General features: G+C 38.9%; 11 protein-coding genes across 14 annotated transcripts; 5 read left to right on the top strand and 6 right to left on the bottom strand.

Annotated features, from left to right (window-relative positions):
• The first annotated feature begins 3,324 nt into the window (after window positions 1-3,324).
• On the top strand, window positions 3,325-5,823 carry LOC6566224 (diencephalon/mesencephalon homeobox protein 1-A). The gene is made up of 2 exons (XM_001991951.2): window positions 3,325-3,598; window positions 5,049-5,823. Exons 1-2 carry the CDS (start codon window positions 3,392-3,394, stop codon window positions 5,634-5,636), a joined length of 795 nt encoding a protein of 264 aa, XP_001991987.1. The 5' UTR covers window positions 3,325-3,391; the 3' UTR covers window positions 5,637-5,823.
• Window positions 5,824-6,120: 297 nt separating this feature from the next.
• LOC116805634 lies at window positions 6,121-7,571 on the top strand. Of its 2 annotated transcripts, none has more exons than XM_032738830.2 (4): window positions 6,121-6,639; window positions 6,788-7,150; window positions 7,202-7,251; window positions 7,306-7,571. In XM_032738830.2, exons 2-4 carry the CDS (start codon window positions 6,990-6,992, stop codon window positions 7,422-7,424), a joined length of 330 nt encoding a protein of 109 aa, XP_032594721.2. In that variant the 5' UTR covers window positions 6,121-6,639; window positions 6,788-6,989; the 3' UTR covers window positions 7,425-7,571. The 2 variants fall into 2 exon arrangements, with proteins under 2 accessions (XP_032594721.2, XP_032594722.1); XM_032738831.2 differs by having other exon boundaries at window positions 7,198-7,251.
• A 596-nt stretch (window positions 7,572-8,167) lies between these two features.
• LOC6566223 lies at window positions 8,168-9,033 on the top strand. Of its 2 annotated transcripts, none has more exons than XM_032738826.1 (2): window positions 8,168-8,354; window positions 8,440-9,033. In XM_032738826.1, exons 1-2 carry the CDS (start codon window positions 8,256-8,258, stop codon window positions 8,686-8,688), a joined length of 348 nt encoding a protein of 115 aa, XP_032594717.1. In that variant the 5' UTR covers window positions 8,168-8,255; the 3' UTR covers window positions 8,689-9,033. The 2 variants fall into 2 exon arrangements, with proteins under 2 accessions (XP_032594717.1, XP_001991986.1); XM_001991950.2 differs by having other exon boundaries at window positions 8,172-8,354; window positions 8,410-9,033.
• Window positions 9,034-9,128: 95 nt separating this feature from the next.
• On the bottom strand, window positions 9,129-10,862 carry LOC6566222 (nuclear envelope integral membrane protein 1). Its single transcript, XM_001991949.3, has one exon. It carries the CDS (start codon window positions 10,767-10,769, stop codon window positions 9,363-9,365), a length of 1,407 nt encoding a protein of 468 aa, XP_001991985.1. The 5' UTR covers window positions 10,770-10,862; the 3' UTR covers window positions 9,129-9,362.
• A 364-nt stretch (window positions 10,863-11,226) lies between these two features.
• LOC6566221 (ATP synthase subunit delta, mitochondrial) lies at window positions 11,227-12,409 on the top strand. 2 transcript variants are annotated; one of them, XM_032738812.2, is made up of 4 exons: window positions 11,227-11,346; window positions 11,577-11,781; window positions 11,866-12,077; window positions 12,167-12,409. In XM_032738812.2, the coding sequence occupies exons 2-4, from the start codon at window positions 11,583-11,585 to the stop codon at window positions 12,227-12,229; spliced, it is 474 nt and encodes a 157-aa protein (XP_032594703.1). In that variant the 5' UTR covers window positions 11,227-11,346; window positions 11,577-11,582; the 3' UTR covers window positions 12,230-12,409. The 2 variants fall into 2 exon arrangements, with proteins under 2 accessions (XP_032594703.1, XP_001991984.1); XM_001991948.3 differs by having other exon boundaries at window positions 11,241-11,346; window positions 11,582-11,781.
• A 1,090-nt stretch (window positions 12,410-13,499) lies between these two features.
• Window positions 13,500-24,282, bottom strand: LOC6566165 (glycine-rich cell wall structural protein 1.8). Its single transcript, XM_001991947.3, has 3 exons — window positions 24,185-24,282; window positions 15,418-15,613; window positions 13,500-15,305 (listed from the first exon to the last, which is right to left on the bottom strand). Exons 2-3 carry the CDS (start codon window positions 15,421-15,423, stop codon window positions 13,548-13,550), a joined length of 1,764 nt encoding a protein of 587 aa, XP_001991983.1. The 5' UTR covers window positions 15,424-15,613; window positions 24,185-24,282; the 3' UTR covers window positions 13,500-13,547.
• Window positions 21,732-22,779, bottom strand: LOC6566163 (glycine-rich cell wall structural protein 2; the record flags this gene model as incomplete). The annotated part of the gene is made up of 2 exons (XM_001991945.3): window positions 22,617-22,779; window positions 21,732-22,514 (listed from the first exon to the last, which is right to left on the bottom strand). Coding segments are annotated over exons 1-2 (789 nt in total), but the record flags the coding sequence as incomplete, so codon positions are not given.
• A 1,653-nt stretch (window positions 24,283-25,935) lies between the features above and the next one.
• On the top strand, window positions 25,936-27,038 carry LOC6566161 (C-type lectin 37Da). Its single transcript, XM_001991943.2, has 2 exons — window positions 25,936-26,083; window positions 26,169-27,038. The coding sequence occupies exons 1-2, from the start codon at window positions 25,951-25,953 to the stop codon at window positions 26,621-26,623; spliced, it is 588 nt and encodes a 195-aa protein (XP_001991979.1). The 5' UTR covers window positions 25,936-25,950; the 3' UTR covers window positions 26,624-27,038.
• Window positions 27,039-30,229: 3,191 nt separating this feature from the next.
• Window positions 30,230-37,788, bottom strand: LOC6566160 (non-canonical poly(A) RNA polymerase protein Trf4-1). The gene is given in 9 exon segments (XM_043215991.1): window positions 30,230-30,730; window positions 30,809-31,231; window positions 31,562-31,867; window positions 32,000-32,238; window positions 32,929-33,158; window positions 33,160-33,607; window positions 34,038-34,592; window positions 34,719-35,383; window positions 37,661-37,788. Coding segments are annotated over 8 exon segments (3,000 nt in total). The 5' UTR covers window positions 35,158-35,383; window positions 37,661-37,788; the 3' UTR covers window positions 30,230-30,370.
• Window positions 37,789-40,709: 2,921 nt separating this feature from the next.
• On the bottom strand, window positions 40,710-57,752 carry LOC6566158 (inactive dipeptidyl peptidase 10). The gene is made up of 9 exons (XM_032738945.2): window positions 57,603-57,752; window positions 45,404-45,617; window positions 45,251-45,345; window positions 44,583-44,668; window positions 43,875-44,507; window positions 42,150-43,385; window positions 41,766-41,960; window positions 41,545-41,705; window positions 40,710-41,476 (listed from the first exon to the last, which is right to left on the bottom strand). Exons 1-9 carry the CDS (start codon window positions 57,720-57,722, stop codon window positions 41,130-41,132), a joined length of 3,087 nt encoding a protein of 1,028 aa, XP_032594836.1. The 5' UTR covers window positions 57,723-57,752; the 3' UTR covers window positions 40,710-41,129.
• Window positions 57,753-105,357: 47,605 nt separating this feature from the next.
• LOC6566094 (proteasome subunit alpha type-6) lies at window positions 105,358-106,002 on the bottom strand. Its single transcript, XM_001991937.1, has one exon. It carries the CDS (start codon window positions 106,000-106,002, stop codon window positions 105,358-105,360), a length of 645 nt encoding a protein of 214 aa, XP_001991973.1.
• Between the last annotated feature and the right edge of the window lie 15,894 nt (window positions 106,003-121,896).

Raw genomic sequence — 121,896 nt, 5'->3', positions numbered from 1 at the left:
GTATACAAATGTGCATTTCACTTGCATTCAAATCCTATTTAATATTCAAATTATATGTATAAAAAGCCAAATTTCATTTACATTCAAATACCTATTAAACAATTGCGGCTTGCTATGAATAAGTCTTACAGCGATCAGCGCAATAAATCTGCACTTAAGTTAAGAGCTCATACAAAATAGTCTATAGATAGTAAGATATTTGCTTTTTCAATACAAATCTAGTCCGTATTTACTCAACCCAATGCAAAAAACAACACAGCCCCAAAAGTATGCAATGGATAATATGCAGCAGAGAAGACGCCATTTTGCTTCAACCTACTAGCGATGTGTGTGTGTGTGTGTGTGTGTGTGTGTGCTCACGTGCTGAAAACTTATTTAATCAAAATTCAGCAAGAACAACCACAACAACAAAAGGGGCGCGCTAAAATAAATAATTAACAGCAAAATGAAGTTGCATGTGGAAGCGAGATAGGAAAACTCAAAGCAGTGCACTCGCTCACACACATCCACACGCACACAGAGGCACTTGTAGCCTGTGAAAGACCAATGAGCGCGACAAAACAATGGACACACACACACACACACACACACACGCGAGCATACACACAGATTAGCATAACAGAGAAAAAGACGCCAGCTCCACAAATGCTTGTTTCGATGCTCAGGTGAAATGCGCGTTGCCATAATGAATTCCAGTTGCAACAGCAGTAACAACAACAACAACAACAACGACAACGACAACAGCATCAAATTACAAAATTAAAAATGGCGGGCGAGGAGTGGAGCAGCTTTGGGGAGAAGGCAAAGACAAAAGGCAAACACGAAATCATTTTCATAATTTCAATGAGACGCTGTCAACACTGACGTTCATCTCGTTGGTCAACCCTACATACACACACACACACACACACACACATACACACACACACAAGCAGACAGCTGTGCTCGTTTATGATTGGCTTCGGCGCAAAAGAAGCAAATGAAATAAAACAACAACAACAACAACGAAAACAAACACGAACATAATAACAGGAGAAGCAGGAAGAGGAAGGAGGTGGGTGGAGCTGCCGCCACGCCTATGCCTCAGTATTAATAAATAAATATAATTTTAGCGCAAGCGCAGGCAAACACAAGCAGCAACAGCGGCAACAACAACAATGCAGCAACGAAAACAATGCATGTAAATGAGAAAATTACATCCCTTCATTTGTTTGCCACACACACACACACACATGCACATGTGCATGTGCATTGTTGTTATTGTTGTATTCGTTGTATGCGGCTCGGCTGCCAGGTGGCATCAGCTGTGGTGGCAACCTCATTTTAAATGCGCCTTTGCCATCGCCCGTCCCCCTCACCCACACAAGCGAACAACTACAAAACTCACTCTCTCCCTCTCCCTCCGTCTCACTCACCCTCCATTTCTCTATCTCTCACTGTCTCTCTCTCTCTCTCTCTCTCGTTCTCTCTCTCTCTCTCTCTCTCTCTCTTTGTTTCTGTCTCCCTCTCTATACATGTATGCATGTTTGTGTGCGGGAACGGGATGTTGCCTTATTGTTTAGCTGGCGACGTTGGTGCTGTTTCTACTACTGCTGCTAAGTGATTTGAATTTTATTATTCACAGGTGCATCACACACACACACACACACACACATATGCATGTATGAATGTATGTGTGCATATATGCATGTGGGCAATTCAGAGAGTGGTGAACAGTGGAACGAGAGCGATTCAAACGACATATGTGAACTGAGCTTGAGCATCAAATTGAAATTGCTTAGGGGTGTTTTTTCAATGTATATATGTATATGTATTGATATGAATATTATCAATGGCTATACATTTATAAAAATATTAGCTGTATAACTAAAAATAATAATATGAAGTATGAATACTAGATTCTATCAAAATGTGTCTTATTTAATCCAGCACATTATGAAAATATGAAGTGAGCATAATTTTTAACCGAAAATCTCTATAAACACAATTTAAACCTAGAACTGTTAATTAGTCTTTAAGCTTCAACGAAACAACTAGATTTATTTTTATTGTTAGATTATTGTATTGGTAACCGAAGAAATACAAAAAAAAAAAACATTTCATCAATTTAATACCACAGCATTACGAAGCTAATGAAATAATATAATAATAATATTATTATTTGTGTATATGATAATATTATCACCAAGCTTACAAGTCAAATTTAATAAAAGTGTCAATTGGCACCTGTATTTTGCATACTCAAATAATTGCATACTTTTCAGCAGTATTCATACCACGGTATGGCTTGTAGTCTGCCTAACTGCCAGAGTCCCGTTAAGGCAAAACAGCGCTTATGAGGTTTTTGTGCTTGTGCCGTAATTTAACGAAGTCAAAACGAGAAAACAATAAAAGCCGACGCAGCCAGCAAAACAACAACAACAACAGCGAAAACAACATGGCATGTGTCTGTGTGTTAGTGTTGGTGTAAGCGGAGAGTGTGCTCATTAAAAGCCGAGCACTTAGTGCTATGTGTGTGCTTGTGTGTCTGTGTGTGTATTGTTGTGTGTTATATTTGTTTATGTTTTCACAACGAATGAGCGAGCGGAACGAACGGAGGCTGCGCGCGCTCCTTGCTGCCACCTGCCATTCTAAGTGGTTGCCGAGACGAGAGCGAGACGGCGAACGGCGAATTCAGCGAGGCAGAGCAAGCGTACGAGCGAGTGCGAGTGCTACAGAGACTGAAAGCGAAAGAGAGAGCGAGAGCGAGAGAAAGAGAGAGAGAGAGAGAGAGGGAGAGGGAGAGGGAGAGAGAGATTGAGGTGCTCTCAAAGCATATTAATCATATTTATGTTAAAGAAACAAGCTAATATATTTTTGCTAATCCACATTTCAAGCGATTGCCTAAAAGCAAGCAACATTTTTAGTTTTTGTGTGTTTTTTCTTATCCATTTGCGAGTATTAATTAGCAAAAAGTTTGCAATGTGTTGCATTGTGTTGTAATTATTATGCCACAAGGCACACGAGCACATTCGTACAAACGCAACGAGTCGCAGGCGCAGCCACAGACACACACACACACACACACACCACACACAGACACACATAGAGTTGGCTGAGGCAGCGATTATGCATAAAAGCCAAAGGACGCTGCCTGCATTTCCGCAGTCGCTGGCCAAACGCGCCATTCGAAAGTCAACGTTTTTTTGTTGTTGTGTCTATGTGTGTGTGTGTGGATATAGCGCCATCTAGCGTGCGGTCTTCATAATTATTTTATATGCGCATTGTTTTTTTTTTGTTGACTCTGCTCTTGTGATTGACTGATTGATTGATTGATTGATTAGCGAGCAAACAGTGAACGGAAAATAAAATAAATAAAAAGTGTTTGAATCGAGTGGCAAATATTGATTTGATGGCGGGGCCATTTATATCGCCGCTGCCGGGCGATCTGCTCACGGAGTACATGTTCGGCAGGCGGCGGCAACGACGCAATCGGACCACATTCACGCCACAGCAGCTGCAGGAACTGGAGGCACTCTTCCAGAAGACCCACTATCCGGACGTCTTCCTGCGCGAGGAAGTCGCCCTGCGCATCAGCCTAAGCGAGGCGCGCGTCCAGGTGAATCACGTGGCAGCCAAGCACCAGCTAGATGTGTCTCAGAATTTGGATAGTTTAGTGGCTAATCGAAGGCAAAAAATAATCAGCGCTCTATCCCGTATAGTATCTCCCTAATGCTCCATGAAAAACCATATTCAAATAGACAAAAATTTACATATTTTTTACTTATTATCAAGTGTACCAAAGCCGTACACTGAACATTATTTCTGACAGATAACCCTTCTTTTTTTTATATGATTTTAAAGATAATTAAATTAACTTTCCAAAAAGTTGAATCCGTATGAAAAGCTTCGGGAAAATGCTTGATATTTTCTTGATTGATTGTTTCTTTGGTTGTATAACTTTGGTACACTTAAAAATATAAAAATTATCTAAGAAAAAAACAATACATTTTTGTCCCTTTTGGATAGCAATATTACTCTTAAGCAAACAGATTCAGCAACTTTAATAATATTTTCACAATGAATTTTCTTTCCGTTTACATTTTTTTTTGTACTTAACAAAATTAAAAATCCACTTAATGTCTTTTAAAAAGTTTATATTATATTTTTACTTAGGATATAGAATTTTTCTCATAAAACTCTTCAAATTTGATAATATTTATAATTTCTATACCCAAAAAACAGATATTTTGGCACCATATTTAACATAACTATTTTTTGAGAATCAATTCAATTAAAACAAAAAAACTGAAATTGCATTTATTTGATCGGCCAACGATCTATGTGGGGGTAAATAAGCTATACATGAGTTATATCAAAGAGTAGCAGACAAAAAATGAATAATTATTTTGCGGTGAGGTTCCACCATTTTTGATGCACATGTCGAGCTGTGTAACTACAATATATATATACAGCTGCGGTCAAAATAATAGAAGTGCACACACATATTTTGGAAAATGTTAAACAAGTAACTTAAAATATAGTTAAAAAAGTCAAAGTCAAAGTTGGCATAGTTGTTCAATTTATTAGGAAACAAATTTAAAGTCCTTAAATATACTATTTTTATATTCATTTTTATTAAATTACTATTTAAATGTATCAATATAATTGTAGTGGAGTAATAGTGGAGTCTTCTCAGCTTTTCCTGTGGCTAAATAATATTTCTAAAAACTATATATGATGGATGGTTATATTTTATTACGTTTAGTATTTGGAAATACACATTTTTTGTTTTGCAGAATAGAATTTCGAGTCATTTTGAAGATTTTGAAGAGGTCTCGATTTGATCATCATAAAATAAGTCATATTCTTACTGAAAGCATTGTGAAGCAGCACTATATGTATATATATATATATATATATACATAATTAAGTTGAGATATGAGCAAGCATATGAATATATATAATTTAGTTGAGATATGAGCAAGCAGTTGTTCGAATGCTTTAATTAGACAATTTGTTAGTGATTTGCGTAAGCAGTTTTTGACTTGGATACTTCTGTGTTTCAGGTGTGGTTTCAGAATCGTCGCGCCAAGTGGCGCAAACAGGCGCGTCTCCAGCTGCTGCAGGATGCTTGGCGGATGCGTTGCCTCAGTCTGGGAACGCCGCCCGTCATAGCCGGAGGCGGTGCGAACAGGCCAGCCAATAATGGTACAGCCAGCAATGGAAACAATCAAATGCCTGAAAATCTATCGGCGGGCAGTACAACGGCTAGCAAAGAATCATTGATCAACGATGGAGCCGTCAACGATGCTGTGCCGCTGGCTAATGGACAAAGCGCAACAAATTTTACAATGATGCATCCGGCATTCCAGCATCAACAGCAGCAGCAGCATCCGCAGTCCGAGCACGAGAAGCTGTCAAAAACCTACACAGAACTGAAACTGTATAAGGAGTCGACGGCGCATGGCGTCACCCAACTGGATCTGGGCGGAATGACTGCACTTGGCCATAACTCTGACGAGGGTTCCGATGGGTCGGATTCCGAGGAAATTGATCTAACCTCGGGTGCCTGCATCGATTTCTCACAGAGCACCAAACTGCAACAGCAGCAGCAACAGCAACAACAACAGCAGACTTCAAATGGAGTGCACTAGGCCGATACGTGTCTATATATGGTGTATATATATAAGGAGACGGAATGATTTATGCATGTGATGTGTATTGATTGCATTGCCCTTTATATTTGCCTCTTTGTTTTTTGTTTTTTGGTTTCAAATACAGACACAATTCAAACATAAAACTTAGACTTGCGTAACGGTTTTTTTGTTGTTGTATTTTTTAATATTTGAATTTAAATGTGCGCGCGTTCGTGTTTGTATCGAGATATCGATTAACTGCTAGCAGTGTGGTCGCTGTCATCAGGACTTAAATTAAATTCTGTTCGCATTCTCTGGTCACATTGTTAATTTCACTCAAACGAAACGGAATTTATAAATTTAAATTTCATGGGAATAGGGGAAAAAAGACTATAAACACATGAGACATATTGATTTGAGTTTGCCGCCGATAAAGCATTTAGTATACCATAATGATTCTATTATGCTAACCATCTATCTAAAAAAAATGTGCGAGCTCGCAATTTGAGAAAAATATCCATCATTTTCGTTTCCGGGCTGTATCGCCCGGAACAGCGCTCTCACTACTCACGACGTGCCAAGCGTTCAGGGTTGTGTCACTCGAGAGAGCGCTCTCAATTCTCATGTACACCAAGTCAGTCAGTCCAGTCTCCTGGCAGCAGTCAATGTGTCGTGTTTTGAGGACGGGTGATTCTCTCGTTGACAACATCTGTGGTTATTTGCTATTATTTTAAAATGCCATGTTGCCCAATTTGCCGTATTGCAATCCCGGGGGAAAGAAATTAAAGTAATTCGTGTGTCCAAGGATCCGGATAGAAAGCGACTATGGGAGGAGGCATTAAATTGCGAATTTGGCAACAGCTGCCGGATATGGGAAAAGCTCTTTGAGCCAACCGTTTGGAAGGAAGCCTCAAAGAAATTCAAATCAATCGCAAAGCGACGCCGCCTAATGATCGATGCGATTCCACGACATCTGATGACAGCCGGAAGAGCATCTCAGGAATTGCAGTGCGCATACAGAGTAAGTCCATCAAGTCCTCGACTGTAAATTTTCGATAGCTCAGTTAAGCCTTTATTAATTAAGGTTTTTTTTTTACAAATTATTGTCTTCACGACTATTTTAAGGTATATATATGATTTATATGCATCTTATTGTATGCATTTTATAGTTCGGAAACGATGCAGGGCGACATTCTATTGGAAAACATTCGGATGAGGCAACAAATATCCGCACTGCAGCAGGAAAACTTGCAGTTAAGCCAGAAGTTGGAGGAGATGAATTCACTTGGCAAGATATTCAAGGGAGCGCAGTTGATCAGTTGAAGTGTGGCGAGAAGGCGACGAAGTACTGGAACTCGGAGGACATATCTTATGGGATTTGTCTACACGCAGCTGGTCCACGCGCATGCCTGGAAGCAATTCGTTTATTTCAGTGAGGAGTCGAGACAATCAAGCCAATTCGAACTAAACTCTACAAGTGGGATACCCAATTATGGCAATAGTCGGCGACATGGCTCCAGTTATCTCCGACAGTAAGTAAACCACTCATACGTGGAAAAATAAAAATATATTTTTTCAGACAGGAAAAACGAGGACAGCCAAATTATGTGGACACAACTAGGTATCTCAGACAGTAAGTAAACAAGTCAGAAAAAAGTATATATCTAAATTGTAATTATATTTTCAGGCAGGATATGGTTTCCACATCAGCGAAGATCACCTAAATGCTGTCAGACAGAAGATCGAATTGACAAAACAATTATTTTTGAAATCAACTGCGTTGCTCCCCTCTGGGATTGGATGTGAAAAATGCCTGCGAGATGGCCGAGTTTTTTGAGTTTGAGCAGTTTAAGTATAAAATACGCAAATATATAATGGGTATGCATAAGTTTTTTGAAAAACAACCGAATTTGTCAGCATTCAATAAATTAACTGCAACAGAAAGCACATTAAATGGGGCACTCTAAACACTTACAAAAAACACAATTATAAATTGTCTTTTTGATTTGCTAATATTTTATTTGTTAAATTTCAACAAATTACAACAAATATCTAAAATGGCGTCATTTAATTCGGTATAGATTTTTTAACATTTTAATATATGAAATAGAGTAGCGCAAACAAAACAAACAATACACTCAACCTAACTATCTATCCCTTTCGCACACACAACGCGAACTGACATCAGCGAGAAGAGAGCAATGCGAATTCAGCAAATTGACACTCTCTTTCGCACTCGCACAATCCAATCGTGCTGTGATGCGAGTTTGGCCATTAAATAGCCAGATCTAGCTTTCAGAAAGCTCTAATTTTAGACAATATTTTCTAAATTGCTGTTTTAGAAATCGTGATGATCTTCTAGATTGATATAAGTATGTATGTAATTTGTATTTGTATAACACTTCGCATTTCTGTTATATGCTACCATATAACATTTATAATGTGTAAAGAAAGCGTTTATTTTTAATGTGGTAACGAAATACAAAGTGAGTATTTTGAACTTTGAGTTATCTTTATCTTATCGTCAACAGTTAACAACAATTCGCAACAGGTGGCAGCTCTGTCAAATCAGCTGCTCCAATTTCTGCGTAAATTGAGATATTGCCCTCCACTGGTTGCACTCATCAAAGGGATCTCATGGAATATGCACGCGATCACAAGCAGGAGCAGGAGGAGCAGGTGGAGCAGGTGGAGGAGGGGCCAACACGCGCCAAACTTCTCGAGCAGCTGAGGAAGGTGAGCAAATGTTTGCTATTATTTGTTGTTGTTTAGTAATCAAATCCGTGCACAGCGCGAATTGTTTGTCCCAAATGCCGAGCAGCTGCCAATGCATCAGTTGCAGCACATTTACAACGGATTCATTGTGCCACAGCCGCGTCGGGAGAGACGTGAGACGCGGCAGCATGAGTTGCCACAGAGATTGGCCGTGGATGCGGCACAGCAGATGCAGTGCATCACGGTTGTCTGCGTGGCCGGCGTGAAGCGACGTGGCCACAACGACCCAGAGCCTCTGCTGCGCCGCAGCTGCAGCAGCGCTGCCAAGCGTCGCCGTATCGAACAGCAGCCATGATCTCTCTGCTGGCGATAAGAAAATTGATACCTTATCAATTGCCAGCACATCTTTGCGGCAAACTGAAACTGCGAAGCCAAATGGGGAAGCGATGCTGCTGCTGCTACTGCTGCCGAACTGAGGTCAACCATGAAGCAATTCTAGTTGCCACAAGCGTCGTCCGCCCGCAGTTGGCAAATATTAATATCATTATTTTGATAATGATGAGATAAAAACAAGCAATGATTAAATTGATAGCCAAAAATCAGATGGGTATAATTGTGGCTTATGACTATCCATCATTAATCCATCAAATCATTAAATGCCAGGAGATACTTAAGACTATGGCTAAGCTATGTCTTAAAAACAAATATTCTATTTTTAATTCTATAATTTCATTTCATTCATATGAAAGAATGTTGTAGTGGTGCTATTATTTTTATTTCGCAATATTTCTGTTTTCTCTTATTTTTATTTGTATTATTCGTCTTATTAAATAATTTATAGTAATCAGAGAATGAATGTAAGTCTTTTTACAAATGCTCTTAACATTAACTATAATAAATGGGTTTTTTGCCACACATAAAAAAAGAACGCATTTTTGGCTTCGACTAGGAAACAGAAATTTCTGAATGGGGCTTATAAAACTAGTGAGTCTTGGGTGATGATGTGAAGGACATGTGTGGTGGTATGATTTACTCCTGGTCCATAAATTCATCGTCATCCTCATCATCGTCAGCATCGCTGTTGTCAATTGGTTGATTGTTGTTGTTGTTGACATTATTGTTTTGCTGTCCGGCGAGCCGATTGTGCCGCATGGGACGCTGTGCCGGGGGAAGCGGTGCATTTGGTCGCTGATTACCGATCCTGGCCGTGATTGGGCGATAGTACATGCTGCAACTGAGATATTCCTCAGCCTCGTCCTCATCGGTGCCGATCATCGACTCCTCAATGGCCCGCGAATAATCCTCGATTTCCTCGTCATACAAATGCGGTGCACCGTTCGCAAAGGTGGCAAAGCGCATCGGATCCCGCAGCGTGCTCATCATATTCCACTGACGGCAATCCGGACTGTTCACATAGTCACGCAGCTCGGCCAGAGATCGGGCCGTCGCATTCACTGACACCTGGTAGTATTCCTCCTGGGTGAGCAGGCGACGTTTGGGCGGAAATCGACGCTTGTAAACGGTGCGTGCGTAATTTATCAGCGAATCGGGACAGTAGAGGGCCAGAAAGGTGCCAGCGAGGATGACACTACAGGCACTGGTGTGCCAGCTACTAAGAAATGCAATTACGGCGCCAATCGCTTGCAGCACCCACTTGATAATGTTCTGGGAGCGTGGATTTTTCGGTGGTCCAATGCGGTAGCAAATTAGAAACGACACCAATCCCGTAATCGCCAAATACCACACAACATAGTCGCGGTATGTGACCAGTATAAGTCGAATATTGTGCACCAACTGTCTGATAATATATAATGCGATTGTCCAACCGCCGATCAGGACGCCGTACATCATCGGACGGCGTGGAAAGAGTTTGGCGGTGATCGCAATGATTACCAGAAATGAGGCACAAATGCCCAACACAATCCCGGCCAGATAATAGAAGACACTGTTCTTCGCCAATTGCCCGGCGCTCCAAATGATGATCAGACCGACGCTCAACTGCACCAGACGCATCCAATCCAATTGGACATGTCTCAAGCCGACGTTGTACGGCTGTTTGGAGGCAATGCCAAGGCATTGCCGCTCAAACGGCGATAGCTGGACCCGCTGGCGTTTCTGTGAGAAGAGCGTGATGCTGAAGAGCGATCGATGTTCACTGTAATGCTGAAGCACCTCCTCTGGCGTCCGGCCATCGTACTGCGAATAGTCATCGTTGGCAATCGAGAGCGTCAGCTCGACCGTCTCGAACAGGCTGATCAATGAACGAGACTTGGCCGGGTAGCAGAAGGTGCGCAGCACATTGCTTCCATACGGATTCGCAGTGATATTAACGGATGTGCCCGGCGCCAAATAAATGGTATCGGTCAGCGCCTGGCCGCAAAATGCCGTCCTCACCGAGACTATAATTACACCTAGTAGTAGGTATTGAATACGCATTTCTTCGAGACTTTTATCAATTGAGTTTGGCCGATAACAAACGACAAACAAATAAACAAATATGCATATAGACAGATACGCGAGAAATACGTACAGCAAGGAACGAGACAATTGAGAGCCGATTCGATTGACCTGTGCAAATTCGCTTTGGTAACTAATTAATCGATGTTTGAGTTTGGGTCATCGATTTCATACATCGCCAAATATTTATTTGTAATTTAAAGTATGCTTTTGACAATATTTCGATTGATGCCTTTGTGCGTATTAAATTCAAGCTCTCGCATTGTTCAATTCTAATTGTGTTTGACCATTTTTGCGGCATTACTTGTAGTATGGAGAAGTATTGATAGTTTATGGAGGCCAGTCGATTAATTTTTGCACATGCATGTTCGATACTATCGCTGCCATTGCAGAATCGATACAACTTTACTTGTATCGAATGCTTGAATTCCGGAATGCGAACGATAGTAATCGATAGTTTGATTGCTTGACATCTCTAAAGAGCGGCACTGGTTACGAGCTGAACGACAGATTCCATAGTATTCTTTATTTTCGCCACACTCCAACTCAATTAAAGGTAAACCAAACTGTGCGCAATTACATTTCCAATTGGAAAACAGGTCAAAATGTTCTAGTGCATTTGTGTTTGTTTTTGCTGTTTGCGTTTGGTTAATTCTTGTCGCCTGCCCCAGTCTAACCTACAAAGTTACATAATTTTTATATGTTTAAAATGTTATCAATACGATTTTCGATTTGTAATTTAAGATTTGCATTTGCATATTTTGTCCCCCGTCTTTTTTTGCACAGAACAGAATGTCGTTCGTGAAAAATGCTCGTCTGCTGGCCGCGCGCGGCTCACGCCTGGCCCAAAAACGCTCCTATTCGGACGACATGAAGCTGACCTTCGCTGCTGCCAACCAGACGTTCTATGATGCGGCAGTTGTGCGCCAGATCGATGTGCCCTCGTTCAGCGGCTCCTTCGGTATTCTGGCCAAGCATGTGCCCACACTTGGTAAGCGATCCACTCATGATGCTGATGATGCAGCTGGTGATTTATTAATCAATTCATTTTATATTCTATACACGCTGCGCACAGCTGTGCTGAAGCCCGGCGTTGTCCAGGTCATCGATAATGAGGGCAAACTGACAAAGTATTTTGTGTCCAGCGGCTCGGTAACTGTCAACGAGGACTCCTCCGTGCAGGTGCTCGCCGAGGAGGCGCACAATGTGGCCGACATTGATGTCTCCGAGGCCAGACAGCTGCTCTCCAAATATCAGTCGGCACTCAGCTCCGCCGGCAGCGACAAGGTAAGTTGGAATTTCTCCATATATATTTGTATATTCATTTATATTTAATGCGTTGCGACAACATTTCCATTGTTTCCATTGTGCTGCAGGCAAAGGCGGAAGCTGCCATCGCTGTGGAAGTTGCTGAAGCGCTCGTCAAAGCTGCCGAATAATGATCCAAAAAATAAGAAATATACAAAAACCATAAATACCAACTATCATCATAACAACCGTTACAACAACAACAACAACCGCAACAACAACCACAACAAGATTTAACAATTGTGTGTAAAATGATTAAGTCATAACAAATTTGAAATCATTTGTTATGAAACAATAAAACAAAAAGCGAATATATCTATCGTAATAATGCCGTGGCTCAACAGCAACAGCAGCGCATCAACATCAGCAGCAACAACTCCAGCAACCGCAACACAGCCCAATTCATATGTATATCATCAATTTGTTTTGTTTTTTTTTCCGGTTTTTATTTTTTTTTGTTTTTTGTTTAGTTTCTTATCGTGTGTTCGTTCAAAAAAGAGAAAATGCATCGCAGGAAAATGTGAAATTTAACGTTATTATTTATGCAAATGCGTTGGCAACGCAGTTGGCCAAGCAGTTGGCAACGCCAAGGTCAAGTTTAGTGATATAACTTCTTTTTTTTATAGTTTTGTGTCTGTTTTATTTTTTGTATATTTTTTTTCGATTGCAAACCCAGCCCATCATGGCCAGTGAGTGAGTTTAGATGAGTTCAATTAAAAAGAGTGCAATTTCGGTTAGCTAGTTTATCGATCGCTTCTACCCGATTATCTGGTTGTGATCGGAATCGCAGCTCTTTGAGAAACCAATCCATTTTCTTGGAGGTAGAACAGGTGCTAGTTGCATTTGCACAATGAACTTTATCACAAATAGATCTAAAATATACGCAAATACAGTCAAGCTAGCCTATGGTGAACATGTAATATATGCGACTGTAGTCTTAATAACTTAATAACCATATAAGCAAATACAGTCAAGCTAGCCTATAGTGAACATAGTTATATGCAATGAAGAATGTAACTATAATTTCTGCAGATCTCATCTGATATCTGAGTTCACTTTAACGAGGTGCGACTGTAGTATTTTGGCGCATGTCAGGCTCTCTCAAATCAATTAAGAAATGCAAGTTTTCATTTTCATTTTTTTTCATTATTTCTTTTTTTTCAAAACAAACAAAATAATACAACTATTTAATAAAAAAAAAAATTAAAATAACTTATGGCGTTGCTTAGCAGAAGAAGAAAAAGAGTTTGAGAAATTAGGTCGATAGTTGTCGCGAGTAGTAGGATTCATGGAGGTCTTTCACGTGTATGTGTGTGTGGGTGTGGATAGGTGGGTGCTGGTGGGTGAATGTGGACGCCTCCAGTGGCTTATGTTGCTGCTGCTGCTGCTGTTGCTGCTGTTGCTGTTGCTCTTGTTGTTGATCTCTGATCTCCGATATCTGTTATCTATTTAATAGTTGGGCGGACCATAGCTCTGGGCGGGCGCATGGCCAATGGGCAGCGCTTGCTCCTCGACGGGCGCCGGCAAACTCAGCACGGGGCTCTGATTAAATGCTGGCGCTGGCGCCGATTCGGGTACGCTGAGCTGCGGCAACGGTGCCTGCAGTGGTGCACCATATGCGGCATGTGGCGCCGGCAGCCCGATGGGAGGGCTGTAGATGGGCGCTGGTGCCGGTGCGGGTGCATTGTAAACAGGAGCGGGCGCGGGTGCATTATAAATGGGCGCGGGTGCATTGTAAATGGGCGCTGGTGCGGGGGCGCTGTAAATAGGAGCTGGAGCGGGAGCATTGTAAATTGGAGCTGGAGCTGGAGCGGGTGCGTTGTAAACAGGAGCTGGAGCAGGTGCATGGTAAACAGGAGCGGGTGCTTCGTAAACAGGAGCGGGTGCGGGTGCCTGATAGACAGGAGCGGGTGCCTGATAAACAGGAGCGGGCGCGGGTTCGGGCGCATGATAAATGGGCGCTGGAGCTGGAGCCGCAACGGCGGCATGTTCGTGAATGACGCGCACCACTTTAGTGGTGGTATGCGCCAATGGCGCGGCAACCTGATTATGCTGATGATTCTCGTGCACCACCTTGATGACCTGTGGACCACTCTCGACGATGGGTGCACTGGGTGCGCTGTGCGTATGATGATGCAACACCTTGATCACTTTGACATGTTCCCCACCGCCGCCGCCACCAGAGTGACCACCTTGCTCTTGGATAAGTTTGACAACTTGTACGCCTCCGCCGCCATGTCCGCCACCATGTCCGCCGCCGCCAGAGTGACCACCCTGCTGTTCGACAACTTTGACAACTTGTACGGCTCCGCCTCCGCCGCCGCCAGAGTAGCCACCACCATCATGTCCGCCGCCGCCAGAGTGACCACCTTGCTGTTCGACAACTTTGACAACTTGTACGGCTCCGCCTCCGCCGCCGCCAGAGTAGCCACCACCATCATGTCCGCCGCCGCCAGAGTGACCACCTTGCTCTTTGATAACTTTCACAACTTGTACGCCTCCGCCGCCATGTCCGCCGCCATGTCCGCCGCCATGTCCGCCGCCGCCAGAGTGACCACCCTGATGTTCGACAACTTTGACAACTTGTACGGCTCCGCCGCCGCTGCCTGAGTAGCCGCCACCACCATGTCCGCCGCCGCCAGAGTGACCACCCTGATGTTCGACAACTTTGACAACTTGTACGGCTCCGCCGCCGCCTCCAGAGTAGCCGCCACCACCATGTCCGCCGCCGCCATAGTGACCACCCTGCTCTTGGATAAGTTTGACAACATGGACGCCGCCACCGCCATGTCCGCCGCCTCCAGAGTAGCCACCACCACCATGTCCTCCGCCGCCATAGTGACCACCCTGCTCTTGGATAAGTTTGACAACATGGACGCCGCCACCGCCATGTCCGCCGCCTCCAGAGTAGCCACCACCACCATGTCCTCCGCCGCCATAATGACCACCCTGCTCTTGGATAACTTTGACAACGTGTACGCCGCCACCGCCATGTCCGCCGCCATGTCCGCCGCCATGACCGCCGCCATGTCCGCCACCATGACCACCGCCATATCCACCTCCATGACCACCGCCGCCACCTCCACCGTGGCCACCTCCACCGCCACCGCCACCGCCGCCACCGCCACCGCCGCCACCTCCACCGCCGAGCAGACCCAGAAAGCCAGCGTTGGCCACAGCGAAAAGCGCACACAGACACACAAAGACCTAGAGATGGAGAGGGAGAGAGAGAGAGAGAGAGAGAGTGAGAGAGATGTATAAAATGTGGATGCAGTGCATCTTGCTGCTGGCTGGCTGGCCGGCTGGCTAGCTAGCTTACCTTCATGTTGACTACTATTCCAGTTGTGGGTTGATCGACAAAATCGCCTACTGCCTCTAAATTCTACGTATCGTTGGCTTCTGTGTCCTCAAACACGACTGATGTTAATCGATGGGCGAGCGCCAGCTTTTATACGAATTTCAATTTCAATTTGAGCTGGAAGTGACCAAGAGTTGGAGATGTGCAAGATGATCATCTGCCACGATGCAAATTAGACCCGCAACCAACGCAACGCATCCCAAAAAAAAAAAAGAAAAAGAAAAAAAAACGTTTAAATATTTTCTTTTTTCGTTAGTTTTTTTTTTTTTTTTTTTTGTTAAATAGCCCAGCCCAAAAGAGCAGCCGAAACAAAAGCATTTCATTAACATTTGCAAGGGGCAATGGGCATCCAGTGATCATTATGATTATGCTTATGATTATGCTTATGATTATGGTCATGATGATCGAAGATGATGCAAAGTCTGTTGAGCTTTTATCTTTTTATTGTTTGGCTTGTCTTTCGTATAGGTTTAGATAGAAGTTGCTTTCGTTTTCATCTTGTCATCTTCGCGTTGACGACGTGCGCGGCGCACCCAGTAAGTTCTTCATTGCCAGTTTTTCCAAAAATTTTGTAATTTTCATAACGTTATTCAATTTGTTCGGTTTCCAGTTTAGCCAAGCATTTCGTAAAATTCATTTAACGTAACGCTGCAACGTAGTATTTGTGTCGATTTGTATTTGTGTGTCTGCATTTCCGAAATTCCGAAAGCCATCTCCTCCTATCAATTAGCATAATAATGAACTGACTGACTGTAGCTGTTTCTGTTTCTGTGGCTGTTGCTGTTGCTGATAAGACAACATTAACAATGCCTCCCGGTGCAGGTGTCTCACTCAATCTCCCTCTCAGGCCCTCTTTCTATCTATCTCTCTCTCTCCCTCTTTCTGGCCATGCATGATTTACACATCTGGTCAGTAATATATGTGTGGTAAGCCCCATGCCTGACTTCTTCTTTAGCCCATTGAATGTGGAGTGTTGAGCCATCTTTGATCCGTACCACTCCTCTAATGAGCCAATGCAAAGTTTTTACCCATCAACAAATTTGCTGTTCTCATTTAAGGAACTTTACTGAATATATTTTGGATGTTTTTTTTTTTGACTTAAGAGTTTTCTTCATTTTATTCAGCTCAATATGGATTGTTAATAAAGATGAGAGAGCTCTCTGATCTTCATTAAAAATTAATATATTGTTTGATATTTAAATTGTTTTTCTTGCTCCTGAAAATACACAAGTTATTGTCTTTGCACCTATTTTACTGTCCAGTTGTGTACGTATTATACTATTGGGTTACCTCACCCGGCGGCTGGCTGTCTAACAGCGCTGCCCACATATATATATACATATATACATATATATATATATATATATATTCATATGTGCCGCCAGCCGATCAGCATCTGGGCCGGATCAAAAGCCAAACCCAAAAAAGCCGAAACTCTCTCAATATCATATCAATTTCAGGCAATCATTTTCAAGGTGAATCGGAATCGTTTACTGTTCCAACAACAATCAACAGCCAACAAAAAATGTGTGTGTTGTCAACTAAGCCAAAGCAGCTGGTTATGTAAAATTCCAGCCCAGATGCCATGTAATAATATAATACACATCACATGTATTATCTTCACAGTCGCACGAGACGACCGGCAAACAACAACATCAGTGATCGCTACATACACACACATATATATATATATATATATATATATATATATATATACATTTAAATTAGTGTGAGAAACACCGAAGAGCCCATCAAAATTGACATCTAACCACAATCCACGTGTAATACATTTTTAATCTGCCGACATACTATGTACACTCATAAAAATTTGCAGTAAATCGCCATACTTTTGGCTTCAATGAGTAGGTAAGTCATCCTATTATTCGGAAAGTAAATTTCCAAACATTTATGATTGTGGCTTTCCAAAAACCGGGGACTTGCATTCCTAAATTTTGAGGGCAGGATTCTGTAAAAGGCTGTTGATTTGTCTGTGTGTAACATTCATTGATTGTTGAATTCTTATATTGGCTTTTTAATTACTTGTATTAATTATTAAACATTATTATTTTTAGACTTCAGTTGAAAGATCTTACGATCGCAATATAGAATATGGAAAAACTTTAGATATTTTAGATCGCTTTACTACAATTTAGAGCGTCTTTTTTTATGAGTGTACATAGATCGGCAGATTAAAAATGTATTTCTGAGTGTATGTAGTTGGTTTGGTATAAAATGTAGAGAAATAATAATAGCAGCGTCTGCAGAAGAAATTTGTTCAAAGGTGTATTTAATACAAATTTTAAGTTTAAGAATCTTATCAAGTGAAGGACTCTTCAAATAAGGGGAGAAAGATAAACAGAAAATGTTAATCACTGCCATCTGGATTATCCAACAAATGCATAAATAATAATAATTTCACTTTTTGCTGTGTTTAACAAAAGAAAAATTAAAAAAAAAGTTTAATCTTTTTACACTTTACACAACAACAAAAAACAAATTGGCTTGCAGAGTTTCGCAGAGCGTGAAAATCCACAACAACAACAAACTTAAAAGGGAATCTCCTCGCATTGGTTTTTTCTTTTGTTGTTTATTACCAGTAAATTGAGCGTGCACCTTGCTGCTGGGCAGCAAAAACGCATTTAACACAATTTCACGGTTTTTGTGATTATCTGATGTTGTTAATGGTGCGCGTATGAACATTAAGTACATTCAATAAAGACATGTCAATCAATTTAAATTGTACAAAAAAAAAAACACCGGCAGCAAATAAGCCTTTGAGCTGTTGGCACTTAATGAAAAATCCACTTCAATTAAGAATGTACAAAGCTTGTGATTTATTAGAGAAAAAAAGCAAAAAAAAATGGTGAATAATATTCTTAAAAACTTTTGTTTTGATGGTTTTTGGGAATCGTAGTCCTTGTCGATTGTGGATTGCGCTTACTTCTTGTGCTTCAGAAAGCCGCCGTAGGCGAGTGGAGATCCGTAGGCATGTCCGTAACTCAGCACTTGTGGCGATGAAATATAGGTGGCGCGATGCACAGGGACAATGGAGTGAACAACAGGCACCGCCACCGACTCGACAACGGGCACATGTCGTACGACGGGCACATGTCGAACGACGGGCACATGGCGGACAACTGGCACAGTTGCGTAGCTGGTGCCATAGATGGCGCTGCTCTGGCTAAGAGCCAAACTGGCGGCGAACAGCAGACAGGCAAGGAAGAACTGCCAAAGCCAAAAAGGATAATCAAATCAAATCCGAATTGAGATCTGTTGGTGGATTGGACTTACCTTCATGTTGATTTGATAACTGAAAGATTTGTGTTGAACTGCTTGGCCAAACAGTATGCTTATATAGTTGACGGCGACAGAATGTTTGTCAAATGTGGATCGGATCAGATCAGATCATCATCATTATCATCAAACTGGCCCCCACGGACAGACACAAGTAGAACGGCATTTGAAAAGAAGCCCAATCAAAAATCGAGACGCATTATGTTAATATCTCCGACAAGTATAAAGGGTGGCATTCTTATTGAAATTGTCCATATTTGTGACGTCTTTTGAACAATGAGAACTTGTTCTTGCATCGAACTAACTACAATATCTATAATAACTATCTGGCTGTCTGAATGGGTCCGGATCCGGATGCGGCCACGGCCTTGGCTGCCCTGTCGCCAAATATCGAATTGGGCGCCTTGATTGATTGTTCGCTTTGTGTCCAATTATTGATCGCCGTTTATGTGGCTTTGTTTATTTGTATAGACATACATATCTATCTACAGATATTGTATATATATTTATCTACAGATATTGTTTGTTTGCCAAACTACTCGACTCAAATGCAAATCGATGCCTCCAACTTTTTTTAAGCTTCTCCATTCCATTTCAAATGCTTTCAAATACCACAAAATACCACAACAATAACTTAAAATATAATAATTGTTTGTTTTTTGCTATTGTTTTTTTTTTTGTGTGCTTTTGTTTTATATTTTATGCCCTGTATCCATAAAGATGTCAAATGATAAAATAAAAGCTAATTTTAAGTTATGCACGTGTATCAAATATATATATATATATATATATATATATATATATATATACAGCAGCATGAAGCAGCTGTGCACCCTTCTTGAGATGCTTCCTGTGGTTGGAGTTGCGCTGGATTGCAATGAATTGCTCCGGGGCGAGGTGCATGCTCTGATTAGCGCCTCGGGAGCGAAGTGCGTTGATTACGGGTGCGTCTCATTGGGTCACCGGGTCAATTGTTCGCTGCGAAGCTAGCGATGTTTTACGAGTCAAGCTGCCGGAGAAAAGGGGCGTGCAGCTGAATAAGAATCTGTGTTTACGACTACTGGGCAGTCAGACAGACGTCAGATGGCATCGAGCACGTGCAGCTGAAACCCAAGATGACAATTACAATTCATTTGCCGTTGCAAATGTTGGCCATTTATCCGGGGGTGAGTGTTGTTAAGGTGCTGAGCGATCTCAACGCTAACTTGAACGCTTTTCGCGTTGATAAGCCGCTGCAGCCATATTCATTGGACGCTTGCCACAGATGACTGGCATCCCAATTGGGATTTCGCCGGGCTCTGTAGCTGGACTTTGTTGAGCAGCCATCGCTTTATTTGGTCTACGAAATGGACGAGGGTCGCAACTCGATAACCAATGAGGTGCGTTCTCGATGGACCAGAGCCCAATACGCGGTGGATTTCCATTCCCAATTTGGACAAGATTTTGACACGGCAACTAATTTAATTTTTGAAATACTTGAAAACATTCATATTGACGACTTATTGGATAGCGTCCCTTTTGTTTTGTTTTAATATTAATCTAGAGCAAAGATTATCTCGCATTTCTTTCAAAAATACTTTGAATAAATTAAAATTAAATAAAATATAAAAAAAAAATATATATATATATATATATATATCTATTAACTGTCCTCAATCTGTTGTTTTTTCTTCAAGTTGTTCACAAACTTATTTCAGTTCCCACATTTATTCCGAATTCCCCCAAAAAAAAAACAAAACTACATTTATCTCAAAAGTATTTAAGCTGACTGATTAATTGCCAATCGAGGCAGAGGCCAAAAACCTTGAGCTAATTTTTCAGAGCTGTTTTCTCTTATGACGTATTATTGGAACACATTTCGACCAGCTTTGGAAAATGCCACTTAAAAAAACGATTGCATTCTAAAAAGCTAAAAATTGAAATGCATTTTTAGTTTTATTTATTTAATGTCAACCAAAGTGAGTCAACAAAAACAAAATACAAAAAAAATAAATTAAATTACAAATAAAATGTATAATGAAAAGAAGATAATAAATAATATAAAGATGCATATTCTTTATAAGGAATCAATATCCCATTTAAAATGTTTACTTGGAATGTAGAACTTGATTTAATACGAGTAAGTTGATATTTTGTTTATATGGAAAGATATATGGAAAGGCAATCTTTGAGACTCGTTTCTATCTGTATCGCATTAGAGAAATACATGTTGTCAGCTGTACTTCTGCTCCAACTCCAACTCCTTCGGTTTTTGGAGTGTGTTTGCATAAGAAATGAGTTTCACATTCGGAGCAACAACAACAGCAACAACAACAACAACAACATTCCACACAAATCTACAAAACGATGTTATCCGAAAATCAATTTGGATTTGAAGACAAATTGCGCCAGCGACCCGAAGAAGAAGCCGGTCAAGTTTCACCTTTGGCTTTGCGCCACTCGGCAATCCAACAATTAAGTGGCAGCCGCCTCTGCAGTTGCCCCCCATACCACTTTCGTCGTGCCACTTTGCCGTTTGCCCCTTATCTATCACTCTTGCCGCTCTGTCAAGGGCACTGAATGAAAGTCGCGTCATTATGATATAACATTTGGCCCACAACAAGTTACCAAATTAGCTCGCTTGTAGCTCTTTTTTTGCTTATGTGTTTTATCTATTCATTTTTATATTTATATTTATATTTATATTTATTTATTTATTAACAAATAATTTAACAATGATGCTGCGAACAATGCTGATGGATTGTCTAATGACTTCAATGATTTTTTAGCCTAGTAAAAAAAAATATCAAAAAAAAAGAGGATATATATATATATATATATATCCCATATATATATATATATATCAATTGATTTGGTCTAACTAACTAGGCGCTGGGAGCATCCTACCAGCCGGCGGGCTGAGCGCTCCAGCCACTGCTAGAGGCGCCACCGCTGTGCCAACCACCGCCACCACCGCCTCCAACTTGATGCTGCTGCTGCTGGTGCTGCTGCTGCTGCTGGTTCTCCTGGACGCGCATCACTTTGAGTGTGCCACGCTGCACCACATGGCCGCTCTTGAAGAAGGCGCCCTGCGCTTTCTCCGCCCGCATAATAATCGCCTTGCCCCGCTGCCCGAATGTATCAATGAGCTGGCCGTTGATGGCATCCACATTGCCATAGCCGCCGCCGCCACCGCCGCCACCACCGCCGTACAAGGCATCCTCCTGCAGTACAAGCTGAATAATCTGGGGCAGAATTGCATTCAACTGGTGGCTCTGATAGCCGCCACCTCCATAGCTATGACCGGAGGCATACGACTGACCATAGGAATAGCCGCCGCCGGAGCTGCCCCCGCTATTGCCATGATAGGCAATGCCCGCCGCTGGCGCCGCATGCTCAATCACCTTGAACACCTGTTCGCCATAGTTGCCGCCATGATCGTGTCCGCTGGCATAGCCATGTCCATAGCCGCCACCACCGCCACCGCCACCGCCACCGCCATAGCCTTGTCCACCATCCTGCAGTATGATCTTGATAAGTTGTGGCGATCCACCGCCGCCACCACCATGTGCATGTCCATGACTGTAAGATCCACCGCCGCCGCCGCCGCCGCCATGTCCATATCCATGTCCACCACCAACACCACCACCGTTTGGTGTCGCTATAATATCGTAGGTAGTTTTGGTGCTACCGCCAAGACCACCACCGCCGCCGCCGCCGCCGCCCAGGAACGATAGAAAGGTGGCATTACAGATGCCCAAGGTGGCCAGTAGACAAACAATGATCTGCAGAAAGATCAAAATTCAGTTGCAGTTGCAGTTGGAGTTGGAGTTGGAGTTGCTGTTGTGTAATCCAAAAGGAGCAGCTGCTGTGCATCCAGCACTCACCTTCATTTCGCTTAACTCCTTAATATTGCTCTCTCTTTCGCTCGCTCTTTCTAACTGTCTCTCGGGCTCGTCCGTTGCTCGTCGAGCTGTTCCCGATTAACGATTGATGCCACTTTCGCGCGGCCCATCTGCTTTTATACAAAGCTAGCGAAGCAGCTTCTTTTTTTGCTGCTGCTCGGTCAGTTCGGCAATTCCACGCCATTCCATAATTCCCGTTAAAGGGCTGTCGGACAAGTCGATGCTGATGCCGAACTGCTGCTGTTCGTGAGATTCGTAAGAGTTGCCTATGACGTCGAAGATGAAGTGCTCGTGATACGCAATGCGAGCAGCGAATGGGGGAACCATCGAAGCAGGGAGGAGTGGAGATTGAAGGGGAGTGAATACTAATGGAATAATTGGAATACACGCGTATTGCGACGTTTTGGTCATTTCTTTTGGCCTCTTTCTGCCCATCTCTCAACTCTCGTCATTCACTTCAAAATATTTGAAAAAAAAAACAATATTGTTGTTGTTGTTGTTGTACTTTTCTCCCTCCTACAAATTGAATTCTACAGGGTGTCTAATATGCAAAAATAAATATACATACATTATAATAATTTATAGTAAAAGTAATATTTTTGTTGTTGTACTTTTCTCGCTCCCACTAACTGAATTGTACAGAATGTCTAATATAATACTATAAATACAAATATATTATAATCGTATATAGTAAGAAGTGTGATTATTGGTATAAAACGCAAAGTGTACAACAAAACTCAAAATTAATTTTTCATTTGACACGCAGTCAAGGCAGACACCCTGTATATGTTTTGCTTGGCTATTCGAATTCCCACAAATATCTGTGTATATGCAATAACAGTAACAATAACACGAGCATTAGCGCATCTCCAAACTAAACGACCCATGTCTCCCCCCCTCGCTCTCTCTCTATGTCCCATCTTCTCCCCTGGGCGCACGACGGCTCGCTTCGTGTATCAAAATTCGACCGGCTTTTTGCATACGATTATCGATTTGTGCGGATTGCTTTGCCTCGGCTACGAATTGTGTCTGCTTGTGGTTATTGTTGTTGTTGTCGTTGCTTTGCTGCTGTTGCAACGGAAGAAAACTCAAAGGCTTGTTCGATTCGGATTCGATGGAGCCAATCTCGCAGTTTGACACAGTCGCTGTCGCAGTCGCAGCTGCAGTAACAGTGAGCGTCGCAGTCACAGTCAGCGTCGCAGTTCGCTTATATCATGCAAGAAATTTCAAATTCGTTTAGTTTTGTGTGCATTTTTTATATAAATTATTTAATGCGCATTGTTGCGCATAATTTAACTTTAACCATAAGATGCCCCCCCCCCCCCCCCCCTGTTCACCATGCACTCCAACCATTAGCTTAAGCGAAATTAAAAACGATTGGCATTTTATCAGTGGGTTGTCAAAGCAAGCATCCCAACCCAAAGAGCCGATTATGCGGCTAATGATGAGGATGAATATGATTCGTGACTATGTGCCAATACTACCGATACAATACAACCAATACTACATCTCATTATATATGGTTGATCAATGACCAGCATTCCACTTACCCACTTTCCACTTTTGACGGGGGGAACACCTGTCTGCGAAATGTCAAATTGTTGACTCATCTTCGATTTATTGATTCATCAGTTCATTTAGCCTGTGATTAGTTATGCAATTGGCAATTGTGAGCACTTCTCATATTTTAAACACATATCAAATGCAATAATTACAACATATTAACTGTTCATCTTTCTTTTTATTTTCTTTTCTTCTTTTTTTGTTGTAATACATACGTTGTATAAACAAAGCATTAAATAACATATATCATTATTTATTATGTTTATAATTTTACAGTGCTGTAACACCACATTTACAGGGTGAGATATTCCATTGGTTTAGAAAAAAATTATTACAAAATTATTACTGTGTAATTTGTTAAATATAAAAATACGATTTTCTTCGTGATAAAATGCTTACAGTTGATCAATAGATAGACACATTCTCGATAAGAAAAATACATATTAATATCTCTGATATAGATCATCAATAAGATATACACATTATCGGAACATTATTATACACTTTTTACCCATTTTTATTGCGTTCAGGCTATAAACAGTTTAACAACTCGTCAACTTTTTGTACATAAATAATTTTGTTGTCGTTTTTTCTTTGTTTTTTTTAAAGGTGCTAACAGAATATGATCTTATTTCTCGTTATATATATTGTTTACAACTTGAATCATTGACTTGGTAAATTTATAAAGCAGTTTACAGAAATTCATAGACACCACACACACACACAACCTATTAATGTATATTAAGTCGATTAGTTTGGCAACGAGCTCATTTTGAGGCGCCCATTTCTCGATTGGGTTGAATTTCCGCATTTTGATAGTTTTGATCAGTTTATTTACATACTCGTATATCATCGCCACACGCATAATAAGCAGCAACCACACGACACAGATGGTTATATCATCCGGTTATCCACATTGTACAGATTCCAAAATATATGTTTAATGCATGTGGATTTACAAAGATTCATTCATAACCATTGGCCAATCATCGTTCGGCTACGTGAGACTCAACACTCAACACTCAACACTCGAGACTCGGACTGAACTTTGCGGAGCTCGAAACTATTTAGCTATTTTACTGATCAAATATTTGGCACCCGGTTGTCTATGTTATCGTTGACAGGCACTAATTGCATGTGCATGATTTCTAAGAATTTAACTATACACAATTGCTATACAAAATAATAGTAGTTCACACATATGAATGTTAATAAATGTAAAAAAGAAAGAAAAATACTTCAAGTAAAGTTAAAAAATGATGAGAATTTGATTTAAACACAAGCAATCCATACTGAAGATAAGTAAACATTTAAAGTTGGCATAGCTATAAAAGATTCAATTTGTTATTTTTATATATATTTTTATTAAATTAATATTTTAATTTATCAATTATTTTGCATATTTTATTTTATTATTATTTTTTTTTTAAATAAGAAAGCTGCTGCTTTATAAATCAAATCAATATCTAAAATGGATGTTTTTCATTTAGTTTTTTTTTCTTGCGGCTCTTTGTTCAGCAATCATGAAACATTTTGTGAAAATATATAATTTGTTATGAATCAATGGCAAATTGTTTTCTTTAGCAATTAAAAACGAGTGAGAACAAGTTGCTTGTGCAGCTGTTATGGAGAACACAGTTGCCACAGTTGCCACAGCTGCCACATCAGGCATTTTCCCCAGCACCGAGTTTGTGCATAAAAGACCCCTTCAAAGGCAGAATGGCAAACAGTTGGCGTGGCAAGCTTACTCGGAATGCATCCGGAATACGAACCGTATATGATTCTGTTGCGACTGCTAATCCTTGGCTGTGGCTGGGCTGTGCCGGCTTACGGCTATCTGCCCGATGTCAACATATTCACCAACTATCGCACGGAGGTCTATAACGGTGAGTCAATTGAACAAAGCAACAAAGCAACTCAACCACAAAACAACAACAACAATCGCAATGAATCCAATCTATGGCAATCCAGGCATTCCATCGGACATTGACACAACGCCGTTTGTACGGATCGGAGATAACTACTACTACATTGAGCCAATGAATAAGGTGAATTGGTTTCAGGCGGCGGCCACATGCCGCACGATGAACGCCCATTTGGCCTCCATTGAGGACAAGCCGGAAATGGAGGCACTGGTCAAGTATATGAGGGCCAAGGGCTTCAAGAGTAACGACTATTTTTGGATATCCGGCAATGATCTGGGCACCGAGGGTGCCTTCTATTGGTCATCCACCGGTCGTCCGCTGACCTACGCCCCTTGGAACGGAGCCAAGCAGATGCCAGATAATTACGGTGGCAATGAGAATTGTGTGCACATGTTCGCCACCAGGGATCTGATCAACGATGCCAACTGTAAGATTCTCATGCAATTCGTGTGCGAGGCCAGCGATCCCAAGACCTTTAAGTTCACCTACATTAAGTGGTAATAATAACTATATAGAAATAAGTTGTTTTTTTTTGTTTTTTGGTTTTTGCGTGCAGGAAACACGGCATTTTTATTGAACCTGCTTCTGCTTCGGCTTCATTCGTCGATCATCATCATTTCATAATGATGATAAGTTAATTAATTATCGTCTTACGCATTAATTTGCTAAGTTGCATTACACATCAATTTTAGATTTTTAAATGTACGTTATGCAATATACTAAATTGTTTGCGAATTCGCCTTACATTTTATATAGCTATGAAATTGTATTTGCCATATATGCATGTATATGATATCATCATAGCATACCATCTCTCACATATATATATGTATGTATTATATTCGCGTTCGATCGGCTTCTTTATATCGTTGTTATTATTCCAGTACAATAAACAACAATCGCTTTAGCCAATTTACATACACATCGATATATATATCTATATATATAAGTATTTGAAAATTACACAAAACTCAAATACACGATAATACACACACACACATATATATGTGTCTATATATATATATGTAAAAAAATCCCGTTACATATTACAACTTACTTGGCTAGGCAAACAGCGATCGGATATTGGAAAATTTACGACATAACCTCAACACTAATATTATAATATCCAACTAGTATGTATCTAGTCTGTGTGTGTGTGTGTGTGTGGGTGGATGTGTGAGATTGTGCTACTAACATAGATATACACATATATATATGTATATATTTGTTTTAGTATATAATATGTATTTTCTAAATTGTTTGCATAGCTTTCAAGTCTTAATGCTTCAACCTAACCTAATTTTGCCGATTGCTTAACACACGCACTCACACCTCAAATTCGAGTATGTTCTATGTATGTATGTATATTATGTACATATGTATGTACGTATGAATATCTCTTCTGTTGGTTGTTTTTTTTTTTGTTTTCTCAATTATTAACTACACAATATATATTTATATATATATATTTATTTAACAGACGACGAGTGTGCATAAATTGAAGATTTCTTATTGCGACATTCTAACATTTATCGTCTACAATTTTGCTGTCTATGTGTGTGTGTGTGTGTGTGTGTGCAGCACTGCATGCGTGTGTGTGTGTGTTTGGGTGTGGGTGTAAGGTGGGCTTCAAAGCAGCTGTCATCAAGTCAAGTCAAGTGTGTTCGTCGTCGTCAGCTGCTATCGAGAGAAATGATTGTGCTGCGGACGAGGGGCGGAGTGGTGTGCATGATTGACATTTAGTTGTTGACAGTCGATAACGATAAGTTAGCCAACACTGGCCGGGGCAGGGCGGGGCAGCAATGACAGCGCTTATTTATTCTGATTCACTAACATGCACAATAATATATCCTTATACGTTGCTTAAGTTTTTCTTGTTTCTCTTACAATTGGAAAGAACAGCCTAAATGTTATACATGTACAAAGTCTAAATGTTCTTTTCTTTTCTTTTTCATTTTGTTTTAAAAACTTCTCTCAAAATGGCAGTAAGTTTAAGTTAAAGACAAGAGTGAAGAATGGTTGAATAGCGGAGGGGAGGGGCGGGAAGGGGGCAATTAGGAATATTCTAGGACATATGACGAAAGCGGCATCGAGTATGCCAATAAACTCATATACACATACATATATATACACCCATACACATATATATATATATATATATATATATATATATATACATGTATATATGTACACTAATAAATGGCAGGAATTGCATATATGCCTATAGTAAGTATATGATAATGAATAATTTTACACCGTTTTGGTTTTAGTTTTTTGTTGGCTTCGTTTTTTTTTTCTTTTTAGTTGTTTTGCTTTTTTTGTTTTGTTTTCAAACACATTGCATTTCAGTGTGTGTGTGTGTGTGTTTCTCTGTGTGTGTGTGTTTCTGTGTGTGATCGCTTTTGTTGTGCAATGTGTTCGTACAATGTTTTTTGCTTTTTGTGTTGCTTAGGTGCAGAATTTTAAATATGATAATCATAATAGTAATAGTACAGAAATAGTATTGGGATATTCAATAATAATAATAATAATAATAATAATAATCGTAATAATAATAAAAACATTTGAGGCGTTAATAAAAGAAGCAGCTCTTATCATAGATTTAGATTTTATCATGGAAATTACATAATGCTTAACGATCGATCAATAAAAAAAAACTAACTGCTATTTTTTGTTTTGTTTTTTCTCATTGTTTTTTTGTTTCTGTTTTTTTTTTTTTGTTTGCTGTTCTTGTTTGTTTTTCTCGTTAGACGCACACAATTTCACTTAATAATATTCGCGTGAGAATTGCGCACAAGTTTTGCAGGATTTTCACGCTTATTGTTTGGATTGCTTGTACACCTTTCCTTCGCATACATAATGTATGTGTGTATGTATGTATTTATATACATCTGCTCGTTCTCCATATATAATATATACACATACATACTACATATGCAGCACTTAAGCTATAAGCAACATACTACATTTATTTAATATGATAATAGTTTACTACTATTACTTACATTTCTAACAGAAAAAAAAAATGATAATAATCAAATAAACGATGAAAAAAAATATCTATATAGTTGCCTTAACCATATATTTTTTTTTACAAATAATATTTCATATATATGTACTTCATTTCGTACTTCACATTTCGCTTCACATAATATCTTATATAGACTAAATTGGGTTTTATGTTTTTCTTTTTCTTTTCTTTTTACTTATACACCGATATATATTTTAGTTTTTAAATGTAATGTTTTGTGTTATTTAATCAGTTTTATTTTTGTTTTTTTTTTTTTCAGTTGTTTTCTTTCATTATTATTTTAGAAACAAAATGAAATTCCAACTAGCACACAAGGAGTGCAGCAAAGTGTACGGATTACTATATATATATATATATATATATATATGCATGTGTTTATATATATATGTGTGTGTGTGTGTCTGTGTGAGTGGGTGGTAGTTATTATAGGATGGGTGCAAGCGAGACAGCACGGATGTGGCATTCTTAGTTAATGGTTATGATATATGCAGCATTATTAATGTTATTTCTTACGATGTGTGCAACGCACTGAAGGAATTATCTCCCCGCCCCCTCTATAACATATATATATATAGAGAAAGGTCGACTCGAATCTCTTTCATTCGATCATATCGATAATTCACTATATATATACCCTGTGTGGAGGGTGGGTAAGAGTGGCCATGTCCGTATCTGCTGTTGCTCTGACCTATTTGTATTTTTGTATATATCAGCTAAACTCTCTTCCTGCTTCGGGACTTAAGGATCAAATTACTATATCATATTGCTCATATAGGAACAATCGGTAGATAGATTTGTTCTTTCTTTTCTGTTTACTTTGAATAGGGCCTTTAGCTGCTATTATATTCCTCACAGTTAGTTAAATAAAAGTATACCTCATCGGAGCATCTGAGCACTAAATCATATAGTCTGAGGAATATATTGAATACATATGTAAAAAATTGTGCCATCTAATATGGCATATTAACACCTTCTGAGCAACATATGTACGAAATATGTCATATTTATATTCAATAGGAACACCGAAAAAATTGTTGTTACTAAAACAAATATGTATAAATATATAGATAAAAAGATAATCAAACTAAACAAAAATGTTCTAATCGAGGGCAACTTTTTATGCACACATGACTATTGCTATCTCTATCTCGCTAACACGCACACACACGCAAACACACACACACAGGCACACACATGTATATTATGGCTACGGCCATTCAGCAATCTTCAGCAGTGACCAGCTGGCCACATGCGGAATCGGCCGATTCACCGCCAGAAGCACAGCGTGGCGAACGTGGCGATGAGCCCGAGGAGCTGCCAACCGAGGATTCCGACGATATGGAAATGATTGACGATGATGAGTTGACCAGACGAGCATCTCGCATCTGTTGCAATCGACTGTGGCTGCTGTTGTTGCTGCTGTGAGCAGCAGTTGCTGCCACTGGGTAGGCTGAGGATGAGGATGAGCATGTTACTGTGAGCGAACCTACCGATCTCGATGAGCCTGATTGAAAATGATGACGGCGATGATGCTGCTGCTGCTGCTGCTGTTGTTGTTGCTGATGATGATGATGTTGCTGTTGTTGCGACTGCTGCTGATGATGCAGATTATGGTGATGATGTTGTTGTTGTTGTTGTTGCTGTTGATGATGATGTTGCTGCTGCTGTTGTTGGTAACCACCACCACTACTGCTGCTGCTGTTGTTGTTGCTGCTGCTGCTGTTGCTGCTGGACAGTCGCAAATGCTGTGGTCGCTGCTGGTGATGATGTTGCTGCTGTTGCTGCTGCTGCTGCTGCGAATGTTGTGTGTTGTAGCCAACAGTTTGCTGCGTACTGGCAGAGCTGGACTTGGTCAATTGTGGCTGCTGTTGCATGTGCGGCGCCACATAAAACTGCTGACGATAATACGAAGTGGTGTTGTGACCTCTATGCTGCTGCTGTTGTTGGTGAGCATAACTTCGTGTCGTTGGGTTGCTGCTGCTACTGCTGTGATTGGAGTAGACATTCACGCTGCTCATCAATATTGGTGGTGGTTCATCCAGTGGTGGTGGTTCATCGCTCAGCTGCTCCACGTCTGGCTGTAGTTGTAGTTGTGAAGAAGATATACATGTATGTTGGCAAGGTTGGCCCTGTGGCTTGACGACGACTGGCATTATGCTGGCCGCAGTTGCTGCACCATTGTTATCGTTGATGATGACGCCGCTACTGCTGCTGCTGCTACTGCTACTGTTGTTGTTACTATTATTGTTGCTACTGCTGCACAACAACAACAATTGTTGTGCACGCGGCATTGCAGCATTTGGGTTGGTAGCAATTGCGGCCAGCATAACACAGCCGGCGGCCTGCTGCTGCTGCATGAGGCCGGCAGCCATTCATCATGTATCTATGCGTGTGGGTGTGTGCATTACCGACGAGCTGTTGCTGATGGGCAGCTGCTTGGGCGCCACAATCACATCCAGTCCGTTGGGCGGCGAGTTCGTGATGTCGATGATCTCAACAATTGGCTGACCGACAACTGTTAATGGCTCTCGCTCCCTCTCTCGCTCCCGCTCCCTGTCCCGCTCACGTTCCCGCTCCCGCTCTCGTTCGTTAAGCTCACAGTCCTTGCTATCCTCGGAATCATCAGCGGATGAGGTGCTGCCTCGCCGATGACGCAATGCCGTCAGATTCAGCTGTGCCTGTGGCTGTTGCAGATGTTGATGATGTTGGTGTTGCTGCTGTTGTTGCTGCTGCTGCTGCTGTTGTTGCTGCTGCTGCTGATGATGATGATGATGATGATGCTGCTGTTGTTGCTGCTGCTGCTGTTGCTGCTGCAGTTGTGCAGCTGCTGCCACGGCCGCTGCTGCGGCGGCGGCGGCTGCTGCTGCTGCCGTATGATATGGCTGGGGCGCCAGTGCGTGCGTCTGCAGCACCGCGTGGGGGTGATAGATGGGATGGACTACGGCACCGGAGGCCATGATCACATACTTTCCGTTCGTGTAGGCGGGCAGCGGCGAGATCGGATCGATGGCGGTCAGATAGTCAAAGTTCTCGCGTATCCATTCCCGATAATCGATCACGTCATCGGTGATGTGAATAATGCGACCTTTGAAATATAAAAAAAATAACAGGAGATATATATATATATACATAGATAGTTAATATAGTAAGAGAATAACTTGTACATTTCAAAAATATTCATTTTTTCATTTCTTTCCTAATACTAAAAATGAAAACTCTCTGGCTAAAAACTCCATATTGAGCTGGACAGTGAAATCGCTGCGAGGAATTGCATAAAATTCAGGAAACTTTCATTTCTCCATTGATTGGAATATATTCATTGTAATAAAGCCTTAACTGAGGAGATATCGAAAAAAATTAACATTTGCTGAGCCACATTGAATGGACGGTCTCCAAACAAATGCTCTTAAAGTCAGAGAAAAACAACAACAAAAAAAACATTCAGTACAATTTCTTAGGTTAGAACAGCAAATTTGAAGATGGGTAAAAGCTTTCCATGGGTTCATTAGGACTGGCACTGGATCAGAGGGCGCAAGAAAGAAATGTAAGTCAAAGTCAAAGAGTTCCATAATAAACGAACTAAAGTAGAGTCGTCATGCATGGTGCTGTGCTGCAGCAGCGCATGTATAATCTGCATCGATTCGCTGCTCCTCACGCCCTTTTCCTCCCCGTTAGCTGATCTCTATTCCTTGCATATATATTCTTTCTGTTTTTGGGACTGTTTTAGCTTAGTATCTAACTTGTATTGAAATTGTTCTTCTGTATTTGCACTCACCCAATATGGAGGTGACATTGGCATCCGTTCCCCAAAGATTGAGTGGACTGACCGCTTTGGTGAGCTCACGGTAGGCGCAGCGGAAGGCCTGCTGGACGTGGAAGGCACCGTAGCTGCTGCGTCCGATATCGTTGCCGGGCGTCAATGGATCCTCGATGCAGAGCAACGATGGCCGATGGCCATCGACCATGTCGCGCTGCAGTTCATCCTTGGGCGTATAGCGACCGCCGTCTAATGGAAATGCCGACATTGATGTAATTAAATCGAATGCCATAATGCTCAAAGAACTCGAGCAGCAGCACGCCCAGATTCGGTTTGTCCGGGAATATGGCGCGCGGATGCAATTGCAAGAAGCAAATGCACATGAGTATCAGTGAGTACGATGAGATACCGCCGGTGAAGACCTCGTTGAGATCGCGCAGCAGCAGGAACTGCTTCAGCACCAGCACCAGTTTTCCAAGCACGGGAAATTCGCGCTTAAACTGCTTGATCAGCTCCGCGGACTGCACGCCCGACTGCATATTGAACGATATGTCGACCTTGACCTGCGTCTCCCGATCCGTCAGCTTGATGATCGGCACCGACGCCTTGTCCAGCACCCGTACCGTGCACGCCTCCGCGATGCCCCGGGACACCAGCTCGAACTCTAGCGTGCGCAGCGGTAATTTCTCCCACAGTCCTGCAAAAAAAAAAAACAATGCGAATATAAACAAAAATAGAGGGAGAAAGATAGACAGAGAGAGAGAAAAGAGTTGAGGGACAAAATAAAGTTAATTTCGTGACTAATATAAAATAAAAAATTAATATAAATATGAACATAAAAATAATGCCAAACGATTATCAAATAAAGGATACAATATATAAAATACATCCACTAATGAGAGTGAGGACGTAACTAAAAGGAAATCCTCAAATATATACTGCAGATAACTGAACAAACAGTTTATAGACCAACACTTGGTTTGAATTATGATCGGTTCAATTTAAAATTAAATTATGCTGATTATTAACTAAGAGTGGAGAGTCGAAGAACTCGTAATGCATTTTGACATGTGGAAAGTGTACATAATCAGATTGTTGTTGATGGCAGTTGATATGTTGAAACTTACCCAGCACAACGAGATCAATGTCCGAGGTGGGTAGAAAGAGGCCGGTGCGAAAGGAGCCAAATATTTCAACTACGGCCTGCGGCCATATCGATTGGACAACGGCCTCGATGCGCTTGACGACCTCGTTGCGTATGGCATGCTCGCAGGGCGTGGGCAGCACATACTGATAGAAGTGTTCGATCTCCTCGTGCAGTCCAATTATGCCATCGCCGTATTGAAAGTCGCGCACACGCCACGGGCAACCCTTATACTTGACTATCATGTCCGCGTGCTTGTTCAGATTCAGTGTGCTCGACTTGTTGTCCACGACACGTTTCCTACGCGATGGATTATAGTAGGTGTTGCTGCGCTCGTGCAGCGGCACCTTCGACGCGGGATTTGCTATAAAATTGGTGGTGTTTGTGGAGCTTGTGTTGTTGTTGTTATTATTGTTGTTGGTTGTGGTAGTGGTGGTGGTGGTGGTGCTGTTGCTGATGATGTTGCTGCTAGTGTTCGTGGTGGTGCTGGTCGTAGTGGTGTTGGTGGTGCTGCTGCTGCTGTTATCGCCGCTTGTTGCTGTCGTTGTTGTGTTGTTTGCAGCAGCTGTTGCTGCGACGACTGATGCTGTTGTGATTGCTGCTGCTGCCGCCGCTGCGACGTTAGCGGCGCTTGTTGTTGCGGTTGCTGATGTTGTTGTGACACTGTTGTTGCTGCTGCTGCTGTTGCTCGTTGGCGAGTTATTGTCGTTGTTCGATGTGGAATCAACAGAGGTGTTGCTCGAGCTGTTGCGATTGTTACTGTTGTTGCTATTCCCCCGAGCAGGCGTCTCGTTCAACTGCTGCAGCAGTGTCTGCAATGAATCCGGATCACACTGACCAATTGTTGAAACGTTGTCGCTTTTATTGTTGCTGCTGCTGTTGTTGTTGTTGGTGGGCGTTGTGCTGCTGCTGCTGCTGACGATACTGTTGCTGTTGTCGTTCTTGCTGCTGCTGCTGATGTTGCTGATGTTATTGTTATTCTGCTGTAGCTGCTGCTCAAGAAGTGCGCCCATCTCCTGTGCATTCGTCTCCCAAATCTTTAGCCATGTGCGCAACGCTGGTCCCTCTTGTTCCTCCTGAAACCAGCCAACACACGGATCCATTCAAATACGGACGGGATTTGCTGCTGTGCTTTCCAGCGAATACGCCTCCTACTCCAACTTCCTCCTCTCTCTCTCTCTCCCTCTATCTCTTTTAGAGTGAGGTCTCCTCTGGACTTTTCTCTTAAATTATTGTTGTTGTTGCCAAAGCTTGTCCGTCGTCTAATTTCTATTGACGATTTTCATGGCAACTTCAAATTGTTCTTTTTTAATTGTCAACAGGCTGCAACTGTAATCAAAATAAACGCATTCAAATATGTATTAATATTTATATTTTTTATATGCACATCATTAGCTTAAGTCGAAACGGTACAAGCCGAAATAATGGCGTTGCCACTGTGCCGCACAATAATAATTATATATGTATGGCAATCTTCTCTCTCTCGCTGTCATTTGACGCATCACTGACCAAAAAGAGATCAAAAAGTAATCGTTTGCATGTATGTATTTTTGATCGTCTCGTGACGTCAAAAATGCGCGTTCTCATTGTACCATGACACTCACACACAAATACACATACACGTACGTACACACGACGATCGCATGTGTTATCAAAAATTGTATTTTTTTTTTTTAACTAAATAGAAAGCGCAAACAATTGCATTGCAAATTATGCGCTATTTTTCTACAAATAGAAACGTTGCAAAGTCGGCGAGACGCCACAGCTGCAGCTGAAGCGTAGAGAGCAATGCCGGCGGCGCCTAAGCTCTCTGCAAATATTCCGCTTATTTTTTCTTTTTATCAGAGCACAAATCGAAAAGCAAAAAGAGGCCAAAGAAGAAGACAATCAAATAGAATGGACACATACACAAATATGCATATGTATTTATAAAAGTGTGTGTGTGTGTTATCGCATTGACAAGTGAAGTGAGCAGCGCTGCTCACGAGACTACCGCAAATCACATCGCGTCTAGCTGTGCATGTGTGCGTGCATGTGTATATCTGTCTCTGTGTGTGTGTTTGTGCAAGGGCGTACAGGTGGCTAAATGACGTAGGGGAGCCGGGAGAGCGCGGGGCGAATGCAAACACAGAGCGCGCACATTGGAAATGTGTCGATTATGCAAAAAGTGCTAATTATGCGTATTTTGTTAAACAATTTGCCAACGCATAAGCAACACTCGCACACACACACTCATACGACTCTACTTGGCAAGTTGTGTTTGCAGCATCGATGTTTAATTGCACAAACACAAACATGAACATGAGCATGCATGTATATTTTGGCACACACACGAACACACATTTATGTACACATGTACAGAATTTTGACAAATGAACAGTCCAAGCTTTTCGTGATGCGTGTTTGTTATATGCAAAAAAAAAAGCTATAGGCTTTGGTTGGGCTACTGACTGCACTGTTATTAGCACGAATATTATTGTATAATAATTGAATTTGAATTGTTTAAAACTTTTCGTTGCACTGCATACGACATCTGCAGTTAACAGTTACTGCTTCGCTCCAGCGTTGTCGCATACAGGGATGTTTGTCGCAATTATCGATAGGTAGATATACACCACGTGCAATCGAACGATTGGATTAGGAACGATTCCAGCTGCACGCATACAAATTTGAATGAAAGAAAACGCAGCAGTGAATTTAGCATTATATTTAGATAGTTGCTAGAGTTGCTAATTAAAGTTGATAAAGCCCATTTAATACACAATACAAATTAGAGTTAAGTGCCAAGTAGTCCATTTCAAAAATAGATGAAAAATAGTTTTTATGTTCCTTTTAGAACCGGCGACTCGCAGCAGTTGTTAAATGTTGTTGGCAGGCGTTGCCACCTAACCTGAATTCGTTTAACAGCACTGTGTGCAAAACTGCCAAAATGTGAACATGAGCATGTAAACATTGAATTTATGCAACGAAAAAAAAAGAAAGACTGTATCTTAACTACAATTTGGAATAAGACTTTCACAAAATATATTTATATATAGTACACATTGTGCAGAGTGCAACGTTTGATCGCAATGCTAGCCACCCACTTGCCCCCGCCCATAGATACGACTACATACACACACACACAACGAGAGAAATGCGCAATCGACGTCACACACACATGCCAAAAAAAAATCTGCTTTAGCTTCATTTCTTTAGTCCGATTTGCTTCTCGCGTAATTCCAATGGAATTTTTCACACATTTTTATTCTTTACCTTGACGAGTTTTTGTCTCGTTGCGTTTTTGTGTTATATTTCAAGTTTAGTACACACACACTCACACGCACATACACATACAGTCATACATATGCACATGTGCTTCAGCAAAAGTAAAAATACGATTATTGTTAGTATTAAGTAAATGCTTGCCTAAATTTGGCTACAAAAAAATATATATCCATTTGTCATTGCAACATTTATTGCAGTCCTTTTAAGTGTAAATGTTGCATAGGAAATGTTCGCTTTTCTGGTTGCTATGCCTTTTTATGCACATACACACACACACACACGCACACGCACACACTTAAATACGAATTGGTTTTTTTCTAACTGCTCATTTTTGATTACCGATTGCAAAATTGTAGCCAATTGTTTTGCTTTATTTGTCAGTTGATTATGATCGTTGCACTGCTTTTCCAGCGTATTTGCGTTTTTCGACAAAAAAAAAGAAACGCCAGTGAAATTGCAACTTATCTACGAACACGCGACGGGTACGCAGTTTTAGAGATGCTGAAAGTCCACAAACTTACATACCGCGCATATCGATGCCAGCAAACTATCGATATATGTCAATGACAGTGCGCACATCTTTTAGATAAGTAAGCGCGGAAAATTCAAATTTATTAATGATAGAATACAATCACAAAACAATAATATATACATTTATATATATATATATATATATATGATATTATTTTGATAATATATTCCATTTTTTTATCAACTTACAGAAGACAAGTAAAAAGTCAGTTTTTCATATTTATTTTGCATACACACAAAAATTTCATGTTTATTTATTGTTTCAATTTTCTTAACTTGTTAGCTGGTTGCATTGTGTTCAACAATTGTTGGTAATAATATACACTTAGCATTAGCATTCCGAAATACACAGTAAGCACATACATACAGATCGGATTCAATTTTCAATTTTCTTTTTATGTTGTTGTTGTTGTCTTTGGTGTTGTCTTGAAACCAAATAACATCGTTTGGCCTTAAAGTGATTCGAGTTTTGAGTTTCGAGTTTCCAGTTAGTATATTTGGTCTTTTACTTATTGGGCTTTGCAGTAGTTTGTACCTTATGGAAATATGTTTATAAGTTTATTAGCATCATATTTATCATCATGTTTTGTATCAGTTGTTGTTTTGCATTTGAAAAGACATTAAATACGTATCGTACACTCTATAACGATTTCCATTTGGTATTTTTTTTTTCGTATTAACTATTATTATTATTATTATTTATGGATTATTATACATGTATGCTTACATACATACATACTCACACACATACATATTTCAGAATATATGTATGTATGTATTTGCCGTCGTTAGTTGATGTTTTACATTTAGTACATGTATACATATATAGGTATATACATAAATATATATATTTATATATATGTATTTGTTTTTTTTTTGCATTTAGAGATTTTCGCTTTAAACATTTATAAATATGTATTTCATATTAACTGTTTTGTTTTGTTTTTTTTTTTTTAGGTTAAACATTTATTACGAGCTGTATACTCAACGATTAGTAGATTTGTATACAGATTGGTTTGGATTTATTTTTAGGGGTTGCTATGCATTTTGTTAGGATCTTAATAAACCTTTGCAGTTCTCAAAAATGTCTGCCATTTCATGCGTACAACATTTAAAGCTTGACTATTTGTTCGTTTTTTGGTTTTTGGTTTTTCGTGAGTTATTTATTGATTTTGGGGTTGTTTCCAAACTAGCCGCACATTTATTCTACAATAAAATTTCGCCACTTTGAGGGGCTTATTGACGCAACATTTAACACCTAAATATATATATATACATATATATATAAATATGTATATATATATATATATATATATGGTATGTCTATATAATTTTGTTCTGGTATTCAATTTTTTGCCCCCCAGCCAATTACATAGTCAGCGTTAATTAAAGTTAATGGTAAAAAAATCTAAAAAAAAAACATTCTCCTCTGCGGTCTTGTTTCTCATACCGATCTCATTATTTATTTATTTATGTTTTTGGCATTTTAATTATGTGTGTAAAATTATATAATTATATGCTCTTGTTGGGAGGACACTACTATTATAGTTGGGTTGCTTAGCTGGTCGCCTTGGTTAGACTTGTTTATTTTTTTTCTGTTTTTCTTTTTTTTGGCTTTATTCGGTTTGAGTCTAATATTTAGGTAAATTTAAAACGCAACCTTTTTATTATGCTCGAACTTGCAATACCCTGTAGCATGTGGAATGCACAAACGTATTATTTGCTTAATTTAATTTGATACAGGGTATTTTATAGTCGTTCGCACTCGACTATCACATTTAATGAATATAATATTTATATCTCAATTTCAATTTCGCTTTTCGATTTCGTTTCTTAATACTCATCATAACATTTGATGAAAAAAAAGCATTTAGTTGGTATTTGCTATTTCGGCTTGTTTTTTTTTGTTTTTTGTTTTTTAGCTTTTGCTACTTTCAAATTTTTGATAGCTTTTAAAATATACACAAATACTCATTGTATTTGTTTTCCACAAGATTTCATTTTCTTTTTCGTGTGTTTTTCAAATTGTGTGTTTCACATTGGACATAAATTTATTTTAAGTGTTTTTCTGTTTTCCGTTGTTTGTTCTTGTTGTTGTTGTTGTTGTTTAAAATTTAATTATTAATATATAAAAAAAATAATGTTCAGTCAAATATATATATGCATATATTTATTTGTATATATACACATATACATACATACATACATACATATGTATATGCCTGTTAACACATACGTACTATATAATAGCGTAGTTACGGATCTAAACAAATCTATAACACAGAACACATACATACACACATACGTAAATCAATCAACAATTATGAGACATTAAACAATGAATTACTATATATACTACAACTAGTATGTGTATATATATATATATATATATATATATGTAATTTACTGCTAGTTGCCAAAAATTCGATATGCTAAACTTAGTATTTAGCATATACACATACATATATATATATATATATATATATATATATGTATATATATATATATATATATATTCACATATATATATATATGCATATATATATATATACATGTATGGAAAAAGTGTCTCCCCTACGATATATCCTTACGATGATGAATTTGATACTTTTTGACCTCGTCCCTCGTCCTGCTCGTATGACAAGCAATTTGTAATCCTTTTGTTTTTTCTTGTTTTTTTTTCTTTTGTTTTGTTTTTGGTTTTGGTTTATTATGTAATACACAATAATATGTTAATAATCAGTCGCATAAATGAATCACCTTGCTTTTGGCCATGACGCACATCTCAAATAATCTCAACACACACACACACACACACACATACACTCTCGCACACACAAATAAAAACCCTATTAAAAATACACCAAAAATACAAAAAAAAAAAAACGTTAACAACAAAAAAAATGGTGAGCTTACTTGCCACTCATTCGGTATTCACATACATACTCATTTATTCATTCATTCATTCATTCATTCATTCACACACAGATTGAGTCTACTGTTGCAAGATGCGCATCTTTTTGGCCAGCGTCGTCTCAGTTTGTTGCAACTTGCGCTTGCTGCTGTAGTTGCACAGCTTGTTGGACACTTTGCTTAATGTGATTGCGGATGAGGACATTAGATCGAGGGCTTGGAGCCGGTTGTCCAGCTCATCGAGGGCGGATAGGGGCGTTGTTGTTGCCATTGTTTGATTGTATCGCTCGCCGGGATCGGCATCGATGTCGATGAGCTGATTGGCCAACGGATCCTCGTCGTAAGGATCGTAGGGGGGTCTTAATTATTGTTTGAACACAAACAGACCCGTTGGGTCCCATTCGTTATCATCGACGGGGCCGAAGCACTCATCGAAATACCATTCCATTGTCTTGTACACATGGCTAAGAGATCGGCCAATCGCATGATCCTCATCCGGATACACCTGATGGCGGAACTTCACCTGCTGATCGACAAGTGCTCGCACCAGCATCAGCGTATGCTCCTGATGCACCAACGTGTCCGCCGTGCCGTGCATCAGCATCAGATTGCGTCCCTTGATGTTGCCCGCCTTCATAGTGAGATCGGCCTCTTGCAATGCACGCAGATAGTCACCCTTCAACGGTATATACCGTTCCGTGAAGAACGAATCTGTTGAACATATATAAATATATATATATAGACATATCCCTGAACAAGTAGCAGCTGGCTGGACTTACAGTGATAGCCAAAGCTGACAATGGGATTGATGGCGATGGCGCATTGGAGCACCTGCTGGGAATCATCGATGAGCATCATGGATGCGGCATAGCCACCGTAGCCCCAGCCAAAGGCGCAGATGCGCAACGGATCAATGAACTTGAGATTGTCGCGCAAATAGCTGCAGTGATTTAATCCACAATTGGAGTTGAGTGCGCCACGATCTCGATGAATAACTTACGTGAGAACACCGAGCTGATCCTCGACCTCGACGGTGCCCAGTTTGCCATGGACCTGGGTGCGCAACAGTTCGCCCTGATAGCCACTGCCGCGTCCATCGATCTGGGCAACAATAAAGCTGCGCTGGCTGCACAGATACCAATTCCAGTCCACATGAAAACGCTCCGTGACCAGCTGCGATCCCGGCGAGGCATCGCTGCGTAAATCATTCAAATCATTTGCAATTATTACGTAAATATCAACAGCAGCAAATCAAGAATTGCGAATAGTCAATCTTTAATTAAGAATCAAGAAACTTCAATCTCAAGTCGGGCGTAGCCGACTGCCAAATACTCTGCTACCAATGATAAGAGGTCAGGTTGTGATCTTTGCGAGTAAGACTTACACATGGAGCACCAGTGGAAAGGCGACCTCCTCCTCCTCGCGCATGCCCGGCGGCAGAAAGAGTCGCACCTGGGCATGAAAGCCATGTCGGATCTCCACGCTAAATGTACGCATCTGGGGAATGGCCAGCTGGGAGAGGCGATGACGCAACACATCGCCGGCATTGAGCACAAAGATCTTCTCGTTGCTGGCCGTGCGCACCAGATAGACACTGGGCGCCTCTGGGCCGAGGCACTCCTGCACATAGTAGCTATAGTCGCGACTGAACTGCACCCGATTGTACAGACAATTCTTGGGTATGTCATAGATGCAATCATCCGGCTCCAGTCTGGCAACAATATCCTCCCAGCGTCCGCCCCGTTGCCAGTCGGCTGCATTGGTGCTGCGGGCACGATGGAGGCGGTACGTGGACTCCGTGTTGTCGCAGGTGAGGCAGGTGGGCTGCGTCGAGGTGATGTACGTGCGATTCGTTTCGGTGATGTTTAGTTTAAGGCTGATCTTGTAGAGGTGGCGCTCGCCCGGCCGCTTCTCAGGAGCAGCCATAAAGTAAACAATCTCGTGCGCTTCATCCCAGCCCACAATTTCGGTGACCTCGAAACGACCCATGGTCAACGGCACCGGTCGACGATCCAGCGATGAAATAAACACAACATGACGATAATGACCATGTTCGCCATCCCGCACGGGCAGACGCTTCAGCAGATAGCCACCGTTGGTTATCTCGTACGTTGTCTGGCCATTTGTAACATTCGCCGGATTCTCAACGGTGGTGGTTGTGGTTGTGGTTGCATCCACTCCATTCTTGCCGGGATCGCTGGCCATTGGCTCCTGCTGTTGGAACTGGAACTGACGCAACAGGCTGCCGCGCAGCTGGGCAGCGATGCGAGCAGAGAAGATGGGACGCTCAGCGGGCAGCACCCAGCCATCGTTGATGGTCACCTCGGTGTGCACCACCTGGCAGTGGAAGTGTGGTGCCCGGCAAATCACCGTTGTCGCCTTTGTCTGGTCGCGACTCGTCACCGTCACGGACAGATCGATGGGCGATGCCCAAGTCAGGCCGCCCACATAGCTGCCGTTGCCCAGCTCGGCGGGCAGCTTGATCTGTGTGGGAAAGATGTACTTGATCACCGATAGATTGACCACATTCACAGTCACATTCGGATTGCGGGCACCGGCCTTGGGATAACGTTGACTCAACACCGCCGGATACTTCACATTGTCGCCCATCCATGTGTATCTGCCAACAGACACAAAGATGCAATTAGATGTATTTAGATATATCTTTCAAGTTGTACATTTGATTGTTATCGATAATCGGTTTATATCGATAGAAAATCGATCGGCAAAATGAAATAAACTTGATCTGCATGTATGAAATACGACAAGTAAAATTTCGAATTTGGAATTTAGAATGAGATCGTATTACGCATACAGATTTCATCGATTCAGCTATTGATGCTGATCAGGAATATACGTATATATATATAAAATATATAGAAATGCTTGCAACAAAAAAATAAACCTATTTTAACCCATTCTCTTCGAGTGTACAAAAACTAAATGAAAAGAATATTTAATTCCTCTCAAATGTATTTGATTAATTCCAACGGATTGGATGGGAATATGGCAAATGGCTGTAGAAATGTTCTAAATTACCCACTTGTATTCCCTTTTACTTACCCACCTGTATTCAGTTGCATTCACAACCACTCAATGGGCTACTCACTTGTACTCGCTGACGTCGCTGTCGTTGAAGCTGAGGAAGGCTAGAAAGAGGCCGTCCGGCGAGAAGACGATGCTGCTCCGCTTGCTCTCCAGCTCGGGGACATTCTCGTACGTCCAGTCGGGCACACCGTTGTAGAAGACGCCAGCGGCGCCCGTCTGTGTGATGCGACAGACAAGTTCACCCTGCACCTTGGGCTTGTAGTAGATGTCGTTGTGGTGCACGAAGGCGATCGCCTGGTTGAGAGTATATGCCCCTGCCAACTTGCCACCATTCGCATTCGCCTGTCCGCTGCCATTCACCGTGGCAGCTCCAGTTGCGGCACCAGTTCCGGTTCCGGATCCGGATCCGGATCCGGTTGTGGGCGTCGGTTTGCCGGCACCGCCTGCCGCAGCCACGGCCAGACTATTTAATATAATGCTGCCGCTGGGCAGTGGCGACATTGTCGACTGTGCAGCACCTGTTGCGCTTGCAGTTGCAGCTGCACTTGTGGCAGGAACAGCTGCAGTTGGAGTTAGAGGTGGAGGTGGATTGATGGGGGCCCAAACCACATGCTGTAGATGGGGCGCCTCGGCAATATTCTCCGTTGGTCCCAGTGGAAATGTGTTCGCCGTTTGCACCTCATACACGTGGTGTCTATTTCAGCATCAGTATTAACCAAATTTAACAGGCTGCCACCAACTCGAAGATCATCTCAAATGAGCTACGTACCTGGAGCCTTCAGCGTTGCTGTCCGACTGCAGCAACACGTACTTCTGATCCGGAGCCACCAGAAACGTTTCAGCATTCAGTTGGCGCTGTGTGTGTGTATGAGAGAGAGTGAGAGTGTGTGTGAGAGAGAGAGAGAGAGAGAGAGAGAGAGAGAGAGAGAGTAGATTATAGGGGAATGTGTAGGAATTTACGGAGAGTACAGGGGAATGTATAGAGAAATGTTGGGGAAAATAGAGGAATATAAAAGGAATATAGAAGAATTTATAGGAATACAAAAGAAAGTAGAGAATTGCAGGGGAATATACCAGAGTATGAAGAAATATACAGAAACATAGAGGAAAATACAGGAATGTATAGGAATATAGAGAGCATAAAGAATTTTAGAGGAATATATAGGAAAATTTAGGAATTTAAAGATATATAAAATAACTTACAGAAATTTAAAGGAATATGGTGGGACGTAGAGAAATGTAGAGGAACATAGTGGAATATAGGAAATTTATTGGAAAATTGAGGAATTTAGAGAAAATATTGAGAAATACAGAGAAATGTTGGGGAAAGTTGAGGAATATAAATGGAATTTAAAGGAAGACAGGAAGGCATCCATGTACATAGATGAAAATAGAACAATACAGAGGAATTTAGGGTATATATTATCGGCTACTCACAAATGTGGAATTAGTCATCAGAATGCGAGTGGTATAGTCTGTCATATTCAGTATGGACAGACCGCCCGTTGGATCACGATAAACTAACTCGTGATCTAGAAATGTATAAATCATTAATTGTTTTGTTAAATATGATATAATTGTGTGACGAACCATTGCTCCAGGTGCCGTTGAACGGCTTCCATTGCAAACTTTTGCTGAGAATGTCGCTGGGCAACATTCGGCGACCACGGATTCGGAGTCCCTCATCTTCCGGGGACAGCAGGAATATGGAGAAGATGATCAGGCTGAAGACGGCAGCGATAACAAGCAGGGCTATGAATATGCCACGCCAATTGCGACGCTCCGGCGATATGGCCACCAGTTCCTGCAACCCCAATTACAAAATTACATTTTAATTATCAATTACTATAAATTATATTACTATTAATTGTAAATAATTTTCAAATTATATCGAATATAACCATGAGTATGTATGAATATTTTCTGAAGTATGTGAAAAACCTTTTAATTAAACAATTTCAGTTGAAAAGTGTAATTCCGATTTATATACAACTGTTTTGATTGTTCATTTTAATTAAAACTATATTTAAAATAACATATATAGATATATTCCAAAAAAATTTAATTCCTTGTATTTTGCTGTTTCATTAATCAATTCCCAAACTTTGTTACCAAGGACGCCTTAAATCGATTGCGCTAATGGGTTATTTGTTGAGTGGGTGTGTTCCGGGCTCGGGGCGCCGGACTCGAACTCCCGACTCCGGATTTTCTCTTAGCTCATTTGCCAATTGACTGCTGCACCTTGTGCTAATTACTAATTATGCTGAAGTTGTTTTGTTGCCATTGGCATCATATTAATCTAATCAACCAAATTAAAGTAGTTGCGTATCGACCATATCTGCAAACTTTTATTTATACTTTTGAAATGTATTTATTCTTTAGCAAAGACAATAGAATATTATTAAATGAAGACAATACGTACAAAAATTGAATTTAAAATGTCATTGTTTTTGAAGTTAAGCAGGCGAAAGAAAGAGTAGTGAATAGTGTATCTTATAGTCGAAAAAAAAACAATAAACATCCTTTCTACGTCTCAAAATTCGTTTTGGTTATTTTTTGTTTTCCTATTCGGACATTTGTGAACTTTCTCTATATAAATTTGTGATTGATTGCCGTTGATTGGAATGGGTAGGAACAATTGATGATAATAACGATGATGATGAAGATGTTGTTTGTTTGATTCCAGTTATTTTGCCTCTTTATCTATTTTTTGTTGTTTTAGTAACTGGGCTTGTAATACAATTTGTGATGATAGCGTTTATTGATTGATTTCACTTTTGCCAAAGAAGAATCAAAATGTAATTCAAGTTTGAACCGAACAGACGCCAATATGTGTATGTGGCATGGTGTGCATCTCTCTAAATTGTCCAAAAAATATCCAAGACAAGAGGCAGTCGTGGAATTCTCGTTTACAGTGCGAATATAAAATGCATTCAGTGTTGGCAACTTGGCAACTTGATGGGTGGGTTGGGCAAGTGTTGGGTAACAAAAGTCCTTGATGCAGCCTTAATTGACAAGCGAAATGAATTTAGGACTGCAGCTCTCACACATGCACACAGCAGTGGCAACATCACAAAACAACAAAAACAACAACTTTATAACTGAACTAAAACTATTTCCAAGCACTTTGCATGGTGGGTGTGTGTGTGTGTGTGTGTGTGTGTGTGTGTGTGTGGAACTGGGATTGCGAGTGAGTTTGGGATTGGGATTGGGGGTAAAGTTCTGGTTCAGGGCCACATCAATTTACAAGCACATTTGCCTTCCCCATTGCCCCCCACACAGAACATTTGCGCCGTTGTCACGCCCCCTTTTGAGGCGTACCCATTTTTATTTGGCTTCCATCTGAACAAATTTTGTTAGTGTGCTTTGTTTAGTGCTGAAATTGAATTAAAAATTTATATGCAATGCAGTTTTTATAGACTTTCCGGTAATAGGATTTCAGTATATAGAAGTGCATGAAATGCTAATTGAAATTATTTACGGTAACTAGCCTTGGACCAGTTTAGGTTGTCAGAATTTCAATTGGAATTAATGCTAGAGTGCTGTATTCAAGGAGTGGTTTACTATACACACATATAATCATTTAATATATTATTATTATTACCCGATTCGAAAGATTTTTAAACGTTGTCAGATAGTTTGGTGAAATGAAATTAATTAAAGTTAAATTCAGTTTTATCGTTATCTTAAAATCATTTATGATCTCATCGACCCTTTCTAGATCTCTTTCTCATAGTAGCAGAAGTATAAGAAAACTATATCTTTTTGATATAGCCACTGAAATAACAAGATTTAACTTGGATTCTAACAGTTCTTATAATTCAGAAAATTTCCAGGTATTGTTTATTGTTTGGGGATCTGTGTTTAAGCAGACGCTATTCAAAATATATATTGGAGTACATTAAAAATAATATTAATATTAACTAAAAAGTAGATATAATTTTATCTGATGATATAGTAATTATTTTATGTTGCTTTTTTCAAAAGTGTCAAAGGGACACACATTCTGTCAATGCGTATGCACTGCATTTTTGAGTAGTTCTTTAGTATAACAATAAAATGATGGTTTTTTACTTCCCCCATTTTGAACGTTGCGAGTTGCTTTTGCCACGAATGGGGGGTAGTAAAATATGCAATTTATATTTTAGCACCTAGCTACTCAAATTTTAAGTAGTAGCTATATAATCCTTACAACAGCTCACAACAGTCTTATCATTTTTGCCAAGATACACAGGACATGCTTTTATTTACCCATTTTGTTTAATATTGAGCTCTGCAATCCAAAAACTGTTTAACAATTCATAAAAGTCCGGAAGTAACTGTTGTTTTCATTTTTTGTTTTATGTTTTGCCTTTCAAATATCTGTAAGGATATAAATTGTTTGTACTGTGCAAGGGTCTATAAGTCTATATCTACCACATAAGCCAGAGATGCTAAATTTAAAGGGTACGTTTGTGATTTTTTTGAAATTTTACTCAACCCGCCTTGGAATATTTAAGCACGTTGAGGTTTTATTTGTTTTCTTTTTGTTAAGTTTTTATTTACCCAGCCAGTTGCCAGTTGCCAGTTGGCAGTTGATGACAAGAAACGTGTTCGCAATCAATGGGAAAACATTTGACTATCTAGTCTACACGTTTGTGCCACTGTTGTGTGTGTGGCATGCACCTGGCATACTGGTTCATAACAAGATTTATGGAAAACACGTTCGTCCTTATATAAATATGGCATATATGTACACAGGGCTCTGCTCCTTGTGCCACACTCAGCCTGCATCAACTATGCATGTGTGTGTGTGGGGAAAATGGGGCAGGCAAACGGTCACAAAGGATTGTTGCTTACCACACAACGTTGCAACGTTGCAAGCATGATTGCATTTTACGACTTTCGTTGCTAAGGTAGGCGCTTGTATATGGCCAAGGGCGTTAACAGAGGGGCGCGTCCCTAAAAAGGAAAATCTGAACAATTTTTTGGTGTCATTTTAGAAGAGGTATCTTTTCATTTACTCGATTACAATATGTATAATAAATTACAATTCGGTCCCCTTCTTTATGAAAAGCTGGGTACTCCCCTGTGCACGGCATTTGTTGCAACCCAAGCCAAGGCATCACTGCACTGCGAGAAAATATTTCCCTATATTAAGTAAATATATCAATATATGTGTAGCAGATTTTCTAGGTGTATTTTAAGGCTATGATGCTATGAGGAAGAATTTGATCTGATTTTATTTTCAATCATTGCAATTCTGTTTGTGCAACAGAAACAAGTGAAAATTTCAATTCTCCACTTGCCACATGCATCATTTACCACCAGCATTCTATCGGTTTGAGTTCCATACCAGTTTTGAGTGAGAGTTTCATATTTTCAGTGCAGCTCAACAATGGTGTGTTGTGCAAAAGCCTGTTGGCCAAAAATGTAATTATCTCCAGGAATGTAGATGAGCGAAAGGACTTTCGCAGAGCATCAACCGTTGTGGTTCGAAAATTTGAGCATTAACTACAGGTCTCCCCCAAGTGTCGACTCGACAATGTTGCCGTTACTTTCATTTCACATGGCACTAATTTTTTTGGGTTCTCTTTTTTTTTGTCTTTTGTTTACTATGCCATAAATAATGCCAGCCACACACAGAGAAGAAATTCGCACTCAGAAAACAGTTGAGAAAGTTGCTCACACAAATGTTGCATCTGGTCTTTAATTCTTAAGTCGTGTGTTGAGTGTTTAATTGGATTTTGCCTCTTTTTCAGCTATTACATTGTCCCAGGAGCAGCTATCTCCCTCTCTCTCTCTCTCTCTCTCTCTCTCTCTCTCGCTCTCTTTTGCTCTTTTTTGTTGTGGCTGTGGCTGCTGCCAACTAATCTGTCTGTGTGTGTGCGATAAGTTTTCCGACATTTTCAATTGTTCGCAAACATCTTGTGTGCTTCAATTTAATTTTGATTTTCTATTTAATTGTGTTGCCAAATGGCCAAATGACAATTGAGAAATAAAAACAGTTAAAGCTGAACCGAAGCTCAATTTTATTGGTCAACAGTAAATAAAACCAAACGATTCTCATACGGATTGTGTTAATGTGGTAAATGCTCTGCATTCATTTTCAACACTCACAACTTATCAAAGTAAATCACATTCCTACTTTCTATATTTATTTATAAATCAAATTATAATACCCCAGCAGAGGGGTTATAAGCTTACATAAATAAATGAATGAGTATTCACTTTGTGGTACACTTATAAAAAATGATTAGGAAATCGACATACTTTTGGCTCCAATGGTTAGTCACCCTATTATTCAGAAAATATATTTACAAAATTTATGGTAGTAGATTGTTCGAAAATGTATATATAATTTCCAGAGTGTTGTTTTCTATCTGTGTGCATTGAAGAATTTATTTATTGGCTTTCTTGTTACTTATATGTTTCATAAACAATTGCTTTTTTTGAAAAGCGACTCTTGGTTTGTGAGCTAAGTGACTTCAATTTGATTACTGTTTCTGTGAATTTTCTACTTTTTAAAAATGTTTTTCTTAATAATTGAAAATATTTCTAAAATTGCATTTTATGTTTTATACATTTTTGGTTAAGAGCAAGTCTCTCTAAGTCTTTGAAATATTTTTCTTAATATTTCCAAATTATTTCTAAAAATAAGAATAGCTTTCGATTCTTCAGGACGATTTAATAAAATTGAGAGCGGTTTATTTTCTGAGTGTAAAATTGCTTAATTAACAATATTTTGTGTATTTTGGTCGTCTGTTTAATGTATTTAATGTTCGTTTAATACAAACGAGCATTGAGTTGCGATTGGCTTGGTGGCAAAATAAGTTTCGGGTAGCAAGTGAAAATGGTTTTGACACGTAATTAAATGTAAAAGGGAAGTCCTCTTTCCAACTCAATGCCAATGCAAATCGATTTACAACAGCCACAATAAAGCCAACACTAAGAAGAAGTAGTAGTAGAAGAAGAAGAAGTATACGTGTAAGAAGTAGAAGAATAATAGATGCTCTGGCAATGCCTCATCGTTAGGAACTTCACCACCACCAGCAGCAGCAGCAGCAGCAGTAGCAGTAGCAGGCGCAGAAAGAACATCGATTCAACGATTGTCCAACGTGCATTTAATGAGCTGTAATCGCATTCGCAAAGCTTTGCACTTGGCAACTGGCCAAAAGGCTTGCCAACAATGACAAGAGAAAATAGAACAAGTGCTGTAGTCGAGTCAGCTTTGACTTCGATATACCCTGGATTCAGCTGTAAAATATATTCTCATTTTTTATGGGTTAAAACTAACACAGCGCACAATTATTTATTTTTATATATAATTATTATAAAGCGATCTTTTTCTAAAAAATACAGAAATTGCTTGCGCCTGCTGAGATCATTTCGAGAATAAAGATTCGACTATAATTTGATGGAAATTTGGGCAGTCGCCGAATATTTAATACCAATTGGAAGTCAGAGCGTTTAAAAATTATGGATTTTTTTGCTATCGTAAGCCGATATATAACGAAACATTCGTGAAACAGGGACAGATATCGATCAAATTAAATAAACTTGATCTTCCCGTGGTATAAATTTGAAGCTCTCTTGATCTTATAGTCTCTGAGATACACGTGTTTATACAGACGGACTGGCGGACATGGCTAATTCGACTTGGCTGCTAATGCTGATTAAGAATATACTATATATATATATATATTTAATGAGATCGGAGATGCGTCCTTCCGTCTGTTACATCTTTGTGCACAAAACCGTTATACCCATTTTAACCTATTTTTAAGGGTAAGGAAAAGAACAAGAACAGTAAAAATAAACACTAAGCCAACTTCAGCCAACCAAATAGCCTTCGTATTTTTATATTATATTATATATATTATATTATATTATATATAAATATAAATTACATGCACATTTCTCGCAGCTTTTGCCATGACAATAGTCACACCTTTTTATTGGCCAAGTCGCATTAGTGGCTAATGAAGGCACAGCAACAACAACGGCAACAGCAACACCACAGCAACAACGGCAGTCACAATGCTCATAATAAGTGGACAGCAGACAATTCACAATTGTTGTCGCTAACCGCTCGCTTTGTGTGTGTGTGTGTAAATTTATGATGTGTCCGCTACAATAAAAGTTTTATATTTTTTTCACCATGTGCCTGCAGCTCACAATTCTATGTATCCGTCCCAGGACACAATCTCCCAATTCCCAGCACACACTTAACGAGATACTCAGCCACACATACACACACACACACACACACACGTATATAGGTTATATATATATATATATAGGTAGGCTCAGTCAGAGCAATTAATTTCGTTTTATTATCGGGTCATAATTTCTCAGCACAGCCCCAAAACTAGCCAACGGCAAAAGTCCAGTCAATTGTTCTTCTTGCTTTGCTGTACACATATATGTACATATGTATGTATGTGTGTATCTAATTGGAGTTAGTGGAAAATTTAATGAAATATTGTCATAGCCGAGCAACGATGCCCATTGGCCATTTCGCAATTGAATTTCATAAATTTTAATAGAATTTCCACACAATCAAAGCAAGCAAATATTTCTACGCAAAGTGCACTCGGAGGCTAGAGCATAAATCTTTTGACCGATTGTTCAATTCATATATGAAACAATTCATATATATCCTAATATATGCTGAATTTCAACAAAGATGGCTTTAAAACTGTGAAAATGAGACAGATGGCAAGATCGACCCAGTTTATCCATTCTGAACAAGAATATATATACTTTATGGCTGATACTCGTTGGAAATGCTTCCTTCTGTCTGTTACATACTTTTAGACAATTTTATTCTGCCTTTTTTCACAACTTCAGGCAATAAATATAAAGTCCTTTTACGCATTCAACATAGTCAAAGTGAAAAGTGAATTCAAGTTGAGATCTGGGTATATTGCAGTCGGATTGAACATTATTATAGACTCGTGATTGCATTTAGTTTAGTTTGCATTGCCATAATTCCAAGCAAGTGATATTAATATAGTTTTATTGTTATCCATCCATTTTAATCCTTAATTCAAATTGTGTGTTTATTGTCTATTTGTTCGAATTGCTTAAATTTCGAAAATTCATCCAAAATGATATCTTAAACTCAAACAATACACTGCAATTGGCATTCGAAGTCTTAAATGAGTTTTTTTCTTTTCTTTTTTTTAAGAATCCCTTTCAAATCCTGCCTAATACTGATTGTTTTTTCTCCTTGTTGGCATGGGAATGGAAATTGAATTGAATTGTGAACAAAATGCTTGCAAGTGTTCTGTGAAATTCGACAATATTATGAAATGGGGGAAGTGGGCGGTGGAAGGGAGGCGGGATATGGTTAGGCTATGGTTGTAGAGAGCAATAGACCAAACAGATGACAAGGGTCAACAGGAAATGGCCCTCAAGCGGCTGTTGCAGCCAAATGATTTTCAATATTGATGAGCGGCCGGCATGTTATGTGCGATAAAAAGCAGAGACAGCGACAGACCGAGAGAGAGAGAGAGAGAGAGTGTGAGAGAGAGAGAGAGTGAGAGAGAGTTAGCGAGGCATCTGTGTTGGAATGAAAGAAAGTTGGCAAACAAAGTAGGCAAACACACACAACTCATTTCATTACGATGGTCTCTGGTCCCAGATCATTTATAAAGTGGCCGCACCTACACGACCCATCCGAATCCGAGCCCGAACCCGACCCGCCCGACTCACTGGAACCAGTGGAACCACCCGAGCTGGTCGAAGTACTTGCCACATATGCGTGCGCCTGTGCGGCAATTATTAATGAAAGGCTAATTCTACTTTGGTCGAGAGCAATTAGGAATGCTCTAGTCGAGAGAGCTCGACCAGCAGATGCTCTGAACGTAACTCGATAGCTATCAGAATCGTCGTAAACATTTTCGATATGCATACAAAAAAAATTCATCTTTGCAAAAAGTTGGTAAATATGTAAATATAAAATTTTCTACCAATTTCTTACTTACATACTTGATTAGAAAGTTATATCTTTAAAATTGTGGCCTTTATTGCTAATGGCTATCGATTTCTATCGATAATCGCGAAACAGTTATTGATGAAATGAACATGATCTACAAGAACTTCTTTTCCTAGTTGATCCCATATTCTGGGTAAATAAAACATCAACGAAGCTGCAATTTTGAAATAGGTTTACCATCAAATTTACCTTTAAATTCTCGACCAGCTAATATGAGACAATAATATAAACAATTCTCAACAACCAAAACAACAGCCAAAAGCCAAAAGTAGCAATTAAATTGCTGTAAGAGTAAGCAGTAAAGAGCCAAGTTCAGCTATGAACAATGCCTGGTATGCCAATTATTTAATAATTTATGTTAAACATACTTGAACAAAATATTTGGTGGCAATTTATGCACAGTTTTTGTTCAGTGTTTTTTCTTATCAGTCGTCAACAAAGTTATCTCAGTTTGAATTTGCCTTTGGCTTTGCCTGCATGTGCAAATTTATTGCCCACATTTATTTATTGAGTCATTCCTTCTGTTTTTTCCTGTCCGCCATCTTGGCCAGTTTCTTATCTACAATCAGAAAAAAATTTGAGCTATAATGGAAATCGCTATTAAAGATGTAAGGTTTCCATATTTATTGGAAATAGTTTGTAAATATTAGAAGAATATTTCTAAAATTTAGAAAGGCGATTTTCCCATTTCTTATCCATTATTAAGAAAAACATTTGAATGAAAGGGCTCCATAAGAATTTCGATTTACTACAATTTAGGGTTTATTTCGGTTCCGGTTCCGGTTAAGGTTATGAATTGGATTCATATTTTTATTTTTGGTATTCGTTTGCATTACTATATGTACTAATAATAATCGGTTTCTATAAGTAGCTCTTCAAAAATGTCGAGTTCCGGTTCCGGGTCTGTGTCGCTACGAGTTCCGGCTCAGGTTTGAGGCCCTACTCTACTTTGCAGTGCTCACAATATAATTATCACGCTGCCAATTTAAGTTCTATATTAAGCAAAAATAATTGTCAAAAGCGCCAAACCTTTTTTCCAAATGAAGTACAAAACAATCACACAGATAATAGCATACAATGGCTGCTGGCTTCAGTGGTTGTTATTTTTTCGAGGAGTTTCAGTGCTTCACTGATTCATGCAAAGTTGTCCACGTGACGGGTAGGCTGACAGACAGTTTATGAACTGCGCCGAGCAAAATGAACACCCAAAATGTTCAACCATTTTCATTTCCGGCCTTGTGGGCGGGCCCGGCATGGAAGTGGGCGTGGCCTGAGTTTTGTCATTAGCAGGGAAGAGCTCAAGGTCGCTGTGGCTGTGGCTGTGGCTTTAACTGTGGCTGCGGTACTGTGCACACGTTCCGCCTACACTGAGAACAATTTCATTTATAATTTACAGAAATTTATTTTTGATCGCCTTTCGTTTTTTTGCAGGAGTTAGAAATAATAATAATAATATATGTATAATAGACAATATGTATATATATATATATACCTATATCTGTCTTATTTGAGTGTATTTGACACCGCTTAATTAGGATAATTAAAGGGAAATCAGTGCAGTGCTGGTTTGGGAATGTCCTTACTGCTTTATCTCTGCCGTCCTCCACAACTTATCGTAAAATTTAATTTCAGCAAGTCAAAATGAGATTTGAACAGTTTTTCATGTGATGCTGACAGGAATGATGATGACAGGGGGAGGCGGGGGCGGCGGGTGTGTAGACCGTGTGACATATTTTAGTGTCGGGACAGGAGTGTGTGGAGGGCAGTGGATGGGGAGAGGTGGGGGAATGTGACAGGCGACAATAACGATGAGCAGTGGGAAAAGTTGAAGCATTTTGCAATTACCTTTTGGCTGACAAATTAAATTTAATTTCAACATAAAAAATAGAAGGAAGCCGAAGAAAAAGAATTATGAGAGTCGTAAAACATTTTGGCAGGACTGCTCAATTATTTCTCCCTCTTGCCTGCTGAGCTGGCTCTATAAATTTTATTTGTATTTTATTTATTTATTTATTTCGCCTTGCCTGCCAGCCAAACAACTTTTCAAAGGTAATAAAATAGGGGGCAGTGGGCAGGGGGGGGGGGGGTGGGGGGGAGGGGCATAGGAATAGAAAAGGTGGGGGGAGTTTTATTTATGGCCTTAAGATTTGCAGCAAAATGTTTGCTCCTGCTCCGGAAACGTGTCGAGGCGGACAGCCTGTTCTTGATAGCATTGCCCAGGGCCACAACAGTGGATGGTGCTAGGGGAGGGGAGGGGCGGGGATGGGGGAAGGATCCAAGCGATAGGCAATCGATATGGAAAATGGAGTTTATTTATGGCACGTTCCATAACGAAATGCCAATCGAAAGTTGTTATGCCTTCAGCCAGTTTATAATTTGCATTTATAAACTGAAAATCTGTGCAATCTGTGCGCGGTTACCAATTATACCCTGCACAAACGCTGCGCACAACTGCACAGGGTATGCTCGACGAAAAGTATGCCACAATCAATATTTAATCATAGTATATCATATTTAATATACGGATATATATTTAGTCGATAAGTGTGTCACTAAAATGTTACTGGGTATTTGTGTAGTGTGGCATACCCCATTGTTTATGAGCTGCGACAACATCATAAGCTGAGGGGACCAACACAAAGAGAAAGACTGAAATGTTTTCCTATTTGTAATTTTATGCTAAGGATGTGGGCGCTTTGGGGTTTTATTTTGTATTTTTTGAGCTTAGAGCTGTGCTAAAATATATATATGTTTCCCGTTTTGCAGATATTTTTGGGAGCAATTGTTTATCTTTCGCGTATAAAACCAATTAAATGAGCCTAGAAAAAGGACTCCAGTTAAGCCTTTTTTGCATGGCCAAAGCCAAAGACAATGGCGGCAACTAAGGACACAGCCAGGCAAAAACATTTGCATACTTTATTAACTTGTCTCCCAAAAACTGTATCGCTCTCAAGGACAAGACACACACACATACTGACATACATAAAACATATACATATGAAACACGAATATTTTAATAGCGACGCTGTTGAGATTGCAAAATTGTTGTTCTTTAATGTTTATATATACAGATTAACAAGTGCCTATATATATATATATGTTTGATGAATATGAATAACTTACAAATTTGTATGCCATCATTTATCATGAGTTATAAAAATCGCCCTAAATTTTAATTTAGTAATTTAAACTTGAGTGTGGATTTTTTAAACAATTTATAAAACCTGTTTTTAATTTCCAGGATGGTTGTTATATTGGCTTTTTTGTTACTTATAATATTATTAAACATTATTTTTAGACTTCAGATATACACAAACGCTTCACACAGTTTATGAATTGGAAACAACTTCGACTCGAATATAAAATCTGAATCGGAGTGAGTAAATTTCATTACTTGTTTCTGTTCAATTATAAGCAGTCAGCTTAAATGTTATTAAACATTCAAGATGAAAAGTGTTCATTATTATTATATTAGTCCGTTGTAAGCCAAATAGGCTGAACAGTATACATTGCCAAGATTATTTCCGTTATATATACATAATTAATAGTCACTCAAAAGGACACTCAGGATGACATGCATATTTAAGTGAACTTCTGATTGGATTAAATGAATTAATCGCGTTAACATTTTCAAAAGTTGTCACAAAATATATCAAAGACGATCAAAACACAAGACAAATTTAGACGGCTACAATTTATGCAAATTCCATAATATCAGAAGAACAAAGAACACATTATGCAGCGCATAATTATGTAATTTACTAGTAACAAACCACTTCCCCATTACTCAACCCACCCCAAACTCACCTCATCCTTGGGCACCAGCGTCACCTTTTTGATGGTGGGTGCACTATTGTTTACCACAACTGTTTCCCGTTTCAACGAGGGCCGCTTAAGGGCCGAATGTGGCTTTTGTATTTCAACCATAATCGCTGATCCCGTTGTTTCTCTGTTTCTCTGTTTCTGTTTCTGTTTGTTTTTGTTTATTTTTTTTGGATATTATTTAGCTGTTGTCGTTGTTGTTGTTGTTGTTCTTGTTGTTATTGTTCTTGCTGTGCCTTGTTAATGATGATGTAAGTGGAAGATGTTGATGATTATGATTATGACGATAATAATACTGATTAGTTTGGGGCTTAAGCTGTTGCTTGCTCTCTTCCTCTTGCTGCTGCTGCTGTTGCTTTTGCTTTTGCTGTTGCTGTTGCTGTCTTCTCTTTGGAATTCACATTCGCATTCACATTCAGTTTTCAGCGCTCATTAATCACAAAATGGCGCCATTACACACGCATTGCGAATTAGCGCAAAACAGTGCCAGCTGCGAGCAGCACTGAGAATAGAAACATGTACATATGTCTCTATATATGTATATATATATATATATTGTGCACACTCAGCAATAATAATATCGCTCTAAATTTTCGGAAATCCCGTTCCGAAATAGATAGTTTTTTTACTTTTAAAAAAATTATTTCCAAATATTGTGAAACAAATTTCTTAAACTTAGAAAGGCTAGTCCTAAATCGAAAATCCAAATAATATAACGATATATTGTCTTCGTAAGAAAAACATTTTGAAATAGTCGAAATGCAAACTCTAATTTTTGGAAACAATACTTTCTAAATTTTAGAAAATCCACCTTAATATTTAGAAATGCAAATCTTAGTTCTATTTTGTTGTATTTGTTTAATTTTCTAATCTCTGACTGTTACTAAAGACAATATTTCTGATTATTTCATTTTTGAAATTTATCTTGAATTAAACAAATACAATCGAATATAAAAAATATGAAAAATATTTATTATACCTTAATACTGATTTCAAAGCGTTTTAAAACTTTTTGATCGCTATTCTAAATACGATGGGTGGTTTTTTTTTCAAGTGTAGCAACTGGGCACGACCTTATGGGTGGTTATGGTGGTGCCACTAAATGAACTAGACGTGCTGATGAGGCCCAAAGATTTTTTGTTGGCATTTAATGAGCTGCTTATGGCATGCATACGACGTAGCATGTTCTCGTAATAAATTTCCCAATGAATTTACATAATCGCACACAACAACCAACCACTACCACTCCCCCCTCCAATCCCCTCCAATCCCCGGTCAACCCCCCACGACAGGTTGATCTCTGCGCTTGACTTAAGCTCAACCCAAATATGACAATGACAATGACAATGATGATGATGATGATGTTGATGTTGATCCCACAGATGATGCTGCTAATGATTGCTGACAATGATGATGATGATGAGGTGTTGGTTTTTGGGGCTGGTTACTGTTACTGATTCAATTTGGTGGCAAGTTTCTGGTAACATGTTTGCCACAGATAAACGACTTAGTGTGAAAATGCCAAAAATTGAATTAGTCAGCGTGCAGCGTATGTGGCGATATGCAAGTTATTAGCATAAACAGTGCCAGGCAAGAGCCAAAAGCCAAAAGCCAACAGTCAAAAGTTGGCAGTGGGGCGAAAAGTTTCGCTGGATTACACACAAAATACCCGACGCTTCTTCCAGTTAAGCCGACAAGCAATCTGAGCCATTACAATTTGCATATTGTTCGGCCCCAAAAACTTTGCCAAATGCGACGTGGACGGGGAATGGGAGTTGGTGTTGAGACGTTGCTACACTCAACAAAAAAAGATCGATCAATTTTAGTAAGTCGCCATAAAAAATAGAGAGTTTTTCTATTCGTAAGAAATATTTCCAAACTTTCGAAACTCTTGCCTTAAATCGACAATACAAAAAAATATTATAATAATTTTTCAAAATATTTTCTCTTATTGAGAGAAACATCATTAATAAGAAATAAGAAAGAGATACTATGTTAAATGTTTATATATGTGAAAACATAAAATACAAATGCTTATTAATAAAATAATTAATAAGAAAGCTAATATAATAATCTTCTAGTGACTAGCCATTGGAGTCAAAGGAAAGGCGATTTCATTAATTTAAGTTGATTTTTTTTGATGAGTGTAGGTTAGCAGTCAAGTGGTCAAGTGCTGTTAACTGCTGGCTGTGCCTCACATTAGCTCTCAACTGAGACACACACACACACACACACATACGTATGGGCTATGCAAATGTTTGGGCCGCACATCAGTGCGTATGATTGATGTGCTCAAAAGGGCTGCGGTCGAGTTATTGTGGTTGTTTGCATAGGTCGAAGCCAATAGCAAAAAATTGTGTTCGGTGTTCAAATTGCTCGAGAAACCGCATTTGGACTGCCAAATAAAAAAAGTGAATAAATTGGTAAAGTCACTTGTGTATGTGTGTGTGTGTGTGTGTGTGTGTGTGTGCTTATAGAAAGCCATTTGATTGATGGCATCTCCAGCATAGTGGTGTAGTTTTTTATGCTTTATAAATGATGCGCCTATGGGCATGTTTATTTTTATTCTCATTTTTGCTCTTCACTTTATCTGCCATTTCATCAGTTTTTATTTAGCATATATATATATATATACAGTTTTTTTTAGTCACTCGATTTTTATCAGAATCTAATCAAATTCTTTTTGCTGAATAAAATCGCCACTTAAACTTTACCTGCTATGTATATAAATATACATACATATATATATATATACTCTTTATAGACATTGCTTTTCTGTATTATTAGTTTAAGTACACAACTTCTGGGATTCATTCAATAAGGATTAACTGAGCTATCGAACCGAACAATTTGTCAAAAGTTGAGTTCTCCATGAAAATCTTTTTTTGCATTTATCAAGTTAAGCTAATCAAACTCTTCAGCTATGCATGTTATTTTTAAATATTATATTATTTCGACGAAGTTATTGCAGCTCCCATAGGAACAATTTGTATATTTCTTCAATTTATAGGCAGACGGACTCCAGTCTGTGTGGGAATGGGAAGTTTGATATCTTCATTATAATAGCCATGAGGCTGTGGTCAAGGTTGAACTGACTGCTCTAAATCAAAAATAACAATGACATCTCTTTGTCACATAAAGTATCTAGTTTTTCATATTTTTTTAGGATACGTATGTGTGTGTTGAGTGTGTATGAGTGGTGTGAGTAGTGTGAGTGTGCGTGTATGTGTATCAATGACAATGGCGATGCAGATTGCGGCAGCTACAACTAAATAAGTGGTACACATATATCAATGCCTTGCCACATTGAATATACATCAAAGTCTATAGACACAGACCGATATATGTACTTGCAACAGCAGCAAACAACACACACACATGTGAAGGCAGCCTGGAGCTGTGTGTGTAAACAAATGCGGAGGCAGCCAAGTTCTCTGCTCGGACGGTCAGGATGAAAACAAAGGCGATGGCAACTCTTGGCTGCCTCCTCTTGTGGTAGCTGCGAGCAGTGTCTGTGTGAGTGTGTGTGTGTGTATATACATATATATATATACAGTTGCATTTGAAACAGCTGCTGCTGCTGCTTGCTGCACATTTGACACAGTTTGCAGTCTTTATTGCTGTCGTCGTCTTGGGACGCAAATTAAAAATGTTTTAATAGATTTGTATTTGCACACAAACACACACACACACACTCACTCATTGGTCATAAGCATTCAAAAACAGACACTCAGCACGTATGAACGTAGTTGTTTTCATTAATTTGTTGCCCAATGGTTTTGTGTTCATTGTTTTACTTTGAGAGAAGGCGGCATAAATGGCGTAACTTTTAATTTCCATGCACACACACACCCCACACACACCCACACACCCACACACATGCACACGTGCACAACAATAATAATAATAATAATAATAATAACAGTAAATGTAACAATAACAGCAACAACAGCTGTTCAACGCCAACAACAACAACAGCAACTTGGCAGCAGGAAAATGAGCATTTTCCTTTCAGCCCAATTTCCAAGCGACGACTTTGTTATTTATTTTGAACATTTTGCCACTTTGATATTTTTTTTCTTTATTTTTGTTAGCCCGTTTTTTTTTTTTTTTGCTTATGATAACATTTTCTGATGGAAACTTCTCAACAAACTTGAATATAAATATGTATTTTGTTTTGCTTTGCACACCGATAACAACAAGAGGAAAACCAAAAAAAAAAAAACCAAAAAAAAACAAAACAAAAAACCACGGAACGTGAGGAGAAAGAGAGACAGAGAGTTCAGAGACAGACAGAGAGAGAGGAGAACGCAACGAACGCTTCCGTGCGGAAGTCAAGCGACGACTGAAAGTGAAACTGAATCAAACTGAATTGAAACAGGCGCTTAACTGGAAATCTGCGTCTGCGTATGTGTGTGCCCTGTGTGTGTATGTATCTGTGTATGTGTGCAAGTGTGCAAGTGTGCAAGTATGTGTGCATGTGTGTGTAGGTTGCGACAGCCCGACAGACCTCTGCATGGCAAAGTAACTAGGGACGCTTTTCGTTGCCATCCTTGTTGTTATTGTTTACATTTCATCACACACACACACACACACACTCACACGCACACACACACACACACGCACACACACACGCACACACACACACATTGAAAAAGGAACACACACACACACACACAAATAATGTTAGTCAGCTGTTTTGAGCAAACTTTTGCGTAGCTTTCTTTGACTCTTGGTTTATGTTTGAAATAAAAGCTGTTCTTTATCAGTTTAAATACCAACTTGCTTTTTCACAGTTGGGATATAACTTAACTTAATTTGCCATATATCAAATGACTTAAATGTTAGCTCTTTCAGTTGCTATTAAATATTACTGCTTACTCTTAGATTTTTTTTAAGAAAGTATGCATCTTTTACATTTCTATTAAATAGGCATAATGTATTTTTGAAAGCGAAGAAAGATTTCGCACAAATTTAACAAAGCTGTAGTTCCCAGTTAATAAACGAGCTTGATACGAATATAGGGCTAAAGCTTTTCCAAAATGGTTTCGTTTGCATTCGCAAATAAAAACCAAAGGATTTTTTGATCAACACTTCAAGAGCTGAGCACGATTCAAGTAAATGTGTGTAGAGCTTACCAAAGCTTTTCACAAGTTTGGCCCAGCTCTTCACAAGCTTGCCAAAGCTTTGTTCTATGTATAATTCAAAATGTTTGGCACAAGTCAAGCTTTAAGCTGAACCAAATGGACAGAATCCTTAAGGATTGCAAGCTGTGCAAAGCTTTGTGGCAACTTTTGTCCGAGTTCTGCTCCACTTGTGCCACATGTCAAATGTGGCAGCCACAATAAGTGTTGTGTGGCCGCAACGAGCATCCATACGGAAAGGCGCAAAATCACTTAAGACTGAGCCAGTCAGCAAGTATTTGTTCAGACCAACCACCCCCAATTACCCACAACACATAAATTATTCAAGTCAAAGTCGAGTGCGTATTTACATCTGACAGTTTTTTTTCTTTAACTGGCTACACTCAGAGAAACACACAGTCACAATAAATTTCTTATTTTTCTCGAATCAGAAATTGTAATTGAATTCAGTCAAATTTCATTGGAATAGAGAGTATCAAATCGAAATTTCTTCTTTACCGATTGACAGAATTGAGAACCGGAATCAGAATTCAATGTTTTTTTTTTAAGAAACAGTCAAAGGAACTGATATTATGAGTCCATATAGATTACCAAAAAAAAAAAACATTTAAAATAGTTACCGAAATACTTACACTTTACGTACCTGACCAGGAATAAATCGTATATTTTCCCTGAGTTTTCGGAATGTCAAAAAAGGGTTTTCGAACAAAACCAAATAATTTGTAGCTCCCGTTTCCAAGTTCCTTAATTCAGGACATCTGTTTTTTTCTTTTTATCTGTATTTTCACTTTCTTTTTTCCCCATTCGGTAATTTTATTGTTTGCTTTCTTTGTGTGTACGAGTTACGAGTGTGTTCCTGTGTGTGTGTGTGTGTTTGTATGTGTCATTGCCACATCGGCGGTAAAATGCTGCAAAATTAATGTGAAATCAACACCCAAGCATCGAAGCTGAGACAACAACACAATCTACTTGGCCAAAAACATTTCGTTTTATTTCTATTTTATTTTTATTTTTATTGTTGTATTTTTATTTTTGAGGTGCTTTTGGTAACGGTTGGCGGCTTTCGGTTGATTTACAATAATTGTAACGACAGTCGACATACAAAATAACAAGAACAAAGCATCTGAAAAGCAGTTGAGTGCGTATTAGAAATACCATCTGTAATTCCCTCAGCTTCAGCCTTGAAACAGGGTGTTATATTGAAACAATGCTAATGAACTCGTAAAGTAATCGAATCTTGATTGCATAATTGATGCAATAAGCAGAAGTAAATTAAAATTAAAACGATTTGATTTGATTGATTGGATTTCGATGACAAACTTGTATAATAATTTTTCTGACTTTTTTTTGTAGATTCATATTTATTTCGAGACAATGCTCATTATGTTAACTAGTTTTCTTGCCTATTAAATATTACTTGAAACTACAACTAAACGGTGCCAAGATTTATTTCTGATTATCTTCGTATTTTTTATTTTTTAATGAAGCAGTTACAATAACCGATGCCGATACCATAACGGAACGGAATACCGAAATAATTTTGGGAAGCAATTTAAAACACACTTTACACTTTTCATGCCCAGGTCGGTATATGATTTGACATATAAGATAACATTTTCAATATATAAATATAAATAAATATATAAACGATAATCCCTTTTTGTAACAAAATTAAATTGTTAATTCAGATTAAAAAATGAGCACCCTGTAAAATGGACTGAGGCAGCTGGTAGATGTCGCTGTGTGCCGGTGTCTATTGGGCGCAGCCTCAAGATACAGCTACAGCTACAGATACAGATACGGAGATATTCAGCTAACCGAGACTGACCCAGGCATGCTTATTCGCATTTATGTTCATCGATGAGCACGTGCTCGTCTCTCTCTCTCTCTCTCTCTCTCTCTCTCTCTCTTTCTCTCCCTCTCTCTGTGTGTGTGCATTTGTTAACTGCCGTATTGCAATGGACAACGAGGTCTGGCAAATGGAGCTACCGAGTTTATTAAAAATGTATGCCATAAAAATGGCGATTTCATATGCGAGAAGTGTTTCTGCATATTTACACGCAACGCAGCTTAAATTGTTTCTTAGCGTGTGTGTCTGTGTGGGTGTGTGTGTCTGTGTGTGTGTGTGTCTGTGTGTGTGTGTGTGTGTGTGTGTGTGTGGCTGTGTGCATGCTCGTAAACAGGAAACGGAAATCAGCATGCAGGCACACGCAGCAAAAGCAGTAACAATAACAAACAACACCAACAACAATGGCCATTGTTTTTGACATCCTATTGCCATTAAATATGGAATAAATCATGTTGGGCTAAAAACATTGCCGTTACAACATTATCTATTTTTGATTAGATGCAGACATAATTCATTTTGGCAACAGCAATGAATACATCAAAGTTGCTTCTTAATATATACCAGAAATAAATTATGTTTTGGCTTAGCAACTGTTCTAAGTGCTGTGTTCAGGATATCATGCAGTCGAGCTGACTCTGACTCTGGTCCTTTCGACCCGATGTTAACTGGCCACATTTTCGATATGGCCGCAGTTTTAAGCTTTTGTTCAACATTGCCACAAAGCACGCATTACCAACTAAAACACAGGTGAACAATAAAGACAGAGAGAGAGAGAGAGAGAGAGAGAGATAGAGAGGGAAAGCTGACAGTTTTAGGCATATTCTATGAACAGCCATTGAAGCGATTGTTTGAGTGTGTGTGTATGTTTTGGTATTTTCACTCAGATACAGACACACACACACACACACACACACGCAAGTAATTACTGGTAATATATTTCAATGGGAATTTATGCATTTCGACTAAATTAAGCCCCAAAGAGCCTTAATTATGATTTATCCATTGAAAGATGTATTTGGGGAATCCAATCTTATTTGCAATAAAATCGCTTAAATTTAAATTTTATTTTCACTTTACGATTATAACTCTTAACCCATAATTATTGTTTCTTGTTATAACCAATTAGAAGAACCGATATTATAAGTCCATTTATCCTCATATGGATGCACTTCATAATTTTTATCGACTCGCTTTGATATCAAATTTGTGATATGGTCTTGAATTTAAGAAAATATTTCTTATTGCTTTTCATAAGGGCTCATAAAAGTTTTCCAGTTTTATAGTGCAATTCGCTCCACAAAAATAAAAAAAAAACATAAATAATGCTTTATACTTTATGACAAGGATCTCTTGATTTTTATACTCCCATACGTTTCCATAGTGTGTGACTGTATGCATAAATACATACATATATACATATATATATACGTATGTACATGCATATATATAATTATATACATAAGTACATATGTACATTGTGTAGCAGCAATTAAATGAATGCGCATAGAAAATGAAGCACCCCAAAAACAAATGAAACAAGATATAAAACAAAAAGACATCTTAGCCATGCCGAAGATTATACACCCTTTCACTGGCAAATATAGGGATAACCACATACTGTTCCTATCTAAATAACACAAATAAATATGAAGATAATAAAATAATTAAAAGTTTGGTTAGGATAACTTGGTAAACCAAAAAGATCTCAACTTTTGACTAATGAGAGCTATATTATATAGTAGACCGATCCGCATGAGGGACTAGACAGACAGACAGGCAGGCTGGCTCTTTCGATGCCTTACAAAGTTCAGCACAAAGTCAGAATATCCTTGCAGCAGTATATATTAAAAAAATACAAAAAAAAAGGAATAGAAAAACTAGGCAACCAAGTTAATTTATGGACCGAGTCGACGACTGTGCTCAACTTAAAGCTGAGTGTTTTCAAAAAGTGTGTATCATGAAAATACAAGTGTCAATATATATATATATATATATATATATATAAACCATATGTGTGTTCTTTTGTGTGTGTATGTGTGTGTTTGTGTGTTAGTGGCTTGGCCGGCTTTCAGTTAAGCAAAAAGTTTTACCACCTGCGTTTTTCATTTACATGAGTAAGTTTCCACATTAAACGCAACGCAAAAATGAAAATGAAAATGAAAAGCAAAATTATGCCTTTTGCCGTGTTGCCTTTGCCAACGTGCTGAATGCTTGGGCTGCTCTGCTCCCAGGCAAGCGGGGAGGTTGGGTTCTATGTACAGCCGGCCTTAAAGTTTTTGTGTTTAACAGAGAATGCGTTCTCCAACTTTATACGCAAGCATTCTCACAAAATTCTGGCAAATTTTTATGAATATCATATTTTTGCTTGCCGATGTGCACGTGATTTGAAATGCTTCATAAGCCACATTTCTGTTGCATTTGTAAATATGCCTGGCGATAAAAAGCAATAAATTGCCGCATCAACTTAATTTTTTTTTGACATCATGGTTAACTGAATTTTATTAATGTGATTCAATTAAGATTCAACCAAATGCAAATGTGATTCAATATAAATCTATTCGAGCTGAACGCAAAAGCGATTTTTTTGTGTTTTACATGTGTTGCAAGCCATTTTTAAGCTGCAATAAATAACAAAAAAAAGAGATTTTATTTAATAATAATATTTATTGATTATTAAAGTTGATATTTGGCAAATTAATTAAATTAAATTAAATAAAGAATTAGGGATAAATATAATGAGACATTGATCGACAAAGAGAGAGAGAGATATTGACATAGAGAAGCTGATAGAGATAGAGATAGTGATGGAGATAGAGTTAGAAATAGATACATATGTATATATATATATATTTAGAAATATAGATGCATATAGATATAGAGTTAGAGACACAGACATAGACATAGAGATAGAGATAGGCAGAGAGACATAGAGATCGAGAGATATTTAGCATGATTGCTCATACTTTGACCATATATATCATCCTAGCCATCACGAACCGCTAACACACGACTCACGACTCATCACGCACGACTCACGACTAAGGACACATTAAACGTCCATCACTGTCAGAGTTATCATGGCTTAAGGACATCGCTTGTGCTTGTTGGGCGAATGTGAAACCAAAGTTAAATACATAAGCGCCAGTTGATTAGGCAAACCTAAGCTGGCAAACTGGCAGCTTCTCTTCATGCAACATGGTTGCTTGCTTGCTCGTTTGTGTATACAGCTAAGCATGCGTGAGGTGCCCGCGGCGGCATAAGGCACAACCACAGCCAGCAGCAGCACCACCATCACCACCACCACCACCAACACCATAGCCACAGTCAGAGAGTAATTCCATTGTGCCCGCCCAGCTCGTTTCCCGTTGGCTAACCAACTTGCCTGACTTATTAACTTAACAAAATGCTTTTGGGACTAGCTTTGACTCCGGGATTTTATTTTTTGACGTTGTGGCACCTGCAACGTTGCCGGAGACGCAGCTGGCGGCGCACTTGAATAATAAGCGTCTATTATCAACTGCCAGGTTGCGTAACGAGCCTAGACAACTTTATAGATACATGTATATACATATATTTAAATATGTACTTTACAATATAGATCATACATACTTATCTATATATATATGTGTATATATATATATGTTTGTAGGCCACAGCTGGCTGGAGCAACTGTTTATGTGGGCCTGTTCGCTTGCCGGCGGCTTTTAATAATTATTTCATTTCGCTTTTGCGCTCAAATATTTTATTCATCATTATTATTATGGTTATTGTTATGATGGACAGCTTAAACTTTAAGTTTTTGCCGCACAATTTTCGACTTGCGAAGAATGTGAAAAGTTTATTATTTATATTTTGTTAGGGCTGCAGGGGAGGCATGCTTAATGCTACATGCTGCATGCTGCCATTTAAAATGTATTTAAAATGTTTTTGCGACTCTTGAAATGTCTGTGTGTGTGTGTGTGTGTATATGTGTTCATACCATGTTTTTTTGTTGTTGGTATTATGCTGTAGCCAAATGTGCAGCACAGTTTAATTGAGTTTCATAGTTTGAGTTGTTTTTTGTTTGTTTTCTTTTCTTTTCGATTTTTTTTTCAGTTGTTAGGTTTTGATGTGGTTGCACAGTGTTCAGCTGCGCCTGACGCTATGCAACACTATTTCGAACAATTTCACTTAATTTGCAACCAAGTTTTGTTTTTGGCTTAAAGGCATTTAGTGCTTGGTTTTTCTTGTGTTCTCAATACAAGTTTTTTTTTTTTGTATATTTACATTTCTATCGATAAGAAGTATATTTGAAGTGTTTCCTTATCTTAAAACAACATTTCTCCAATGATTATTTTTGTTTTTTTCTTAGTGCTTTCGCAGCTTTGTTCAGATTAAACTTAAACTGAATAGGCTTAAATGCATTTGAATGTTTTTCAAAGTGTTGGTAACATACAAACACTCTTAAGCACACTCACACACACACACACACACACACACACACTCACACACACACACATACACTCACACACACACGTCTGGAATTCAATTAGAGTTTTGTGTTCTTTCATCAGCTCCTTTTACTTTTGCAACTTGGCTCAGGCCTATTCACATCTTCTCACCATCTCCTCTCTCCATCTCTCTCGCTCTCTCTATCTTTCTCGCTGTCTCATTTTCTTTCTCTTACTAGCACTCATTATCGTCCTTGTCCTCATCCTTGTGCTCATTTTGGTCTTGGCTACTTGCTTTCATTTGCCCCAACACATCCCACAAACATACTCGACAAAGGCTTTGGGCGCGCACACAGCGTGAAATTGTTCTAGGCTCTGTGCTGTGAGCGGGGCGGGGCGGGGCGGGGCGGTGGCGCGGGGTTAAATTATGGAGAGGACAACGCTTGGTATCCTTACCTGCAAAACATAGATACACAAGAGAACAGCTGAGCTGTTGAGCAGTCGAGCAGCAGGCAGTTTTATTTATTGTCGTCCTGTTCTCGTTAGAGGTATAAAGCCAAATTAATCATGACAGGTCGTCATAAAAATAAGCAGCGAATGACTTTCTTTTTTGTTTGCTTCCTTTTTTGCTGGCTAATAAATTCGAATACGAGTAATGAAATCACGTGCTAATCGCATGTGTATGTTCCGTAATCATGTTTCTCTCCAATTTCCCCAAAGATTGCCCAAAAACTCGATTGAAATGTGATATAACTTGGATGCTTCGAAGATGAAGATTCTTAAACAGAAATTCTTATGAAGTTTGAGGCAGTTTCTTAATCAAGTCTATTTAATGTTATCGATAACTGACACGATACACGAATACCAATAAGCATCGCCTTCCGATAGCCATAAAATACACAATTGTAAGGATATATAAATATATAAATTGGAAGGCTATATCTTTAGAATTGTTTTTATTGTTATTTCAAATCGACTTGTTTCGATATTCGCAGCTATCGATAAGTGACTTAGTTTCCACTCTTTGTAGTCTCTGAGATAGCCAATACATTTTGCCCGTTTTGGGAAGCAAAATTGTTATTTGCCTTGAACATATGTATGCATGTGTGTGTGTGTGTGTGTATATGGGTGTGTGTGTATATATATAGAGATATGTGAGTTATATAATGCAACAGCTCAAGTGCCTGAGGTGTTGCTGGCTAAGCAGTTATGCGTTGCGACTGTTGCGGCTCTCAAACTCTGCCACGGGCAGCGGCGACACCAAGTGATGGCGCCACAACACAGCTTGGTCGCCACTTTGGACCACATGATGGGCGTTGATAGGCAACAAGCAGCCGGTGGCTGACACTCGACTGGAAGATGGCGCAGACATCTGGCCTTGCATTGGTCACACATATGAGTCCGAGTAGCTGTTGTGGTAGTAGCAGTAGCAGCAGCAGCAGCAGCAGCATGGTATGGGGTACATGTGGCTTGCAAGACTGGAAGGTATACTGTGCTGGGCTGTGTCTCCCTGTGTTGACAGTTGCACTAATTGCGAAATGCTGTTTGCTCGCCTGCACATGTCTCTGTCTCTTTGTCTATTGCTGTCTCTGTTGCTGTCTCCGGCATACTCATAGGCAATTTGCATATTTCGTTAAGCAGTCGCAAGGACAGCTTTCTTCTCTCTCTGCCTCTCTCTCTTTCTCTGTCTCTTTCTCCCTTTCAGCTCTGTTCGCTGAACTTGTTTATTTAGTGCGTCAAGCTGCGTTTCGTCTCTTGCAATTTAATTGTTTTTTTTTTTTTGCAGACTGCTCCATGCTGCTTTTTTATCGAGGGTATTACACATTTGTCGAGTAGTTTGTTACGCATTGAAGACTATTTCATGCTACAAGGATACGCAATCTTCGTCGTATGTTGTTCTTTCATTTTACTCATGCTCATCGTCTCATACTCTATTTTCTGTTATTTTGCTCATCTCATAATATGTTAATGATTTGCTTTTATTCATTATTTTGCTGATGAATATTTAATCAAGAGCCTTGCGTTGATTTCACTCAACTAATTGACAGTTTGATTAATTGATTGCTGCCCAACAGCCCATCAGCCCAACAGACGTATACGCAATATTTGCTCGCTGAATTAATCTAGCATCTCGTTGACCTTTCATTTGGATTTATATTTGTTTGCGCTGCCTTAATCGAATCATCCAGCATTTTGGGTATTCGTCATGCACTCGACCTGAGTGAATGCACTCGTTTGATAATCGTTACGTAATGCAGTATTTGATTTATCAATTAAATCTTAAGCAGGTGCAACTCAAGCAAGCTATGTTAACCGGTTTTCACAGTTTTGCATTTTACTTAGTTGTTTTACTGATTCACTGCGAAAATCAGCAAGTTGAGTCCATTTTCCGCATTTACCCCCCATTCACCCTCCCCTGCATCCTGCCGTTTAATATTTGAATATGTCATCGATTTTTTCTGTTTCTGGTTCTGAATTAACAGCTGCGGATGTCATCGAGCGGAATGTACTCATATATATATATATATATATATATGATGAGTTTGCATATGCATGCATATTGCATACAGTCGAAAGATTTTTGATTGCTCGATGTATATGCTCTTCAACAATACAAGTCGTATAGTTCTTTAATGGGTTTTTCGCCCAACTCTTGTGCATACTGAAATCTATTCACAATTCCAATAAAGAAACACATTTCAGTTTGCTGAGTGGTTGTTTTTACGAGAGTGTCGCTTGCTGTTTGGTTTAAGTGTTAGTTTTCCATTTTTTCTTAGCTATTGTGGCTCAAATGAAATTGCCAGATCGTAGATCCGAATCCAAATTCAAATCTTGCCAAGAAACTAAAATTCAGACTCCACTAAATGAAGACTCGTTACAAAGTGTGTGGAGTGACAAAGGGTGGATTGTTCTGCTGGCAACAGAAGTTAATTCTCAGTGGGCGTGACTGAATTGCACTTCAAGCTATAATTATCTGTGTGAGTGTGCCATAAGTCGGCTAAGATCCCATATCCTACTTATCACTCCTACATATTGCACTCAGGAAAAAAGTCAAACAGAAGTTTACAAAAATCTTCTGATTTTCACAAAATTTGATGGGTATTTTTCTGAGTTTCAGAAATCGTATCTGTTATTAAGAAATATATGTTGTGGTTTTTGTTTAGTCAGTTTAGTGGAGTTTGTAACTGCTTTCAGTATAAATAAGAATAAGAGAATATAAATAAAAAATAAACATATTTAATTTAATTTCTAAAAAGTAGAAATGCAAATTCTGTGTATAGTTGTGTTTTTTGCGTGTGTGCTTTATTTGTTTAATTAATTTTGAATGACATGGCACTTAGGTACAGTAACTTGGCCATGGTGTGAGACTTAATCAAATGTCTCTGTGCATATTAATTAGTTGCTGCCACATAAATGGCAGGCGGCCGACCGCAAGTATAAAATGGAATTAATTCGGCGACAGCTGCAACAACTACAACTACAACTACAACCACAACAACAACTGCAACAATATTAACAAAAGCAATAACAATAACATGAATATCATTATTATGAACAGGCACCAACATAGCATCATAATTATTGTGTTTCCTGTCGATTTGGCCTCTGCCCTGCGGAGACTCATTTGCCAAACCCTTGGTAAAGCCAAGCTTGTTGCGGTTTTCGTTAACACGCGGTTGAACTTAATTGCCAAACACACACCAACACACACTCACACACACACACAAGAATATAGGCCCTCTTCCTGTTCGGAAAGCATGTAATAAAACTTAATGAGGGCGAAAATTCTTATTGACGCGCTTTCTGCAATGCATAAATGAATAATAGAATTCAGCGAATGGCAATATAATGAAAAACTGGGCTAAGCTGCGTTATGCCTGCCACGCCCACAAAAAACAAAAATTAATATGAAAAATGGATCATCATCAGCATCACCAGCAGCAGCAGCAGCAGCAGCAGCAGCATCAACATCCACCGGTTCATTTTCGATTATTTGATGACGCAGTTACCCAAGAGATTTGTTTGCCGGCCGAATTGAATTTGATTTGAGTTTGTTCCATTGCCCTCAACTTAAATGTGGCCCGTTGCGGAATTTGTTTGCATACAAATGTTGTTCGTCCCTTAACTGATTTGGTTGGTTGGCCACTAAAAGCCGCTCTGACATCACCCAAGGACGTGGCCCTGACAAATGCTTGATTGAATACACGTGTGCGTCTTCAGGCACCGTGCTTCAATCATATTTACCACACGCAGAAAAGTATATAAAGTATTTTATTTCTTTAAATAAGAACTTCATTTCTTAAGAAATGGAATAAATTCGAATAAATTTCCAATAAATCACAATGTTTTAATTTATTTACTATTCTCAGTAAACAAATTGCGCTGAAATTAATTTTTTACTTCTTGCTGAATGTTATAAAGTACTTTTTTAAAATGAGAGGGAAAAAGCTGTGCTAATTTTAACAAATATATTTTTTCTCATATTTAGTATATATTTGTGAAAACCAGATAAAATGCTTAACCGTTTTTTTCTGCGTGTAGACACAGGTTCAAGTAAATCATTCGCCATTGGCAAGAAAACAAGAGCCATGCCACAATAATTGCATTTGGTCCGTAAAGAGAAGTGTCAACAATGCGCATACGCCACGTGGATGCAGTTAACTCTAAGTGATATATTGTCTTCAATGCTGTTGTTGTTGCACGCATTGTGGCAACAATAAAGGTATCAATCTGCTGTATGTGCTGATTAACTGTTTGTTCGACTCATTAGTTGTCCTCCTCCAGAAGAAAGCTGAGTTGAGTTAAGCAAGTGCAAGGACATGTTGATGTCTGATGCCCAGCCAGAAATTGTTATGCCTGCCTTGATTTCGTTACCCATGTGAAAGATGCCCGGCACGTGATGCACACCCACGTTGCGACTTGTGTTTGTGTGTGCATATATACATATAAGTGAGTGTGTGTGTGTGTGTGTATAGCATGTGTATGTGACTCCAGTCAGCACCTGACAAACATTGTAGGTAAGCATTAAAGTGTCTTTTCGTTCAGTTTTGTTGTTTGTTGTGGCTTGTTCTGCAAAATGTGTCTGAATATTTTGAAATAATTTCCACAACATCATTTCTTACTGCTGGAATATATATTTCAAGGGTAGTCCTTTGTGATAAAATATGTATGATTTGGATATATATATAATTTTTAAAATTAATTTGCTTAAATTCACTTTATTATTAAAAGTGATATTAAAGTTATATTAATATTTAATTGCTTACACATTGCTCACATAATATTTATATTTAAAATTCTGTTTTTTTTTTTAAATTACTTTTCTTGTTATGCTATATTTATAGTTCAAACTTTATTTCCTACGTTTTTATTTTGTAAATTTGTCCGGGTAAAAAGAGAAATGAATGAAAAACACTTTAAACAAATTAAATTGTAAATATAAGCATACAAATAATGAACAATTTATTTTATTGTTTACAATGCAGCATTCTTTAAATGCTATTGGGTTTTCTATCCTTAAGACTTTGCTTGACATATTTAATTAAACATAACAATTTATACACATTTTATATACTGCTAAGACTTCTTTAAGCCGCTTATAGGTCTGGCTAAAAGTGGGACTGCTGCCTTATCGCAATTGCAATCATAATTTAAGCATTTCTAAACCGTTTTTTGACTGTAAGTTAGTTGAAAATATACAAAAAAAAAGAAAATTGTATCTAAAAATGTGCCTGAGAATGGGGTTCACATGGACGGCGTCAATTTGGGTCACGAGCGCTTATGGGCTGCGTGTATGGAATTATTTCGTTATGCGTCCGGCAAGTCATGTTGGATATGAATGCCACTTGGAAATGAGGAGCGTGTTGGCTTCTTCGTTGCGTGGCAATGCCAGTTGCATGAATGTGCCCATGCTCGGGTTCTATTCGGGTTGAACTATTGGCTTTTGGGTACGAAATGTTTCACACGCACACACACGTGCATACACCCACAGACCGTTTGCCACACGTGCCACCAGCTAGCCAGTTAACATAGAAAAATGTGCTGCAAACAATTTTGTGCACTTGGCTTTTGTGATTTTGCGAATGGCAACCGACTCAAAAAAAAAAAACAAAAAAAAACAAATCCCGCAGCCCAAAAGTTGAAGTTGTGCAGCACCTGCCGCAAATTGAGGTGCCGCAATCGTTTGGCAAAATTTCAAGGCGTTGTCACGTTTCAAAATGTTTCGCAATTTTCCAACAGTCAACCATTTTCCCTCTCTCTTTCTCTCGTTATCCCTCTCGCTCCCTCTCACACTCTGATTGTTCAGGTAAAGTTTCGGATTTCTTTTTTTTTTTTCGCTACTTTAGTTTGTGTTTTCTCCGTGTGTTTGCCTTCACAGCAATAATGACGACAACAATGTTGTAAGTTATGAGACGAGGCAAGCTTGTGACGCATGTTCAAGCACCGCGACATTTTATGCTTCATCCATGCTATCTATTTTGGAGGTTAGTCAAATGAATTGGGTTTATTCCGGTCTCGTTTTTTTTTTTGTATTAAAATTCTTTTATTTGTATTAAATATGAGAGCAAATAGGAGTCTCGAATTATGCATACTAGTTTGGCAAGGGACACCTGCATGAATGACAACTTGCAACGCATTGAACTTAAGCATGTCAAATGGCATTGCAAATGAGCCGCAGACAGCTCCGGGGTACGGAGCGGGGTTTGTGTTGGAGGGGGGAGGATTGTTGAGCATAAGCTTTCTCAGATATTCCCCGAAGTATACAATAAAGTATATCACTTTATGAACCTGGTCCGGAGTCAAAGAGAAAAGTGCACGGAAATAATATTAAATTGCATACGTAGAGGGGAGTAGAGCAAAAGCAAAATGTAAAAAAAAAAAATAAACTAAAAGAAACGTTCATAAATGGCATAAGAGAGGACAATAAATTAGGCCAAGAGTGGACAGTTAAAGTGCCATGGCCTATGCAAAAGAAGAGCTGAAGCGAGACACGAGGGAGCAGCGAGAAGGGATATAAATTTAAGCGAACAAAATAAGTTTACATATTAAAAAGGAATATAAAATCAGAATACCAGGAAATTTGCATCAAAAGTGGAAAGCGGAAACAGAGCAAAATCATTTGAATTAGAAACAGTCCTGGCGAGAATTGGAAAGGCAAAGTTCCAGAAAAATCAAAACACAAAATAAAAAAGCTATCTGAGGCACGTCAAAGAATAAAAACCTCAGTCGACCGGAGACAAACTGCTAACACATTTAATATCTTCAATTATAATAATAATATATATATATATAATTTTTTTTTTATATAAATTATTCCACATTTGTATCAGAGAGTGTGGATACCTGCATGCCACAACTTTTTCACTGGCTTTCATTCTTCCACCGATTTTTGCTACGTGCTGCGATGATGATGATAATTTTAAGGCCAAATGCGAGACACTCAATAAGCTATATTTATACATATTGTGTGTAAAATAAAGGTTTTTCATTTGAGTGATTCTTTCCAGGACAGCTATATAATATATATGTATTAATAGTATAGTAGTCAGTCGGATAACTGACAAGTTTCAACGAGATAGCTGTGAAACATAAACAGACAGGTGAATTGAAAATAAGAACATGGCTATATCGAGTCGGCTACTGATGATGATCAAGAATATATATATACCGAATAGATAACGGAAATAACTCCCTTAAAGCGACGACAACATTTAAGTACCTTCTACAGCGATACACATTACTAGCAAAATTACAAATTTGAGCTGCCCTTTTGCAGCAGACAGTTGAGGAAAAGTTAAATTCTGATTGTATAGAGAGGGCAAGGATATTTCTTTGTTTTAATTTATTGTATGCCCCTAATTGAACAATTACTTATTCATATACACAGTACATATTTATGCATATATGTATCTGTATATATTAATGTAAAATAAAATAACAAACAGCTGAATTTTGGTATTTTATAATGGGAGCATCATCGCATTGTTACTGTTTGCTAAAAGCTTCCCACATTTATATGTATATATGTATGTACATGTTTGTAATATACACATATGTATCCTGTACACACACACCCTCACACACACAATCATATTTACATATACATTGTTATTGTTGTTGTGCTTATTATACTACTAAAAATGAGTCTGGCTGTGATTTTATGCGCATCGCATGGATGTATGCCCATTATGCTTTTTATGATCGAGTGTCGCGAAGTGCGGGGCGTGCCACTCATTAATTGAAGCACTCACATATGCCTGACGCCTCTCAGTCTCAGCTCGATGACTACTCCCCATCCCCAACATTAAAGCCCTGAAAGTAGGCCACGAGTACGACTATTTATATGTGGTTGCCATCGTCGTTTCATTCATTTTCACTTGATTATAATAAATTTATTCGACTCTTTCACCGAATGGCCGTGCAAATTGACTGTTGCGAGTCTGTGTAAGTGTGTGTGTGTGTGTGTGTGTGTGTGTATCTGTAATATTTAGCATACGCACATACATAGATCGTGTATTTGAGTTGAGTGCCTGCTAATGGAAATCGCCCAGTCCTCTCTGGAGGGGAGGTTCGCTAAGTAAATGCGAAATGTGCCCGCAAATGTGAGCCAATAAAGCAATAAAGATACCAAAATGTTAAATCCATATATTTATGACCCAACTGCGAGTGTAGACATCTGCTCGATCTCAAATATACATATGTTATGAGCATAAATTTATTTCAAGTTTACTTTACCCATCTGCTGCTACAAATATTTTCCGAACCAATTCAACATGGATAAAAAGGGTATAATGGTTTTGTGCAAATGTGCGTAACAGGCAGATGGACGCATCTCCGACCCCATGGATTATCTAGACAAATTTCATCAAGATTGGATAAGAAACACCCAAGTTATATATTCTAATATCGATCTCAGGCGAGTTAGGATCAGCCCTGGATTGGTTTTTTTTATTTATTACTGTTCAGTGCCTGTGTTTGCTATATGAAATGAGTTCATTTGCGGACCTGCTCGCATTTGAGTGCAACTCTATTTAAAGGGCAATTTGATAATAAATGATTATACGTTTAACAAGTGGGTTTAGAGTGTATCGTTGTCGAGCGCACTCGACTACAGCACTCTTACTTGTTTCAATTATTCTTGAAATTTTATGTGAGATGCGTGAAATATTCAATTATACACATTGAATACAGGTTATTCAGGCATTGAATTAAATTTTTCTGATAAATTGACAAAAATGTGTGAAATACATCTTGAATTAAATACGCTTAAAATCGTATAATATAATTGTTTTCAAACGAGAGAGATAAAGGCAGAGAAAAATGCGCTTATGGATGGATGGGCCGCCATTTAAACATGTGGACAGCTTAATCAATTCAGTTGCTTGCCAAGGCGACTCCTTCAAGTCAGTCACGCACAAAAAAGCAATCAACAGCATCAGAGCAAGCCAAACCACAACAGGCCAGACCAGACCAAACCAGACACTGGACAAGCAGCTGGTCAGAAGTGCTAATGAGCTGGACATGTCCAATGCAAAGGCGCCCAAAAAGTGTTTCTGGCTGGGCGTATCTTCCAAATTTCGATGGAAACGTCTATAATAAATTGGTCTGCCAGTTTTGTGGCGAATTTGTACACATGCATAACTACACTGCGGTCAAAGTAATAGTAGATTGAGTGGCAATGTTTTTTAAAATGTTAAAAATAATTATTAAAATATAGTTAAAAAATTATGCAAATTTTATTTAAACACAAGCAATTAATACTGAAGATTTGTTGGATGTATTACACTACGAATATTATTTGGAAAATAGGAGTATATTTTAAGTATTCCCAGTTATCCCAAATTCCCAAACATTTTTGTTTGAAGAGGTCTCGAGAAGCAGCAGTACTATTATTTTGACCTCAACTGTAGACACATTGGATACGTATGTGTATGCAAATTCCTTTAAATATGTATTTCGTTTGGTTTCGACACGTATCGTCCATTTGGCACGTAGGTGGAACACTGATCAATTGATGGCATTAAATGGCCGATTAATTGAAAAAGAATTGAAAAATATGACAGTGGCTGCAATTAAAACAGAAGGCTGCAACTATAAACAGTGGGGCGTATCAGCGATTTGACAAGAAGATAAAATTCTAATGCTGTTTAACTACATGTCAATTTAAGTGGACAACCGAGATTTAAAATATCTAAGTACTTAGGCGAAGTTGCCTTCAAGTATGTCCATGTTCAATTGCTAAAATTCCCCTAATTGGCGAGTTTGCTGATATTATTTCTTAATCTAAATTTAATTTTAAATGTAATTTTTAATTTCCACTGACTTTGGTTGTCATTGAATAAATAAAAAAAATTGGTTTTAGTAAATGTTTGTGCTTAATGCATAGTTAGCTTGTTGTATTGAATTAAGCTAAATAACCGAATTAAAAATGCAGCTTGCCAAAAAACGGACTCTGAAATTGCGTTAAAAGCATTTCTCGTTGAGTGTGAGCAATTTGTGTGGTTGAATCTTGACGGATTTCAAGTGGCAACCGAATAATGCCACTGAATGAAGTAAGTTTCCGCTTGTGTGACTTTAAATGCAATTAAATGTAAAAAGTCGTGGCTGGGATGGAAGGCAGGGAGTGCGGGTGCCCATTCGCCCCCCTCTCTCACTTGAGCAAATGGAAAAAATCAATCACTTTTGCAGCACAGCTGCCAAACACAAAATGCTGTGTCATTTATACAGCTAACCATTTTGCCTTTCAACCGTGTGCACTATAGGAAAAGCAAATAACTTTCTGCAGCTAAAAGTAAATTTCAAAAGTACTACTCCAAGTTGATTATATAAGTGTATGGTTTGTGTTTAAGCCCAAAAGTATTTGGCATTCAATCAAAATTGAAAACTTCCCTCATAGAAGTGATTAGATTGGATTCAATAGAAATGCTATTTTTTTTACACATAGTCTATTTATTCATTTTAAGTTATTGTCAATTATATTTATGGATTTGAGTTTTTTTTTATTAATAAATGACGGACTGATCAAAGGGATGCTGTTAACGCGGCTTGAGATAATAATTAGAATTGGAGCCGGAATGGAAATCAGAGATTTTCCGATTGAGTTTGATAACTGGAACCAAAATTCAACATTACTTTAAGAACCACTAACCGGAATCTGAATTTTTAGTTCGAAAAACAACATATATTTTTTTAAGCTTGTATTTTGTACCGGTAATAAAAAGAAGGCATCAAAACGGAACTGAAAACAAATTTGGAGCCGATTCATAATATTCAGCGGAACCTTTACACTTTACGTACCAGAACCGGAAACGGAAACTGAATCCTTTTCGATTGTATGTCGAACAAAGTTAGATTTCGAGAGGCGTTTCATCAGTTATGTCCGAAATTCGAACATTTTTCTCAACAGTGCAGCAACAGTGCGGCGAGGGCAAAGGCAAAGGCGAGGCAAAGGCGAGGCAAGGAAAAACATGAAAAACAAGAAAAACAGGAAAAACACTTGGCCACCGCTGAAAAGCAGCTTGATGGCCATTGAATCAATCAAATACCGGCACGCTCGAGCGACTCTTGAAAAATTGTCGAACATGTACAATAATAATGTTTATCGAATGCCATCTCCTCCAGTCTTTGGAGAGGGGCGTGACGATGTCTCTTGCCATTCCTCATATAATTTCTCTTGTTATGCTGCCTGTCATTGTACTCAGTACTATCTCCCTGCCTGTCTGCCTGTGTGTGTGTGTGTGTGTGTGTGTATATGGCATACATATCAGCGCGGATGTTGCACGAATATTGGTGGGATTTTGTAGTTGTGACTTGACATTGGTTTTTTATAACAAGCGCACAACAGAGACAAATTGAAAGTAGTAGTAGTAGTAGTAGACAAGACAGCTCGACTACGAGAAACAAGCGGGGACAGTTATCGATAAATATATAGATTATATATACGATATACGAGTATATCTGTTCCAAGTGTGAAGTCTTTAGCGCTCATAGTCTCTGAGATCGGCATGTTCAAACAGACGGAAATGGCTAGATCGACTCAGCTTTGGTGTTGTTTAAGATTAAATATTTACTGCTTGGGGCTGGAAATGATTTTAGTGTTTTTTTTAAATAATTTTTTACTACATTAAAGCTTAAAACGAGATTCAAACTCAAAATTCATTGTAAAATAATAACCCTCAAAAAGTGATTGTAGGAACGGGTCAAAACTTTCAGGAATCATAACATTGTCAAAGTGATCTGATTTAAGATTAAAAAAAGAAACAAGCTTTTCTGATCATGGCTTCAGCCCATCTTTAATACTACATTTAAAGTTGAAAATGAGATTCTATCTCGAAATTTCTGATTCAATTTGTAGTCTCAAAAAAAAAAAATCTATCTTTCTTCCTGTTACATACTTTTGCACAACATCGTTATACCCATTCCCCAATTTTGTTGGGTTGAGGGTATAACGAAGACGAGGAAGAGGCAGGGCAAGGGAAACTGTCAAACGTCAACGTGCATTTCTAATGGCTTGACACACAAGATAAAAAGCAGCTGAGAAAACTGAAAGTGTTTTGATTTATCTTAACAATTTATTTTTCGCCTCAAAATTGCTGACGTTAGTGGAAAAGTTTGCCAAATTCTTTGCTGCCGCAGCAGCAAAGTTTTAAGCCAACTGCTTGGATAAATTGTTAATGGTTTGGTAAATTGCTAAATTGTATAAAAATTGATTGTCATTGGTATATTTTGTAAAAGCCACGCATGTCCTCCATCATCGAAAAAAGTTCACTTTTTATTTTGTTCAAAATAAGTTGATTTTTAAGAGGATGACATATTGGAAAGCAGAACAGGCGAGATGACATACTATAAAAGTCCAAATCAGTTTAAACAATTCTTTCTGGGTCACCTAATGTGCTAGATAAATTGCTAAGAAAGGTTGCAGGAGACGTGTATCTTAATATAAAAAATAAGGATATAAAAATTATTGGCGTTAAATAAAAATGGAAAAAAATCAGAAAAAGTTGAGATAAATTAAAATGTTTTCTTCAATTGGAAACTATATTTGCTCTTAGTATAATATGTGTGGTAATTGAGAGAGTAATTAATAAGGTAAATTTGTGCCAAATTGAGCAAATAATGTGAAATTCACTTGATGTTAGCTCAATTGCTTAAGTCTATTGATCGAATTCCAATTATTCAATTATCCGCAAATCTCGTTCACATCCCTTCTACTGATTTGGCAATTGTGTTGCTGTGGCAATTTGAAATGCACATATGCCAGCCAATAATTGAATCAAAATATCGTTGATGAAATGCATAGAGAAGAGAAACTAAAAGCATCCAATGGATTTCGAGCTTCGTTTCAGACTTTGATTTGATTTAAAAATGCCTCGTGGCTAGATGGCTAGATGACGCCTGGCTGGCGCCACTTGGGCGACTGCCACTTGACTTTGGCGCCCGTCCGAATGCCGCGCTCAAATGATAAAAGGGTGGGCGGTGGCATGTGGCATGTGGCATGTAGAGAGTGTGATTGCTGCAGGTGGCTGGGCTCTTACGACATAAGCCGCCTCTTGGCTCCGGCTCCAGCTCCAGCTCCAGCAGCGGCTCTGTTTGCTTTTGGGCTATGGTGTGCACTTCATTGCGTTTGCTTTCCTGAGAAGAGTACTTGAAGTGTGTGTGCCAAAGGCACGTCTTCCAGAGCAATCAGAGAGACCCCGACTCCAGCTAAGCTCAAATATTGACTAGCACACTGCATTTGACAGGCTCACTAACTGACTGACTGACTGATAGACTGGCATTAAAGTCAATTTTGTATATTGATGCGCTACATTTAATATGCACGACGCAAAGCTGTTTGCATCTTTGGCTCTTTGGCTGTCTGCTACAAATAAAATACTTGCTGCAAGCATTAAGCATCAAGCATCGTTTTCAATTAACTGTTCCAAGAGTTTGTGCCCTTCATTTAATTCAATTACAGCATCAGTTTACGTTAACACACATTCATACGTGTGTGTGTGTGTGTGTAAATTGTTATTTGTTGCCAACACACAGTTCACAGTTCAAAACTTGGCTAAAAGCTCAAGTCAGTGCTCATCAGCGCAAATTGGCATGAAGAAAAGTAAAAATGCTATATAGAATATAATATATATCCGATGCAAAATTCAGTACAAGAATTGGCTAAAAGTAGCAAAACAATAAACACCAATCAGAGCTTAAGAAGAGAGACTGAAGAAGAGTTATAGACTGAGAGAGAGAGAGAAAATAAAAAGGATAATCAAATTATATATTTATGTCATATTTTCAAATGCAATAAAGAAAAACTGCTGAAAAAATTGAAATATATATTTAAATTGCGTATATACAAATTGAAATAGAGGCTGGCACCACTGTGCAACTGAAAGGTGCACACGGTGAAAGGTCTCAACAAAGCCATTAAATTGCATATGCTCAGTTGCAACACACTCACACACACGCACACACGCACAGAGTGTCGTCCTGAGGCGCACAACGTGACGTATACGTGTTAATTTGTATATGCACCTGTTATGGATAAAATTTGAGAAATATTGCAGAAACATGCAAAAGGATTGTAAAGTCTATTATAAGTTAAGCCTCTCAGGAGTATGTGTAGATGTGTTTGAGGAGCTCTTAAGTACTACAATATGCATTTTTCATTTATTCTTACAGGGCACTCAAAGTCTTGGCAATTTCATAAGCTGCCAAGCTTAAACAACATAGCTTGTGCAAGCTAAGGATGTGTGTTGAATTCGACTAAAGTACATATATATTGTAAAAGCGAAAACATCTTAACAAAGTTGGCAACACGTTGCTATAAAAAAGGTTGCAAATTGAATAGCAGCTATACAAATACAAAAAACAACACCAATGTAGAGTAGAATGAAGAGAAACGCATGCGGAATAATCTGAAAATCAATTTAGCAAAACGAAAGACTGCTTAAAAAAAAACATATAAAACATAATTCAATCAAAAAGTAAAACTGTGTCAAATTGGAAATTGTCTTGCTTATTGGGAAATTGAAATGCCAATCAAGGATTAAGGATTAGCCACAGCTAAAACTGTTCACTTAACACTGATGCATGCTAAATACATTTGAATGTTTGTCAACTTCAGCTTGAGCTTAGTTCGATACACGCAACGTACTTAGCTTGCCACACATGCCACATGCAACACATTGAACACATACAAATTGAAAACTAACAAGCATATCTATATCAATCATCTCAAATGCATGTCTGTGTGCGTGTGTGCGTGTGTTGCAAGCTGCTCTCAAGACTACGGTGTGAAACGAGAAGCTGTCAGCCTAACCAAGCATCACATGACACAACAAGCAGACACCCCCCCCCACACACACACACCCACACACACACACACACACACATGTATAAGTTGCAGGTTCAACAATTTGAGAACAGTGAAAATCTGTCTTCACTTTAGCACATTTTACTCCTTCGCCTGCAATTGGCAACTTTTTGCATGCTCTTTTTTTCTTTTTTTTTTTCTGTTGGTTTCTTGAGCGACAACGATGGCTGTTTGATGGTAGCACATAAATCATGCATCAATCATTCATCATCAATCATGGAACAGAGAGACAGTGGAGCCATTAGTATTACTTTGCCGCACTCGACTCTGTGTTCAGCATTCAATGTTCAGTGTTCTCGTTAGCCAGCAGCTTGTTACATGATATTTACGAGTAATTTGAATTGCCATGTCACTGTGAGGGCAAATTCTAATCCTATAGATCCTACTATAGGGTGTGTGTGTGTGTGTGTGTGTGCATGTGTTATGTGGCGTATGCGTAACATGAGGCGCTCATTTGCTTTAACCGGGCAAGTGTTGTAAACTACGCCAGATGAGCTTCAGCATCAGCAGCTTGGTGTCATAAATAACGCAGACACATCGCTGACATCATACATATACAGCTCCAGTTTCATGAGGTTATCACAATGCACAATGCCATCGCCATATCAACACCCAAGCCAAATTCTAAGCCCTAATCCATTGCCATATCCACTCCGATTCCCATTTATATTCCCATGGAAATTCTCATCCAGAATTCACGATTTTTTCTATCACACTCAGCGTTAGCGTAAAAAGACAAAAGAAAAAAATGCTCCGAGCAACTACTAAGTGCATAATAAAATTTTATTATTTTTTAGCTTAGAGCGCAAATGAATGTCCTGCAGTAAATTTGCAGCACACACACACACACACACACACACACACACACTTGAGTTCAGCTGCTGTTATTGTTTCAGTCTCGCTTTTGTGCATGACTCAAGTAAACGGCAGCAAATTGCATTTGAATCACATTGTTATGCTGTTGTGAGAGCAGACATCTGCCGGAGCCTTCAAGCCATCATATGAAAAGTGTCACGTTGATGCAGGGCAGAGGAGGAGTGGGTTGCAGTTACTTCAATTACAGGACACGAATGTTGACTGTTGCTTTCACTCTATGTGAAGTACTGTTTAGGATATCAGAATACTGCTTCAAGATTTAACCAGTCAACAAAGCTATCCTCTTCAACAATGCATCCTTGAGCTGTGAGTGGAGTGTCAAGTGCTGGCTGAATGTGTAAGGATTCACACATACAAACACGTACACATACGAACACTTACACACACATACACACACATACACAGACACACACAACACTGCACATTGAATTATGTGCTTTTACAATATTTGCCTGGACAAACGAATCCAGTCTAGATGAATAGCAACGATATTTTTAAATATTTAACTACTTCATGTGGCTGGCGAAATTGATACTGATGCATGTACTCGACGTGACACTTGCAAACTCTCAAATACGTCTCCAATTAGAGTGGCTAATTCAAATTCAGAATCGGTTTCGCATTTCGACACTTTTTACAGGAAACGATATTTTATCGAAATTGTAATTGAAACAAGAACCGAAATACGAATCGGTTCGACACCCTGATTTATTTGACAATCAAATATATGTTTATATATGGATTAACTCGAAGTCTCTGTCAGTTGAGCCTTTTAAAAGTAGTCTGGTTTCATCTAAACGCTTGATGTGCTTAATTGGACTTTGGGCTAATGGGTTTGCTGCCAATTTACAAATTATCAGCACTGCGCACATAGCACACACACACACACACACACGCACACACACGCACACGCACACACACACGCACACACACAGATGCGTTCAGAACCGTTGCAATGACAGCGAATGCAAATTAGCTTCAGATCCTTTCATGGCGCATGTTGCGCATAAGACACGTTGCACGTTGCACGTCGCACGCAGCTCGCTTTTGCATTTTAATTACTAAGCCAAGCACACACACACACACACACACACACACACACACACACACACACACACACACACACACACACAAATGAGTGCAGTGCATTGCAAGGATTGCTGAATATGCAAAACAAAAAACCAACCAGCTAGTGGTCTCCCTTACACACAAAAAAATTGCATTTAATATGATTTAAGCTTGGTGGTGCCTAGTTCCATAAGCAATATCAGACACACCCCTCCCCCCTCCCCCCTCCTCACTCCCCTCTCATCTAGTCCCTCTCGTGTGCACATCACCCATCGCTGCCTTCTAAATACTGTTTCATTTATTTTCTTTTTTGATAAAAGATATACGTATACAACGAAAACTTTGCCGCACAGTTTTCTTTTTTTTTTTTTCTTTGTTTTTCTCTACCAACTAGATCTAGTTGGCTTGTGAGGGCGGTTCCATAAGGGTGGAGGGTGGAGGCGACTGTGAGTATCATCGCAACCCCAAGCGGATTTGTAGCATTTTATTTTGGCGCTGGCTTTATATAAGCCACCAAGCCATGTCGCTCTGGCTACACTGGAAAAACAAATATACCCTCCACTGCAACAATATAGAAAATGTACAAAATACTTAAGAAAATTACAAATAATTAATCATATTATGGAAAAAATTGAAATGGAAAATCCTGAAAAGTTTTTTGGCCCTTTTACGTCTTAGAAAAGTATAAAAACTATTTGAGGTAAGTGGAAGCTAAAGAGTTAAAAAAATATCAAATTAGTTTACTCTTAACTCAGAAATATTATTGGCGAATTCTTTAAAAGATTATTCGGATTATAAGCAAATAAAGTTTAAATGAAGCATTCTCATTTGACTTTTCTGAAATGTGTTTGTTAATATATAAAAAGAATTTCAAGTAAGTGGAGAACTTCTATATATAAAAAAGAGACGATTTTCTTACGTTTAAATTGGACTTTTTTTTTGAGTGTAACTGCTGACTGGTGCTAGGAGCAAGGGGAGGGGGAGGAGGGGTGGGTATTTGGTTGTGTGTTGCTCCTGGTTACATGTGCGCTGCCAGAGATTAGCTAAGCAGAATTGACGGCCAAAGCGTGCAGCATCTCAATGTGTGTGTGTGTGGTGTGTGTGGTGTGTGTGGTGTGTGTGTGTGTGGTGTGTTTTGTGGCGGGATTGACAATGCTGGACATACAGTCGAATAAATGTTGCAGAGATCGCTTTGCTGGCAGCAACACGAAATTAGCCTCGTTAATAAAAAGGCCAGCGACTGCGGCGGCCAAAGTGGCATTTAGGCACTTTTATGGCCACACTGTCTTGCCGTCCAACACCGAAAGTTTGACTCGTTAAAATACACTTCTTTTTTTTTTGAGGCTTTTTTGTTATTGCCCCACCAATCCACGACATCTTTGCAACTTCCCCTCCACAATAACTTTGGCTTTTGCGCGTTTTTCGCTTTTCGCTTCTCGCATTTTCGCTTCGAAATTTACGCGACTTGGCCACTTTTATAGCACATTTGGGTGCGACTCCCCCGATGGTGTATATGTGCGTGTGTGTGTGTGTGTGTGTATCACGCTTCCTATCTTGCCAAGTATTGTTGTCCTTGCTGCTCAGCCGGATAGCTAACTGAGTTAGTGTAAGTTACTGTGCTTTTGGCCAAGTTGGTCGCCGCTCGCAATTAAATGCCAGCCAAGTTATCTGCGTTTTTTCTGGTGGCAAGGGGAAGGAGGGGGCGGTAAAACAATACCCGCTGATTGAGTTGCACTTGCGTTAAAAGTTAGTTTGAGCCATAATTCTTAGACGCCAACACGAAGAACGCAACAACTTTTAGGGGGTGGCAAGCCAATCAGCTGCAGCATCCGTTGCAGCTGCAGCTGCCGCGCCCGCACTCCTGGGAGCCATGGGCTAAAAGCACTGCTTTTCCACAACTTATAAATTGTTTTTATTATTATCAGCGGCATTCTTTGGCTGTTCCCTTGGGTGAATTCTTTCATAAACATCGTAACAATCGGAGCACAGTTTCTGCACATTTTTTTTATGGACCAAGTTCGAAGGCTTTAATCTAGTTTCAACCGAAAATTTCCATCGAAGTTTCAATTGATTTCTGGCAGCTTATCTAAATGCCACTGATATAAATGTGGTTTTCAAGCGTTTTTTCAGTCCGCCATGCAAAACACCAGCTTCTCTCGTCGACCACTTATCGAAAAGTTTTTGTTGCTGGCCATCTGACATCCGATATGAACTCTTCCCCTGTTGTTGAGAACATTATAAAATTGACAAATATTTGTCTATCTGCGGCAAAGTCAAAAACCGCATTTGCTTGAAAACTGACCCCTTGCCACATGCCACATTTGCTTTTCACAATGTAATCCAGCTTTATTTCAGTTTTCGTATATTTGCGGCTAGAAAACTATTTTGTTAATTGTTAAAAGCTTGGCAAACACCACCGATTTCTGTATAGCATTTTGACAATAATCACTGATGTCCTTTTCGAATCTATATAAATGATTTCCCTATGGCTGTGTTAGCAAACATGACTTGAAATTATAATCATCTCTGCTTGTTTGCTACGCAGAATTTGAATGTCTTAAAGTGTTTTTGCTTTTTGCTCATGCAAATATGTTATGTGTTATTCCTTGCCACACATCATACGCACACACACACACACACACACACACATACACAAATAGGGTGTAGGTGCCAAGGTCAATTGTAGACCCATTAATTTTGCTTTGTTTTTGGTTTCGTGTTTTGAGATTTGCGCGATGTGCTTTGTAAATAAATTCAAATTAAAGTGAAATAAATTACAAAAATGCGCTTTGCATACTCCAAGTGGGGGTGGCATTGAGAGTGGAGGACAGACGACTGGGGATGGTGGACGGCGGACGGCGGACAGACAAAGGCAGTGTTGAAAAAGCAACTTTTGTCACGTACAGCAATCGCAGTCGACGTCAGCGTTGGCATTTTTACATCTTTTGTTTTAAGCATAAATCGTCGGCGAGTCCAGCGACAGCCACATTTGCAGCCTGCCCCACCTGCCCCATAACATCCGAGTGGCACCCCAAATGCCACAATTGCCACAATGTGACCGTCTTGTCTGTTAGACAGTGTCTGTATCTCCGTCGGTGTCACGATTGCGTCTCTTCTGTGTATTTCACAATAAATTCAACAATAACAGCCAACAATTTCCATTTTACATTAATTTTGCGTTTCGGTTGCCTTTTGTTTCGCCTCGCCGATAAGACGAAGTGCGACGGCCCCACAGCATATGACAAATGAAGAAGCCACCGACCAAATGACATCGACTTGGCAGTCTAGTTCAGTATTCAACTGGCAACGCAGCTTCTCAGTTCCTGACCAGAAAAAAAAAAACAGCAAGTAACAATACTGCAGTCGAGAAAGCTCGACTAGGAGATGCCCTGAATTATACACTTAATTTAATTTTATATTATTTTGGCCAATATTAGTCAAGGTGTACTCGTCTCGATTAGAAAATTGTGATTTTTATTGATATCACAAATCGATTTATATCAATATTTGCGAAACAGAAAAAGTTATCGATAAATATGTAAAGCATATATAGTATATTCTGTTCGATTCAGGGTATAAGAATACCAGAAGATGACCAAAACAATAGGCGGTTAGACAAATGAAATGAGACTGACCATTTTTATGCTTCGTTTCCACTGGCCACATTTGAATAATACTCACAATGGGCAATAAACTGTTTCTACATATTATTTTGTTGTTTGTCTTATTGTTATTATTGTGAACATTATTGTTGTTGGTTGGTCTGTGTCGTTTTTCTTTTAGCTTGATAAATTGTGCACAATCAAAGGTCTGTCACTTGAATTGAATGTTAATGTTAATGTTATGCTCCTCGTACGGGGAGTGTGAGAGATATTCACAGATAGAGAGACAGAGAGAGAGAGATAGAGACAGAGAGAGACAGAGAGAGACAGAGAGAGACAGAGAGAGAGAGAGAGAGAGAGAGAGACAGAGAGAGAGAGAGAGAACTGCCTCAAGTTTTTAAGTGCAGTAAATTGGAAATGCTGCTTGGTTACCATTTGTGGTAACAATAATTGAAATTTGCTTTGAATTGGAATTGAATAGGATTTGTTTTCAGAGCCACGGTAAACCAAGCGTAAAAGAACAGTGAAACCAACATAAAATGTATGCTTCAAATAATGAAAAGCCAATTGTGAAAATGTTGAGAGAGTTCTTAGAATGAGGCTTACAAAAGGTAGACAAGCAAACAAAATGCATTCTTTTTCTTTTAAAGAAAACTTTAATACTATTAATGCTTGCATAGCAAAAAAGTGGCAGAATGAAAGAGAGTGCGAGAGAAAGAGAGAGAGAGAGAGAGAGAGAGAAAGAGAGCAGGAAATACATACATAGAAATGTAATCCGATGGAATTCGTTGAGATCCTGATATATATACGAGTCCGTCTCAGACATTGCCCATTTCAGGACATTACTATTTGCAAATAAACTTATACTCATCTTCAGAAGCGTTTATACAACCATATTTTTGTCATTCACCTCTGAGCCGACAAAATTTCAAATTTAATTCAATTAGTTGTCAGTTTTTTTTCCTGTGTGCTTCCTCTATGGCTGGGGCAAGCAAATAACATATTTAGTGGCACATTGTAAGTACATATATGCCCAAAAGACCGTTTTGTGGCCTGCCCCAGAAGAAGCCCCCCTATCAAAAAAGAAACAGACAAAAAGATGCAGGGGCAGTAAAAAAAAAAATAAAAGAAAGAGAAAAAAATCGGTGCTCGTGAAGGGAAATTTAACATGTGTTTGACGTGAGGTCGTCGGCCAGGCATTTGCCAGATTGAAGGATGGGGAGCTTGGACATATCTTGACGAGCTCATCTTATGCCACAGACCGACCCGTTGGCCCCTGCCCCTGCCCCAGCTCTTTGACGAGCTCCTGCCCCTGCCCCTGCCACTGCCACATAAACGTTTGGCATTTCTTTGTGCCGGTCGGTTTCCTTTCTCTTATTCTTATTTATGTACTTTTTTTGCTCGCTGTAAATTTTTGGTGATTTAACAAAATTGATGGCTCGCTTGTGGCATGACTCGACGAGGCGGCTGTTGACAAACACCAGAGAGCCAAGTAAATGCTTGTTGTATTCAAAATGCATAGATGCTTTGATTTGCGAAACGGCAAGCAGAAAAAAAAAAAACGAAAGGATTACACAGACAAATATATACAATATTTGAAAGCCTGAAGATCCATACCAATGCAGAGACAAGTAATAGTCGAATTTCGTTAAGTTGAATTGAGTGAGAGCTGCCAAGATGCCATCTTGAATGGAACGTGTCGGAAACACACATTTATTGCTTCTACACATTTCGCATAGGTGAATCTGTCAGGGCACGTGAATGTGATAAATGGTAGCTATTTGCTCTGTGTATCTAACCCACATTTTACATGAATCTCAAATCTCAAACATTTATCGAACCGTGGCAATGAGCAACATCCACTGCAAATGATTACGTTTTACGGTGCAGAGCAGACTTAGGTTATATAAATGCTGTCAAACTTGACTTCGATTCGACAACACACTCAACTGGCATCTTTTAGAATAACTATTCTCTTTTGGCCTATACCCGATGAAGCTAGTTATTGAAAGCACATTTAGAATATAGCTTGATTAGTATATGATAATTATGATATAGAAGGGTATGGTCTTTACAATATAGTCCATACATAATTACCGTATTGTGCTGTCCATCTAAACTGAATTAATCTGTTTCTCAAAACACTTAAAAGAAAGTCTGCAACGTCGACTTAAGTGGTAATTAAAGATGCGGCTGGCTGTAGCTGCCAAGAATTGCAAATGGAATCTCAGGCTACGGCTCGGGCCAGCGTCCATCGGCCAACATTAACGACCCTTGTTGGAAACACTCCGAAAGAGGAAATGAACTGCCAGCGAGTGGATTCTTTGATTGCGATTGCGAATGAATGATGGCCGCCAAATTGTGGCTCACCACATCCTCACATCCAGACATTGGACGTTCACTGCGACGAGTGTCGACCGTTGGCCAATGCACATTTTATGCTACCCATTTCCCAAGCAAATTCCCCTTTAGTCATCTCGTTGCATTGATGTTTCATTGGTCATTGGTCATTGTCTGGTTTTGCCCTTCAACATTGCCCTATTTTTCGTCTTGAGCAATAACTTGGGAGCCATCTGGTTGTGCTACCTGCAGAATGATCCTTGAAAAGTTATGCGGACTTCATTTGACATGACTTCTTTAGCTCAACCTACTTTTAGGTAGTATGCAAAAACGGAGTTTATCTATTAATTGAATATCGTAACTGCAGATTTGCGAATCCAATTAAGATTAAAATACCAAACTTGTATACCCAAACTATGAAGAGTGGCAGATATACAGTTGCGGTCAACATAATAGTTGTGCTGCTCCTGAAAGCATTTCATCAAAATATGACACATTTCAACAAATGTACAAAAAAAAAAACAGTTTCAAAATACTATTATTTTCGAAACACTAAAATTAATAAAATATATAACAATCTACATTTAAAGACTTTCTTTTTTTGTTAATCAATTTCATATACCAACTTTTAATGTTTACTTTTATTCTTTCTTCAGTATCGATTGGCTTAAGTTTAAGTCAAATTTTCACAATTTTCGAGTTACTTTTAAGTATTTTTTTTTCAACAATTTGCTAAACATATGTGTGGGCGCCACTATTATTTTGACCGCAGCTGTCTGTGTGTGTGTGTATATGTGTATGTTTATGCTTGTGTGCGTTTAGGTGAGGACTGTCACACCTTGGGCCACGCACCACATGGCGGATGGGCGACGTGAAAAATCGGTGTCATGCTAATGACCGATTAGCGCTGCGTGTGTGCCCCGAGTGAAAGAGGGTGTGCTTAAGAGCCAAATACTTGCCACATGGCCATGTGACAGGCCGTTGCGGCCACATTTGGATGCCGAAACTATGCCCAGGGCTGCAACACCAATTAGTAGACGAAACAAAAATAAATAAAATGCAAATATTAAAATCTTAGAAATCTTAATGATTTTATCGATTCAAAGTTAAAGCAAAGATAAGTTGCGTATTTTGAGAGAAGTATAAATATATATATATATATATATATATATATATATATATATATATATAAGAGCAGCAGGCAAACGCTCGACTTGCCGTGGAATAGTGGAACGTAGAAACAGCAACGTAAGCTGATGGATAAAACACGCCCCACTATTTCGTGCTGGTCATTCTTGACCGCTCTTCTCCTGGTGGTCAAATGTGGCGCGATGGCTCAACTGGATTTGCCTTTTTGGGCGCATAACAAATTTAATTTTGGCACGCAAAAATTTGTTGTTGAAGTGCGTCAATGTGCCCCATACGTGGACACTGACTCCACCACTTACGGGGCGTGGCGAGGCGATTAAGTCCATGCCACTTTGGATCATAAATGGAATTTCGACTTTGTCGCAAAATAACTTGTGTGTGTGTGTGTGTGTGTGTGGGTGTGTGCGTGCGCATACCTGGAAATTGGATTTGGCTTTATGCAAATTTATGCGCACAGATTGAGTGACATTAATGGATGACAATGTCGACGTCAACACCGCTGCTGACGTTGTTGCTGGCGTCATGGGGTAACTTTCCACCCATCCACCCCTCCCCCCTCAGCTTGCCTTCGATTCCCCCTCTCTGCAAGTCTTTTTTTGTTTGTAACCAAACTGAGCTGCATTGCACGAACATGAAATCAATTGCAGACAAAGCGCACAAATAGCCAATAATTTAATTGGGAGACATTTTGTTGACATGCTCGCAAACTTTTGCTTTTGTCGCTTGCCACATGCCCCACGCCCCATGCCGCATACCCCTTGGCCAGAGCCAACTCATTAGGGGCCCGCTTGTGTTTTTTTTTTGTTCTTTTATAACCATTTAAAACATTTATGGCCGGCAATTTCAATGGCAGGTGAGCCTGCCGCGACCTTGCTTCTTATATTGTTGTGCCGTCTCCCTAACTCTCTCTCTCTCTCTCTCTCGCGCGCTGTCTCTCTCGCTCTCTCTTCCTTGCTAAGCCTGCCCCTTTCTGTGGTAGACCCTCCATTGTTTGTGTGTGTGGAGTTTGAGTTTGTTGCCATTTTGAGTTTTCTGGGAAAAATTTGAATTTTTGTGCCAAAATATGTGTTTAAGTCGAAAACTTGGCTTGTTCAACATTTTGGTAACAGCTACAAAACAATAAACTGACCTCAAAAATTATAATTGTTTGCATTTATATTTGTATCTAATTAACTTAACTCATTTAACCTTTAAGTGGTCACCAAATAATGGACCATAAAAGTTAAAATTAAATCAATTAATTTTGGCAATTGGCTCTGTTTGAAAACACCTCAATTATGGGCAAGAAAGTGTCATTTTTGTCCATAGTACAGCGTAGACTGTTAACTGTTTGATGTTTGTATACGCTGATTGTCATTCTTGGCAATTTAAGGCGCGATTTCACAATTTTTACAGTCGAATTTTTTTGTTGTTGTTGCTTAACGTTTAGTTTGCTTTTTATTTGTTTTGTTGTCGTTGTTGCTGCTGCCGCTTCACAAAAATTTAATTAATACATATACTTGTTGTTGGGACGCAAACTCTCATTAGGGCCAACTCCTCACTCCAACCGGGCCAGGCCCAGGCCCAGGACCGGGCCCGGGGCACTGAGTTCTTGTTGGTCCCTTGTAGAATTGTTGTTTGAAAAGTACTTGAAAGCACAATTAGCCTTGAAGTAGGCAATACACTTTTTATTTGAGTTTAGCTCACATTTTCTTTGTCAACTTGGCCTAATGCGTTCGTTTCGTTTCCTTCTTTTTTATTACCTTCCATTTTTTGTTCCAATTTCCCTTTCTCGCTTATACTTAATGATCTGCAGCACAACAAATAATTCAATCTGTGCTTCTTTTGTCCACAAAGTAATGCGGAAAAGGTTAGCCTTTTCTCATATTTCTTTTAATTTGTTGGGTTGCGATTTCAAAGGACTGCTCCTCTGAAGATACCTTTACTTTTGATTTCAACCAATTTGAAGTGGGCTTGAGAAAACCACAGCTTTATCATAATAACATAATACAAAAGAATATAAACCTCAAGCTTGGCATAATATTTAATTACTCTAATTACTCTGCACCCATTAAATTTCTGTAAAATCTGCAATTTGAATTTATATACAGTATATCTGTTCTTTATCATATATCATTGTCTGTCTTTTAGAGCAAATCACAATCAAACTTGGAATATAAATTATATATTATCGATAACTCTCGCCATTCAAAATGAAGAATTACACTTCAATTAATATATTTCATATACCTTAATATATTATTGACGACTTGTAAAAACTTCAACAGGATTGGCTGAGAAACACCCCTCATTTGTAATAGCAGCCACAGGGTATCTCATAGTCGAACTCGCTCGCTTTCTCGACTAGAGCAATTTGACTTCTTTTTTTTCAAGTTTTCGTTTATTTTCCTTACTTTGCAGCTAATCGAATTGGTTCATTTTAATTTGTGTCCATCATTTGGTAGCCGCTGCACGTTCGTCTGCCAACCAATTGAATTACCAATGGCGACACTCACTGGGGGCTGTCTCAATGCCCAAACCACACTCAAAAAAATAATGTATGAGATAAAGTCGTTGAAACTGGACTTGGACTGTGTTTATCAATGGCATTCAGCCAGACGCATTCATTGAATATGGAATTATTTTGGGAGCATGCACTTTCAATTGAGTATAATTACCTCCATTTGGGAGCCCTTCTTGCCCATGGAGCCGCCACCCGTGTGGCCGCCGCTCTGTGCGGCATTCATCTTTGTATTTGTGGCGTTGTTTCTATATATCTGTTATAACTGTTGCCTCTTGTCCTCCGTCTGTAGTTGGGCGCCTGCTTTTATTAAGGTATCCACACACTCGCGGCAATTGTTAATTATTGCCTGTTGTTGCAACAGTCTGAGTCACAAATTATGGCCAACACGCGGACCGGCCAATAAATCCAAGTGGTCTTCGTGTGGCTGCTGCTGCTGCTGCTGCCAATTCGCAGTCTGCTCCTTCTATTTAAATTTATGTGTTGTTCAATGTTTCACACTGTTTTTGCTGTTGTTGTTTTTCTTTCTTTCTCTATTTGCTTGCTTTTATTTTGTTATTCTTGTTTTTGTGTAATATCAAGCTTAAATCTTCATTTATTATTTAGTCACTTAACGCCATAATGTACACAACAAAATTCCTATATTTATATGTACGCATATACACAAACATGTATATAAATATATATGTATATATATATATATATATATATATATATAGCTCGCAGTGGGAGTGAGTGGTATTTACTTTCATATTGTTGCTGTTTTGCACTTTGGCACGCGCCCAAATTCAATTTGCAATTTCAAGTTGCAATTCGCTTGCCGGCGATTTTTTTGTGTACATACTAATAAGACGATTCTATAACTAAGCACAAGCGAAAGAGTGATAGACAGAGAGACAAAGAGAGAGAGAGAGAGAGAGAGAGAGAGAGGGACAGACAGAGAGAAGGGCGTTGACACCAACACTTGAGCATGATCTGGCCAAACAATGGGAATGGGAATGGGACCAACGATGGCAGCCAGCTCGAATGACAGGCGACAGGCGAGAAGCGTGCTGAGGAGGGGATGACGTTAAAGTGACAGCGACAGAAACTAAAGTTGAAACTTAAATAAGACAGCGACAACGACAAGGACATCGCCACAAACAAAACACCAACAAGAACAGAAACAACAGAACAACAATGCACAATATCATTTCAATTCAGTTCTCCCATTTAATGTGAAGAAATCTTGAGTCTGGCTGCCACAGTATTGGGGGCATGATGATGCGACTTATCACAGACAGATTCACACAGATTCTTAAATTTTTATTTGGCATAATTGATATGGTCGACAAAACTCGAAATCAGCGCTTTAAACAGAAACTCTTGGCAGACAGGCAGACAACAACAGCAACAACAATAATTGCAAAGTGCAAAGTGTCTGTGAGCAACATCTAAAAATATATATTTTGTATGCGTTGTTCACTAGACACATTTCAAAATGATCCTGTGCAACACAGTTGTTTTTCTTTTCGAAAATTATTTAAAACTCGTTTGTTATTTACTGTTATCCGCCTGTCATCATTTTGTGTCAGTGAGTATTTGACGGAGAAAAAATGTGTGGATTTACTTTGCATTTGCATTTGAATTTGAATTTGAATTTCATACTCTAGTTGAGCACAATTTAAGATTGCTGGTCTAATGTCATGCGGGTTGACATCAAATATTAATAAACTGTACTCGTAGCTTTGCTGTGTGTGTGTGTGTGTTTGGGTGTGTGTGTGTGTGCGTGTTCTTGACAGTTTCCTGCATAAAAATGTGCTACGGACAATAAATGGATGAACGCATTTGCACGTAGCATTTTAAGTTGAATCGAAATTGAGTTTTTAATAACACTAAGCAAGAGAGATGAAAATGATAGACATATACACAGAGAGAGCGAGAGAGAGAGAGAGAGAGAGAGAGAGAGAGAGAGAGAGAGAGAGAGAAGGAAAGAAATTAATGCATTGAGGACATGGGCACAGCAGCAAGTCAAAGTGAAATATGATGAAGGCAATTTGTTTGGGGCTGATTCAAGCCTTTGATAAGCACAGCAACAGCATCGAGAATAAGAATAAAAACACAGGGCACAAATCGCCAGCAGATGTGAGTGACAATGGCTTGGTTTGGTTTGGAAATGGGCCCATTTTGCTGGCACCATCCCTATGAGGGTCAGCCAGCCTGGCCATAAAAGAAATCCAAAACTGTTGTTGTTGTTCTTGTTGTTGTTGTGGCTGTGGTTCTCGGTGTTGAAGTTGCTGTTCTTAGCTGCCAATTTGACTAAAAGTTTGCACAGTGATTTAATGGGCTCTTGTCCACCGAGTGGTCAGGGTATTGAGCCAAGATAAAAGCGATAAGGCTGAGGGAATGCTTGTTCAGGCCATAATCAATAAGAACTGTAAATGTTTTGTTTTTATGCGTTTGCTACGTGATTTAATTAATTTGCCTCGTTGCCAATTAGAGGCACTGGCTACAGGCATTTGTCTATGGCTAATTACCAGACATTATTAACATATTGCAGTCACTGGCATTGGCCTAAAGCGTGGAGCACGTACACACACACACACACACACACACACACACACACACACACACACACACACACACACACACACACACACACACACACACAAGAATAGCAACAACAACAACAAAAAGAAGAAAAACAACCGAGACAGAGAGATAAGCGCAACATCAACGCTGTCTGCTAGTCACTGTGATAATATGCCAGGACAAAGATGAAAACAAAGACAATGAGGCATATCGAGTAAGGCCAAGTTGCGCACTCGACTTCAAACTACCCAACAACGACTACAAAATAACCAAACAAACCACTAAAAATCGCTGAATGCTATAGATAAAATAAACATTCAAAGCATAGCTATACAATTTATTATTAAACAAAATTAATTGTATTTGGAAACATTCCCAGATGAGAAAGCAAACATGTTTCGCTTTGCAGACTTTGAAAACTTTGAAGAGATATTAATTTTATAACCAACAAATGAGGCATATTTCTATGAAATGCTTTGAGATACATCACAACTATTATTTTGACCGCAACTGTAAGGCGCGTAACTATTGGAGGGAGAGCATATACCCGCTTGCAGAGCAGTTGCTGGGCATTACAAATGCCGCAACACGCAAGAAAAAAGCCCAAAAAAAAAAAAAACAAAGAAGAGAACTTTGCAGCAGATTTCAAACTGGATTTCTGGCAAGACAATCCCAAATAAATAAGGTAAGAAATCAGCATGCAAACGACGAACTCAGTACTTGATATGGGTTTGGGGGGCTGATGGAGGGGCAAAGAGAGTGACAGTGGTTGTGAGTGTGGATGGGGTTCGCTTCGTTTCGTTTCATTTTTAGTGCCTGGCAGCAAATAAAAAAAAAAAATGTGGCAAATATATATACATGTATACCATGCAGCAGCTGCGCGATTCGGGAATCTGGATGCGGCCGGGGGCGGATTTGTTGGCATTGACAATCAGCATCAGGCAGACCAGGCAGGCCAGAAGCCAAAAGTAAAGATTTGGTTGGCTTTACCACAGGAAACGAAACGGAACGAAACGAAACCAAAAAGAAGACACTCAGATAAAATGCCAGCGAAAAAACAACAACAACAAAAAAAGAAACATTGCAGAAGTGGCAGCAACAAGAGCAATTTGCAACATTTATTTAAACAATCTGTGGCAACAGGCAGGCCAAGGGAAACCAATTTTGATTGAGGCATTCTTCTTGGATCAGATGGCGATTTGACTTTGATTGTACAACAACAGCAACAACGATACTAAGAGACACAGTCTCATCACAGATTGATTGAACAGGTTTATCTGCAGAGCAAAGCCCATTTTATCCACTCGCCAATATTTGTTGCTCTTGGCGGCAGCTGGTCGTATACTTGATATGATTTGTTCATCTGCACAAATAGACCAATTAGCAGCAAAAGTCTTCTCCTTTTTTTTGCATATATATATATATATATAATATTATAATATTTAACTTATCTTAATTATATTTAATATATATATATTCACTTTAAATATATTTTTCATTGAAACTTAAATGAATTAATTTGTTTTTGTTTCGTTTTCTATCACAATAGTTAATAATTGTACTTATTAAAATTTAATAAATATCATAAAAGTGTATTTGATATTCTCATTGACACACATTTTATTTGGATTCTTTGTTTTTGTAATTGTTTCAGATATTTTATATGCAAATATTCGATTGCATTTATTACATTTGATTTAAGCTAGTTCGTTTTTATTTTAAATATATTTAATATGTAGTTTACATATTTAGTTTCAATATCAATTTTAATTTTTTTAATAGTTATTGCAAATTTGATATATATTCAAAAAAATATATTTGTTTGCGCTCGCACACATTTTATTCGGATTCTTTGCTCGTTTTGCATTGTGTCAATTTTTACTTTTCATTCAATTTTAATTGTATTTTGCCAACTTTGTGATTCAATTTTAGGTAATTTACATTTTTTCCACCATAAACAAAATTAACATTGTTTTTTTTTTTTATTTTTTTTTTTTTAATGTGCCACTTACAACACAAAAAAACTATAAAAAAATCGCGTCAGATTAGAAATCAATTGCCAAATTTAATTTACAGCAAAATGATGGGCGCGCAAAAATTCAAATTGTCAGCCGATCGCCAACGCCGACGAAAACAAAAAACAAAAACGAGGACGAGGACGAAATTATACCACACGATTCGCGTATTTGTCCGTATCTGGAGTCCGGAGTAACAGTCGCCCGGAATTTGTAAGTGCGTCTGTGCGGCACTGCGACTGCAGCAGTTGGCGTTGTGAGCAGAACTGAGAGACCGCCAGACGAACGCACATGTCGCAGGGCATGGCAAGGCATGGCGTGGCATGCCACTAGCCGCTCCTTCAGCCACGTCCAGTGGCATGCCAGTTATCATACAGCATGCGGCAGTAGCAGCAGCAGCAGCAGCAGCAGCAGGCTCTTGTGGTAGCTTTGGCAAACATCTGCAGGGGAGCTTTTTAGTGTGTGTGTGTGTGTGTGTCTGTGTGTGTGGATGTGTGGGTATGTGGGTGTGTGGCATGCAAGCTTTAGTTGCCATCACGTGGCATACGCGCCACAGAATGCGGCGAGCAAAACAGAAAACGCGCTACATAAAAAAGAAAAAAAACTAAAACTGAACTTTTGGCCACAAATGTATGTGTGTGTGTGTGTGTGTGTGTGTGTGCGTGTGCGTGCCACGTATATAACCGCATGCTATGTACTACGTTCCACGTGCCACCTGTCACATGTCAGATGTGGGATCTTAGCTAGCGATTTGTTGCTTGAAAAATTTGATTGCCAACCGAGCTGCTGATCAAAATGCTCGCATTGCGCATACGCCGCGTTCGCATTGCCAATTGCCATAGGAGAGTCGAGCCCTTCCACCACCGCCCCCCCAAGCATAAAACCAAGGCAAGACGGAAAACCTTTTCTACTGAACTAAATGAGCGAGCCAATCTTGAATGGAAGCTATAGAAAATGAATGAATGAATGTGACCAGGTGGCATTCAATAATCTCAGCTGGTCTTTGTAAGCAGTTTCTTGCCGTCGGCTTGTCAGCTGCGTCAAGTGAAATTGAAAACATTTTCAACAGCCAAGTTTGCCAAGTTTGCAACTAAGTGCTGAACATTTATGTCAGCAACAAGCCGCACAATCAACTTGCTTTTGCACACTTCTAACACAGCAGGGGACCAAATTTGTTAGTTCTTTTTTGGATTGTGTGCTGCGGTGCAGCACGGCGTATGCTCAACGCAGTGCAACTGCACAAGACTAATGATTTATGTGCTCCTAAGGATGCTTTTGCTGACAATGACACACACTCACACACACACACTCACACACACACACTCACACACACACGCGGTTGCTGTTGTTGCTGTTCATATTCCTGGCAGTTGTATTTTATTTGATTGCGACAAAAGCCGTTGAGAGCTTTTTTGTGGATTGCATTGCAAGCTTGAAAGCTTCAGAGCGCTTTTGGTATGTCACTTCGAACGGCCACAGCAAGCTTGAATTTGAGCTTCCTTAAAGCTCAAGACTTACTTTCAAGCTTGAACAGCTTAAAGCTGTTCAGGTTCAGATGGATAGCTGTGCTCCAAAGATGGCGTTGCTCTAGTCAAATATATATTGCTTTTGGAGTATTTCAAATTGGCTTGAAAGCCATTGATTTATGGTCTTAATTTTAGATGGAATTCGATTGAAATTCAGAACCGGAACGGAAACATTCAAAATTTTCTTGAAACCAGTTGTTGGATACAAATATTATAGGTTTCGAAGATACCGTATTGGATCTAAGACATATTTTTCCAGTGTACATATATAAATACCTATTTTTTTTATTAACTTATTAACTTTTGCCTTTTATTCAAACGTAATACGTAAAAAGCTTTTAACCAATTTATAATTTTTATGCGAATCTTTTCACTTTATGTGCCAGAACCGGAACCAGAACATTAATTAACTTCGGTTTAATATCCCACTTTTGGTTACGGTGGTTTTTAGTTAAATCTATAACAATTTTAATTTAAGCGGAAGCTAGAAATACCTCTGCAGATCTTATAGAGTGTGAGATCATAAAGCTCATATAGATATTTATTTATTATGTGATTTTAGTGACTTTTTCTGCTTGATTAAATGTTGCAAAATTGGTAATAGACTTATGCGAGCATTGGCCTTCACGGCTATATATTTCTGTATTTCTGTATTTTTACGGAGTGGCCTTGTTGCTGAAACATTTGTGTTCGTACTGCAGGCAGAGTCTCAAGCGGAAAAATGTTGCAAATTTCAGTTATTATGGTATTTTTTGCTACTTTTCACAACCTGCACAAATTCCCCAAAGGTGCAACAAGGAATAAATTCGAGCATCAGCCAATGCGGGACACAATTGTGAGACTGTAAATTATGTATCTGACTCTGTGTGTGTTTGTGTGTGTGTGTGTGTGTGTGTGTGGGTGTGTGTCTGTGTGTGTGTGTGTGGGTGTGTGTGGGTGTGTGTCTGGGACTGGAGATTGATGGCAGCTCTTATGCTGCGTCTTGTGAATTCATCAGCAGCAAAGAAACGAAGAAAAAAAATGGTGAAAAATGGCAAACTAAGACCAAGATGCCCAGGTTTCAGTGATAGTAGTCGTAACGCCAGAGAACATACAACCAACCAACAAACAAACAAACAAACACCCATCCAGAGTGTGGGAGACGGATACGGATGCGGACGCTGTGGGCGTAGCCGGATGTGTTGACAGCCAAACGACGTTGACTTTGCCGTTGGACTTGTGGCAAATGCATTTGTTGTGTGCAACACGCTGTCTAAAAATAGGTGCACTCACAACGAACACAAAGAACACAACAACAACAACAACAACAACAACCACAACCACATCAATAACAACAACAGCAACAACACCACCCAGCATTAAAATGTTGTCCATCGTTGTTGCTGTTAGATTTTTGCATTTGCATTCTGTTATTCTGTCATTCATTTAAAGCCCGACAATTTGATTGAATGTTATTCATTGTAAGCAATTAGAGTCCAGATGGGCACCAATGATGATAAAAACCAAGGGCAACGATATAAATGTGGGATTAAATACAATTAAAGAATACCCCTAATGTCTTAGACTGCAGTGCAACTCGGATGGAAGACTTAAGGCAAATTATATTGGACTTGGGCATAGCTTAAGTGTAATCAATGCACTATGTTTTGTCAGCAGGCTGAGCTATTAAGGCGATAAACAGCATTATACGATTTATGGGAATGTTAGTCGTGTGTTTTTTGATTTGAGCTTAGTAGCACATACAACAGATTTCAACTAAAACTGTTGTGAGTGTTCTGTGTGTGCTCTGCCTCACAATTGTAATTGTGAACTAAGCCGAACTGAGGTCGCAATCGCCATGGAAACACAATTGATAATAGCGTTGCTTAGCATTTGCATTTGCCAATGTCTGGCATCATCAGGTTCGGAATGGGGTATGGAACTGGACGGGAGGGATAACGAGAGGGATGCCCTGCTGCCGGTTGAGCCAAGTCGTGAGATGGATGCCTCCTGTATTGTGCCCGATTGGAGAGGACTAAGCGCATTTGGACAACAGGGCCAGCTCGAGATGAAGCTGAAGTTTCAGCCAGAACATCAACGGCAACATTCAGAGCAGAGCAGAGTTGCCCTTGGCGAACACTTGTATCAATGTGCCAACAATAGTGACAAGGGAAAACAAAAGATGATGCAAACAACACCAAAGTGTGATGACCATTATGATGCTGAAAATACATCGGATGTTAATGGCAGCAGCGATGACGACAATGTTGATGATCAAGACGTTGATGATGCTGATGATGATGATGATGATGACGTTGATGATAATGGCAAGGACTTTACAGAGCGTATCTCCTGCATATTGCGCACCCTAAACGAGAACACAAAATCCCTGTGCAATGATCTGAAGATACTATCCGTGGCCCTCACATTCAACTCAGCCAATCCATCATCGGAGTCATTCAAGAAGAACAAGAACAACAACAGCCACAAAGCTAAATTCAAAAATCGTAACCAGGCAGTCAGATCAAAGAATCGCTTGCTGCTCAAGCAGGATGGCTATGTTGATGCGGACAATTGCGATGCGGATGCAATTGATAGAGATGGGCTGATGCCCAAGCATCTGTCCAATGAGATGAAACAAGTTGCACTCAAGCAGCAGGAAGGAGATTGGCAACCGGCAGACATCATTGAGGATCAGTTTTCAGCTGATAGATTTAATTTCCAGCAACTACATAGGCCATTTGTGAGGCCAACGGATCGTTTGATTATACCACCATTACTACAGATGCTCAGCCGTCGATCCACACTGCCCCTGACCCTCTCGAGAGCCCCCAATCAGGGGGGCGGTCGTCGCTATCTGCACGCCATCAATGAGATGCGCTTGCACAGGGCGGTGCAGGCAGCGACTGCGGCTCGCTATCAGCGCCAGAAGGACAACATCTATATGCAGGAACATGTCCAAAAGTTCAGGGAGAACCTGAAACGCATTATCTCAAATCGGGCGGCCATCGAGCGACGCGTGTCGGGATTATTTTCCGGCGGCCTTAGCCCTCATTAAGTACCAGCTTTAATATATTTTTTTAAATTAATATTTATGATCAACTTTAAATGCTTATTATTAAAATGGATGAAATAAATAAAATATATTAAGTGTTTTAAATTTTATCTGCCTCCAACACCAAGAAATAAATGCTTGACAAAATTCAAATCAATTTATATCGCTGTTGCCACTTGCTACTCGAGACATTGATCAATGATCAATGATCAATAAAACGCATTTATTTTTTAGACATTAAGCACTGAATGCTTATCAATCAGCAACATCATGTTTTAATTGTATTTACAATGAAACTTAACTTCATCCGGGACAAGAGTGCGAAATGTGGGACGTGTCTTGCTCAAAAGGCCAATTTCAATGCCATCGGCATTTAGTTTATTGGGCGTGGCCGCCTTCAAAGTACGAATGGCGAGATTAATGGCCTTCATCTCGCACATATTATTCATGTAGTTGCATTCCAAATATCGTTGGGCCACTGTCATCCTGGCACCCGTAGCGCAGGCACGATAACCGCTATAGTTGGCAGCCGGATCCAGTTTGTAGACACAGGGACCAACTTCATCATTGCACGAAATGAGGATCATGGAGCAGGCAAGTGGACGAATCGCACCGATTTGTGTGTACGCCTGAATGATGTCGGCCAGGCGATCACACAACGCATTTACTGGCATCTCGAAGTTAAATTTAGTTTGGAACAGTCGCGCCTCGTAGCGGGCCGTAGCCACCTGGGCCCGTGAGTCGCCAATGCGACCGGTCATCACACAACCAATTTCATTGCTGATGGTAAACATTTGGGTGGCTGTCGACCCCACAACGAACTGATCCGTTTGCGCCTTCTGGGTGGCAACAACGGCACACTCTGCACCCCGCACACCCACACTGGTGATGTTCTCCAAATTGATGGCCCGATTTGGCATACTCTACTTGATAGACACGGCCGTCAGACGAGAAAACCGCACAACTTTTATCGGTACCGGCGAAAAGTCCTCGAAACATTTTGATTGTTTTTTATTGTTCTTGTTTGCTTTGTTATTTTCGATATTTTATTTGTTGATTTTACTCTTCGAATTTCAAATTCATAGTTTGAAAAGAACCTGCTTATTGACTTGACTTAAGACGAAATGTACAAAAGTCGCCAAGTTTCAAATTTGAAAATGCTTGTGCCCCTCGAAAATGTACTGTGCAAACAACGCGAATACATTACAGGTGGGGTCAAAATAGTATTGCAAATGATAATAAAAAATACTTCAAGTTTAAATCATAAATTATGAAATTTGATTTAAACACAGGCAATCAATACTGAAAATAAAGGTTGGCATTATGAACAAAATTAAAATTCTTAAATTGATAATTTTTTTATTTATTTCTATTAAATCATTATTTAAGTTTATTATTATAATTGAAGTGAAGATAATATTTCTAAAAACTAGATATGATGTGTTGTATGTATTAAGTTACGTTTAGTATTTGGAAAATAATAGTATTTAAAAACATTTCCAAATAAGAAACCAAACAGTTTTTGTTATGCCGAATTGCATTGGGTCTCGATTTGATCACCATAAAATTAGTCATATTTTTATGAAACGCTTCGAGAAACAGCACTTCTATTTTTTGGACCGCAACTGTATATTAATTTGCTAAGTGTATATATATATATAAAGATATATGTATATATATACACAATGCTTTTAATCTGTCTGGCTGCTAGCCAATCAGTTGGATGCTGTTAAGCGCACAGTCGGCTCGAATTGGCAAATGTGAATGTTGTAAGGCATATGAATGCTGACAAATGGATGCGGCAGCTGCAGGAGCAACTTCCGAGAGTGCACTTTGGTGTATGTGTGTGTGTGTGTGTTGTTTGTGTGCAACTGCCAGCGAGAATAATAGAAAAGGATTGAAGGCAACGGCGACTGTAAATGTAACAGCCTTGTCACTGCCACAGATGCGCAAGTGTGTGGTGTATGTGTCTAGTTGTATCTGTGTAGGTTTATCTGTGTAGGTATAGGTGTGCAAGCGTGTGGTGTGGTGTATTCTGTGTGTGTATTTCTATGGGTGGTTGGGTGGTCATGCTTGTCATCTTGCCGCTTGAGTTCTTTGAAAATCGCTCAAAGCCATTTTCAAATTGTTTTCGCAATCACAACAAAATCGATTGGTAAATATTCGCTATTAACTTAAGCTTTACATCACAGCACACACACACACCCACACACACTCGAACACACCCATAAGTGTTACGCCCACTTGACATATACCCACACACATACACATACACATACACACACACACAGACAGACATATATATGACATAAAGTGTTCTTATCGTTCTTTTGTCTACTCGGAGGTCCTTGGACAGATTTGCTTTGCTTTGCCTTGGCTTGTCTTGTCTTGTCCTGCATTTTATGAGCCCTACTCGCATCTTAGTCGACAATTATAGGCGGGTTCAGGCAGCTCAAATCCATTTCATTGTCAACTTCAGGCCAGCAAAGAGGGAGACAGACACAGACACCGAAACAGGGAGAGAGAGAGAGAGAGAGAGAGAGAGAGAAGATATGTCGGCATTCTGCACTCGGAAATCGTGATTTATATTTGCTGATAAGCGCAATTTCAAAATCGATTTGCAAACGCAAATGATTCGCTCCACAATCCGCTAAGCTGCCGCCCTTTGTTCTTGCCACCTTTTCCCGCTTCTCTTTTCTCTCTTTTCTCTGCTCTGCTCTGCTCTCCTCCACTCTTCGCTCATCTGCTTAGCTGAAGCTTAGGCAGGACTTAAGTTTAGCCGTGACAATTGTTTTGGTTGTCTGATCTCAGCATGACGAAACACAATCCACAATCGCTTATGCATATCGATTGCTGGATTGGATTCAGTTCATATATAATTTTAATGATGACAAAGAAAAATATTTGTGTTTGTCTTCCATTAAATTGAACTGGAAGAGCATTCCCAACATACCCAAATATTTATCTATGTGCGTATTTTGTGTGTGATATTTAAACAAAAGAATCGTAATTAAATTTTGAAATTTAATCTACACTTATTGTGCTATGACAGTGAAAACAACTGAATCCGTTCATATTATGAATATTTCTTACATTTATATTGCATTTTTTGTTTTTTGTTTTTTGTTTTTTAGCTGCTTGAGGCGTTTTATTAAATTCAGAAAGAAATAAGGAAGAAAGCAGCCAGCATGAGGGCTTTATTAAATTTGATGGCATGCGGAGCGTGCGGCTGTTTAATAATGAAAATAATTTGCATAGCTCGGCGCAACATGACGTATACATGATATTTTTGTTATCTGTTAATTCTGCCTAGCTGATGGCCCAAAATAAATATCCTTAAAGCGAGCGCTCACGTGAATTATGAGCTGAGATTATTGTGGACCTTTGCACAGTGCACACGATGCACTCGCCACTTGAGGTGGGCACTACACACTGTGTGTGTGTGTGTGTGTGTGTGTGTGTATTTTTGTTAGTTTAGCAAGGCAAGGTTGAGCCTGGCAACGTTGTGAACTTGAACTTTTGTTGGGCTGCTACTGATGCTGTGGCTTTAATTATGGCAGACAGCAGCTGTGCCAACGTTTTTGGCCAAAGAGCTGCTGCACCCACGCGCAATTAGACGCCAGAGACGTGTGGCAAGTGGCAGCGAAGGCAGCACAAAAATTCTTTACACGCTCAGCGCATAAATTGTCCTGCCATAAAGAAATTTGTGTGCACACACTTTAAGGCGACTGGCACGCATAATTCTATTCCATTCCTGTGCTATTTACTTAAGAGGCGTAGAGACGTTTTTTTTTATGAATTATGCGCATGGGCCACATATCCCCTCCTGCGTCCCGCCCAGCACTTCTTCATAGACTCAGAACACAGAGTCGACATGACAAAATAATAGCATTCCAGGAGCAGGCAGGTAGCCAACCAAAGTAAAAGTCGCTTTAGCGCCGGCGGCTGTCCATTAACTAGCTAGGCCAGCAAAAAGCAACAAAGAAAGGGCAAAACAGACTTTTGTATTTTGCCACACTTTTGTGTCGCTGCCACACTTTGAACTTCATGCTGAACAGTCTCTGAACTTGGAGCAACGGGGGCAGTCGCATTAATCTGTGTCTGTCTGCGGCCATCCAGCAGCTGATGGCCCACATTTTGTAGCCAACACATGATTAAACTCTCTAGAAATGTATCTCAAAATAGGATTGCATGAATTCTCAGTTGTAAATGATGGTAACACTCAAAACTATTTCCAAAATCAGGTCAAATAAAGCCAAGTGACAGTTTAAGAGTAATCAAATGTTATTTCTTGGATTTCAACTGTTTTTATTGTGAAATGAAAGTACTGCTAAAATCTCGACAGATAATTCCACTAACTATAAAATTAATTCAAGAGCCTTTTGTGATGACCCAGACAAGATCTGTGCCTTGATGCATGATTCCACTCAAATTATGCTAAATCAGTATTGAATGTGTTGCTTTCAGATTCAGATTCAGACACAAACACAGAAATAGTTTGGCGGCAAACTGACCGCATTTATTTCGCTAAGAGTCTGCAATTACTGAGTGAGACATTAATCACACGACTTGTGGTCACATATAATATAATAATGGTACATATACATAGAACACAAAAGTTGAAAGGGCCACAAATGAATTAAGGATTTAATTAGTTAATTAGTTAATGAGATTTCACTTACCGAATGCTGCCTCATTTTTAGTATTTTGTGTACAGTGAGTATTTTATTAATATTTTTTTTTGTCATTTAATATGTTAAGTTGTTTTTTTTTTCATAGACACAGATACACACAAGTACATTAAGTATATATTGGATTGGTTGGGTGTATTAAATGTTTGAGTTGTTGTTGTTTGTTTGTTTGTTGTACATATCGTGGTTTTGTGTGTATGTGTGTGTGTGTGTGTGTGTGGTTGGGGGGGGAGGGAGTAGAAGAGAAAAAGAATAATTTATTTTAAAATGATTACATATTACACGTTTGATTGCTGCGCAACAGCGCTTCAATCATAATAAACATATATATAAATATTATTTATATGTCTGTGTCTGTGTATGTGTGAGTAAGTGTGTCAGTGTGTGTATGCGTGTGTGTGTGTGAGTGAGAATAAATGTTATCAAGACATGCTCGAGATAGTGAAGATAGACAGCAAACTACATTCAATATAGGCTTACAACAGATATACAGATATATATTCTACTGCCACTCACCTGGTCCACAAAGCAAACGAGCAAGAAAATCTAATAAAGCCCAAAGCAACTGACAGTCTCCAGTCTGTTAGCGGGAATGCAGAGAGCGGGGGATGCAGGGGTGCGGGGTTGCGTTGAACGCCAGCAGGCATTGGCAACTGTTAAATGCTGACATCTATTGATTCTGACAATAAAATATATACCAGAGCCACAATAGCCGGCAAAAAAAAAGGGGTAAAAACGCAAAACTTTATTTGATTGTTTGGCACCCGCAACCCCAACAATAAAAAAAATAAAAGAAGAAAAATACCAGAAAGGGATCAGAATGGAAAATATGGCTCTAGGGTGGCTGTGAAATGGGTTTCATTTGCCATTGCCAATGCCATTGCCATTGCCATTGCCATTGCCATTGCCATTGCCAATGCCATTGCCGCAATCAGCTTTAACTGCTCTCGCTTCCATATTGCTCGACATTTTACATGACACTTCAATGTGTGTTTCTGAGTGTAAGTGGGTGCGTGTGTGTGTATATATATATATATATATTAAAGGCCTGCGGAGGTGCCTGTTGCCACAGCCAAATGTCACGTTTCGTTTTTATTTCAATTTGCAATGTGAGAGCGCACAACAAATCTGATTTTGAAGTCAATCAAGCCTGTCCATTCTCCACTAACAGTTACGCCATATTGTCTATAGGTTGACCATGGAGTGTGCCTCTCTCTCTCTCTCCCTCTCTCCCTCTCTCTCTGTGTGTGTGCAGTTACTATGACAACAACGTGGCCTGCATTTAATTCGATTAACGTGCACAACCCTGCACTCTGCACTCGACTAGCTATCAGCCCTGGTTGCTTGACAACATCAACACCAGGACTTATCGTCCTCGTCCTTCTCGAACTCATCAATAATGCGACTGTTGTTGCAAGCGTTGCCGATTTTGTTGACGTTTCCTGCTCTGCACTGATCCACTGATACCGGTGCACAACCTGGGTATCAAAATAGCAGATCTGCCAATTACAGTTCCGGCCAGAATAATAGTACTACTACTGCTTCTCAATACATTTCATAAAAATATGTCTCATTTTATGGTAATCAAATCGAGACCTGTTCAAAATCTTCAAAATTATGGACAAATTTAATTCGGCAAAAATAAAAAAAAAATATTGTTTGGTTTCTCATCTGAGAATGTTTTCAAATACTGTATTTTAAAAACATATCAAGTTTTTAGAAATATTATTAATTATGAGAAAACTTCGCTGTTATTCGACTACTATTATAATATATGACTTTAAATGTTAATTGAATAACAATAAATATAAAAATAATACATTTAAGGATATTACTATTTTTTGTTGAGAAATTGTATAGCTATGCCAACTCTTAATGTGTATTTATTTTCAGTACTAATTGCTTTGCTTAAAGCTATTTTTCATCATTTTTGAACTGCATTTTAAGTAACTTTTTTTCAACATTTTCCCAAACTATTATTTTGACCGCAGCTGTTTGTATGTAGTTTCCTATGGCTGTTGCAGCTGAGCAAATCAATTTGCCAAATTACATAAGTCAGCCCGGTTGATACGCCCACGGGTCACGCCCATTCCGCCATTTTCCAATTTATCATAGTAATCACAGCGCATCTGATTATATTTGTTAAACTACTCTTGCCAGCTTCAAAACATTGCTGTGATAAGCAAAAGGGGTTAGCGATGCGCAAGATTAGAAAATTTCGATTACATTTATGGCACACACACACACACAGTCACACACACAGTCACACACACACAGTTACGCTGCGCTGCGCACATTTTCATAAGAAATACTTTCCATACAAAAATATCGTTGCTCACATGAAACGAAAATCAAGCAAGCAAAAGAAAGGTTTATAAGACGAACCATGCACACTCTTTCATGCATGAGCTGCAACCAAAAATATCACAAATTAAATGTACAATTTAAATGCAAAAATTCATGCAGCAATGAGGATAAGTGTGTTAGGATATACATCTTTGAAATAGGCCAGTGAAGGTGCTTAATGTTTAGCATAGTCTTGGCTTGGTAAAGCAGCTGAAGCAGGTGGCATTAAAATGTGGCACGCAGTTGAATGTCGCGTTTTTTGAAGGAAAGTCGGCTTTTTTCTATTTTCTATAATTTTATTTATTTTTTTAATATTTTACTATTATATTTTATTTTTATGGAACATAATCCAATTTGGCATTTTGCCATTTTAATGAGCTTGCTTCACATATCCCCTTCACCCAATACAAAAATTGCAATCAGACAAAAATATAAAAGGAAATTTAAAAAATACTCTGGTGGCGTTTTTAATTTGATTGAGTCACCATCTAAGTTTTTTTGGTCCCTCTCCTTTGCTTTGGTTGGTTGGGCTTAATTAAATTTGGGGACTTAATTATTAGTCGGCACTTACCTGCAGACGGTTTAATGCTACACTTTGCTGTACTATAATTTATCGCATTTGCTGCTGGCAGTCACAGTCAGAAACTAGTTCAACGAGAAACTCGATTACAGCACAATAGCGAAAAGATTGCAATCGCTTTTCCTTCTATTTTTTTTTTTAATGTCCAATGTGCAATAAGACGAAAGCTTTCTAATTAACGCAACCAACTGGGAGTATTAATAATACCAGCGAATGGCTCTGCAAACTCTATAACAAACTGCCATACAACTATGCAGCTTTGCTAAACACAAGTTGGCAGTTGAAGCACATCCACGTCTTCATCTCATAAATATTTGCTAATTATGGTTCAGACAAATTTACACTCAATGCCATAAATATGTTCAGCCCAAGCAGGGCTAATAACATTTAACTGCTCCCATAACTTTAATAAGCATCCCTTTTATTTAATTGTACTAACCAAGTTGAGCACTACTTAAAACTATGCATGCAGAAACGAATATAACACTTGAGCTCCATATATAAGAAAGGTTGCTTAACTCACACATGTGGAAATTCTCGCTACACTAAATAAGTAATAAATAAATATTACTAACACGCAATACACTGATTTCCATTTAATAATTTAGGTAAGCAATTTCTGTACTCCTCACTCCTCACTCCTAAGTGGATTATTTGCCACCATTTATTTGGTTAACTAGGCAACCTGTGCTGAAAATACTTGTAATTGATGTATTTTGTTATTACCTTTTGCCCAATGGCATCTTCCACGTAATTATGAAGGCTTAAGACCATTTTATAATTTCAACGAACTTCACGGGAATTATTTTGCAAAACTGGCACAAAGTTTAAGAATTATTGAAGTTATTTCCTGCTGTTATTAAAACGTGCCGATAAAACCGATGAGAACCAAACTCAAGGGAAGCTTAATCGCAACTGAATAAAAAGACGATGATTGATTAAGATTAACATATACAGAGTATACATATATATATATCTATATACATATATATTATATACTTTATACCTTAATACCTTATGCAATACTTGAGCAGCTTAGAATTCATTATAGTCTACGATACTTACGCTGAGCGTTGTGAAAATTTGTGAAGTTCAAAGTAGTTAAAATACTAAGTAATCAGATGCAGAGAGTAGCACATGGACTTATCAAAAAAGTAGATGTATATATGTATGTGTATATATGTATGTATTTGCTAGTCAACAGCTGCCGTAAGCGTTGAGGAACAAGTTGCAATTACTTTCAGCTAATAATAATAACTAGTTAAACTTTGGGCACAACCAAAACGGTGGTGGAACAAAATTGAATGGAAAATGGAAAGCGGAAAGCGGAAAATGGAAATGGTAGAAAAGCGAGAGAGAAAACGCTCAAGAAATGCCGAGCCGGTTCTGCGGCTGGTATTTGCCACAGAAAAATACTAGAGCTAAGTGTGAAATGGATGTGAAAATTACAGGAAAAAACTGAACTGAAGTGGAAGATGATGAAGAAGAAGGGTGAGCGGAAGCGGAAGCGGAAGAAGAAAGAGGAAAACCAAGTCAAATATTTGTCTAGCTAATATGCACGCCAATGAAAGTTTGCGTTTTTTTTTACTGCTATAGATATAAAGAAATATATATATATATATATATATATATATATGTATGTCGTATAGAGATGTAGTATACAAATATATATATAAATATTTTGATCTAGACGTCACGCACTTTGCTACTTAGTTAAATTGTGGATTAAAAGTGAGGTAAAAGTAAGTAATTGTAGTTGTAATTGTAATTGTAATTGTAATTGTAGTTGTAATTGTAATTGTATTTGTTTTTGCATTATGTTTGTTTGTTTGTATATTTCAATTGAGTTGCATTTGTTTGTTTTTGTTTGTTACTGATACTCACCCCGATCCGTCCCAGCAGCAGGGCGTCCATTTCGCCACCATTTTGAGCCACCGGCACTGTGGTTATCACGGATATGGTCGGCTCCTGTTGGGCGCTCAAATCCACCGACATTTTGATATAGCCACTTTATGTGTATGCTGTGATACTATATATTATATATATATATAAATATATATCTATATATATAGATATATATATCTATATGATATATTGAAATCGTTGATATTGTTGCGAAATGCGCGCGTTGTTATTCTACTCGTTGTATTGGCATTGGTTTTAATGATTATTATGATTATTTGTATTATTTTTATTGTGTTTCACTTGTGGCTCAGTCGCAATACTTAGTATCTGCAAAAACACCATCGACATTCAGTAACTCAACTTGGCTTGGTCCCCCTGCTGGCACCGGAGGGTTGTAATCAACCCTCAGCTTTAGTCCAGAAACCAGCGTAACTTTCAACTGAATCGCTAATTGGTGGCAACGCCAATCAAAACTACTTCCACTAGTCGGTTCACAATGTTGCTACATGCAACTTACCAACCAAAACAAATCAACTTTGCTTCAACCATTTGGCTCGATTGGGAAATGCCCTTTATAAGTGCTTCGAAGTAGTCGTCGTAAGTGCTCCAAGTCGATTATATGATTTGTGTCTGTCAGTGTCAGTTTGCATCACAAATCATTTTCCATTAGACTCAAATATTTTGCACTCGTGTAACGATTCTAGAGCACAAAGAATTGAATGCTTTGCAAAATAGAATTAGCAGTGATTCACTCAACTTCAAGCAGTACTATGCTCACTCCATATAATAGTAGTACACACATATGTTTTGCAAAACGTAAATAAAAAAATACTTAAAATATAGTTCAAAGCAATCAATACTGAAGATAAGTAAAAATTAAAAGTTTGCATACCTATTAAATTGATTAAAAAACAATATTAAAGCTCTTAAATTGATTTGTTTTATTTATTTTATATTTATTTGTATCAAATTATTATTGAAATTTGATCACCATAAAATTAAATATATATAAAATGCATTGTACATATTGTACATATATGTAAGTACATATGTGTATCCAATTTGGACTTTGGGTTGTGCCGTTAAGCTGCCAATGCGGCTTCATTGACTCTGCGAATATAATTCCAATTCCAATTGCAATAAGCCATACGCTAAAAAAATTAAAGTTGTCAGCTGAAAAAGTTGGGCATCTATTGCCCTCGAGGAGCAACTGACAGCGATGTCTCTCAATGAACACCGGAAGACATATGACAGCTGGCTGGGCAGGGGGTTCAATGTTAGACGTTGTTGTTGGTGTTGCTTCTGTTCTTGTTGTTCACTCTGATGTGGTATTGGGGATGCTGTCGCTGACATATTGAAATTTTCATTTTCTACGTAAAAAAAAAATATATATATATATATATATATATATATATATATATGTGTGTGTGTGTGTGAGAACATGCCCCACCTTGTCACGCCGCACGCGTCGTATGCGCAATTTGTAAGTGCTGAAATTGGTATTAACGGTATTACACGCGCTTTACGAGCAGTCAGAGCAGAGAACACACACAGCCAAATGCCATATGCCATATGCCACATGCCACATGCCACATGAACGCGCCAAGGTCCTGCCCAGGTGACAATCACCAGACAGTCAAATTGTCTTTATACGGCTACACACATATGCTGTATACACGAGACAGTAACAGCAACAACAACAGTGTCAGCTAAAATTTGATGTGCCATCAAAGGTAACACAGTGATAAAAACACAATGTTTATGTGCGACATGCTAAGGCGAATGATATTTGAATTAAAACGAAGGCAAATATCGCTGCCAATTGGATCACGCGATTGACAACTCAATCAAATGGCAGCCAAATAGTTTCGCCATCTTGCATTGACTTCTAATTGGAATCGATATTAATCGATAGTAGCATAGTTTATTGGCCAACATTTTGCCAATCTGGCGACACAATAGATGGCAACCAATATGTATTTATAAAAACCATAACTATTGGAATCGATTTAGTAATAAAAATACATATATTTTTACTTTCTATTTTAACTCGTAATAACTGATAATTATTGTAAATATCTATATATTTAGTATTGTGAAGATTAAACTAAAATATTGTTCCTTATTAGATATTGACGCATATTAGCACTTTTATTGGACACATTTGTTAGCGTATTTCTTAAAGATCAATGTACAAAATCGCACATTTTTGTAACAATATTATCACACACTCAAAATGAAGTGTGCGTGTGTGCGAGTGTGCTTGTGTACATATATGTTCAAGGCCCAATAAATATCAAATTTTAGCCATCAAACTGCACACACTGAATTTTACGAGGTGCCAAATAAATGAATGAAACGAAAGCCGTTCGCTTTTGGTGTCGTAAAGTGAATAAATTCACTGCAGTTAAGTGAAAGCCACAAAAAAAAAATATTGGTCGCGACTACTACTTTAAAATTAGAAAGAAAATGTGTGCTTGCGACGAGAGAAGCAGGTTTATTTTAAATACGAGTATATATTTATTTTGAAGCTATTGTTCGCGTTGCTGCTGCTGTTGTTGTCAGATGATTGACGACGAATTGATAATTGAAACGGAAAGATTGCGGTCAACAAGTGAACACGCCTCTGGCGCTCTTAGCCTGGCCAGACAGTGACAGTGCCATCAAACAACACTCACGGGAATTGCGCTTAAGGCGCTCCTATTCCACAACCATGTCGGCATCAACATTGGCGCTAATGCAAGGCGACACGTATGACATGTGGGGATGGGAGGCGGCAGGGCGGCAGGGTGACGGCTGTACGCCCACTTTAGGGGCGTGCTAATTTGTGTTTAATTTGCATTTTAATACGCAATATTCATAACGCACATACATACAGCTGCGGCCAAAACAATAGTATCGCACACGTATCCTTTGCAAAATGATAAAAAAAAAAATACTTAAAATATAGTTTTAAAAAAAAACGATGAAAATTCGATTCAATCAATACTGAAGATAAGTAAACATTAAGAGTGGTCATAGCTATAAAATTTATTAACAAAAAATTAAAGTTCTTAAATTGATTATTTTTATGTTTATTTGATATATTTTTGCATTATTTGCATTCAATTATTATTTAAATGTATTATTATAATAATAGTGAGATAATAGTGAAGTTTTCTCAGCTTTTACTTGCAACTAAATACTATTTCTAAGAGTCTATATGTTTTTAAATAACTACTATATATAATAGTATTTTAAAACTTTCTCAGATGAGACACCAAAAATTTGTTGCTTTGCAGAATTGAGATTTTCTTCATATTGAAGATTTTGAAGAGGTCTCGATTTGATCACCATAAAATGGGTCCTATTTGTATGAAGTGCAACTGTATATACACACATCCATACACACACACACACACACACACAGACACACATAGTGCTGGCACACACGGCGCATGTGTAATATGCATAAAACTCGTGTCAGCATAAATATGTAAATCAGAGGCCGCAAAACGCCAACGCATTGCATAATTATGCAGCTCGTAGAGCACAGCCTCCGTTTCACATTTTACACATGTTGCGACGACCTTGCCGTCGTTGCAACTCCAGCTACTTGCCACTTGCCACTTGCCACTTGCCGCCAGCATTTCATTTTATGTCCGCCACAACACTAATCCAAGTGGCGAGCACATTTAGTTACTGGCTTGATTTGAAATTTCAATAAAATTGCACAGCGGATTGCCATGTTTTATGTCCTTTAGCCATTGGCAATACCCAATTTTAATATCCTTCAGAAACTATTTACTTTTTTTAAACATATGTTTTAAAATGTTAGCAATAAGACTTTACTGGTTGCCAGCTTATTTATGTCCGCTTGTAGAGGGTATTCTATATTCGTTGTGAAGCTTAACAATATATGTATATATATTGGAGCAGGCCGGATCGGATCACCATATTATATTGCTTCAATTGAATCATTGAAATTGGACCGCTATATCCTATAGCTGTCAGAGGAACAATCGATTCGCTTTGCCGATCTGCAAGGGTATGTAATCTTCGGCTTGCCAACGATTCAATTTTTTATTTTTATTTTGTAGTGGTAAAAAGTTTGCAGCATACTAAATGGCAACCAAATGGCAATGGCCACGACCAGTTTGAGCGCTGCCCGGGAATTATGCATGAACGACTGAATGCCCCGGCAAGTGCAAGTGCAACTGCTCCCTCTACAAACTTTGCACTCCCTCTGTCTCTCTCTCTCTCTCTAGCTCCCTCTAGGTTGCATGCAACAGCAATCGAAGCACTTTTAGATGTTAGAGCAACAGCATGCGAAGCAGCCTTGGCAACAGCAACAAGACCAGTTGGCGTTGACACATCCAGCACCGAACCAAAATGCAAATAATTGAAATGAACTTCAGGTCCTTTAGCAAGGACACCGCCTAAAATGGAAAAAGAGAGCAACCATTAACTAGAGCCCTGTTTAAGAGGCAACCGCAACCGTAACGCGTTTTGCCAGTTGTTGTTGTTGCTGCTGTTGTTGTTGCTGTGGGTCCTTGTTGCCCAGCGGCTTTGTCTCCAATATGGCCGAATATCATTTCCGCTTTGCGTCGCCTTCCATCTTTCCATCTTTACATTTTTATTTACTTTTATGTACATATTTTTTTTGTAATATTTTTTCTGAACTTGCCCACAGACAAAAGCCACGTCGCGAGAGGCCAAAGGCAAACCGTGGCACGCTTCGTTAGTTTGTAAAAATCGCACCCAGCCCCGAAGCAAAGCTTACCACAAGGTCGATGGGCACGCCCACATTAAGCCGCTACACCAAAGCAAAATATTCCACTTTGTTTTTCTAATTAAATTGCAATAGGCAACAACAGCAACAACAGCAACAGCAACAATAAGAACAGTAACAACAATACCATCAAAAAGGGGGGTCGAAGCACTTAAAGTGCCAAAGTTGTCGAATGTCGAACTCAAGCCTCAGGCCACCGCACATAATTACGAAGCACTCTTTTCATTTTGGTGGCCACCCTAACATTACACACCCTACTCTAAGGGAGCTGAGCCTATGCAGTGATTGATATTTTGTGTTACTGTTTCTGTTTTACTTTGGGTGCTGGCTGAAAAGCGGACAACTTTTTTATTGACACACTTTTGATGGCGCCAACTTTGATGCACAAAATTGACGCGCGAATTTCAAACTGTCTGCAATAAGTATGCGCACAAGTTAATTTACAAATGGAACCCTATTAAATTGATGACCCCGAAATCATGACTCCAAATGTCTTTTAAACGCTGATTGCGCTTTGCGCTAATGGACTCGTAAACTCGTAATTCTGTGGATACAATTAGTTGGGGTATTCTCTGACTAATTAGGAGATGAATCCACTGCTAGCGGCGAGTGTTGTTGTCTAATTCAGCCTATTTAAGTTTGATTCGATTAGGCGTAGATTTTAGTTCGATTTTCGCAGGCACTGTAATCGGAGACTTAATTGAATGCAAACGGGAAATGCAGCAGCACTTTTTCAAATTAAATGCCAAAATGAACACTCAGCAAAAGTAAGGGTTTAGAAAGAGAGAGACAGCGAGAGAGGCAGAGAGACAGAGAGGCAGAGAGAGTGGGTGGAAAGCGAGCAAAGCATTGTGGCAAGTTAATTAAAATGCGCATTTAAATATTCATAGTTCTTTTTTGTGCTCGCCTGTCATATGGGAGATGCATTATTAATACCCCAGTTAAATATGTGTGTGTGTGTGGCTGTGTGTGTGGCAACTGCAACCTTAATTGCCACGCTGACCTTGAGGCCAGGCCAGGCAACAATCCCCAGCCATATGGCTCATCCCGCACTTTCCAAAGCCAAAGCGACCTTCTCCCCAAAGAAGCAGCTCGCAACAAAGCAAAATCCTTGCAGCTTCTGTGGTTGCAACACATCTGGAAACTTGCTCACATCAATGTGCCCTTGTCTAGCTGTCTACCTGGTTGCCAGGTTGCCGGCTTAGCAGGCCATTGGGACTTATGCGCCGCAAAAAAAAAAAAACAAAAAACATAAAAAACGGCTGCAATTTGTTGATGGGTCTGCGGACAACGAAACACACAGCTTCCAGCTGGCCGCAAAAAACATATCCACTTCGTCTGCACCTTATACTAACTACAATACACATACTGCCTGGCATTTACCTCAAGCTCAAGCTCAAACTCAAACTCAAGCTGAAGGTTAAATTCACAAGGCTCGCCACCACTCACAATCAGATTCGGATTCGGATTCGGATTCAGATTCAGATTTACATCTCGGACGCTGTTCAACAACTGTTGAGACATCTCTCAACTAACGAAACCCCAACAATTTCATATTTTGATCAAAGACAGACAGTAACCACACCCACACACACATATAGCCTCGGGGAAACCAGAATAGTATGCTGAAACTGCATGCATACGAGTATTTGAAGGTCTTTATGTTGTTACCTTCATTTGTAACCAATTTGAAATATCATGCGATGCCTTCAATTGATTATCGTTATTCTCAGTAATTTTGTTAAACAAATAACCGGAAATTTGTATCAATTTCGGAATTCATTATTCTTGAATTTCTTAAATACAAATTCAAAAATACCAACGAAACATTCCAGAGGCATAAGGAATGGGCAACCCAACATTCATCGGCATTGCCATAAAATACTATTTGTGTAAATACTGTAAACTAAACAAACACACTTTTACACACTCAACACACACACTTACTTGTAAGTATTCATATTTTGGGCAATGCTGATTTGGCAAATTGTTTCTTTAATAATTTTTGTATTAAGTTAGCCGTAAGATATGTGTGAATGCATGTCAATTTATCAATTTGCATTCGAATATAGCTCAACCTTATTCATAATAAAACAACATATAGATATTGATTGAATTTTGGATAAAAGCAAACAATTTTAATTCTAATATTCTTACAAACGGATACCGATTTTAAAAAAGTATTTATATTTCCTGACTTCAGTTATGCCTCCTTCTGCCTGCTTCATTCTTTCGATTTAAGCAGATGTTGTAGAGTTTTTAACAATTTTTGTGTTATTTAGTTTGTGACAAATAGATTTCCATAACAGCCCTGCTAAAATGACTTTCCTTTACTTTGATTGCACTGACTCAAATCAAAAGCAAATTGTGTATAATAAAGAGCAAAGTGGTTGCTTTGGGTGAAATTTGAAATTCGTATGTTTGCAATTTAAATAAAATAAATATGAAGAATTTGAATAAAATTGCTGCACAAAGCACAAGCGAACAAGAAGTCCAGCCTGTCATTTGGAAATGCCTATGC

This window comes from Drosophila grimshawi, unplaced genomic scaffold (assembly GCF_018153295.1).
Source record: "Drosophila grimshawi isolate 15287-2541.00 unplaced genomic scaffold, ASM1815329v1 contig_848, whole genome shotgun sequence".
Lineage (NCBI taxonomy): Eukaryota > Metazoa > Arthropoda > Insecta > Diptera > Drosophilidae > Drosophila > Drosophila grimshawi.
Note: the sequence above shows the minus strand (reverse complement) of the source record. Positions and strands in the feature narration are given on the sequence as shown.

Coding starts and splice junctions, on each gene's coding strand:
- LOC6566224 (XM_001991951.2), top strand. CDS start 3,392: ATGGCGGGGCCATTTATATCGCCGCTGCCGGGCGATCTGCTCACGGAG. Junction 3,599..5,048: donor TAAGCGAGGCGCGCGTCCAG/GTGAATCACGTG, acceptor TCTGTGTTTCAG/GTGTGGTTTCAGAATCGTCG.
- LOC116805634 (XM_032738830.2), top strand. CDS start 6,990: ATGGGATTTGTCTACACGCAGCTGGTCCACGCGCATGCCTGGAAGCAA. Junction 7,151..7,201: donor GGCTCCAGTTATCTCCGACA/GTAAGTAAACCA, acceptor TTTTTCAGACAG/GAAAAACGAGGACAGCCAAA. Junction 7,252..7,305: donor ACAACTAGGTATCTCAGACA/GTAAGTAAACAA, acceptor TTATATTTTCAG/GCAGGATATGGTTTCCACAT.
- LOC6566223 (XM_001991950.2), top strand. CDS start 8,256: ATGGAATATGCACGCGATCACAAGCAGGAGCAGGAGGAGCAGGTGGAG. Junction 8,355..8,409: donor TTCTCGAGCAGCTGAGGAAG/GTGAGCAAATGT, acceptor ATCCGTGCACAG/CGCGAATTGTTTGTCCCAAA.
- LOC6566222 (XM_001991949.3), bottom strand. CDS start 10,769: ATGCGTATTCAATACCTACTACTAGGTGTAATTATAGTCTCGGTGAGG.
- LOC6566221 (XM_032738812.2), top strand. CDS start 11,583: ATGTCGTTCGTGAAAAATGCTCGTCTGCTGGCCGCGCGCGGCTCACGC. Junction 11,782..11,865: donor CAAGCATGTGCCCACACTTG/GTAAGCGATCCA, acceptor CGCTGCGCACAG/CTGTGCTGAAGCCCGGCGTT. Junction 12,078..12,166: donor GCTCCGCCGGCAGCGACAAG/GTAAGTTGGAAT, acceptor ATTGTGCTGCAG/GCAAAGGCGGAAGCTGCCAT.
- LOC6566161 (XM_001991943.2), top strand. CDS start 25,951: ATGCATCCGGAATACGAACCGTATATGATTCTGTTGCGACTGCTAATC. Junction 26,084..26,168: donor TCGCACGGAGGTCTATAACG/GTGAGTCAATTG, acceptor ATGGCAATCCAG/GCATTCCATCGGACATTGAC.
- LOC6566158 (XM_032738945.2), bottom strand. CDS start 57,722: ATGGTTGAAATACAAAAGCCACATTCGGCCCTTAAGCGGCCCTCGTTG. Junction 45,346..45,403: donor CAACGGCACCTGGAGCAATG/GTTCGTCACACA, acceptor ATACATTTCTAG/ATCACGAGTTAGTTTATCGT. Junction 44,508..44,582: donor AGCAACGCTGAAGGCTCCAG/GTACGTAGCTCA, acceptor ATGCTGAAATAG/ACACCACGTGTATGAGGTGC.
- LOC6566094 (XM_001991937.1), bottom strand. CDS start 106,002: ATGCCAAATCGGGCCATCAATTTGGAGAACATCACCAGTGTGGGTGTG.